A 144,179-nucleotide genomic window follows, 5' to 3' on the forward strand; every position below is an offset into this window, starting at 1 on the left:
AAATGGTGAATGACATGACACCGAAAATTTCTTATGTCATACCTACACGCCAATATGACGTTCACTTTATTTCTTTTTTCTTTTCAGTTTTTCTTTGGAGGTAATTAATTCTCACATTTATTTCTATGAATTCATGAAAATGACATTTATCAGCTAGCAAAGATGACAGGTGTCAGAAATAAATATGTTAGTTTGTTTTTTGCATATGGGATCTGATCACAACAAAATACTTTTCTAACAAGTTCTAACATGATTTGCTTCTGCATATCTTATCATCATAGGTCTCACTCTCATAATAAGATGTATAAATACAAATAATATTATAATTTGTTTGAAAAATATTTTGTTGTGAGCAGATCCAACCCCCAGATACAAGCTTTTTCTTGGTAGAATACCGTGAGTATAAGCTGTTGGGTCTTAATAGGCCTGAAATTAATAATGTATCATCATGGTCTCATCTCATTTCTTCGTTACTTCAGCCTCATTAGGGTTACCCCTTTCTCCTTCTTTCCCTTTTCAGGTTTTGAGTTGCCCAGCATGATCTGTTGGGCCCAGCTGAAATGGGCCCAGATGAGTTTGTCAACCAGAGTCCAGAGCTAGGGATTAAAAATTGAAAACCCATACAAGTCTAGTAGAGCAATATTAATGGGTCGGATCCTCTCTTTCAGAGATGGACCTCGTAAAAAAATGGCCTCCAAGGGCAGTTCTTATTCGATTCAGCCCTGTAAAAAGTCTACAATGGCTGAAGCGATTAAACTGAATGACTTATTGCTTCGTCTTTTAAGTTTTAATAGATATAATAATCAAACAATAAAAATACTTAAAGGTATACTGATCAATCCAACTTCAACTACAGCTCAAGTGATAATCTATTATTTATACTATTCTAAAATGTAGTTATCCACGTCAGACTCTTTTAAACCCTTTTACAATTTTGTATTTTTTTTCTTGAATTCTTAAAAATATAAAATTGAATATGAGCTAGCTATTTAAGTTCACCCGCAACCAATTCAGTCCAAAAATTGAATGTAACATGAGTATCTTTTTAACACCAGCCTGTGCATTGCACGCATCTCTTCTAAGCCTGTGACTATATTCTAAAATGCAGTTATTCAAAGCTGCAGGGAGCTCAAGGAGAAGTGTGGGAAGGGGATCATCTATAAGCATGTTTTTCAAGAAGTAAATCAGACTGCAAATTGACTGGCTCACCATGCTCATGAAGCCCACTTGTCGAGTTATAGTTGTGTTGCTCTGAATCTTTGTAAGTTGCCTTGCCCTTTTGCATTTATTTGTTATAGTGTTTTGTGGGGACGTACTACCTCCCGTCTTGTATAGTTCCTTGCGTTTAATATAAAAAATGCAGTTATTCACATCATTTTGCTCGCTTTTGCTTCCCAACCCCTTCAGAATTTTGTAGTTTTTTATTTAGAAAAAAAAAAAAACAAACAAACAGGGGCTATTTGTGATTCAATTTCCTTTTTATTAGGAGACTGAATGTAATCACTCCTGTTTAACATGGGCATCTTTTAACACTATTCCATGTACAGGGTCTCTTCTAGTCTATACTATATTCTAAAATGCAGTTATCCACATCAGACTCCTCCATTACTTCCCAACCCTTTTAGAATTATGGGTTTTTTAAATTAAAAAAAAAATTAATTACATGGATCTTTAAGCTCATCCATAGCCAATTCACTTGAAGAAATTGAATGTAACATGGGCATATTTTTAACACCAATTCATGCATTGCATGGGTCCCTTCTAGTTATATTCTAAAATGCAGTTGTCCAAATCAGCCTACACTTTCTTTCTTCCATACCCACTTTGGAATTCTGTGGTTTTTCATTTACAAAATAAAACATGGGCTACCACGGTACTCATGGAACAGATTCAATTTCCTTTTTATTAGGAAATCTGTAATCAATCCCCTATAAAACATGGTTATCCTTCAAAACCAGCCCATGGCTCTTCTATTCATTCACTAAGGCTCAATTTGGAAGGAGTACAAATGCAAATGTGTAGAGTGTAAAATCTTGTATTTTGTATTATTTTGTATGTATTTACATTGTACATTATTGCATTTATACTCTTTGAAGGAGTACAAATGCAAATATGTACAATACAAATACACGCAAAATACAAAGTTTTGCACTCTACATATTTATATTTGTACTCCTTCCAAACTGAGCCTAAAAGGCAAAGTAATAAGTTATTCAATTCGGCCACTTCACCTATTACCAAACAACTTAGTAGGTTCTAAGCTGGTTGATATATGGAGTGAAGAATTGTCACCTTGAAATGGGTTGTTGAATTAGGATCTCTTAGGCTCAATTTGGAAGGAGTACAAATTCATACATGTATAGTGCAAATTTATACTCTTCTGAAACTGAGCCTTATCAATGAAACACTTTCAACACCCTACCAACATGATCTAACACTGCACATGTCATCATGAGATTGAGACTCATCATAAAGCTAGAACCCATCATCATGTAATTCGCCCCACAACACATCCCAATCGTGTACTGTGAACATTTGCCAATGACAAGTATGGAAGATGTTCCCAATGCACGACGAGATGTGCACTTGGGCATTTGTGAGGCACATTGTGTGAGACACTTGTGTGAATTCATCATCATGTATGAGATGTATGGTGTCAAATGATAATGAAAGGGTGTTGAGACTGTTTTGTAGGCAGGAGATCCGGATTGGGGAGACAAGGGTGTTCTGTAATGTGGATGAGAAATTGGTGGGTGCCATAGTCCACAACTGTTCTAAACTGTGGATAGACTGTGTGGATTAAATCAGTCCACACCCACAATTGTGTTTAGTAAGTGAGATGTGGTGTGGGTTAGTTCACACCACACTTTTTTATTATATACATCTCATATATAATTTGTGAAATAGCTAAACAATCAATTATAAATAAGTAATTTTGACCAATAATCCAAATTAATTTAGAAAATAGTATTGATAAATTCATATTAACGAATAAAAAATATTTTAACAAAAAAAATAAGTGAGAAAATAATTAAGAAATAACATAAATATTTTATATTAAAATTTTAAATAAATCAATAAACAATTACTGAATTATTTAAAACTTCAATAAAAATAATAGAACTTATGTTAAAAAATTAAAAGATATATCATCAAATTATAGGTTCCATTAGTCAGCAATGTATCATTCCTTTCTTAACCACAAAGGGAGGAGAAGAAACATAACCTCTAGATGTAATGCGATGTATAAAATCACAATATCGCAAGATCTTCTTTGTCCACTAGTGGATGGGGACCATCCACAACAAACAGAACACCATTGTGGGGGTGAAACCGTTTTAGTCTCATCCCACATGCATCAGCGCCCCACAGGGTGTGGAGCGCGCCCCATATGTACATCTCAATATACATCAGCCCTGACAAATTATGTCTCGATACCTTCCACCGGCACGGGGCCCATTAAACCATAAAGCATCCTTTGTTTCTTCTATCTTTTTGTCATTTCTTCATTCAACTGAACCCCACTAAGACCCCTAAAGGTAGACATAAAAGCCAGATAAGTTGGGCACTCGGATATTTATAAATTTTCATTTCAACTTGATCGTTAGCTCAGAACATTTATATGTGTTTGTACTTTACTATAGAGGTGTCAAGTATCAAGAAAATCGGGTTTGGGTGTCCATATATCTAGACCCGGATGCACCAGTACCACATGATAAACCTTCAAGTATAATTCAGTTCAATGAGATATCCTCAATTTCCACATACCTGTTTAATTCCAATAATTTGATGGATTTTAATATAAAACCAGACCAAGAAAAAGGTAGATTTGTTTTCTTAGCTCCTATAAATTCAATAATAAATTACTTTAAGGTTTATCATGTTTTTCACTAATAACTTTTTGGGGTGGGACCCCCGCAATTGGTCTTAAGAGTTAAACCTATGAATCTAAGTTCAACCTGATTATACTAAGATCCAAATTTTTGTGGGCCCAGAACTGGCCTACCCGTTTGCTTGTTTGTATATATTTGGTTGCAAAGCAAATCTAATAAAAGAAAATGACTTTTCTTTAGTTGGTTGGCAAAGGAAAATATCATAATAGAAAGGAAAGTTGAGATTAAATGGGAAGATAAGTTTTCTTTTCCATCTTCCTTTTGAAAGAGAAATTTTGAGAAAGCATTGAGAGGCCAAAATGAAGCAAAACCTACCCTATTCTCTCCTAAAAGAAAATTCTTTATTTTTTTCTCCATTTTTTCTTCACATCCAAACACAATAGAAATGAAAACTAGGTGGAAACAAGTATTTAGGGCCCATTTGATCTGCAGGAATAGTAGTTTGAAATTAGAATTGGAATGGGCAATTTCAATTCCAACTGTTTAGTTGGACACAGTTGGAATCTCATTCTCATTCCTAGTGAAATGGCATCCCCCATTTGAGGGAATGGCCATTCCCTGCCCTCCATTGGGAATGAAATTTCATTCCAGCTGATTTTAATTCATATTCTGATTTCTGTCTGAACCAACCAAATTATGGGAATAGACCATTCTGATTCTAATTCTGACAAATTTTAATTTAGATTCTGACTGCAAGCCAATGCCACAGGTTTCCAAAACCGTGGTGCATTGAGGGTTCAAAAGGGTCACAACCCATGTGAACTCGAACCCGAACCCGACCCGACATGTTGCCATGCCCATGCCCACCATGGTTCCTTAAGTGGGCCATCGTTGGAGGTGTACAGAGTAATTAAACCCAAAAGACAGTTATATAAAATTAAAAAAAAACACAAAACGTATATATATATATATATTAAAACAAAGCCATCAAGAAATTTTCTCTTTTATTTGAATTTTTTATTTTTTTATTTCATGTTATTTTTTAAACAACCAATGAGATGCACTTTCCCAATAACCTAAATAATCTCATCTCCTAAAATTTCTCCTAAACTACCTCCCCCACTATCCCTCACTTTCTCCAAAATTATCTTCAATTCCTATTTATCTTCTAAATTATCTCTAAATCCTGTTTATCTCAAAAATTATCCCTAATTTAGTAGAGAGTTTCTCTCCTAAATTATCTCTAATTCTTGTATATCCTCTCCCCAACTTTTTATCTATATCTATCCAAAGAAAGTTTGGATTAAAAAATTTAAGAATTATTTAAATATTCTAACAAAATTATACAATAACTTTAAAATATTTATTAAAAACACAAAAAAATAATTTTATATTTTTACATAATATATCATGAAAGTATGTAGTAACAATTTAAATTTTGTTTTTAGGGATTATCAATTTAAATTTTCTTCAAATAATAAAAACTTAACATTAAAAATAAAATCTTATTTAAATATTTCAATAAATAAATAAAATAAATAACAAATATTATAAACATATAATTAACTATATAAAAAAATATTTAGTAATATGTAATAGTATTAAATAAATAAAATTCAAATAACAACAAAATTTAAAACCTTTACATATTATTTTAATATTTAAATAAATATTTAACACAACTAGATTTTAAATAGTTAAAATAACGAAAATATGTAATAAATTTAAAAACAAAATCATAAAAGTAGAAAAATAATTATAACGTAATATTGAAATTAATAATAATTTAATATCTTACAAAATTAACAGTGAAATTATGTACTAATAGTATAGATTATAATTTAATGGATCATTAAATTCAGTAAATAACAAAAAAATTAAATATTTTACATTATATTTAAATATTTAACATAACTATATTTTAAATAGTCAAAATAACGAAATTATGTAATAAATTTAAAAATTTTCTTAAAAGTAGAAAAGTAATTATAGCATAATATTGAAATTAATAATAATTCAATATCTTACAAAATTAATAATAAAATTATGTAATAATAGTATAAATTATAATTTTATGGATTATTAATTTCATTAATTAATTAATATTTTACATATTATTTAAGTTGTTAAGTAATTAAATATTTTAAATAATAAAATATTTAACATAACTAGATTTTAAATTAGTTAAAATAAAGAAGTTATGTAATAAATTAAAAAATATATATGAAAAGTAGAAAAATAATTATAACATAATATTGAAATTAATAATAATTTAATATTTTACAAAATTAATAATTAAATAACTTTAATAATATTTTTTACATAATATTTAAAGTAACTAATTTCACTTATATCAATTAATAATTAGAGAAAGTAACTTTCATACAAATTTATATTTACTAGTAATAATTTTAAACTCTTAATATATATTTATTATATAATTATATATTGTAATAATAATATTTAGTATTTCAGTAATTATTTATTGTTTTTTGTGATAAATGTATTTTCAATATAATTAAGTATAAATTTATTTTTGTTTTGTTGTTTATCAAAAAACTTTCAATAATTATTGGAGATTAGACTACTATTATTGAAATTTTTAAATTTTGTTTATTGTACTTATTGTATTTATTGTATTTTTTATATAACTTATTGATTAATATTTATTAGAGATTATAATATTATTTAAGATTAATACTATTTATCGACTAATTTAATATATTTTTAGTACTTATTGTATTTTTTTATTATCAATATATTTTTTCAATAATTGTGTGTCTTCATTATAAATTTTCAACAATTATTGGAGATTAAAATATTGTTATTTATCAAAGATGAGACTATTAATTTATCTGAAATTAGGAGTGTTCATGAGTTGGTTTGGTTCGGTTGTAGGTTGTTTTGCCAATCGAATTGACTTGGTCAGTTGAAACTGACTAACCATTTGTGAAAACCGACCCACTCAAGTTGTATTAGTTTGGGTCGACTTTTTGGTTTGGTTAGTTGGTTCAAAAGATTTAAACTTGAAAATTAAATTTTAATTTTAAAAATTATAGTGCAGTTGTTAAAAAATAAATTTAAAAATGAAATTTATGATATAAAATATTTTAGACTAAGAAATATGAGAAATTTTCGACTTTTCATATTAAAACTATATTTAAAATATAAAATATTAATATATCTATGGTCAAGTCATCCGATTTTGGTTGATTTACAAATGGCCAAAGCGAAACTAATTCAATATGGTCAAGTCAAGTTGATCGGGTTGGTCGGTTTCATCATTTTAATGAATAAACCTAACCAAAACTAATTATTGTTATTTTTCTATCATAAATTTTTTATTAAAAGTAGTATATAAAATATGAATAACTATTAATTATTTTAAAAATTGAAAATATAAAATAGTTGTATACTCTTATGTGTTTCTATTAGGGTCATTTAGTGGAATACGCCTTAGAGTTTTACATATTTACTTAAACCTACCTTATAGTTTTTATTTTAATAAAATATGTCATATATTTTACAACTTATTTACTTAATCAACTTTTCATTAAGGAGTGTTTGTTTTTCCATTAGGGCCATGATTTTTTATTCCAAAAATACCCATATCATTTTTGTATAGAAAACAAAATTGACCAAATATAGTCAATAGAGTGGTTGCCCATGTCTTATTAGGGGCAAAAATGGTATTTTTATTTTTATTTTCCTTTGATAAAATTTATGTAAATAAACATTAGGGTCAGCACTATCATTTTCCACTGTCATCTAATGGAAGATTGATTAAATCTATAGTAAAGTATAAGTGGTGTTTTAGTAAAATACAAACTATAGGGTAAATTTTAGTAAATCCATTAAAATATAAGGGGTGTTTTAGTAAATGATCATTTCTGTCATTTAGTTTTCGCTTAACAAATCCTGTGCATCGCACGGATTCTCGCTAGTAAGAATTAAAAAGCTTGATTTAATTTAATTAGACCTAGCAAAAAGTTGACCCAACCCAACCAAAAAACAAGGTTAGAGTCTCATATTTAGCTACCCGAATGTGAAAATGACCCGACCCAACCCAACCCGAAAAAATTGGATTGGGTTGGGTTGGGTCTTGGGTCAACCCACTGATCCGATTGTCAAGTCTAATTGGGATTATTTATGCATTTTAGAAGTTTTCACTCTTTAATTTTTCTATTTATTCTTTACTTTTTATTGTTTACTCATTAAATTGTTAAATGTTCAAGCTTTTTATTTTATATTTGAAATTTTAAGGTTAATTCTTTTAATTTTAACATTTTTCTTATAATTTTTCTTTATTTTTTTTTAAATTTCAATTATTTTTTGGAATGACCTGAATTGACCCATAGGTCAATCCTAACCCGAATATTTAGAGTTAGGATTATAACCCAACCCGAAATCAACCGAAAGTACCTTGACGCAACCGAACCCGATCCACCCAACCCAATTGCCAGGTCTAAATTTAATCAATGAGCATGTGGGTGGTTGAGTGGGTAGGCCGTACGGTGAAGATTAAGACGACGTGAGATTTGCAGCAGTGTGGGTCTCGTGCGGCCCAGGCCCAACAACCAACCTCTGATTTTCTCTCTTCACTTCCTCAGCAAATGGCAAACGCGTCAACGGGGAGAGAGAAAATAAAGAAACTGGAGAAATAGTGGGTTCCCTCGAAAGTGAACGAATGGTGGTCGGCTCGCCACGTCTCTCATCGCGTGTCGGGTGGAATCTCTCTGTCAGTCAGAGGTGGCCGCTGGCGGGCACAAGTCTCGTGCGCTTCCCTTTACCTGATTTCGGTTCGCTTATGTAATCCAAATCTCCACTTTTACATCTCTCCTGCAACGCGATCTGATATGCACGTCCCCACCACGTGTACATCAGACGGTTACGCCGCACGGATGTACACGTATCTCTACGCACCGTACAACATCTTAGCCAGCTTAACCCTGAAAAGAATATTTAGGGATAAAACTGAAGAGAATTCGTTTTACTTTTTTTTTTTTTTTAAGTGGGAAAGGGAAAGTACTTTTAGAAGTGGAAGTGATTTTATTTGGAATCAACTTTCATGGAAAATTAGGGGCTATTTGACAAATCTTTTTTAATAAATCTTTCAACAGCCCATTGGACAAAAAGATACATCGAGTTTTGGGGGTATTGTCTTTAAAGATGAAGATTGTTTGGTTCACATTGTGGTCAAACTGACTGTTAAAAATAGCTAAAGAAACTATTTCCAGAATACCAAAAACTTCATCTGAAGCATATTGATTTTTGGATTTTTTTGGTCTTTCTTTGCACTTATCTTTCGGTTTTTCAGTTATGCAATACCAAATGAAAAAAAACAAAATCTTTTCTTGGGTCTTTTGAACTCTCCACAGACCAAAAATGCATTGAAAACATCTGCCAAACGCCACCTTAGCATAAAAGAAAAGCCTTTGATTACTGAATTAATAATGTTTAAATTAATTAGGGTATCTCTACGCACCATACAAAAACAAAGAGAGTGTTTACTTTTAAGTGGGTTAAGAGAAGTACTTTCAGACATGAAAGTGCTTTTATTTGGAAGCATTTTTCATGGAAAATTAGCCCAAAAGAGAAGCCTTTGATTACTGAATTAACTATGTGTTAATTAATTAGGGTTTTGCCCATTTTTTTGGAGAGTATGATGGAATGCTCCAGTGGAAATTCTACTGCAACCGACACTAAAGAGTGGAGAAAAAGATAAATGAAGCAGACAAATAGAAAGGTTGCAGCAGGTGGCTCTTAATTTAAATGAATTCTAGCTATTATCAGGTGAAGTAAGATAAATCACCAAGTATTTATTATGGCTCCTTCCCTTCCAGTATCTTCCAGTATTAGTAGATTTTGATTTCTTAAAATTTTCTAAGTTATGTTTGTTTTAAGTGTAAATTCAATTTTATACCAAAAGAAAATATGAACCGGTTTAGTTCTGGAGGGAAATTGGAACTTGTTGTTTTTTGAATATTTACACCAATCATATTTTGTTGTCAAGGTGTAAATTTTGATGAATTTTTTTGTCAGAATTTGAAATAGCATCATGTAAATTTCCAACCACACACCAATATGCACTTCACAACAATCTTATATGATGCAACAATCCTGATCCAACGGTTCCCAAGTTATTTGAATTTGGACTACAGCCTTGAGCTTCTCGAGGTACTGGCGAATGAGTTTGTCCAAATATGGTTCGAATAGGTTAACCTGTGTAGTTTGTAGCTTTAGCCTGTTACAACCTGTACCTTGTAGTAGATGCATCATTGCTCACCATTTGATGTGTCTGCTAATCTGTAGCCTATAGACTCTGGCTCTTTTCTTTGATGCTTCTCTTCGCAATTCGCTCTACTACAAATCACCGAACGAGCGAGAGAGAGAGAGTAGTGGAACGAAGATAGGAGAAACTGGCAGAGGCGTACAAGATAAGACGGGGAGGATGTGAAGACTGCCAGGGTGGGGGCGTTTAAGAGGTTGTTAGGGCAGCAAGCAGGAGGTATGGCTCATGGTGCACTTTTACCCTTCTCCCCAACAGGGTTTGGATGTAGTGGGTACGTTAAATAAGCACAATGAGTGTTGTGTGATACATATCTTAGTTAATGTGCCTTTAATTTAAATATTTTTGCTGCGTTAGATAAAAATTATTCATTATTTTATTATCTTTCTCAAAATAATTAAAAATAAAAATTAATAAAAAAGGAAAACGTAAATGAGTCTCACCTCCCAACATATTTAGGTTTTCCTTTTTTATTTTTTATTTTTAATTATTTTGATAAAGATAATAAAATAATAGATAATTTATATCTAACGGATAAAAAACATTTGAATGAAAGGCACATTAACCAGGACATGTGTCACACAGCTATTTTGTGCTCACTCATTGTGCTTACCTAACATGCTTTCCGACAATCACGGTTGCCAGGGGGTTTATTTTAGTGGTTGTCGTCACTTCACCTTATATGCTAAAAAGAAGCATAAAGCTTCTGTTATCAATGTGGCCAAGGCTGCCCTCGGGAAGGCCGACCTTGCCACCACCAAGTGAGAAATCTGAGAGTAGTGCCAACAAGAGAGAAACCACGAGAATGGTGGAGGTCGAGATGGAGCAGATGGAGAAATGGAGAAGAGAAACATTAGATTGGGAGGAAATTTACTTCGATGGTAGAAACAGGTAAGTTTTACATCGATAATTTCAATGTATTCTCTACATCAATTATCGGTGTAAAAATATTTTAAAATGGAGTTTTACACTGTTTTACAGTGTAAATATTCACTCTATCCAAACGCTTGCAAAATCGAACCGAGGTATAAAATGTACTCCGGTTCAATTTTACACCTCTAGGGATCAATCACTGATTTTGAAGCATTTAGGGAATTAATGTATTAATGCTAACCTATCATTTTCTCCATAAAAACATGCAAAATTGATTTTTAGGGAATCACTTCCATGTAAGAACCAGAATTATCAACCAAGAAAATCCCAAGTGACTGAATTCTTCTTGACTTTCAAGGAACCGATTTATCAAATGTGAATTTGTTTCCAAGAGTGATTTGCCAAACAGCTATGATCGATGCAACAAGTTGAGAAAGCAGAATTGAGAAATTGCTTTCTTCCCACAAAACACATTCTCAGTTGTATTGCCAAGCAAAATAATGAGTTAATTGTGAACACAACGGTGACGTGGCAAACAAATGGAGCTCTTTCTCATTTGAGTTCCGAGGTATTTCCATCTAAGCAAATAGATTTCTCCCACCCTTTCCATGATTCATCTCTAGGAGACCCGACTAGAAAAATATCAAATATGTGCATGAGAGATTAAACCTCTTGCTGTAATTGTATAATATTTTCTACTCTGGAAACGCGGAAATGTATGTCTGGGCTGTCGTTTTACAAACTTATGATATATTTGTTTATTAAATTTCCAATTACGAGGATTGAGGTAAGTAAGTAGGAAATATAGTGACGCTTATGGCCCTGATACTTTGATTTAATTACCAAATCTAGAGGGGAAACTTGAATAGTTCAAATCTCGATGCAACTGATTTCTACTATAACCTAATCACAAGTCTCTTTCCTCCTCTACCCTCCCAAGAATATTCCTTCATCAGTCTCATATAAGAAGACTTTTGTATATTTGGATCAATGGATGGTAGCATCTAAGATTTTGAAAAGTGAAAACTAATGTAGTTAGTGGGGCCCTTTCCAAATGAAGGGCATTATTGTCATTAGTCAAATATCAGATATTTATATATTTTTGGTAGAAAATGGCAGATATATTAATTAGGGCACATCTCTCTCTCTCTCCATGCCATGTATGCATGTATAATACATGTATAAGTTTCACTCTTGTCTTCTAATGAGATTATTTTAATATTAATTCACTTTCTATATAAACCTTTCCGACTCCTTTTATTCTCACCAAACACTCCCCCTCCAACCCCATCTCTCTCTCTCTCTCTCTCTCTCTCTCTCTGAGCCTGCAATTTGAATTGGAGACATGGAAGAGAAGATGAAGCGTCAAGCATGTAAGCCCAACGCTGTGACGCCGGCACTAGCCATGCACAGGGACTCGCACGTAATATCAAAATTCAAGCCCAAGATTCGAATAATTCACATCTTTGCACCAGAGGTCATAAAGACCGACGCTGCAAACTTCCGGGAGCTCGTGCAAAGACTCACTGGGAAACCCACCGACCGGAAAAGCAGGAAGGACAACAAGTCGAGGATCATGGAAGCAAAACAAGATCAGCCGGTGCAGGCGGCCACGGAGTTGCGGGAGGAGAGCCAGAACTCGAGCTACAGTTATGGGGGGAGTTCTATCAAGGAGGAGGAGGATCAGGAAGAAGAGATGTGGAGATGCCAGATTCCCACAGCTGACTTCTTGGGTGGACTGGATTTCGATGGCTTTTTTAAGGGATTTGATGTTGGTGAATTTCCTTTCCTTCCTTTGAGTTCCTCTAACGTGGATGTGTTTGGAGAAACACCTCTCTCTTAGACAAAAATTGTTTCTCTCTCTCTCTCATCTCAATGAATTGGGTTTAGTTGGGGATTATAATCTTGGATTTTAATGTTCTAGCTCTTTCTTTCTTTCCTTCTCCATTAGATGTTTAGACTGAATCCTCTCTCATTTCTCCTTATTCTCTCTCCACCTTGTAAATATTAATGGGAGAAGCTCAGAAGCATATACTTTGTATTTGGTTTCTTTGTTTAGCAATAGAACCCACATTCTTCTGCATTTTGTTACATCAAATTTGGGTCACATGTTGAACCCTCTCCTCTCCCAGAAAAGAAAAAAAATCCTCTTTTGTTTCTTTCTCCTGTATTTTAGTTTTTCCTTTTGTTTGTTTTGTGATTGAATTTTGGTTTGTTTCTAGATGAGTGTTGTTTTAGTTTTAGATGTAGCTCTTATCTTTTTCTCCCTTACGTGGGCCTCTTTCTCCTTCTCTACCCCTCTCCCTCTCACATTTACTGTACATCTGAAAATACAAGCATTAATGAAGAAACCCCATTTTTCTTCAAGATGACTATTGTGTAGCAAAGCAAATAAGAACACAGATATTTTCCCAGTATATATATGCTTACTTTTCCTGCAAGTCTCGTTTTATTATCCAATAATATATATTTTTTTTTTCAATAGGACAAGTCGATTCCCACATTTCAACTTGATGCAAACATATCTCCGACTCAAATTTCAGAGAAGCCTCTCTCTCTTAATGTTTTAATTAATACATGTCCCCTACCTTCTCTCCACAAAAACCACATACACGCATACATACATATAATATATATCAAAACTTATCTTAATTTATAATATATTATATGTATTAGCTATATTGCACATTGAGAGAGATGGGTGAAATTGTACCAATGAATGAGCTGACTAACTATTTTAAGTAAGTGTATGTGTTAGTTTATACATAAAAAAAGGGTCAGATACGGTGTTAAATAAAACAGTAGTGTAGCTTAGAAATTTAGAGTCATGATGATACACATATTGTTGTATGCAGCATATCTGATGTGGCAGCCAAGAATGGGTCCACATATTTAATCATGATCCTCTTTTCTCAGGTGGCAAATTCTAGAGCATAGTAAGATATACGAGAACAATTGATTTGCCATGTCAGCTAGTATGTGGCATCAAAAGTTGTGGTTATTTCTAGCAAAGTGAACTAGACCTAGGTCATCATCATCCATGCCTTATCCCAACTATATGGGGTCGACTACATGAATCCTATTTCACCAATCCTTTTTATTTAAAGTCATATCCACTATTAAGTTATAAATACTTGATGGTGTAGTAGCTCCCTAATGGATAATTCGGACATCAGGTTAATGAGATCAGTTGGTCGAGCTACGAGAGAACAGTCAAAATACCTGGGGTGCTTTACCCAAGGTGGGCACTCCGATGCTTAAGTCAGCGAAGAGTGCTTGTGAATGCTAGAAAGTGAGGGAGCTAGAGCCTAAGAGCAAAATCGTGCGTACCTCCTCTAGTTGTAGGGGGTGCCTTTATATAGGCATAGGTAGTCGTGAGCCTCATGAAGCACATCCGAGATCTCCGGGAGAACATGGATTATCGGCCCACCAAGCTCGGAGGTGGTTTCCACATAAAGCAATAAAACTTGTCCAGTTATTTCCGGAGCAAGCAATGCGGAAGCCAACTCCATCGGTCTGGCAATGTGACCCAGAGGACTTGGAGATGATAAGTCACACATAGCGGAGGCTAGTTGCCACCTGGACCTCAGTCAAGTCGATGGGACCTCAGCAGGAGGTCATCCCTCATGCCAAGGTCCCTAGCCCGATTCTAACGAGATTGTCGGTCTACTTCTGCCGAGGCGCGTATGGCTCAACCCTAGCTGAGGTGGTGTTGGGAGCTCTCTCAAGGTGTGCGAGATGCATCCAAGATGGCTTTGAGGTGAACTCGACCAACTTGGCAAAGACATGTCATTGCTTACGTGGCGCTAATGTGTTATGCAACGATTCGGAAGTGCCAAATGATGTGATGTCACTGGAGAGCCAAATTTTCCCTCACCGGTACTTAAATCATTTCATACTACTACCCACATGATTTTTTATTTACCCCAAGCTCTTCTAACCCCCAATGGGAGTGTATTAGCTGGAGACAAAAATATACACACCCGGCTGAACTACCTATCACGGTTGAACACCAGTGTTCAGTATAACTGGGTCCCAGATGGGGCCCGCAATGAGCATTGGTGTATTCAACTGGGATAGGTGCAGCCGGGTGTCTGTAATAGTAAATCACTTCTTCTAACAAGACGGCCTAGGTATAAGCTTTATAAGGGGTTCCACTGGGCTCCACATGTCCAAATCATCGCCTTCCCTTTATTGCGACGAGTTTTAGCTTTTTGTGGAAATCAGAAATAGAAAGGCCTTATTAATCAGTTGCCTTATCTGACCCTTTATTTGGCGCTTGTGCCCACCCTTTGGGTTGATTCCAAAATGGTGTTCCTTCACGAATAGTCTCAATCATCCAGACAACAAAACAAAAACAGAAAAAGTTCTCGTGTTAATTAGTTCTTAATATAACTCCTTTTTAGATAAAAACAAACACAAAAAAAAAGCAAAAAAGTAGAAAAATTAAGAACTGATTTAGGGAATGTTGTCAGTGCAGTGTAGTCTCTGTAAGGTATGATTTCTTTGAATTTATTGGGCTTCACTGTCGTGTGGTTGAGATCACATTGTTTGAACTACACCACACTCCCAAATTTTAATATATAATTCAATTTACAATGGCGTGGATTGATCTATGAGATTTTGAGGTAGAAGAGAAATTGCAATATTTTGTGTTTCAAAGTATGTCATGGTTCAAAGTATCAACATGCTCAACATCTACCACAGATTATGTGTTAAGAGAGATCCTAATAAAACCCATTACATACTTGTATTTAGCATTTTAGCGACCTGATTCGATATATACATATCGATACTCTGAACCCAAAAAAAAAAAAAAAAAAAAAAAAAAAAAAAAAAAAAAAAAAAACAAACTGATAAGTATCATGTGTATCAAAACCAAGCAATTCATAGAATATCTACAGTACAAGAACATTCCCTTAATTTTGGCACTACCCTTCTTTTTCAAATAGAAACAAATTAGAGCTATAAACTACAACACCTACTATAACAGCAACCAAGACTATCGGCCATTACAACTACAACTTCTTCCCCCTGGTACAATGCCTGAATACTAGAAGGTCGGCACAAGAGTTGGCTTCCCTAAAACAGTTCTGTATATGAATAACATCTTCAGAATCCGCCTGAAGATGTTTTGGGGAGGGAGTCTGTCTCGACAATGATCTTCTGGTATCCTTTTATGCAAGCTCTTCCGATTCTGATGGTGAACCCCCCTCCTTTCCATTGTCCATACTGATCTCTCTGAACAGTTCTCCAGCTTAGAGAACAATGTTTGTTCCTTTTGACTCAGTTTGGAAAGAGTACAATAGATATAAAGCAATATGATGTTGGCGCACATGGCCCAGACCAATAGCAAGCACGTGTATGGCAGATAGTGGCACGTAAGGAGGACCCAATGCGGGCACGCATAGAGCTGGGGACGGCACGTGATGCAGGGCCAATGGCCATGCTCCTCAAGGTAGGATCACATCCTGACCATCCGCACCCACCTACCTCCAAGCAATCTCAAGTATAAAGAGAGGACAACCCTCTCAAGGTAAACAAACGAATTGATGTTATTACCCTCAACCCATCCTAAGCCACAACACAATCCAAATACAGGGTTTTGCAATATAGTTATTTATATTTATACTCCTTCCAAATTTGGCTCAGTTTGGGAAGAGTATAAATATGTGTAAATACAATGCTTAGGAACCCAGTAATTGTGTTTGTGCTCTTCCCAAATTGAGCCATTGGATCTCTTGCTGTCAAATTTAAGGCAGATCTAGACCGACCAAGCTTGAGACACCGTGAACAAATGTGTTGCATTTTCAACGTTAGTCCCACGAAGTTCACAATGATTGAGGAACCTGCATTCCTTTTTTAATTAAGTTATCCCTGGTGGGAAATTTAATTATTCTGAGCTAGAAGCCAATAAGAACATTTTGATTCAAGGTTGACACCAATCATTCCAATATAATTTGCCATGAGATCTAAAAACGTTGGTTGTCACCCCATTTTCCTCTTATTAGATATTGTAGGCTGATTTGATTATAGCATATTCCTTTGTTTTCAGCACCCCAAACCCATTCATCCTCATCTTCAGTTGATTTTCTCTAGTAATCACAGGAATAGCTTTAATCCTATCTGGATATACAACTGTGAACTGTGTTTTGTCTTTTAAACATGTACATGTTGGGCAATAATTATGGGTGTGACCCTTTATTAAATGGGTGTGCCCATATCTTTTCCCAAGAAACAAGGGGAAAAGTAAAGAAAGATTGATATTTAATAAATTGACTTTGGTACAGAAACAAATGAGGTCAACTGCATTCACAATTTACAAGTTTTATCTTAATCAAAACTGCGTGCGGATCTGACTGACCGACCTACCAAGTTGAAGGGAGCCCCACAGCCATTAATTCACAGAAAACTTAAAAGGGTTATACGTTGGATGCAATGGTGTCTGCTTTCTAAACAACTTTTGAGAGCGATGTTATGATGGGAATGGGTCTGAGATTGAGGCCAAGGAATGCTTAAAAATAAGTGATTATTCGAATAAGTATTTATTTTAAATCAGGACCACATCAATAAATAAGTATTTATTTTAAATCAGGACCACATCAATAATTACTTATTGGCATTTGAGTAATAAAACTAAAATTTGGACTTACTTTTTAAGTATTTATTCAATAAGCACTCTCAAACTTGGCCTTAAAGCCATTGAATGGAGTCTAGTCCTTTACCCATAGGCTCATAGCTGAGAGTGACCAACCGATTAATTGATTCAGATTTTGAAATTGAATTCAAGGTTGTAAAGCTCAGGCCGGATACCCATCTGGATCCAGATCAGTTTGACTTTGATCAACGTGTTATTCTCAGGCCCAATCATTGGCTTCAGTTGACCTCAATAGTTTGAATTATTTAATTCCAACCAGTAGTTCAACTATCGAGGATTCCGGTAATTTTGGTTTCAGTGGCCAGTTCTAGACCCCAGACTAATCTGTGTTATAGGAACCAGGCCCCAAGTGCTCAAGCCATGACACCACAACTTAGGATGAGGCACACCATCAAATAATGCTGTTTTACACCACCCAAGTTCTATTCTATACTTCTATCATTAGCTCATGTTTGGTTTGATGAAAAAATAAAGGAGAAATGATTAAAAGTATGGATAGTCTTGATGCTGAAAAAATCAGTATTGAGCAACTAAAAGTATAGATACAGTGAGTCCAAATATTTTTAGTCAATAACCATCTGTCCACCATTTCACACCTGCTGGTACCATTCAAATTTGACAGATATATCTCATTCTTATGAAAAAACTGAGCAATACATTAAAGGTCAATGTGCTCAGGCCAAGTTTGGGAGTGCTTATTTGAAAAATAAATGTTCAAAAATAAGTATTTATTCTAATAAGTTATTATGAGCATTTGATGAAAAAGCACTTATTTTAAACAGGAATAGAATAGGTATTTTCAAAATAACATTGTGAGCCAAGATAGGCCAGAAAGGAAATAATCACCTGTTGAATAATCACATAAAAATAAACTAAAATTTGGGCTTCTCAAATAAGTATTATTCTCAGAATAATAAGCATTTATTTCACGCTTATTTTTCAAATACAAATAAGTTCTTATTGGTGTAGCCCTAACCCAAAACAAGTGCTTATTCAAATAAATATTTATTTTTAAGCATCCCAAACTTTAGCCTCTCAGACTTTGCATTTCTATACCACCTAGTAAGATAGAATTGCCCCAGACTTGAAAGCAAAGTATTGCATAAAATAGAATATATGATGGCAGGGTTCAGTTTGGACGGTGGACTTGAGATTATTTTCTTTCATTTTCTTCTCACGAGGATTATTTAGCCAACTTTCTTAGGTGAAGAGGGGGCCAACAAGTTGAGAAGACGAAATCAGAAATTGACTTTCGATGCTTTTTTTTTTTTTTTTTGAGGGGGATAGTGGACTTTTGATGCGTTAAAACATAGAAGGCTCCAACAAGTTGAGTTGTTGAGGGGGAAGGAACCACAAATCGACTTTTTAGTTTAAAAAGCTCCAACCAAAAGACTGCAATTGGAAGCCTTCAGCATGTCATGGCTTCAAACTTTTGACAAGGTGCGCTCTTTGGGTGTTATCAAGGGATAGAATCTAAATTGATAGGGATGCAAATGGGTGTTATCAGGGTATATGTGAATTCAATTCAATAACACAAATCTTGGATCTCATAAACATCGATTCTAATCCATTAGGCTCCGTTTGGACGAACTACAAATGCAAATATGTGAAGTGCAAAACCTTATATTTTGTATTATTTTGTATGTATTTGCATTTGCACTCCTTCCAAACTGAGCCAAGGATATTGGATATCCAAATCTGACCTGATCCAATTTAATTTTTGAAAATTTTATGAATTATTAAAAGAAAAAAAAAGCATAACTAAAAGGAAAACAAAAAAGATACAAGCTTTCAAGTATTTTCATCATATATGTACATGTCTTTTTTATAATAAATAAATAAATAATATAAAAATTACAAAATACAATATAAACACATTTATAAATAAATAACATATATTAGATCAGTTTCTTTTGGATTAGATAGGGGTGATCCTTTTTCAAAAAATATATATATAGGGTGATCCAAATTTGATTCAATTTTTAATCGGATCCTATTATCTAATCCAATCTGAAATTCCGACAGAATATCGGAATCCAACAAAAAGGACTGGAAATTCTGATCGGATCATGACCAGTCCATTTTCACCCCTATGAATTGATATCATGATATGCGACCCTTAATGTATCATTTGGCTGTTTTCCACATCTCAAAAGTCTAAATCCTGCACATCTTGCCCCACTCAACAAAAATAAAATATAGATTAAGAGGGTCTGCGCTGCCTTACAGCATTTTTCATGCTTGATGAGTTCCGTCTTGACAAACAAATGAAAAACCAAAAGGTCAGCATGACCCTCTGGTGTTAGAGAGTAGCTCGAATACTGGCCTGAAAAGATGTACCAACACTTATCAATGGTGATTCTGACTTCAGGGTTTAACGAATGAACTCACCGACTTGTTGGGCGATGAAGAGTTCTTCCCGATCAGTAAACTCACAGATAGAAAAAGAAATCAATAAACAAAACCATCTCATGAATTAATGGCTCAAGCGACATTTTATAGATAAGAGAGCAACAGTTCATATAAGGACAACTTGAAAGTTGAAACTCAAGTAAAGAGAAGATTCCGTTGTAATACAAATAAGAGGAATCCTGATTATTTTATTTACTGCAATCAGCTCTCGTACTCTGAGATGGAGTCTGTAATGGGAGCTGGAGGCCCCTCCAACCTTGTTAGAACATCTGGTGCTCCGGTTGTATCTCTAATTATCTGCAACAATGACAGCAGTAGTAATCCAATAAAAGAATGTTACTAGGGAACATCTGCAATATGGCAGTAATAAACCAATAACAACAATAGCATTCAGTAGTATTAAATATCCTTGCATCATCAAAAATATTTTTGCTACTCCTTCAGACAGACTACACTTTGAGAGAGAGAGAGAGATTGATGATCGCACATAATTTCAATGGGAATCCATAATGGGAGAAAAACCAGACTGGACTCTAACTGATGAATAAGACATCCTGTCCATGAACTCAAACACTATGCTTATTCAATTGTCAGGTCACGATATGGATAGGTCATTGCAAAAGCATCTATCTTGCCATATCTAAAATTTTAAACTTTGCACAATGAACAAAATAAAATATTGGGGCTACTTTACTCAAGTACTTCAAAATGGATTCACAATCTCTTGAGCACACATATTTAAATTCTACACTAAGCTCCATACTTCCATATCATGCCGCATCATATCTGTACGTAACATAATTTAATGGCGAAAACCTGATAAAAATGCTTTAATAGCTAACAGTCTTAAAAAAATTATTTGATAACAGAACTATAAAGTTGGGTGCATTTATAGGGTTATCCTCCGCCTAAGAGTCATGAGATGTGCCATTTGTACAGGATGTAGATCAGCCACAAATTATGGTAGATTTTCCTCGTGTTAAAGGCAAGCAATGGTTACTTCCAGATCCCAATGGTCATATAGGTCCTTTTAGATGGTCCAAACTATATTAACTTTGGATTTCTTAAGAAATAAATAAAAAATAAAAAAATCCCAGCACAGAATTTCATATTAGTATGGTAATGCCATCCAGATGACAAGTTAAGGTATACAATTAGAGGTAGTGTTTGTTGAGCCAGGATTGTCATAACATGGGGTATACCAACATTGCCTGACCTAGGCCTAGCTTGGCCCTAAAGGGTGGTTGGCTGGACACCTTCTGGAATGGGCCACCAACTTTTATCAATTATGATTGTACCATTGTAGTATAATAGTATCTTTTCTCATACTTGCTCAAAAGAGAACCAAAGTGATGTAAAACCAGAGAATTTTTATTTCCTTTTTTGCCAAGCAAACTTGCGGAGGAGGTTAAGGCAGGATTTGTTTCCATGTCAGTTAGAATTACATTAACTTGCTGGCGTTTCCAGCTAAGCTAGCTTGGACCTTAATGTAAAACCAGAGAATGACATGAATAAAATAAATACTTAAAAGACAAAATAATATAATTACATAACATATAGATACAGCCAGGGATGTCCAAAAGGGCCTTGAGATGTTGCCCAGTCCATTCTACCCATTCTATCTGTGCTTACATACTTGCTGAGACTAGACAAGCCATGGCAGCAGAACATTAGGTCATTAGCCCATCCCAACCCTAGCACAAAGTAAAAACTTATAAAAGATTGTAGCAAATTGATATCCATGGAGCTGTGCTCAGAGAGAACTTACAAGTATTTCCTCATCAAGATAAGAAATCATAAAGAGTCTCTGGAAAGTCCCACCTGGAAGGCATAAAAGAGTACATTTTAGAGCCATACGTGAAAAAAATTCTGAAGAACAAAAGCCAAGTCCTTTAAACCTGACCAGTAGCTTCACCATCCATATGGATATTTTCTAATCTTGGAAAATCACCTCAACTGAATCAACAGATAAGTTGCTATCGAAGTTAAAGGGACTCAGAAAAGGTTATTTGAGAATTTATCAAACTAAACTTTGATGGCCTGGGTCAAAAGGGGCTAATGATTTCTGAGAACTGTCTAAGTATTCCTGAGGCTGTTTTTTTTTTTATCAATAACATAATTCATTAATTATCACAATAAATTACAGAGAGAAAGACAAACTATCTTATCTTCCAACTACATCATGAGCCCCAAGAGAGGAAACAAGAGAGAAAGAGAGAACAGAAAAAGAAGAAAATTAAATTACATCTGTGCCCAGAACATGACATCCCTGCCCACCCCTTGTTCAGCTAACCCATCAGCAAAAGAATTAGCTGATCTTTTTACCCAACTGATTTTAACTTCCATTTCTCGAACCAGCTATCTGAATTTCCTATTCAAATTACTATAACTCCATAAACCACTATCTTCTTTGTTCAGCCACCCAACCACCACCAGGCAATGTGAAACTCCAGAAGAGGCAGTATTAGTAAATTTGCCCTGCACGAAGCTTGAAATTACATAGGGCAATTTTCTAGAAGCACCCATACTTACATACATATCCATGAGAGAGAGAGAGAGACTATCATCAAGAAAGGATCCCCATTTTCTCCTGTCCATGAGATTTTTTTTTTTTTTTTGATAAATGAGTAAGATTTTATTAAACCAGCAAAAAAAAGTTAAGGCAGCCCAAGGAAAGGCACGAGGTGCAACCTTTCCTTTAAAACTAGTTACAGAATTATAAGTTTAAAAGAAATTACACAAAAGCCCAAAATAAGTAGCCTGAGAAACCCCCTGTTTTGCAAGTGAATCAGCCATTGAGTTTTCTATCTGCCTACCCACTGAACTCTGATTGTCATATTCCTTGTTAGCCATTTAACCTTTTTGAGAACATCTCTAAATCCCCAGATCACAGAGTTCAGATCCTCTAACCAACCCACTATCACTTGGGAGTCCCCTTCAATAATCAGATGCTCTATTCCTATCTGGTCTGCAATCTGGATTCCTTGCACAGCAGCAAGTAATTCGGCCCTTATAGAGTCTCCCACACCCACAGGACCTGAATACAAAGATAAGTAAATTGTTACTGTCTTTATTTCTCAGCACTCCTCCTACACCTGAAGGTCCAGGGTTACCTCGGCTATTCCCATCAAAGATCAGCTTAATAAACTCTTCCCCAGGTGGCATCCATTCAACTACATATCTGTCCTTCCTGGTAGAAAGTATTAGCCACTGCTAACCAGTTTCTCAGTGTTTTAGAAGTGCAAGGCGCAGGGGTCAATTTGTGCCTGAGGCGCAAGGTGCGAGGTGCAAAAATACAAAAAAAAAAAAAAGCTAAAAGATAAAAAAAAAATGTCAGAAAATTCAAAAAATATTAAACATAATATTACTAAAAAATATAAAGTTAAATTTTAAAGTAATATTTTAAAAACCTATTATCTAAAATTAAAATACATAAACATAATGTTAGCGTAGGGGTATTTCTGTCTTTATACCTTGATTGATGTTGCTGATCTATAATGTTGTGTTGAAACATGTGCTCTTAACTTAAGTAAGGGCACATACGTCTTTTCAGTCATGTTTTAATAATAATATAAATACTTACTGGCCGACTGGGAGAAGTTATGTTGACTCTTTCAGTTCGAACCAGAATTCTCTCTTCTCTCTTTCTCTCTCTCTCTCTTTCTCTATCACTCCTCTTCTACATAACTGAACTCAGTCAGGCCGAACTCTAAGGCAGACCTGAATTCTAACATGGTATCAGAGCAGGTTAAATCTGCCTAGATTTCTGCTTGCCTAGGGTTCATTCTCTGTGCACCCTATCTAGGGTTTTCCTCTTTTTTTCTGTGTTCGATTGGAGATAAGGGAAAGGGCTGAAAAGGAGTGATCGCCCTCTGCCCTTGGGGGTCTCTATGCCTCCAATCAGGTCGTATGTGGTCGGTTGCTGTGATTTCTGAGATCGCCCTCTCCTAGTAGAGGAAGAATAGAGGGTCGAACTATGTGTGGCTGTTGTGTGTGAAGCGGCTGTTGTGTGTGGACTACTCTCCTGCTCGCATGGGTGTTACTTCAGCGATAAGGTAAGAGATTTCAGTTCTTGATATCAGTTATGGATTAAATAGGAGGTGTGTTTCAGATCATTTGCTAGTGTTTCGGCCAGTAAGAGCTAGGGTTTATGCTGGTTTCTTTGTGCATGTTGAAGGAAGAGATATGATCATATAGTGGTGAGATTTCAGGTAGCTGTAGGAGCAAGGTTTGTGGTGTAAAGAGCACACATTCCAGCAACAATTAGTGCTGCAATCAGTGTGACAGGTGTGACCTAGTGGTGTGTAGTGTGCAGATCTCAATGATAATAGAATTCAACAAGTGTGCAGAATTGGTGATAACATAATGGGAGACAGTAATGATTATAAACCTAGTGTGATGGTGCCTACAGACTACCTGAATGTTCAGATGACCTCCATTAAGTTAAATGGAGAGAATTATGTGCCTTGGGCTAAATCCGTTGAAGTCTTTCTAAAGGCAACGAAGAAGGTAAAACATATCAGAGAGGAGAAACCCTCCTCTGACTCTCACGAGTATGAAGATTGGGAGCAAGAGGACGCTCAGATCATCACATGGTTGTGGAACAGTATGGAACCCAGGATTAGTGTGAATTTCATGTTCCTTGATACTGCCAAAGACGTGTGGGACCATGCGAAAAAATTGTATTCGGGGCAGGACAATACAACCAGAGTTTATCAGCTTTATCAAGAGTACTTTAATCTGCAACAGGACAATCAGAGTCTTGAGGAGTACTATGCCAACATGAGGAACATACGTAATGAGTTGAATGTCTATCATCCTCTCACTTTTGATGTCAAGATTCAGCAACAACAGAGAGAGCAGCTTGATGTGACGAGATTTTCGGTGGGACTAAAGTCTAAATATGAACCAGTACGGGCTCAGATATTAGGGGGATCAGCTCTTCCGTCCCTAGAAGAGGTATTTGCTCGACTTCGGAGGATTTCTATCGGATCTACTGAGAACTCTAATATCTCAGATGGATCTGCCTTTGCTGCATCGAGAGGTCGTGGTGGTAGAGGTGGAGCTCGGGGAGCTCAGTCTGGCCATGGTGTTGGTAGTGGTTCTGCATATGGCCGAAGTGGCAATGGCGGGTCTACTTATAATCGTGGTGGTGGTCGTACTGGGAGCAGAGATTCAGGGGGAGCTCGTGGTAGAGGACGTAGCTCAGGCCCGAGGAAGTGCACTCATTGTGGTATGGATGGACATACCATCAACTATTGTTATGATTAAATGGTCCTCCCTCAACCTGGGCCAATCATGCCGCGATCGGTGACTCAAGTTCCAGCTTTAAACAGGAGAATCATTCATCTGACCAGTTGCCTCCTACATCCACAGATGGTCCCATGAAGGAGATGGTGAGTGTTCCCCATGATGAATATGAGAGGTTTATCCAATCACAGCAGAACACGGCAACTTTTGCTCACTCAGGTATGGCTTGTCTGGCATCTACACCCAATCCCTGGATCATTGACTCTAGAGCCTCCGATCACATGACTGGAACTCCAGGTGTGTTTTCCTCCTTATCTCATTGCTCAACATCACAATCTATCACCCTTGCTAATGGTTCCACATCCTCAATTTGTGGTGTTGGTAATGTTGACCTAGATCCTGTATCCCTCTCATCAGTTCTGTATGTTCCTAAATTGCCTTTTAACCTTATGTCTGTTAGTAAGCTAACCAAATCACTTAACTGCTCCATTACCTTTTATCCTTCTATGTGTGTCTTTCAGGATCTCAAGACGGGGATGAAGATTGGTGGAGGGCATGAAGCAGGTGGACTGTATTATCTTGACTGTGGTGGTGGTAGAACATCAACAGCTCTCCAGTCATCTCTTTCTCCTCTCCAGTGGCACTGCCGATTTGGTCATCCGTCGCTCAAAGTCTTGAAGTCCTTGGTTCCGTCCTTGAGTCAGCTTTCTGTTTTGGATTGTGAGTCGTGTCAGTTTGGGAAATACCATCGTGTTCCCTTTAGTTCTAGGGTTGATAACCGTGTGTCGAGTCCTTTTTCTTTAGTTCATTCAGATGTTTGGGGTCCTTATAAAGTAATGTCATATAATGGATACAGATATTGTCATTTTTGTGGATGATTTTTCAAGGATGACGTGGCTCTATTTAATGAAAGAAAGAAGTGAATTGTTTACCATTTTCCAAAAATTTTATGCTGAAATTCGTAACCAATTTGGTACCCACATCAAAGTTTTTCGTTTTGATAATGGCCGCGAATATTTATTCTCATCATTTCAGGAATACTTGGACCAACACGGCATTATACATCAGACCTCGTGTACCTACACCCCACAACAAAACGGGGTGGCTGAGAAAAACAATCGCCATCTCCTTGAAACAGCAAGATCCCTAATGCATCACATGCATGTTCCCAAACCTTTTTGGAGTGATGCAGTGCTTACCTCTTGTTTTCTGATTAATCGGATGCCCACGTTCATCCTTGATGGTCAATCTCCGTTTCAGGTCTTGTTTCCCTCTTTGTCTCCGTTCCCTCTTACGCCGAGAGTTTTTGGGTGTCTGTTTTGTCCATAATCTGGGTCCTGGGAACGACAAGTTTGATGCCCGTTCTCTCAAGTGCATCTTCCTTGGCTATTCTCGGACCCAGAAAGGGTATAGTGTTACCATCCCGGTTCTCAACGGTCCTTTGTGTGTGCTGATGTCAGTTTCTTTGAGTCTACTCTGTTCTTTTTGGGGTCCGGTGATGCTTCTTCCTCCTCATCACCTCCTCCCCTTCCACTTCCCGTTGTTGATCCTCAGTTTGTTCCAGTTGTGACCAAATCCTTGCCTCCGGTGCCACCACCTGTTGAACGCCCACCTATCCATCATGTGTATACACATCGCCCACGTGCACCGGCTACATCTCCGTCGACGGATCCGGCACCAGAACCCCACTTGGCATCTGAGATTGATCTACCCATTGCTTTGCGGAAAGGTAAACGTACTTGCACCCTTCATCCCATTTCTAATTATGTTTCTCTTACTCACCTTTCGTTTCCCATCGCCAGTTTGTTACCTTGTAATCATCAGTTATTGTTCCTAAAGATGTCCAGGAAGCCCTTGCCTCTCCAGGGTGGTGTTGTGCCATGGAAGAAGAACTCTCAGCCCTTCATCATAATCATACTTGGGACCTCGATGCTCTTCCTCCTGGGAAGCAAGCTGTTGGTTGTAAGTGGGTTTATACGGTTAAGTATCTGCCCGATGGTAATGTTGAACGCCTGAAAGCGCGATTAGTTGCAAAAGGGTACTCCCAAACCTATGGCATTGACTACACAGAGACCTTTTCACCGGTTGCTAAGATAGGGTCAGTTCGTGTTGTGATCTCTCTTGCAGCCATGTATGAGTGGCCACTATATCAACTTGATATCAATAATGCCTTTTTGCATGGTGACTTACTCGATGAGGTCTACATGGAGCAACCTCTAAGGTTTGTTGCTCAGGAGGAGGATGGTAAGGTATGCAGACTAAGGAAGGCTATATATGGGCTTAAACAGTCTCCTCGAGCATGGTTTGGTAGGTTCAGTGAGGTGGTAAAGAAGTTTGGCATGAAACAGTGCAAGGTTGACCATTCTGTATTTAGTCATGACTCTCCAAGAGGAAAAATACTGTTGGTGGTGTATGTAGATGATATTGTTATTACTGGGAATGATAACATTGGTATTGATAGGCTGAAGACTTATCTGCAGGATTACTTTCAAACAAAGGATCTGGGTAAACTAAAATACTTCTTGGGGATAGAGGTAGTGAGATCCAAGTATGGGATTAACCTGTGCCAGAGGAAGTGTGTGCTTGATTTGCTGGAAGAAATAGGCTTGTTGGGTGCCAAACCAGCTGAAACACCCGTGGACACAAATACCAAGCTAAGCAGTGATATGGGTGAAGTGTTTGAAGACCCTGGCAGATACCGACGACTTGTGGGCAAACTGAACTACCTAACCATTACTAGACCAGACATCTCATTTGCAGTTAGTGTGGTAAGCCAGTTCATGTAAAAACCTCTGACTCCTCATTGGAATGCGGTTCTGAGAATTGTGAAGTATCTAAAAGGGGCCCCGGGCCGCGGTCTGATATACAAGAGTGGGGGAAAAACTTGAAATAGAAGGGTATTCTGATGCTGATTGGGCCGGTTCTATGTCTGATAGGCAGTCTACTACAGGCTATTGCACGTTTCTGGGAGGTAACCTGGTGACATGGAAAAGTAAGAAGCAGACGGTTGTGGCAAGAAGCAGTGCAGAGGCAGAATATAAAGCTATGGCACATACCGCTTGTGAATTAGTGTGGCTAAGGAACCTTTTACAGGAAGTAGGGTACAACATTAACACTCCAATGAAGCTCTATTGTGATAATCAGGTTGCAGTTCATATCTCCTCTAATCCAGTGTTTCATGAAAGAATCAAGCACATTGAGGTTGACTGTCACTTTGTGAGGGAGAAGGTGTTGAATGGAGAGCTAGACACTACACATGTTAATACAAGAAATCAGTGGGCTGACTTATTTACAAAAGGCTTGAGTCGGGGAAGAGCGGACTACATATGTAACAAGCTGGGAGTATATGATATATACTCACCAGCTTGAGGGGGAGTGTCAGCGTAGGGGTATTTCTGTCTTTATACCTTGATTGATGTTGCTGATCTGTAATGTTGTGTTGAAACATGTGCTCTTAACTTAAGTAAGGGCACATAGGTCTTTTTAGTTATGTTTTAATAATAATATAAATACTTACTGGCCGACTGGGGAGAAGTTATGTTGACTCTTTCAGTTCGAACCAGAATTCTCTCTTCTCTCTTTCTCTCTTTCTCTATCACTCTTTATTCTTTTACATAACTAAACTCAGTCAGGCCGAACTCTAAGGCAAACCAGAATTCTAACACATAAGATGTAAAGCATATTCAAATGAGAATTTAAAAATAAAATCAAACATATAAAACATTTTCAAGCATGTAAAACCTCTAATCTCTTTTTTCACTCAATTGCAGTACTTCACATAGCTGATGTAATGTAAAAAATATTACATTCCGGATTCTACGAGCCACCTTTGTGCCATGCCCCTCGAGGCCAGCCGTTATGTTAAAAAAAAAAGCAAAAAAACGCCAAATTTTCAAAAGGCATACGCCTAGGCACACCATGCGTGCACCTTTTGAAAGGACCGTGCCTAGGACCTAGGCGAGGCGCATACCCTGAAATGTGCCTCGCCTGTGTGCCTAGGCACGACTGAGGCATGCCTTTTAAATCACAGGTTTCTCATAGGTCATCGAAAGAGTATGCATCAAAGATATTTAGAGTTTCCAGCCACTGAATTGCCCTTGTCAAAATACATTCTTTAACTTCTGCAAATCTCCTTTCCTTCTCACAAAAAATTCTTTTTTCTGGAAAAGATAAAGTAATTTTATTCAACTCAAAAACATATAAGCTGGGATCAGACCCAGAAGGGCAGTCTGAAAACCACAGCAGTTACACTTTCCTCCAGAATTAAGAACAATAAAAAGAAGACAAGTTCATACTTTTAAATTCTTCAGACACAGATATCCAAGAAATCAGTTTGCCCACAGCTCTTTGAATGGTGTCTTCAGGACTTTTGCCTCTCTTATTGAAGATTCGTTTGTTCCTCTCAGCCCAAATGGACCATAAAACAGCGACTGGAATAGTCCTCCACACCAGGTTCCCTTTCTTACTAAGGCCTCCCACCTTCCAACAATCGAGGAGATCCTTAACCGATCTAGGCATTACCCAACTAAATACCAAGGCTCTGAGAAAATGTACCCAGATCTGAGAAGAAAAAGGACAATGAATGCATAGATGATCTGTAGATTCAGCATGTTGCCCAAACAGACTACATAAAGGATCAATAACCTGAATGCCCCTTCTCACCAAATTAACTCTGGAAAGACATTTATCCAGGGCCATCATCCAAACCAAAAAGTTGACTTTTGAAGGACTTGTATTCCATATCTGAGAAGCAGGAAAATCAGTAGCATCCACACTACCCAATTTCGAGGCAAGGAACTTAACAGAGAATTCACCATTCGAATTCCATTTCCATCTCCACTTATCTTCCAACTGCTGATCAATCCTCTGATTTTGAAGAAGAGCCATCAGGCCCCCAATCTCTTCTAATTCCCAGTCAAATAAATCCCTCCTAGAAATGGAAGTCCAAGTTGAAGACCCACCTGTCACACAACAGTACTCAGCCACAGAAGCTTCTTGATTAAGAGCACACTGGTGTTCCTTTCTTCCCAAACAGTCCACAACAAAGCTGCTCTTATGCACTTCCACATAATTCTCCCTCTCTTTGTATGCCATACAAAGGTAGATGGACTAAACAGAAAACTAGTATCAGATGGAAGGTTCCACCTACACTCAAACAACACAAAAATCCAATTACATAAAGCTGCAGTAAAGGAGCAAGAGATCAGTAAGTGGTGACAGTCCTCATTCTGAGTTTTACACCAAACACACCGACTAGGGGATAAGCATCATTTTGGTCTCCTCTTTTGCATGTTTTACAAGGTACTAATCTTACCATAAAAAACTTCCCAACAGAAAACAGCAATCTTTGGGGGGATGGGTCTAATCCAGAAATCTTTAACTGGGAAGTTCTGGGGTGCAGAAGTGGAGCAAGGGGGCTTGAAAAAAAGAAGTGAAAAAGCCTTTCGGGTTAGGGGGTCCAAATTCTTGTGTCAGGTTTGAGGGGATCTAAGCAAATAGACTCAAGTAAAGAAACAGTTCTGAAACACAAGCACTTTCATCATCACGTAACCCTCTTCAGAAACCAAAATCCCAGTTTAAGGCCAAAGAAGAAGTTGGGGAGGAAATAAAACTAGAAACCGGCTCTTTCTTATAAAGGGAAAGAGAGTAAAGAGAGGGAAAATGGTCTTTAAGAGGTTGGTTGCCTACCAAAATGTCTTCCCAAAAAAGAACATTGTTTCCAGAATTAACATCATACTTTACCAGATTGAGAAAATGGGGAAGGATTCCATGTATAGCCTTCCAAGGTGTTGCAAGAATTGCCTGTTGAGATACCCCAGCACCCCAATCGTTTTGTGAACAGCCACAAATACTCTTCACCACCTTGTGCCACAACCTCTCTCTCCAACGACCATCTCCAAAGCCACTTCCCTAGAAGAGCTTCATTCTTAAGAACTAGGTTACCTAATCCTAATCCCCCTTCTTCCTTACTCCTGCTGACTATCTCCCACCTAATCAGATGATCCTTCTTCTCTTCCCCTGCTTCCCACAAGAAGTCCCTCATCACCTTTTCTAGTTTCTTAGCTTCCCTTGAAGGTACCCTAAACACCAAGAGAAAATAAACCGGAAGACTAGCAAGAGTCGCCCTAATCAAGGTCACTCTACCCCCTAACAAAATGTAACTTTTCTTCCAAGAAGCAACCTCTTTTTGAACTTTTCCACAATTGGATACCAAAACCAACTTTCTTTTGGGTTAGCTCCTAACAGAAGACCCAAGTAGGTTAAAGGCCAATCAAACAGAGAACACTCTGGACAACCTGCTACAGCCTCTATCTCCCAAGCTTCCAAATTGATTCCAACCACACAACTTTTGTCAAAGTTAATTGTCAGGTTTAAAGCAGACTCAAATGATTTAATAAGATTTGTTAGGTTTCTCACTCTCCCTAAGTCTCCCCCTTCACAAAAAAATGATAATATCGTCAGCGAACTGAAGATGAGTCATTGGGACATTATTCCTGCCTATTCTCCATCCACTTACCAACCCTTCCTTGCCTGCTTTAGAAATCATGCTACTAAACACATCTACCACAAGTGTGAACAATAAAGGTGAAAGGGGGTCTCCTTGCCTGAGCCTTCTACATGCTGGGAAAAAATCCTTGACCCCTCCATTAACTAGAACTGAAAAAAGACAAGAGGTTATGCATCCACTCACCCACTTGCACCATCTATCCCCAAACCCACATTTTAATAGAAAATTCAAATCCACCGAGTCATTGGCCTTCTCAATGTCCAACTTACAGGTGAAGCCTTGATTGCTTGATCTCCTCATTTCCTCCACACATTCATTTGCTGTAAGGATATGGTCTATAATCTACCTATCTTAAACAAAGGCTCCTTGGGCTTAAGTAGTGAGAGAGGGAAGGACCTTTTTAATCCTTAAAGAAAGCACTTTTGCCACAATCTTATGGATGCTAGTCACCAAGCTAATCAGCCTGAAATCTTTAAGGTGTTTGGCATCTAATCTCTCCAGGATGAGAGCTAAGAACATTAACTCCACGACTAATCACATGGTTGTTTTCAAACTCCTTAAAAACCTCAAGCAAATCTTCTTTGATAGTGTCCCAACACTCTTGATAGAAAGCCATAGTAAAACCATCTGGTCCAGGAGCCTTTGACCTGTCCATAGAGAAACAGTGTCTTATCTCCTCCTCTTCAAAGTTCCTTTCTAGCCAACCCACCTCAACAACTGATAGACTTGGCCAATCCAGATCTTCCACTCTCACCCGTCTCTCCAAGGGCCTACTCAAAATGGATTTGAAGTGAGTTGCAAAGCAGTTGGCTATATCCTCTTGGGACTCGATTTCCACTCCTTTGACCTCAAGCATGGCCACAAATTTTTTTTTTCCTTCTCCCATTAGCCATAGCATAAAAGAACTTGGTATTCCCATCCCCTTCCTTGATCCATTTATGCCTAGATTTTTTCCTCCAAGATATCTCCTCCCTCAACAGGACCTCTTCCAAATCTTTCTTCAGCTTCCATCTCAATTCTCTTTCTTGTGCACTCATGGTCCTTTGATGCTCCTTTGAATCTAAATCCTCAATTTGGGCTGACAATCTAGCTTTTAGCTCTTCCTATCTACCAAATTCCTCCCTATTCCAATCTTTTATTTTGGATCTCAAACTTTTCAATTTCTTATGGAATCTAGCCCCTTTCCACCTCACTCCCCTAATCTCTTTTTTTTTTTTTTGATGAATGCTCACTCCCCTAATCTCTTCTCTCCACCACTCCTCAACTTTTTGCACAAAGTCTAGGTGTGTCAACCACATGTTCTCAAACCTAAAGGGTTTAGGTCCAAACCCAAAAGTCTCTTGGCCTAGCTCTATAGGACAGTGATCTAAGGTAACTCTAGTCAAAGCTTTAGCCACCAAACCCCTCCAATGTGCTTCTCAGCTTTCATTGAAAAGGAATCTATCTAGTTTTGAACAAGATGGATTCTCCTGAAAATTGGACCAAGTGAAGTTGGCCTGTAGAATAGGAATCTCCTTCAGATTACAACTATTGATAAATTCATTGAACTTCCTCATGCTAGTTAAAATAGATTGTTGGGGATTGCTTGACTCATTTAGAAACCTTATTACATTGAAGTCTCCACCCAAGCACCAACGGCCTTCCCATAATCCTTGAAGTCCATAGAACTCTTCCCATAGTTCATTTTGTTCTCTATAATTATTCGGCCCATACACATTGGTTGACACCCACGTGAAACCATCCCCCACCATCCTGAACTTTAAGGATACAAAAAAGTTACCTATCAGCTCCTCTAAAGGTTCTACCACATCCTCCCTCCATCCCCAAGAGGGAGTTGAGCACCAATTCACTCCTCTTGCTTTCCACACACTTCTAACCCATCTTCTATCTAGAACTGCTAGTTTGGTTTCCTATATCAATACAATGTCAAGCTTTTCCTTCTTTAACAGATCCTTTATCACCCCCCTTTTCCTCACACTTCACATTCCAGCTAATGATCTACATCAACTCGGTTGTAGAATGAGACCCTTCACACCACCCTCTTTCCTTCATTTTGGAGCCTTCCTCCTCTCCCCTCTTCCACTAAACTCTAAGTCCCCCTCTATGTCTAATAATCAGGTAGACATTGTTGGCAAAAATATAGATTTGAGATATTCTTTGTAATTCTGTTCTTCTGCAGAAAGTTTGAAGAGCCTAGAGAACAAATTTCTCTTTCTTTTTCTCTATTCACGTTGTACCGTTACCTCTTAGCAAAGCTTTATCATGGTAATTAACTGAATAGAAGGGCAATTTCAAATAAGGATATATACTAGAGACAGGTGTCTGCAAAAAAATCTAGTAAACCCACACCCAACCAAAACAGAAAACAAACTCTAGGTCCCAATGACCAATATATTTACTTTCTTAATTCACTGATTATTGGCTTATAGGTACTAATAAAAAATTGTGAATGCAACACAACTAAGCCTTAACCCAACTATATGGGGTTAGCTTCATGAATTCTGTTCTGCCAACCACTCTATTCAGTACTGATAAAATAAAATTAAAAAAAAAAAAAAAAAACTCTATTCAGTACCATATCCGTTGTTAAATAATGGGGCTTCAAATCATGTCTCACTACTTCAACCCGTGTCCTTTTTGGTTTGCCCCTATCTTTTCAAGACCCTTCACTAGTAATAAATGATAAATCACATCAAGTTTGTTCATATCTGATCCTATCTTTTGCAGTTTTCTCACTCATTCATCTCAGCATTCACATTTTTCTCTATACAACATTGCTGGCCTTGTAACCGTTTTATAAAACTTCCTTTTAGCTTAAGTGGTATTCTCCTATCACATAGGACTTCGGATGCATCTCTCCATTTGCCCATCCTGATATAATTCTATGGGTGGCATCCTCAATCTCTCCCTTACATTTCCTGACTAACCCAATGGAATGACAAAAGAGGATTCATGCAACCAACCCCATGTAGTTGGGACAAGGCTTAGATGATGATATTTTATGTTTAGTCATGGATGAATTTCTAGAACATTTGTCCATAAATCTAATTTTTCATCTAATCCCTATCTAATTTCACTAACTAATATTATGTCATCAGCAAACAACATACAACATGGGACCTCATCCTAAATATGTTAAGTCAATTCATCCATGACTAGCACAAACAAACAAGGGTCAAATGCTGAGCCTTGAAAGGTCCCATTGTAAGTAGAAACTCTGGTGCATATGAACACTACAACCTCAACAACAATATGACCATCCTCCAACCCACAAAGCAGTGGGAAACTCTGATGCCTCTCCATACTGTTCCAAGGATACATACATACTGACACATTGGCAGAACAATGGTTCTTTAGGCAGCAGGTGTTTTGGGCATTATTGTAGTTCTCTCCATCCAGGGCTTTGAATCATTGTCCACTGTGTCTATGGGTAGTTGGATAACCACTCGGCTGTAATTTTTGTTTCACATATTAATTCAATTTTAAATTTCCTTGCTGATAGAAAAAATACTCTCTTTTTTTAGAAAAAGGTAGCTTTATTCAAAAGAAACATGAGTACATGAGAAAAATAACACATAGACACACAAACCAGCACTCTCTGAGACATCCAATCCCATTGAAAAGGATCAATAACACTACTTACCACAAGTATCACCCCAGACCACAACCCAAGCTAACAAACAACAAACCCCTCTACAATATATTAATGATTTACTCTGGACCAATAGGACATGGAAATTCAACAGAATCAGAGTATTAGTAGCATCGCAGGGGCTAAGGTTGGCAAAAAGAATTAATTATACAAATATCCAAATTGAGGAAGATTCCAAAGTGACAGCAGGTTGGATTCAGAATGAAGAAGGGAGCCCATGGCAGTATAGGATCATTATGAAGGAGATAAAAGAACCTAAAAAAACAGAGTAGTTGGTGTGAACTGGGTCTATTGATCAGCAAATGGGTTGGCAGATAGAGGGAACCTGTTTTGGGGAGAGGGGAGTCCCCTCTGATGTAATATATTATGACAAGGCTATCTCAATCTCAGGGGATACCTGTCCTTTGTACATCCTGTTTGTAATTCAATAACATTTTTGTTGCTCATCAAAAAAAATAAAAAATAAAAACCTGCTTTATTTCTACAGGAGAATGTCCAAAAAACTTCTCATGTAAACAGCCAAAGTTTCTTCAGCCCTTCCAATAACCACACCACCTACTAAAGTTTCATGTTTGCCATACCTACTTAGAAATCCAAGTAGCTCCCTTACACTAAGCTGCTTCATTTACTCAAATACTAGTGAATGACCCTGTACTCAGTACAGGAAAACCTATAGGAATATGTTTCATTTGAGACCCACCATCCAAGTGGCAAATCTCAAAACATTTAGACTAAGTTTTCTTTTTGTTTGATTTAGTACATTAAATTAGGTTTGATTTAAAATTAAATAATCCACTTATCTAAAAGAAGGGGACCCACAGCAATGTAACATTTTGGAAGCCTTTATGCTGGTTTTTATTTGACCTATTAGATTTAATTTGTTATTAAAGGATATGAAGTAGCTTTATAACTTGAATTAGGAAATAATACAATTTGAGAAATAGTATGAGGTCCCACCCCACTCTTATATGAGGGCTCAGTCGGTGAAACCCTCCTATATACTTTTTTTCTGAGTGGGAGGCTAGCCATGTGTCTGTGAAACCCTCCTATATGAGGGCTCAGCCTCTTCAGCATCTTCTTCTTCCAATTCTGCCTTATACTTTTTTCCAGGCCTCTTAGCAGAATCCACATCAACTACCTCTAACTGCTCAAAAGCTTGATAGATTCATGTCTCTCAATCTGATGGTCCATAGTAGGGGTGATAATGTGTCAAGCTGGACCTGATTCCTGGCCTATGACTTTTGTGCATAAATATTAAATATATAATATTATACATTATATCTCATATAATATATATAAATTTATTTTATACACTATATAATATAAAATACTATCTTTTTGGTCGTAAATAAAAAATAATATTTATTAATAGAAGAAAGAAGTACATCTGATAGTGATGAGATATCACTAGAAAGCAAAGCTACGAAGGAGAGCAGAGCAAACAAAAAGAATACACTAAGGAAAAAAAGGAGAAAAAACATAAACCAAACAAAAGGGAAACTACTAATCCAACTCCAGAATGTTCCAAAAACCAGAACCAAGGTCTTCCTCTATGATTCCTTCAAACTCTAGGAGAATGGGAACCCAGTCCATAATTCTTTTATAGAAGTGTGATATGCTCCCTTGTTTGAGCCTTCTCTTCAAATATTCTTCTATTTCTTTCTTTCCATAGTTTCCAGCAAACTGCAAAAGGAATGCAGTTCCAGGCGATCTTTGCCTTGAAATTTCCTTTTATCTTTGGTCATTTGGAGAAATCTTCTCCACAGAATTTGGAGACCACCTGCCAGCCTTGAAGAGCCTAAAGAAGAAACTCCAAATGAACTTGGAGAAAAGGCACTCAACAAGCAAATGAAAGACACTCTCCTCTGCATTCTCACAAAGATAGCATCTGCTTGCTAAGTGAAAACCTCTATTTCGAAGATGGTTTAGGGTCAAAATGCTATCCAACACCACTAGTCAAGCAAAAGCTTCCACCCTTGGGGGAAAGGTTTCCCCAGATGCCTTTCAATTCTGAATTTTCTCCATTTGACCTTGACCAAGACTTGTGGGAGGATTGGACTGAGAATAGGCCATTTCTAGATTCTTTCTACCATCTTGAATCTTTCCTTTCCACCTGATGTTTAATTGACTATAGTTTTGCCAGAAGATCCACACACTCTTCAATTTCCCAATCAAAGAGAGATCTCCTAAATTTTGGACACCATACTACTCTACCTTGATTGATCTCCTGAAGCTGACTGGAAACACATAATCCCTTTCCACACACTTCATAGGATGTCTTCACTTCTCTGGAATCTCACCTAAATCCAATTACCCCATATTTGCAAGCCACCACCCTTCTCTAAAGCACCTCCCTCTCCAACCCAAATCTCCACAACCATTTTCCTAAAAGAGTTTTATTGAAGATCTTCAATCTTCTTATCCCTAATCCCCCATCTTTCTTTTCCTTGCAGACCTTATCCCACTTAACTAAGTGGAATTTCTTCTCAATCCCTTTAACTCCCCATAAGAACTCCTTTTGCAATTTTTCAATTGAATTTATCACAGTAGCAGGAGCCTTTAAAAGTGAAAGGTAATAAACTGAGAGATTGAACAGCACACTCTTAATAAGAGTAATCCTTCCACCAAGAGATAATACCTTCCCTTCCAACTTGCTAGTTTTTTATCAATCCTGTCAAGAACCAGTTACCAAGTTGAGGAGACAGAAGCTTTTGCCCCAATAGGGAGGCCAAAATACGTAAAAGAGAAATCCCCCACCAAGCAATCCAAGTTGTTGCACAATCCTACAAAAGAGAATCCGGTATATCACCCACCGCAATCATCACACTCTTCATCAGATTGACCTTTTGTCATGCCAACATCTCATAAAATCTAAGGATCACTCTTAAATTCAGCACTAGCACAATTGATGCATCCAGGAATATCAATGTATCATCTGTAAACTGAAGATGAGTAATGGAAATTCCATTTCCTCTTGCTTTAAACCCTTCAAACATCCAAGCTTCTGCTCCTTTACATAGTAAATGGCTTAGGACTTCTGCCACCAAGACAAACAACAAAGGTGGCTACAGGTCTCTCTATCTCAAGCCCCTTTGGCCTTGAAAAAAACAGGTGTGGATATACCATTGACAAGAACTGAAAAAGAGACCGAAGAAATACATGCAAACATCCAGCTTCTCTACCTTTCCCCAAATCCCATCTTTGCCAAGATATCCTCCAGAAAACTCCAATCCACATGATCATAAGCTTTCTCAATATCAAGCTTGCAAACTAAATCTTGTTGTCCACTTTTCACCCTTGAGTCAACAGACTCAACACATTCACTTGCAATCATCACCCCATCAAGAATTTTTGCCTGCCTTTGACAAAAACCATGGGGTGGGCCCACAACATCATGCAAGATCGATCTTAATCTTCTAGAGAGCACTTCAGCAATGACTTTGTAGGGACTTGAGATCAAGCTGATTAGTCTAAAGTCCTTGACTCTATAGCAGGTTTGGAGTATTAGGCCCAAGCCCAACCTAGAAAGTTTCCAGCCTGATATAGGCTGGGCTCAGGCCAGGCCTAAACATAAAACCTAAGCCCGAGTCAGGAATTTCCAGGCCAGACTAAAAATGATCATCCCTAGTTCACATGACCACTATGAGTATTATCCTCTTTTAGTCAAAAATACAATTTATTGCTCATTGATGTGAATAGTTCCTTATCCTACCAATAATAATTACCACCCTGAAGATCAGAGGTTTTTTCATGGCTAGTATTTATTACTTTTTTTTTGGCTAGTATTTATTACTTATGCAAAGAACAAGAGGAATATGTTAGCCATTTGTTTATTTTCTGCAAGGTGGCTTGTTTCATTTGGAAATTGTTTTCAGTTTTATTCAGTGTGAGAATTTTTCACCCAAGTTCTCCATCAGATATTTTTCTTGGCCAAAAATAAAAAACAGTAAGAAGGCAAGGTTGCTTTGGAGCTGCATCCCGTTTTGTTCTATATTGGTGCATCTGGAAGGAAAGGAATAGAAGATTATTCAAAGACAAGACTTGGACTTTGGAAATTGGTGGCAGACATTGGCAAATCTGCCCCAAAGTGGGTGTTGGTGATTCTAGAATTTGCACAAGAAAGAAGATTTAGGGGAGAGGCTTTAGGAAGTGCCAGAGTTTCAATATTGTAATATTGATAGTTTCTTTTGATGTTGTTTCTTGTATGTTTTTTGTTTGAAGGTGTTTACCTTACCAGAAAGTAAACGATATGCTGAAAATAAACTTGGCTTATTAGTCATGTGGTTGGTAACCCTATAATCAATGATCCAAGGGTTGGAAGATGAAGTAGACACATGGGATGCAAAGACCTGGTTACCTAAAATGGACACATGTGAGGTAGAAGGAGCGACAAAGGACTCTTCAAGTTCCCAGAGAGTTCCACCATACTCTTCTAACTAACCACGTAAGGTATGTAGCATTCACTCCTTAGAGTTAGAACCTGTGGAGATACTCTCCTTAGATGAGCCACCAGAAATTACATTGGCTGAACTAAATTTCTTCCTATACTGTTGTGGTTACATCTTCTGGAAGGACTGGAAGTTCTTCGGCTTGCCCACAAGATCCCAACATGTTTCTTTGGTATGTTGGGATCTACCACAATGAGAACATCTCAAGCTATCTTTATCAACAGCCTCAGTCTTCTTCATAACATCACTATCCTTCTTATTTCCACCATTCCCTTTGGCCAAGAGAGCAACCTGCTGCTCTCCCTCTGGAGGATTCATGGCTATCCTCCTACACTCTTCAGACTGAACTAGAGAGTATACTTCCTGAATTGATGGGAGCTCCTTATTACCTAATATCTGAGCACAAATGGGCTCATAGCTAGGATTAAGATGAGCCAAGAAAGCAAACAGCTGTTGCTGATTTACAAGTTTCCTATACTCCTTTGCTTCTGATTCATTTTTCCAGTCAACAGTTTGATAATAATCAAGCTCCTTCCACATCGAGGTGAGGGAAGAATAATATGATGACAGATTTTTCTCCCCCTATTTATAAGTGGATGACTCTACTTGAAGTTAATAAATACAAACAAAGTTCCTTTGCTTGGAAAAAGTAGCCTTGGCTTGATCCCAAATCTCCTTTGCTGTATCAGCCCACATGAAGTTCTTCCTCATACTAGGGTGAATAGAGGTCACTACCCAAGACATAATCATGTAATTGTCCTGGTCCCACTTATAACGAGTTGTACCAGCTCCCTTAGGTTGAAGAACATCACCAAACAAATACCCAAGCTTACCTCTTGAGCCCACATATAATTTTACACTTTTTGACCACTCCTAATAATTCAATCCATCAAGAACAATAATAGCAACAGGGAAACCCCAACTTTCAGCACCTGAACTGGTCATATTTTGCCTTCCAGTAACTTCTGAAATGGCTGAATCTTCAATAGACATTGTCCCTTAGACACTTGCACAAAATAATTAGTAATTGCACTTGAAACTTGCACCAGAAAGAGTAAACAGCACAAGCAATAACAAGCCCAGACGGGTTCTATCTGATAACAGTACCTATTACTGGATGGAAGACACAGAAGCAGCAGTAAAAACACCTTCAATCACCACCAGTCCAAAAAAGGAAAGAGATAACACCTCCAGCCAACCCTCACAGTTTGTATACTGCCAAACAACTGGTGTTCAAAGGGAAAGAACACTTCTCAAGCACCAAACACACCACAACACAGATCTCCAGTAAAACACCGAGGAAACTCCTCCACGAACTTAAAAGCTCATCATACAAAGAGAATAACGACCCAAAACAATAACCCTTTTGGTTCTATGACCAAAAGGGAAAAAATAGCAGAAAACACTTACTCAATCACATCTCTTTCATATTAGGAAATCTCCAGTTGATTCTAGAGAGAATCCGAGTGAGAGAAAAGGAAGAAAGGTAGATCCGAGCTTCAACTTCTATCAATCCTGCTCTGATACCATCTAGATGTAAAGAGAAGAGAGAAGATGAAATAACAGAGAAAAGAGAGTATTTTCCAAAAAGTGTCAGTGGCGGCACACTCACCGACTTTTAGGGTGTTTAAGAATAGAGAAAATTAAAATAGTACCCCTGATTACAAATTAACAAAGGAAAGATAATAATAATAATAATAATAATAACACTCTAATAACAGTCTAACAGCAGTCCTAACAACAGGTTTTGGTGGCGCCTGAATTTGCACAAATCAAGAAAGAAGACCTTGGGGATAGTCTATGGGAGCTGTTGGGATTACAAAATTGTAATTTGGACAATTAGTGATGATTAGTTTTGTTTTTGTTTTTGTTTGAGTTGATTCTAGGCATTGCCTTAACACCTACTCAGTTTGTAATTTTCTCTTTCCTTTCAATGAAATTTTCCTTTTACTTATCAAAAAAAATCATACACGGATTCTGAAAATGGCACAACAGAAAAAAATGGGTAGTATTTTTCGCAAGATTAACCCACAGATTTTCAAACATGGTAAGATTCTTGAAAATTTTCTCGCAGCAGGAGTATACACACATACAGACAGAAACAAAGAGAACAACAACATAGACATGTTACTTTACATTTTTCTTTCCAGCATCCCAACCACAAGAAATTATATTGCATCCTATATCTGGAAAGATAACCCATGTTTAGAGCACCAAGAGGCTTGGTCTGTATAATAAGAAATAATGGTTGAAAAGGCATTGAAACACTTACTCAGTGGAACTTTCAGCCCATTAGCCACTAAATCCTTTATAGGAACGGGAAGTTGCTGCATTGTGCTGACTACTTGGCTAAATGCACCTTTTAGCTGTTCTGGCACCGCCTCTTCACTAACCTTGGGTGTTTCAAGAACTCCATCAATATATTCTTCTTTCATTCGAAGTGGTCCTTCTACAGATAACTTGGTCGTCAGAATGAATTTGCTGTCTATCTGCATGACAACAATAGAATCAGAGGTGTAAATGGGTTATAATCAGGATACTCTAGAATATAAAAATAAAGTATACAAGCATGCAACAAAGTGATTGGCCTTAAAGAGATAAAAATATATGCTAAGACCAAAGTACCAAGTTCAAGAGCTTCATGTTTGCTGTAGTCTTTGAATAGCCATCCTTGATGAACACATCCATACCTAATAAATCTGCTATAGTTGAGGGAAATCTCCTGAAAGAAACCAAGGTTGCACTGACACCGTTAGTTTCACTAGCTCAACAGAACTCATGTGAAATCCTGAACCAGTTATCATTAAATCCGAAGCATTAAATAATTTCATATTTGACAAATTGGACCATCCAAAGAAGTACTCACTCAAAAATAAATTTTGCAGCAAATATTCCTGGGCTACCAGCCCCAAGCCATTCAAAGTTCCATCTTCCTTCCAGAAAGGGGGACCTAGATGAAACTCAACATCTTATGGAAAACTAAATAATAAAAAGAGGACACGATCAACATCTATATAATTCATTAACAAGTGGAAAAAGCATACGTTGTAGGTCGGGGTGTTGGATTAAGACGCTCAAGACCAGTGATCCTCTCATTCACATCAATCCGCTGCATATCTGTCACCTTTCCGGAGACCAGGGATTCAAGGCCCCCAGAGTCTTTAAACTGAAAGTGTGATTCAAGGACAACTAATTACAAGGTTAAAAGAAGAACGAAGATATTTGAGCTGGGGGATCAGTGAGCGTTATACTAAATCATGTTCATATAATCTAACAAACGTGCTTAATTAACTAAAGATAAATATCTAATTACATAAATAAAATAAAAAGAATTGGCGTATTTAAACCAACACCAAAACAAACCTAGTACAAATCATCTAAAAGGCTAACAATGTACATGATTAAGCTAGATCTTTCTGCAATTCTCATGGTCCTACTGCTACAATTCTTTCATTTTTGGTAAGTGTCCTACTGCTACAACTCTTTCAATATGGTAGGTCAAAATCCTATTTACTGAAGCAATACGTTGGCAGAAAATCAATCAGTTCTTTATAATAATTACACCGTGCACAGAAGAGCAATCCACAACACGTCATAAGCATTTATAAACTCCAACGTAAATTCCCAAACCGAAATGAGAAGAGAGAGAGGGAGGGGGAGAGAGAGAGAGAGAGAGAGAGAGAGAGAGAGAGAGAGAAAGAGGGAGAGAGAGAGAGCTTACAGCAAGAAGTAGCGATTCCTTAGCAGAGAGCCTTTCCATCTCTTTGGCATACATGGCAGAAGCTCCCTGTAATGTCTGTTCAACCATCGCTTTGCAACTGCCGGAATTAGACTTCCGGCCCTCGCTCCGACGACGGGAGCCACTGTCTGGCCATCGAAATACAGAAATGGAAGTAGAAGAAGACAAGGAAGAACGAGGAAATGGAAGTCCCGAACGAAAACCAACAAAAGGACTCAAGTCCAAACCCCAAGCCATGAATAAGTTAAAGAATTTCCACAGAAACGGATTACAAACAGATCGACAGAGAAACTTTACACAAATGCTGACATGATTGACGGTTTTCAGGACAGTTCATTGCAAACTTACGGGAAAAATAATAAGAAAATAATTAATTTCTAATAAACCCTAATTTTCTGGTGTGGATGAAGCTCTGCTTGGAGTTCTATGTGGCAGTAGTTTGTGACTGGTGAGTACTGGTGAGTACTGGAGAAGAGGACAGCAGATTGTCTTCATGAGGGGCATTTTCGCCAAATAAACTGTACTGACGAATAACGTGTGAGGACAAAAGTTTTTAATTCATAGCGGGAAAAATAAATAAACATTTTCTGTCCAATAAATAATTAAATAAACAGTTAATAAGACAGATTTATCCTTCATTTTTATCAAAAACTCCCGATATGAACCATGTTATCGGAGATGAGGGCCGGAGGCGAGTCGCGCCATTTCTCAAAAGCACTCTACCAGTCTACTTTTCCAATTAGTTGAAACCATGAAAGTGTTCCCGGCTATGATACCGGAAAAACATTATCTCCTGCAAATCTGGCTTCAAAGGAAAGCTCTATGATGCCCGAAAGACCTAATACCGGAAAACCCCAGTGATTGGTTGCCACTAAAAGATGCGGATTTATTGGTTATAAATTTTTCCAGTATCATGTTTTTTGTGATCCAAATTCGATTCATTTATAATTAAATCAAAGTATAGAATATAGATCTACTCTTTAATAAAATCCAATTCAATTTGATTTAAATATATAATATTCATATATTTAAAATTTATATTGAACCGAGCTAGTTTTAGTATCGTGTTTCAAGTTAAATAGAAGTCCTCTTCAATACATTTGTTGATGAAAAAACAATATAAAAGTCACTTTTAATTTATTTATTTATTAATAATATACTTTGATGATTTTTATTTTAATTTATTAATAATGTTCAATGTCCAATTTTAATATGCATTCGTTCAAACCTTATACAAATCAAATGGATAAGATCCCATCTGAATTCAAATATAAAATAATCAAATTTGGATCTACTTATATTCAATATTCAATCTGATACAATCTATTTTTAGCCATGCATAAGTCCATGTTGCACCATCTACACTTGCTTGGTATGTTTAATTCTTGAACTAGAACTGGAACTAGTAAAGTTGGGATAAAAAAGAATAAGAAAAGATATTTGAAAAAAAAAAAAAAAAGAGTAGTGGCTCAGTTGATACATAGGATAGTCCCAAAAGTGATGCGGTTTGGAGCCCCACCACCATACCTTTGAGAAGATTTGTTAGATTATTGCTAAAAAAAGTATTGTACAGTGCCAAGAAAAGAAAATGAAATACAGCCCCTATGGAGGCAAAGGCAATGACTCAATAAAAAAAAAAAAAAATTGTATTGGTATGTTAGTTGGTTTATTCCAATATAGATGCGGATTCGAATCACCAACTTGGGGAGGTTGGTTATTAGTGTGGTTTGTATCATCAAATACCAAAAAATATATAAAAAAATATAAATCAAGTTAAAATTTTATAATGAAATACATTTCTTTTTTATTCTAACTTCTAATGAAACCAAAGAATGGTGCAAGAAACTTTCTGCATTAATTTTATTTTTTATTAATTAACAAAAATAGTATATGTGAAATATTAAAATTTAAAATAAATAAATGTATATATATATATGAAAATTAAGCCTTTTACAATCATGTTGTCCAAACCCAAATAACTAAATGCTTAATTAAATAAAATAAACATAAAAGTAAAAATACATTTATTAGATTTCTTGTATTCATCAAAATTCAGATGGGAGTGCCGATTCGTACATAATCTTGTACATAAACTCTTTTGAGATGCAAAGAAAACTTGTTTGGTATCAAATTCAAACATCCAAACCCCCATAAAAGGGCATCCTTGTTATTTTTTTCCCATTCTATCAGGGGTGTTCTTTTTTTAGATTTTGAGATGGGGGAAAGTTGGTAAAACCAAGAAACCCATGTTCTTTTATCAGATTTATGTGGGGACTCGGGAAAGTTTACTCCTAGGTGGGTAAATAACTTTTCAACTTGGGGGAAAATTTGCCAACACTTGAATGGGACGAAAATGTCCCTTTTAATAATAGACCTTTATGGCTAAATTGATCATTGCCTTATTTACATGGGAAATAAAAGAACATGTGTAAATGTACTTAGCTGGGCAAGTCTTTCATGGGAAACACTTACCCATGTTACATTGAGCAAGCTCTTAATATCATCTTAATGACACACTAGCAGCATATTTATGCAGCATGTTATTCTCTCATTGTCTATTTGATCACAAAAATATGTTTTTGATGTAGGGGTCTGGCTGAATCTTGACATGTGGCATCGGTTGGATGCATCCCAACCATCCTATGGACCCTAACACATGGTGTCGACTAGACGCATCCTGACCACCCATCACTAACCACTACCAACCACCGCCACTTGCTCCCAACTACTCCTCTCAAGCAACTTTGATTATAAAAAGGGGCTCCCACATTAAGGTAAACACACATCGGAACTCAAGCTCTAAGTCTCCTCTCTTGCTTGGTTCGACCCCTTAGAGCCCTCTACTAACTTAACCGTTAAAGCCTTCACCCCTGGGATAACTCCTTATGCCTCTGACATCTTCTTTCTCTCAACAAGTTAGACCCATCGGCCTTGAATGCTATAAATTATGTTGTTGCCCTTAATTCCATATTTGGCAGCAACAATTGATGTCGTTTGTGGAAACGTCTTCAAAATTCTCTTAAGAAAAAAAAAAAAAACAAAAAAGCAAACCTAATTTAATCAACTACTCTCCCTGAAATGGCCGACAAGCAAGACCCCATCCCTAACGTTCGAAACTTAGTCCCAATTGATCAGTTTGAGCTAGTCCTGAACACGCTAGACAACCTGGCCCAACGATTGGACAACATAGGGCATTCGATAGAAAGCCACCAAGCCACCCATAGGGTGGCCGCCCTGTCAGAAGCCATAGACAACACAATGTGCTAACCACCTGTACCCCACTAAGCCAGCACTTGGGCGACTTGGAGAGAGTCGACCCCTCAGAGCCTGACAACAGCAATCGGCAAGCTAGCAAACCCCGTTCCAAGATCCCTCGGCTCCCCAACTAAGGGGCCGACCCCGTGGGGTCCCATGCCAAGCACAAGAACCTCGACATCAACACCATCACACGGAGACCAATCGAGACGACGATGGGTGTTTGGGCCACTACAGTCCCCCTCCAAGGACAGGAGGTCAGTGCCACGCCTCTCCCCCACCAGTTTCTGACATTCACGACCTCCTCAATGATTGTTGTGCCTTCAAGGCTCAGGACGTGCCAACATCCAAGCACTCTAGGAATGGGGCCAACCCGTCCCGTGAGAGAGAGCCAGGACCAGGACAAAGCGACGATGCTATACGTCAACCAGTGCCTCGAAGATAACCACAGATTAACACCCTTCAAGATCAGCTTCGGCAAGTGAAGGAGGTTCGAGGTGACGCCTCCACCAATTGCCCTACCTCATCCAACTAAATAAAGGCCTTCGTAAATGTCATCCTCTTCGAGCCCCTCCCACCAAATTTAAAAGCCCCAACGTTGGAGACCTACAATAGGAATACATGTCAAATAAGGTTGGAAAATGCCCTAGTTAAAGCAACTGAATTGTCAGTTCAAGTTGGAGAAGATTAAAAAGGGAGTCCAGGTAGACATGGGCAACTATGGTTCTTTTAAGCAAATCCAGGCAAATCCTGATTATATTAGAAAAGGAATGGTGTGATGGTGATTCCGGTCAAAGAATTGCCACCAAAATAATACAGTGGTAGAGAAATTGTCAAGTAAAAGGGGAAAAAAGGATTAAAAACTGATTTCTTCCTTATGATACAACATGAAGCTAATTTTCCTAAAAAAACGAAAATTAATGGATCCAATAATTACAATGCTGAATCTCTAATTCTATCTCCAAGCTTACATGATGCACGCGATGTTTGTGATGTGAACGAAGCAATAGATTCAGTGGTGTTTTTGCTTTCTATTCTCCTGACATCAACCAAATGAGAGGAACAAACATCTCCATATCCGCTCTCTTCTGGTAAGACTGATCCCGATAGAACCTGAAAAAATAAATGCATGTGAGAAGTCACATTTGTTCGTTATCTTGGAAAATGTTACATAGCAATGGTAATCTGAAGCAGAATGGTAAATTTGCAGACGGGATCCCCTGAAAGCATTTGAAAGAACAGCGATCCAGCCGCACATTGGAAATATCTCCCCGTGAATTTAACATACATGTACGGGAGATATTCCTGATGTGTGGCCGGGTGCCATGTGTGCAGAGTTTTTGCCGTGTTCACAGAGTTTTAACATCTCCCCATGAGGTCTGACATATTTTGATGGACCTTTTTTTTTTTTGAGAAAAAGTAATGTAGTATTTGTATTCCTTAAAAAGATGTAGCAACTAATTTACACAAATATCTTCTGAACACCTATACAGTAAGGAATTATAGGAACTATACAATTAAGATAAAGTGTCTTTTCAAACAAAAATAACGCAATCACGGTGAGTTGATTATCAACTCATTAGTGCATCTGAAGAAAGGCAATTGTGGAAACATTTACACAATAGCGCATCGGTGCCTCCCTGTGTTATATGCTTCCAAGATCCCACTTATTGGGATCTTATCCAAACATTTACACAAATTTCTGACTAATATTTGTTATCATTTCTTAAAACCTGATTTGACAACTGAAATGGTGATCACTACAACCTTGTTTTCTAATATCAGATTTGCTATATACTATACCCTGGGGATGAGTCAAAGGAGGGAAAAATTCTCCATCTAAAGAAAGATCGTTTCTTTCATTTCTTCTCCTGTGCCCTAATTTCCCCCCCACCTGCATCTCTATGCGTCTGCTGGATACTTCTCTGCGTTCTTGGATGCTCTGTTTCTGTTTACTGTTTTTGATTTATCAAAAAAAAACAACATTTTTTTTTTTGGATTCCATTGGATGATGTCAGTTGTACTTTTTGCCCATTTTGGGAGATTCTTGGTGGAGAATTTGGTTTTCGGTAATTTGATCTGAATCAGGGGAATTGGAAAATCTGTTGTGGTTGAAGAATGCCTTACCATGGAGCTGACTAGAGACTTCACGTGCTGATAACGAGCAGGGACGTTGAAAAGAAATAACCTCTGAAATTTTGATCATTCAATCAAGTTGATGTAAAACTGATTCCTGAGATGGAGTTCAAGTGTGTGCCGAAATGGAGGAAGGAGGCAAGGATTGAGGCCAAATAGTTTTTGCTCGAAGAAACTAGAAGTAGAGGGAAAGACTCCCGCAAGATTAGAAAAGGAAGCAGAGCAACTGTGTTCCTGGAGACTAATGCATTAAGCTGGTTCCAAGGCTTTGTAGATGGAACAATCCAGTTGGTGAAATGTCCAGGATGGAAAAGCACTCTGAAGATGGAAGAAAGTATATCAGGTGGAACAAAGAAGAAACTTAAAGGGCTGGTTTCTGATGCTAACGGAACAATATGGTCGAGGACGAAGACAGGTAATTTGTATACCAGAAGGGAGGGATAGCTCAGGCTGGAAAGTCTTAGAAGGACTGCTACAGGAGTACACAAGCAGGCTGTTTGCAACTAAAGAATCTGAACTCAAGGCAGAAGGAGAAAGCCCAAAGGAAAGTACTGAGGTAACTGGGCAATAAACAGAAGAAACAAAGGAAGAGAGGCCAGATCAGAGGATACCTTTGGTCTGCCTTACGATAGTTCCAAGGATTGCTGTAAGTGGTGGGAATGAAGGTTGGGAGAAAAAAATGGTAGTTTCGTTGAAGAACAAAGTGAAAGACTGGACGGAGATCCTGAATGCTATTGCAAAGACACTAGGCATAAAAGACTTGTTACTACTTAAGCCTTTTGAGTCAAATAAAGCCATCCTAGAAACAGGAAGCATAAATCTTAACATCTGCAGAGTGGAGATTAGTGAGGGCATAGCTATGATTGAAAACTGGTGCCCTGCTTGCAATGAAAAGAGCGCAAAGGAGGGAAGCTTCATTCTAAAGATTTTAGGCATCCTTTTCAATCTGCGGTTAGAACCCGTATGGGAGAAGATTTTGATAGCCTGTGTGAGGGGTCTTGGAAGAAGCTATGAACATATAGTAGACCTTCATGCAGCAAGAATAAGAATCGCAGGTGCAAAGCCAGAAGACATTCCCCATTCAATTGATCTCTTCATTGATGGAGTGTGGCACAAAATGTGGGTAGCAACTGAAGCGGAAGCAGTAATCTGAAAATGTGGGAAGAAGGTAGAAGATGAAGCTGACCTGGCTTAGCAGGTACCATGTAGCAAGGAAGAAGTGGAGGGCAAAGGTGATGTGGCAGTAAAAATTAATGCGAAGGAAATGGAAGAGCCATCGAGAAGAAAGGAAGGCAAGATGTTACAAAGAAAGGAATTAATTCAAACTAAAGGCTCTAAAGAGGAAAGCAAGCAGCCACTCAACTTTGGAAGGGAGAGAGCAACAGTTTCAGCCTATTAAAGGAAACTTGGAGAAGAATCCAACTGTTGGGAGCAAATCTTATGCTAGAGTGGTGTCAGAAGGGACAAATGGCATGGGGGCTCGACTGAATCAAGTGACTATTGGCAAAGGCTGACATGATGTGGCGTTTTAAATTCTTGCGTGACAGGAGGCCTAACATGGAGAACCCATACTGAACCAACCTTTGCTTGAACCATTTAGGTGGTTTGATTACTCGACCAGCAGACCTTAGTTCTGGTCCATCATCATCTTCTTTCCCTGGATCAGGAAATCATGCAGCGATGGGAGAAACGGTGAAGCAGCGTCACTTGGGAGAAAAAAGATCAAAAAGATACAACTTCAGCCACTTCGTCTCAGAAAGCTTCTAACCTGGAGTAAAAGCCAAGGCAAAAGATGATGGTTACAACTCTAGAGAAACCCAACCTGAGAGGTACAACAGGAGGAAGGAGGAAGAGACGAAAGTCTAGTGACTGGAGTTACTCTCTTCACTATGCACCAAGGAGTAGGCTTGAGATAAGGTCACACTGTCCCTTGTTAGTATTTGCCGTCTCACAATATCATAGTCAGGATTCAGACCAACTAGAAATTCAAAAACCCTATTAGTTTCAACTTGCTTTCTATGAGTCTGCATCCTTCTGACTTTCCCACTCAAGTGTTTCTAGGTGGTCAACTTCATGCCACAAAGATTTCAAAGTAGAGAAGTAAACAGAGACTGGTTTCTCTCCTTGCTTAAGGTTATTAATCTCACACTTCAATTCATAGGCCCTAGCAACATTAAGGGGTTGGGAGTAATCCTCTTTCATGACATCCCAGATTTCCTTGGCTGTTTTTGCCCACAAATAGTTCCAGCTGATATGTTGCTGCATAGAGTTGCACAGCCATGTCATAACCAAATAGTTCTCCTGAACCCATTTGGTATACATTTGGTCCTCCTTAGATGGTTCTTTCACATCTCCCAACAGGTAGCAAAGTTTTCCTCTACCCCCAATGCCATCATGGCCGATTGGGCCCATTCTAAGTAGTTGGATCCATCAAACTTCACAGTTGTAATCTGAAAAGCATTCTCAGACATGTTACCAGAATTGCTAGTCCCAAAAACACCTTCCCCCTGATTCTTGAACTCCATTCTTGGTCAAGAATTAGCAATAAAAAAACTTTTGAAGCTACTGTAATAGAAAAACAGCACCTAAACAACTGATAACAGCCGGCCTAGGTCTTCCAAAAACAAGGAAAAGCAGAATTCTGTATGAAACCAATTCAAATCTGATTTGAAACCAATGACAGCTCTGAATTTTAGGATTTTCTCTCAAAACCCTAGAAAGAAAAAAGGTTTTCCAGCCGCACCTCTCAGAATAGACCAAGATGATTCTTTCAAGGTTATTCTCAAGCAAAAAAAACTTACTTTATGAAAGAAAATCTCTGGCTGCCACCTTTTGTTTGATGCAGAACCCTAATCTTGGGGATCTGAAGCCTTTTCTAATTCTTCCTGACTACTGGAACTCTCCCAACCTTCTACAATCTTCTTAGTAGTAGCCGCACACTACCAGTAGCCTCCAAGAATCAGCCGATCCTCCTTCTTTGTTGAAAAACTTCTAAACCTAGGAAATTCTCATGTAGTCAATCTAATTAGACTAACATAAGACCTCCTTCTCTGCAACCAGTTTTGGGTTTTTAACAGAAATTCTGATCACCACCTTCAGTCTTGATAAAGAAACTGATATTGGACTCTTTATCTTCCTCTGATTCTTCCTGATTATCAAGAACACAATCCACTCTTTGGACAGCTGCTATAGTCTCTGATAACCTCCAAGAATCAGCCAAAAAAGGGATCCTCTTAATCTTTCAGCCCTAGGCAACTCTCATGTGGTTGGCTGGATCAAACTCACATGAGAAACCCTAACCTGGCTCTAATACCAAGTAGTTGATCAAGACTACAATCAGTCTTGAATTCGAAAGCAAAAAGAAAGATTTCAGAAGAAAAGAAGAAGAGAGGGAGAAAAGAAGAAGCACACGAAGGGTTTTTAGAAAAGAGAGAGAGGGTCAATCATAATGATCTGCCGACCCACTCTTAATATTTATATATGTTGACTAATTGTAAAAGGGCTGAATTGCCCTTATTGCTTACATGGCAAATAAACTAATAAAAAAGCTGAAATAACAAGCTGTAACAACAAACTGAAATAACTACCAACTAACACTGACACAACTAACAAAAAACATATGCTATGCTGCCATATGAACACAGTGGGGACCACAGCAATGGAGTCCACACCAGTGTTCTCTACAAGAATAAACCTAAGGAAGAGTTTATTGGATTGGGTAAACTTACGAGAGGAAGAGTTAGAAGCACCAGCTGAATGCTTGGGTTCTTAACTAGACTCTTGGCCTTTATTTTACTTAGGATTACCCTTAAGTGGAAACCCAAAATATGATTTTTTCTAGAATCCTGACCTGAGGAATTTGCAAAAAAGCTTGCAATTTAGAAGAGAAATTATATTTCGTTAGGGGGAAGGATTACTTTGATTAAAATCAACACTAGAAAATCTTCCAACCTATTTTCTCTCTATCTTTTGTATCCCAACCGAAGTAGCAAGGAAGTTAGAGAAAATCATGAGAGATTTCCTTTGGGAATCGGGGGAGGAAAGGAAATACCCACTTGGTAAAGTGGGAGATGGTGTATAGACCAAAGATCCAAGGGGGATTAGGATTAGGAAACTTACTACTTAGGAACACTACTTTACTTGGGAAATGGTTGTGGTGATTGCCTCAGGAGGAGAGTTTGTGCCACAAAGTCGTAGTAACCATCCATGGTGCTTCGGGCAATGGATGGGATGCAAAGGTCTCACCTCACACTTCAGTTTAGATGTAAATCAGTCCTCAAATATTAGGTGTAAACTTGAATATTAGAAGAAAAGGAAGAAGAGAAGTATGAGCAGCAACACAAGAGAAGAAGATGGCGAAAAAAGGAAGCAGAAGAAGAATCGAATTATCTTCTCTTTCTCCTCTAATCCTTTTTTTATTAAGAATTAAAGTTAGAGTAATGACAATTATGCCCTTAAGTGGGCTGCCATCTAGGCAGTAACATAAAGAGATTAAACAAAAAGAAATAACAGACCCATTAGCCAACAATAAAAGAAAAGATATTGCAAGAGAAGATACTAGGACTCATTCGACCCAATCTCTTTACACTCCCCCTCAAGTTGAGCATAGATGTCAATCATGCCCAGCTTGCTTATATAGTGTGTCATTTTCCCTCTTGGAACTCCCTTGGTCAAGATATCAGTCAATTGCTCGTCTGATGTGTTGAATGGCAAACAAACTTCTCCTGAGGAAACTCTTTCCCTTATAAAATGTCTATCAACCTCAATGTGCTTAGTTCTGTTATGTTGAATAGGATTATGTGTAATGTTGATAGCTGCTTGGTGTCACAGTAGAGCATCATTGGCTTCTCTTAGTCAACCTCCAATTCTTCTAGAAGGGATCGTAGCCACAGTAATTCTGACACACCATGTGCCATTGCCCTGTATTCTGCTTCAGCTAAGGATCTAGCAACTACAGACTGTTTCTTTCTCCTCCATGACACAATGTTCCCAACGACCAGAGCACAATAACTTGAGGGTGGATCTCCTATCATCAATACATCCTACCCAATCAACATCAATGAAAGCTTCTAGTTTCATGTGTTCATGTTTAACAAACAAAATACTTTTTCCCTGGAGTACCTTTCAAGTAACACAGAACCCTTTCTGCAATAGCTAAATGAGTATCTCTGGGAGAATGCATAAATTGACTAATAACACTTACTGCATAGGAAATATCTAGCCGAGTCATGCAAAGATATAACAACTTCCCAAGCAATCTCTGAAACACCCCCTTATCAGATAAAAGCTCACCATCTGTAGCAGAAAGCTTATGATTAGGATCAATAGGAGTGGAGATTGGTTTAGCGCCAAGTTTACCAGTCTCAGCAAGGAGGTCAATGACATATTTACGCTGAGAAATGAAAATACCATCCTTAGATCTAGCAACTTCAATGCCTAAAAAATATCGAAGATCTCCCAAATCCTTGATCTCAAATTCAGAGTTGAGAAACCTTTTTAATTTACTGACCTCTTGAATGTCATTACCCGTGACCATAATATCATCAACATAAACTATCAAGAAGGTCACCAGAGAGCCATTTCTCTTCAAGAACAGGGTATGATCAGATTGAGTTTGTGTGTAGCCAAAGGAGACAAGAGCAGCCCTAAACCTCTCAAACCAAGCCCGAAGAGACTGTTTGAGACCATAAATAGATTTCTGCAATTTACACACCTTGCCTTGTATTTCCTTCCCATACACTTATGGAGGCAAAGACATATAGACCTCTTCATGTAGGTCTCCATTCAAGAAGGCATTTTTAACATTAAACTGGTGTAGGGGCCAGTCAAAAGTAGCGGCTAGAGATAACAAAACCCTGACTGAGGTCATCTTAGCGACAGGAGCAAATGTCTCAAGATAGTCAATGCCATACATTTGAGTGTAGCCCTTAGCAACCAGCCTAGCCTTAAACCTCTCAATAAAGCCATCAGAGTGATGTTTAATGGTATTTAATGGTAAACGCCCATTTACAACCCACTGGTTCCTTCCCTTCAGGCAAGTCAACAATATCTCAGGTATGGTTCTTATGCAAAGCATCCAGTTCAGCCATCATAGCATCTCTCCATTCAGGTTGAGATAAGGTTTCCGGAACGGACCTGGGTATCACATGGAAAGAAACAGATGCAAGAAAAGAGTAGTAGGAAGGAGAGAGAAGGTTGTAAGACAGGTGTTTGGAGATACAATGGGTTGTACACTTCCGCTTGCCCTTGCGGAGAGCAATAGGAAGGTCAAGGTCTGGGAAAGTTGTAGATGGGTCAAAAGAAGGCTGACATGTTACCTCAATAATGATGGGAGGAGCAAGAGGTTCTTCTATAGGAGTGAAAACAACCTGCCCATGTCTGAATCTCTGCCTTTGGTACCACCTTTGGAGAACAGGAGGAAGAAGAATTATAGGAGAATGAGGTGGAGGAGGAGGAATATGAATAGGAATATCGGAGGTAGGTCCAGTGGGAGAAGTAGACACCTCATGATAGGACTCAAGAGGAATGGGAAGAGGAATAGCTGGAGACATAGCAAAGGGCTCTTCAGATTTCTCCCACTCAGGAGAAATGCTAAAGAAAGGAGTCAACTCAGCAAAGGTGACATCCCGAGATACAAAGCAGGTGCCACGAACTGGATCAAAACAGCAATATCCCTTATATGTGGAAGCATATCCCAGAAAAACACATTTATGAGCCTTAGGTTCAAACTTGTGCCTTTGATGACTGTGAATATGCACATAGCAAGTGCACCCAAAAACACGGAGAGGAAGAGAAAATATCATCATCCGGGAAGAGAAGGCTAAAGGGGGTTTTGAAGTCAAAGACCTGGGAGGGCATACGGTTGATCAAAAAAGTAGCAATAAGAATAGCATCTCCCCAAAATTTTATAGGAACATGGGATGCAAACAAGAGGGATCTAGCAACTTCAACCACATGTCTGTTCTTCCTTTCCGCCACCCCATTTTGTTGTGGAGTGTAGGAACAAGAACTTTGATGAATAACCCCAAAAGTTTCAAGATAGGTGGAGAGGGTTCTCTCAAAATACTCCTTAGCATTATCAGAAATGAATATTTTGATACGAGTGTTAAATTGGGTGAGGATGAGTTCATGAAATTTTTGCACAATAGCTGGTACTTCATCCCTGGATTACATGAGATAAATCCAAGTGTAACGAGAGTAGTCATCAATAAAAAGGATAAAGTACCTATAACCCCCCATAGTTGGCAAATGATATGGCCCCCACACGTCAGAGTGAACAATATGAAAAGGAGAAAGAGATCTTTTATGCTTACTAAATAAGAATGTCTACAATGCTTTGCCAGTTCACACGACTCACAATGAAGACTCGATAAAGACACTCCCTTAAACATATCTGGAAACAAATGACTCAAAGTAGAAAATGACAAATGACCAAACCGAAAGTGACATAACAAGACTTTGTTAACAGACTCTGACAAAACTGACTCTAAGGCAACTCCATGAGGTGGTCCCAAAGCTCGATCCAATGTGTCTAGCAAGCATATTCCGTTCGCCTCATGGCCACTCCCAATCATCCTCTGAGATTGCAGGTCCTGAAAAACACAATGAGTGGGAAAAAAGGTTATGTTGCAATTCATGGATTTAGTTAAGCTGCTAACAGATAAACGGTTTGTGTTAAGTTTAGGGCATGAAGGACAGAGGATAAATAAAGGGTGTCAGAGGTCTTTATATCTCATTTACCAGAGATGGGAGCAAGAGACCCATCAACAAGGGATATTTTCTCTTTGCCAGAGAGAAGGTGGTATGAGCATAAGAGATTAGACAGGCCGGTCATATGGTCTGATGCACCGGAATCAATAATCCAAGGGATTTTATGATTACCTGAAACTGAAGCATGATTTGCAAAAGCACAAATACCTGAGTGAGCAAATGCTGATGAAGATGATGTGTTGTTGTTGGAAGGTGAGATGAAGAAACAATAGCATCCAAGTGATTTAGTAGCCTCCCATACTTTTCAAAATCCACCTTCATTGCTGCCAACTGCTCAATGGCTGATTTCTCTTCATTCTCCTTATTTCCTCCTTCAGGTACTATAGCAACATTAGCTGCCTTAGGCTTTCCTACCTGACTGCCCTTCTTAAAGCTGTTGTTATTCTTAAACCTATCAGGAAGAAGCTCAAGATGAAGCTTCCAACAAGTGTCCTTTGTATGCCTCGGTTTCTTGCAATATTCACATATATGCTCCTTTTTCTCAGTAGAACCCTTTGGCTTTATTCCAGCATGTGCAAAGTGTTCTGTAGGTGGACCCCGCAACTGAACCTGTTGCCTACTCTCCTCACTGCTTATCATAGAATAAGCCTGGGAAAGAGTAACCTCATCTCTAGCTAGGATATTTTGCCTAATGATGTCAAACTCAGGGTTGAGTCCAGTGAGAAATTCAAACACCCTATTTCTCTCCACCAACTTCCTATACATTTCAGCATCATTCTTACTCTCCCATACAACTGTCTCCAAAACATCAATTTCTTGCCATAGGGATTTCAGTATAGAGTAGTAGATTGCTACACTCTTCTCCCCCTATCTTAGGTTCTTCACATCACTTTTCAATTTATAGACTCTGGCTACATTCAACTTCTGTGAATAGGTCTCAGTAACACTGTCCCATATCTCCTTAGCTGAAGACATCCAGAGATAATGCTGACTTATATGAGGTTGCATAGAATTGACCAACCATCCTATGACAGCATAGTTCTCTTGCATCCATTTCTCAAATTCAGGGTCCGTCTCTTCGGGTTTCACTTTACTACCTGTGAGATACCCGAGTTTTCCTCTACTACAATCATAAATTCTTATAGATTGTGCCCAAGCAAGATAATTTGTCCCATCTAGCTTGATTGTGGTTACACCAATCAAAACGGAATCTATCGAGCCAAAGCCTGAAACCAACACTTGCTTGAACTCACTTCCGTATGGCTCCATTAATCAAACGAAAATCAAAGAACCAGAAATTTTGTCTATATAAACTTACTTGGAAGTCAAACCAAAACCCAGATGCTTGAAAACTAGGGTTTTACTAAGTCCAACTGTTGGGGAGGAAGAGAGAAGATGCAGTCGCTCCTACCAGAACTTCCCAATCTCTTCCAAACCTGAACCGCCCTCCTTTAGGAGTCACAAGACACCTCCCAAGCACAAAGCGCCACACCCAAAGCTTCACCTTTACCTGTACCTTCAAAAATCTCTAATCGGCTAGGGTTTTGGGCAGCAACAGAACAGCACCGCTTCTTGGCAATATCTAGCCAGATTTAAACTCTCCAAACCCTCTACCAACTAGGCCCGAGATCCTCTGAACTATAGAGAATCTATCTCTCCATACACTCTCTTAATCTAAGGGTGTATAGGAAAAGAAGAAGAAAAAAATGAAGAAATAGACCTGCTCTGATACCAAGATGTAAATCAGTCCTCAAATATTAGGTGTAAATTTGAAGATTAGAAGAAAAGGAAGAAGAGAAGTAAGAGCAGCAACACAAGAGAAGAAGATGGCGAAAAGAGAAGGAAGAAGAAGAAGAATCGAATTATCTTCCCTTTCTCCTCTAATCCTTTTTTTATTAAGAATTAAAGTTAGAGTAATGACAAGTATGCCCTTAAGTGGGTGACCAGCTAAGCAGTGACATAAAGGGATTAAACAAAAAGAAATTAACAGGCCCATTAGCCAACAATAAAAGAAAAGATATTATAAGAGAAGATACTAGGACCCATTCGGCCCAGTCTCTTTACAAGTTTCTTCACCTTGGAAATCCATTCATGAGGTACTGCCTATCTTCTTAAATTTCACAAAATTTGATGTGGGAAATGGTAGTAAAGTCCTTTTTTGGGAAGATGTCTGGTTAGGTGATACCCCTTTAAAATCCCAATTCCCTTTGCCCTATTCACTTTCTAGTCTTCAAAAGAAAACCATCACTTGCTTCTAAAGCCTTTCCACTCCAGGTTTAAACTGTGACTTCGGCTTTAGAAGGGGTTTAAGGGATAGAAAATGTGAGTTTGTGGTAATTGCTAAATAAGTTAGGGTCAGTATTCTTGGATTCAAGGGTGGATGATAACATGTTTCCTAACCTTTTTCTTCCTTTTTCCTCCTCTTTTCCTACTTTGTTCACAAACTTTAATAGGCATGAACTGAAGGATGTAAAATATATGCTCCACAAAACAGTAAAAGAACTCTGACAAGGTAATAGGTGAAGAGTCTAGCCCTAAATTCAACATGATCAATGACAACGGCATCTTGGACAAGACCCACTCCCTACATCACATCAAGACCCACCTAATCTTTCAGATGACAAGGAGAACCACACCCACAAGTCCATCAGCAACCTGACAAAGACACAAATGCCAAAGGACAAACTGCCATTCATGAAACGTACTGCTCCTCATGACAACATTATTTTTTCTCCAAGCATGTCTTTCTACTTGCATATCTTATTCTCCCTTAGAACACCAAGAGCATTGGTCGATATCCTCTAACAGTTGATAATATGCCACAGCTAGAATGATATTCCTTATAGGCAAATTCTCCAAGAAAACTGTTATCAAAATATAGGCCTCCATAGAACATATGAGCATTTTTTGTCTCTTGTGTCACCTATAGGAACCATGGTGATGATGTCAAAGTCACATCAACAAGCAACAACATTCATCCTTCAACAATGCAGTAAATTGCCATTCCTCAAATATAAGCTTTGTCATTATAACAAAGGGGAGAAATAGGGTATCTTAATTGTTGAACCATCTTTCTTTTGAGAAACTCTATTATGCAAAAGTCAGATTAACAACTGCCAATGCCAACCTCAAGTGACACATCAGATAGGGCCTAGGGCTTGTCAAGAATGGGATTTTGTTCCATGTAGGCAACAACCACTCAGGAACACCAAGACCACCAATGTGGCTAAAAGAGTCTGACTTGATCCCAAGAAAGCCATCAACATAAGGATTTTAATGTGTCCTTTTCTGTACAATGGCATATGTCTGTAGAAATCCAAACAAGCAAGTGAAAAGGAGACACTCATTTGATTCTTTAAAAACCAATTCTCTCTCACGAGATCAAGTATCATGCATGAATAGCACACCAATGTCCAATGCTAATAAATCCACCAGGTTCATAGAAATAGGATAGCCTAAAACTCATTAGAACATCACAAGTTCATTGACACAAAATCAGCTATCTTTAATCAGGCATATATCTACAGACTTATGCCTATGGAGTTCTGGAGCTAATCCCATGCAAAGCAACATTGTTGCTATCCATGTGGACACTAAATGGTAAATTTGGTGCATTAAGTAGCTTTCCATATGGAAGAGAACATGAATAAGAATATCCCAACTGTTAGAAAATAATAGAACCTGAAACTCGTGGAACAACACAATCTTACATGTAATAAGACACTGATTTCCCTCCCCAAGGATAGGGACAAGATAAATACTCAATTCCAAAATTAGGTAGAATGGTGCTTAGAATTTTTCAAGTCAAACGTCTAAGTAAGCCTCCTAGTCAACGAAAGGAGACTAGCAGAAATTCTTGAAGAATAAGAACTAGAGGTCACTGACATAGCGTGACCGCTAATAAAATCTCATAACCATCGCTATCCTTGCAGCCTTACTGAAGGAGATTAAATGCAGCAATTCGTTTTTCCCAAAAGGATTTGAGACACTAAACTGGACCTTAAGGAAAAGAAACAGATCATACCGTACTATCTCCAATGAATATTGATGCTTAATAACAAACATATCAAGCTTGCAAATGGTAAGGCGTTGCCAACCAAAAAAGAAGCAAAACATATTAGAGTTATATCCCAAACCAAACCACAAACAAATGGTGTTATGTTCTTTGAAGATGAACTAATGTAGAAGTCCAACCACAATTATAAGACTAGCCCTCTATATTAAGGTCATTTTCAAAGACTTTTGCCTATGACCTCCCAATTTGAGCCCATGAGCCCATTTTGGAGAAAAGAAAGTAAGAAATAGCTAGAAGAGGGATCACTAGATTTTGTAGAACGTTTGTTTGTTTTCTATTTTTTATTGTCAAATGACATTGCAAAGCCTCTATTTTGAGGTTTCTTCAAGGACAGGTTGGGTTTTCTTAGGTTTCTAAAGGTCTTCCAACATAGGGCCCAATAGATTCTGTAGTGAGTATCCTCTATATTTTATTTTCGTTTATCTTCTGAAGCATCCTTCTTGAGGCTTCCTAAAGGAAAATATAGAGTTGCTTTTGCCACTCTATATATTGAACCGCAATATTCTTTCTCAAAGTGAGAAATTGAGAAATGATTTTCTTTTTCTCTGTGGTGAATTGGGGGGGAGGACTCTTTCTGAGAAGCAATTCTTCTTAAGGTGGAGAGACCCTATCATCCCTTGGCATAGGAAATTAGGAATTGTTAGGAATATTTTTTTCTCTTTCATTGGTATTCTCTCTTCCTCCGTTTTTATGCAAATAAGTAATGAAGTCATTGCAGCCTGAAGCTTAAAAATGTTATTGGCTAATATTGTAGAAGGATTTAAAATCTTTAAGTAGATAGACAAAGGAAAAGGTATTAAGCAAAACACAATTTAATCTCTAACACCATAAAACATGAAAAATGTGATTTTCCAAAAGTACATAACAAGATGTATTTAGGATACCCCATATAACTTGGATAAGGGTTTTTTTATCAGTTGGGTAAGGGTTTTTTCAGTTGAGTAGATCATATGGTGAAGTGTATGTTGTTGTTATGCTATCAGGATTCACAACTACCAGCTAAAGGGGGTTTTCTACACCATGAATGATTGAAAAGGAATATCTATAATTGTCCATCTAATGGGCAAAGATCTATAACCATCCTCTGCCCATCTTATAAGGGATCCTCTGGATAGTCACATTTAGAGTGTCCCTGTGGGAAAACTAAACAACCAAAAGATAGCTTTGAATATCCTGAATTTTCTTGAGTTGTTTGAATATACCAGTCTTCAATAATGATTCTTTTTGCCATAATGCACATTACCATTGGGATGAACTCACAACAAGAAAAAGATTGGCAGAAAGAAACATATTCACCAATTTCAGGCCAACATGAGACATAAGTCAGAAATCAAAACCATATAGTAATAGAATTCCAAAAAATTGGCTTCAAAGCTCAATGAACAAAAATGGCAAAAGCATCTTCTCTATGCAGCAAAAATAAGAATGAGCTTAAATATTTGATCTGAATATCTTGATTGAAGTAACAAAAAGGAAACCAAATAAGCGGCATACCAAGCCCTAGCCACCAATATGAATCATGGGTCTATTTGCAGTTTTCGCAATATCAAACATTCCAGCGTGAGCAGCTTTCTTCCTCTTGACCTAAAACAGACAGGTACTAAATATTCTTACATTATCTGATAGCATATAGGAAAAACAAAAAATGGGTAAGAACACACAGAAAATAGTTGTCCCGATCATGTGATTATAGTGCATTACTAAGTCATGCAAACTAATGTAGCAAAACTGACAGCAAAGCCTATGAATATGGTAATAACCAAAGATTTGGTTTTTATCAAAACACTATTTCTGTATGCATCATCATTGTTGAAATACAATCTATATGCAATCATCATTTTTCTTGTTCAAATAGAAATTTAAGTTTAGCCATAAATAACATACTAATATCTTACAACATTAGATGCTTGAAATTAAAAAAAAAAAAGACAGTTTTGAAAAATTAAGAAATGAGGAGATAAATATCACACATACCGCAGCCCCAATTATCTCCTTCAGCCCTTCATCATTAATACCATTACGAAGGGGATCTCTCAAGCTAACCTATAACAATACATATGCATGTTTCAGTTAGAAGCTTTAGTAAACCACAAAGAAATAAAAGATATTTGACAAGTATGACCAACGTGCATATCTTTATTATAATGAGTTCAAAACTGATCAACATGTTAACATCCAATGCATTAACTGATCTGAGCCTCCAGTCTAGGTATTCAAGGAATTTGGACAACTCCAAGGGGTGCCCATCAGTGATACATGAACTCTCCTAAATGGATGAAGTGTCCATGCCGGGCACATGTCAGACTCTAGAACTCCATGGTTTCTTGAGGGACACCTCTATGTGACATTTTTCTTTCCCGTTGCTAAAAGAACAGTTAATGTACACACTGAATGTCATTTTTCCTACAAATTGAGTTACAAATCTTTTAAATAGGTTTTCTATAGGTTTATAATATTAAAATTCAACAAAATATGGAGTATTTTAATAGTTTATAATTGTTTATGAATATTTCTATGGGCCCTTGTTTTTTCATATTTCCGAGTCAGACTCTCAGACTGCATCACATTTGGATTCTCATGTCCATGTCCCTGCAACACTAATGCACATCTGATGAAATAGATCCCAAACTAATGCCACTAAGAAAAACTTCATCTGTATTCAGTTTCTGCCATCCTTGATTCTAGAATAATTGAATTTATAATGTAGCAAAATGTTGATATGTTTCTATCTAAGTCTCTTAAAAACCTTGCTTCATATTTTACCTTCTAAAAACATTTAATTCTATCACTGAAAGATCTTTCTTTCAATGCCTGTATAAGGATTAAGCACATTAATTTTTTTCTAGTAATATGCATTGTGACCTTGCAAAAGAAATTCATCTATCTATCAAAAACCATTATTTGCTCACATATCCAGTGAAGAAGATAAAACTGATAACTCTTTTTTCTTTTAATTGCTATATAGCTCACTTTTTAACATAAAATCATGCTGTGTATCACAGTTCTACTGGCAGCTTTAGGAAGAATATGTTGTCATACCAAAAAAATGAGGCTCTTCAAGCATTTTTGCTTCTATAGCCTCAAGTTGGTTGACAGGTTTACATCTACATCATCAAGACAATCAAAAACTTGAATGTCAAACCCTAGCCCATAACTCAGGAATATTACACTAATAATGTTTTACTCATGCTTCAGTGGGGGAAGGTAGGGATAGTTTAACAATTAAATATAAAGCAGCCGAGGATGGTTTTACAATTAAACAGAAAGCTCTTGAAAAAACTATAAAAATGATTACTTTTTATTCTTCAATAACATGTATAACAAACAAGGTGACGTCAGCCCAAGAATGATAAGTGATACAGTGACACTCATGAAAAGGGAACCACAATGTAAAGTTGCAAGGTTAAGTAGTTTTTCTACCTCAGAAGGACCGAAGAGGCATACTTTAAAGTTCCCATCAGCTAAAAGCCGCAATCTATTGCAACCAGCACAAAAATGCTCTGTCATTGATGTGATGAAAGAAATAGTACCTTGATGCCCATCTAGCCTAAAATTCTTGGCTGTATCTGTGGGATGATCCTGAAGCCTCTGTATCCCCTTAAACTGTTGTGCCTGATCAAGTATCATAAAAACTTTCAACCATAGTATAATATATCTTTGCAGTAATATCTCGGACACCAAAACAATGTACCATCTGTCAGGGTTCTACCTTACCACTCTATCCACCATTTCCGAATAGGGTACAAGTTTTTTGACATTCCAGACGTTCCCATCAAAAGGCATGAATTCAATGAATCGAACATTGATTGGCTTCTCACGTGTTAACTCTACGAAATTACAAATTTCATCATCATTGAAGCCACGTATCACAACGCAATTCACCTAACATACAACGATAAAGTAAGGACAAGTCCATTAGTCCAGTATGAATTCTTAAGAAAACTTTGACCCACATCCCAAACAAATAACAAAAGAGACATTTGTCTCATAACAAATTGAAGAATGTCCAAAGTTTTGAAAAATTAAAATGCATCACTCATTGAGCAGTGATCCAATGAGAAACTAATTCAGAAAGAGGAGCATACTTTAACTGGATTGCATCCAAGGTCTATAGCAGTATTGATCGACTCCATAACCCTTTCATGTCCTTTACGCCTTGTCATGAACTCAAACTTCGCCGGAACTAAGGTGTCCAAGCTGATATTTACCGAATTCAGACCACATTCTTTCAATTTTGAAAGCTTTCTCGCAAGAGTAATTCCATTCGTTGTCATAGTCAGTGTTTTCAACCCTTCCAAATTAGATAATTGTAAGCATATCTCTTCAATGTCTTTCCTAATTGTTGGTTCCCCACCAGTCAACCGAATCTTATTGACGCCTGAGCTTACAAATAGATTTGCCAAGCGAATGATCTCATCTGCTGAAAGAATCTGAGGGTTTGGCGTGAGCTCCACACCATCTGCTGGCATACAATATTGGCACCGGAGGTTACAGCGCTCCGTCAAGGAAATCCTCAAGTAAGTATGCATCCTTCCAAATGAATCAACTAGCATATCAGAAACTGGATTATCTTTTGATGGATCCTCTAACATCTTACCACAAGAAGACACATATGTCTTTGACTGGAAACTGTTGGAATAATCCTTAATTATAGCTTGAGTATTACTGCTTTTGGACAAAAAAGATGAATTCTTGCAATTATGTTTCATCCAATGCAAATTGACCTGATGATGCAATTAAATGTTGTTAGACAATGACAAGAAAGAAAAAACAGTATCTGTGATATAGTATGGAGAAAAATTTTTGCAGAATTCATGAAGTCGTATGAGTGTTAGGGGTGTCAACGGTATTCGAAAATTTGAATTCGAATTTGATATTCGACATAATCGAATCGAATTCAGATAATTCAAATATCTAATCGATCGAATTCGGATATCCTATTCATATCGAATAGTTAATCGGATTCGAATTTGGATATGACCTGATTTGATTCAATAAATATCCGAATTTGACTGATTATTTATTTCTTATATAATATATAAAATAATTAAATGTTTTATATAATTTATATAATAATTAAATTATATAAATAATCTATATATTTACATACTTTATATAAATAAATTATTTATTTTATATATTTATCAATTACCTAAAATAATTAATTAATCAAATATTCAAATATTTAATCGGATTTGAATTCGAATATTAATTTTCAATATCCATCAGATATCGAATTGAATTTGGATACCAGATTTTCTAATCGGATTCGAATTCAAATATTGCCTTATTCGATTCAAATTCAACCCGTTTACACCCCTAATGAGTGTTCAAGGGGACTCTAACAATCAGAAAGTTGGTTCTCAGATTTTTTATCTTTCGATATTCAAAGCATCAATAGAATACATAAAATGCTTGGGTAAAAATTAAAAAGCAAACTTGACTGAACAATGCAGCTCAGTTCTAACTAGGCTTTGATACCTCATTACCAAGGTGAGTAGCTGGGTGTCAGGTCAGACAATCTTCTGACATAACCCACTGAAATTAAGACCCAGATGTAAAATCATATAACAAAGTGAATATTGATTACTGATATTTATAATGTTAACCTTTTCCATTACTTTCACGTGTGAAATTCTATTTTTTTCATAAGCTGAAAACAAAGGGAAAAGAAATCTACTAAACCAGCAGATAAGTTTGAGCTACAGATGGGCCATGAAATGATTTTATTTCATTCGTTCTGTTTTTTTTTTTTTTTTTTTTTTTTGAGAAGTAACGATAATACATCCGAAAGGGAAGAACCCAAAATGCAACTATCAAAAGTCACCATCTTTTTGTCCATGTACATGATGGAACAAGCTCATTTTAGTTAAATTAACAAAAGAAAACCATTTTTGGGAAAAATTCCCTTTAAGCAGGAAAGCATTCGAGCTAAACCAAAATAATAAGAAAAGGACTAATATGACAAGTTAATCATGCATTCATCACCATTTGACATTGCAAATATACCATGAATCAAGCAGTTCATAATTATGTCCACGGTCCACTTTGAGTCATTAAATGTGAACGGAACTAAAATTCAATTTACTTGGCGAACAAAAAACTTGAGTTTCGGCATCACTGAAATTCTAATAGAAATTAACCATGTGGAAAGAATATGAAAATTTAATCTGACGAATTAGTTGACATACCAGAAATACCATAACCACCTGTAACTAGTATTTAACCTTTTCACTAAAAAAAAATTGCAACAACTTCAAATTTTATAATATATAAATCACGAGTAGAAAACAAACCAGATGGTTTCATCAGAACACAGAGAGCTTACCCAATGAAAATCCAATCTTCCGAAACTCGAACCCCACCCGAAAATTCTCGACGCGTACCTTCGCATCGTTGTGGCTGAAACACCAATACAACGATCAAACGAAAACGGAGAAGAACAACAAGCTAATAAAATAGCAATAAATCAGTTATTCCCATCAAGCAAACAAAATTCAGACTTCCGTATGTTTTAGTGGCACCAGCAATATTCGATTCACAAAATATTAAAATGGAAACTAAAAGATCAAAAGAACAGAAAGAATCTGGTGAGTGCTACGATCATGAAATATTCCATTCCTGTAAAAAGAAAAGGAGCTTTTAAGCTTTATGCTCACATGAGGACACAGACTTAGCCTTTTCTCTCCTCTCGTCCTTCCGTTTGCACTTTGCACCAGCCAGATAGCGAGAGTATTCAAGAGCCTTCACCTAACGTCAAGTTAAAAACAGTGAAGACTTGCCGCTGGCGGTTTGGTGTGTTTTCCGTAGAAAATACCAAACCAAACATGGATAGGAAGAATAAAAATGATATCTACGGGGAAAGAATATAAAAGATAAAACATGAAAATTGATTTGGGCACATCCCATTTTTTATTAGTGCTAGTCTGCTGGACCAAAATGGCAAAACACCTTTCAACGGATTCAAAGGTTCGAACTCTAATACCCGATTTCACATCCTCGATTTATGCCATGTTTAGAATCAATGCCGTTTCTTGATGGATGTTTTTTGAGAAACAGTATTGTATTATGATGTTTTCTCAAAAAAACATTTTTTCTCTTTTTTTTTCTTTTGAGATTATTATTTCTTGCTATTACATCAGCTTTTTTCAATACTACATCTCAGCATATTATTGTTAGTAATAATAAAAACATGAGAAAATATTAAAAAAGACATTTTCTCAAATCACATTTTTCCCGAAAAGTGTGGTTTGAGATAACGTTTTTCGAAATTGCATAAAACTAAACAACAATCAAGCATGATCTTGAAAGAAAATAGATTCAGACATGTGGTATTGGTTTTCAAGAAAATGGCATCGGTTCCAAACACTAGCCTATGTGTTAAAACTTAAATCTTATTAATAATCATATTTGATTCATTGTCAAAAATATAATCAGATCCGATTTGGGATGTTCACGATCAATTTGGTACAGGAGAAGAAAATATAATATGAGAAACCAAACCAATTGGAAAGCCAAAATAATATAGAATACATCAAGGTTTTTAAAACCAAACAAGACAATAAACCAGTCATGAGTCCAGTTCTCGAGTCAAATGTTTAATCGTTCGAATTGAATGGATGGTTTGTTCTGACAAAAAAAAAATAAAAAAATGATCAAAACCGTTGAACAGTTCAAATAGTTTGAACAATTCGATCTTACTGACTAAATCAATAATTTTTGATAAAATAACAATTCTAAGATAAAATGGAACCAACCACCTAATCAATTCCCGTTTTTTCAGTCCAATCGTCCAATTCAATCCAATTTTTGAAAACCATGGAATACACTGAGTCCATAGTAAGATGTTAAATGATTATAGGCCGCATGTATTGAAATACGGGTGTGGGGCGTTATCATTGGTCCGAGAGTCTGCTAAACATCTATTGTTAATAAAATCCAATCGGATCCAATTAATAAATTGAATATTTTAATTTATATGAATCTATTGTATAAATATAAGTTAGAAATAAATAAATTTAATTCATTTTCGGTTAGACACATAAATACCGGATACGAGTTAAATCCAAGTCTGGTCCGAACCCGATATATCAGTTTCGGATTTTTGATCGGAATCAAACGTTTTTGGTAATCAGATATCGGATTAGGATATAAGTTGATCCGATACAAATCCGACCGGTTACAACCTCTTTCGTGTGTGAGCCATGATGCGGTGTGCTCACTAATTTGACTCGGAGAAACTTTTTTTTTTTTTTTATAATATACTCGGATAAACTACTTATTCGCAATCTGACGGTCTTTAGTTTTTACAGAGAGCATCATATGAGTTGCTTCGTCCAATCACCACCCCATAGTCAAACAGTCCACCCATGTGACCTGCAGATAGGATTCGGCAACAAAGATAAAAAATGAGTAAGGTGGGAGAATACGTAAGAGCTTGTGTCACAAAGGTCGAAACAAAGATTAGTTATTTCATAATTTTGTTCTTGGATATGTCAACCGTCAAAAAAAAAAAAGACAACCCACTCTGTAACATATTTGTTTTAAATAGACAAATTTACCCTGTATTTTACATGATTTAATATTTGTATTATTTTAATTTTAATAACTAGTGAACGGGCCTTGCTTCGCAGGGGCTGGAATGGAACCGTTGATCTGTCGATCTGTTGATCTGGTTCTTAGCCAAAAAATTATTGAATCGGTAAATGATCTATTGACCTGAGTAGTCGAACCACTGATCCGTTGACCTGTTCAATGGTTTTGGTTTTTTTTTTAATCGGCCATCCAAGCAATCAATTTTGTTTATCCTAATCTTGGTTCGAAGCCAAAAATCATTGAATCGATCAACGACCCATTGATCAGAGCAATCGAATAGTTGACCTGTTCAATGGTTTTTGGTTGTTTTTTTTATATTTTTTTAATTTTTATTATCAGAATGGGCCATCCGTTCAAACTGAACAATCAAACCATTGACCCAAAAATCGGTGGCCAGAAAGGTTATGTTTTCAGGTTGTATAAGTCACACGCCCCAATGACATAACACGTATGGTAATGCTTAATGGACCTTACACACTCAATATTTTGCATGTAATTTTTGTTATCAAAATGGGTCATCCGTTTTTTTTTTTTTTCTTAATTGGAAACTATCCAGACAACCAGTTATGTTTTACCCCAATCCTGGTCCTTGCCCAAAAACCATTGAATCGGTCAACGACCCATTGACCTAAATGGTCGAACCATCAACCCATTGACTCGTTCAAAGGTTTTTTGCTGTTTTTTATTTTTTGTTATTTTTGTTGTTAGAATGGGTTGTCCATTCGAACCGGACGGTTGAATCGTCGACCTAAAAAATTGGTGCCCAGAACGATTCCATTTTTTGGTCGTATGAGTCACAAACTCTAATGACATAACATGTATGATACTACTCAATGGACCTCACACACTCAATTTTTTGCCTGTAATATCAGAACGAACTATCTGTTCGAAATGGACGATCGAACCACTGACCTAAAAACCGGTGGCCAAAACGGTTTCGTAAATTTTTGCTTATAATTTTTTGTTGTCAGAATGAGCCATCAGTTCTAACCGAACAACCGAATTGTCAACCCAAAAACACGTATGATACTATTTAATGGACCTCACAAATTCAATTTTTTGCCTATAATTTTTGTTGTCATAATGGATTGTTAGTTCGAACCGGATGATTGAACCATCGACCCAAAAACCGGTGGCCAGAATGGTTCCGTAATTTTTTACTTATAATTTTTGTTGTCAGAATGGGTAATCCGTTCGAATCGAACGGTCGAACCATCGGTTGTCAGAACGTTATTAACAACATTTATCAATAATAGTAAGTAATTATACTATTTAATTAAATAATCATTAATGATAGTTTTAATAATACTATTTAGTTATTTTTAATATAACAATAATTATTAAATTTATGAATAAGATTTATTAAAAATATTCATTAAATTAATAATTACTAAAATTAAATTAAATTAACAATATTTATTAGTAATAGTTAGTAATTATAATATTTTATTAAATAATCAATAACAATACTTTTAATAACATTTTTAATTGTTTTGAATATAACAATAATTACTATATTTATTAATAGTATTTATAATTTTAATTTAAAGTAAGATTTAAGTAAATATCTATTTATTAATAATATTTATAATAATAGTAATTATTAATTATAATCACTAATTATATATTTATTAAATTACTGTGATAATCAGTAATTATTATTACAATAATTAATTACTATAATTAATAACTAAAGTAAAATTTAAGTTAATACCTATTTATTAAAAATATTTATAATAACAGTAATTATTAATTATAATCACTAATTATATATTTATTAAATTACTATAATAATCAGTAGTTATATTATTATAGTAATTAATTACTGGAAATGGGTGCATGTTATTACACTATTAATTACTATAGTTAATTAATAATTTTTATTAGTTAGTAATTAATTAGTAATTATTGTTATTAATAAATTATTAATTATTAATTAAATACCGGAAATGGGTGCTCGCACGTGGGATCTAATCACATGAGTCGATTCCATTTCCTGAGTGAAGAGAGCACCCATATCCTTTTAATATATATATATATATATATATATATATATATAAGATATTAATTGTTCTATTTTCCTTTAGGCTGTGTTTGGTTTGAAGGAAAAAGTAGGGAAAGGAAGGGAAAGGTAGGGAAAATTTTACAAATCTTGTATAAGTTTCCCTACCTTTTTTTTTTTCAAACCAAACATAGCATTAGGCTTAGTTTGGAGTATAAATACAAATTTGTAGAGTGCAAAAACTTATATTTTGTATTATTATGTATGTATTTATACTATACATATTTGCATATGTACTCCTTCCAAACTGAGCCAGAGTACAAATGCAAATATGTACAGTGCAAATACATACAAAATAATACAAAACATAATGTTTCACACTCTATATATTTGCATTTGTACTCTTTCCAAACTGAGCCTTATAGTAAAATTGCACATACTTATAAAGAAAATAAACCATTATACCAATAAATAATAATGTGTTGTTTAATTCATATTTTGCTTTAATGGCAAATTTGTTGAAAAAATCAATAATTATAAATAAATTGAATAAGTAAGGTTGTCCTTTTGAAAACCATGAAGGATCTTGTTGTTTTATATCGCTTTTTTGTGCAGTTAGTCTAAAACCACATGTAAAACAAGTATAAACGATATTTAACTTTTATGATATATACACAAAACCCATGGCCACTTTAAAGAGAGATGCATATGATTGCATTGGCTCTTCAACATGGAGATGCCAAGACTATTAAAAGAATGTGTCACGGTTTTATCAAATTTGAACCATGGGCCTGTTCATGTATGTACCAAACAAATTATGGGAATAAACCATTATGATTTCAATTCCATCCAATTCCGATTGTGAGCCAAATAGGCCCTATGTTTGGCCTTGCGAAATGTCTGCTGAACTGGGATAGGTTTTAATTGGGCTCAAAGCCTAAAACCATGCCATACTAAATTTTGATGCACTTTGGACTGGGTTAGTCAATTACCCCACAACTAAAAGGAAGCAGATTCAACTCTCCTCGGATCCGTTGAGAAGGCAACTGAGTTGCTCACAATCTAGATGTCAGCCTGCCACGGGTGCTTATTGTGGTTCAGATAAAGCGTTTTGGTCTCCCCTATATTGGCATTTTTATATTTTAGACTAGACTAGACTAGAAGGTAGACACATTACAAAACTTTTTAGTCTTTTTGTCTTGTAGTTGGATCTTGTTTTGCTATTTGTTTGTGTTCTTTTCTTTCTATTTGTAATTGGATCTAACAGTCAAAATAAAAAATGGCATTATATTTTACATATGACCAGTTTGACTCATTCAAATTGGACGATTGAATCATTCATATTAAAACCAAAAGCTAAAGCATTTCACAATTTTATTCATATTTTTAATTGTAATGTAAATATATAATTATAGATGCATTCAATTTTTTCTTTGAAATTTTTATATTTTTGTGTGTAAAAATAATTTTGGTATGCCATACTTACTTTTTGTTTAATATGATGAATATATGATATTATACATGTGCCTAAATGTTTTTTTTTCAAAATTTATGTATTTTTTATTTTTTAAAATTTTTATTATTTATTTATGACATTAAAGGTTAACACATTTAACCCAAAAAAAAATTAAACCATTTATTATTATTTTTTTATTTCATTTTTTGGTCAGTTATAAACGATGTATATTATTTTCATTATCAATAACAATAATTCTTGTTTATTACACTCATTATTCAAATTCGATTAATAAATTTATCATAAAGATGTCTAGTTTTTTTATTTTTTGTAATTTTTATATTTATTTCTATTTTAAAAATTTTATTACCTAACTATGACTTCATAGGTTAATCAATTTGATTCAAATGGTTGAATTGTTTAGCCACCATTTGGATAAAGAATGATTTTGTTTTTGAGTCTGTTTTAAAATATATTGGTTTATAATGTTAAAGATATTGACATAGATCTAATTAGTAGCATTTATTAGTGAAAATAACTTAAAAATATACGATTTAATAAGAGAGATAAAATTTAATACCTTAAATATACGACTTAATGAGAGGGAATTAAATAAGATGAAAAATAATAATTAAATTTACATTTTCAACCCCTAGAATTAGAAATTGATTAAACACACAAATATAGGCATTTTAGTAGCCATTAAAATTGGTATTAAAGTTATAATAACATTACTTTATACACTTTCTCAAACAAATAAATAGATATATGATATTATACACGTGCTGGCATGCTTTTTTTGCAAGATTTATGTATTTTATATTTTTCTATTTTATTAATTTTTATTATTTATTTATGACATTAAAGGTTAACATATTTAAGCCAAAAGTTGAACTATTTATTATTAATTTTTATATTTCATATTTGGTTAGTTCCAAATTATGTATTTTATTTTCAATATCAATAAAAATAGTTATTGTTTACTACACATATTTTTAAATTTTATTAATCAAAATATATTATGTGACTATTTTTCCACGTTTTTTGTAATTTCCTATATTTATTTCTATTTTAAAAATTTTATTACCTAACTTTGGCTTCATAGGTTGATCAATTTGATCAAGTTGGTTGAATTGCTTAGCCACTACTTGGATAAAAAATGGTTTTTGATGAGGAATAATTTGGCACGACCTAGTAAATAAAAGTCATGTGGACACGATCTGCACGTTGGATGACAACTCAGCAAAGAGAGCCTAGTCAAGCGGTATGCGGAGCTCGACGTAAAGTCACTTCGACAACAGGTCACCTCAATGTAATACCACCTCGGCGGCTAATCAAGTTCGGGGCCCAAGAACCGAAGTGACATGTAATAAATCCCAATAGCTTCCCAGCAGACTTCAGATATTGCGGGATCATACCGCATAACAACAAGCCTTATCTTCTCCTCGTCCAAATCGGGTAGCGATAATGAAGTTCATTGACTAATACGTTACTCCCCGATTAAGGCAGAAACGGATCTCGTCCATTCAGGTCGCAGATCTTAGAACTATTCTAAGAAACCCACAATAACTCAGCTATATAAAGGCATCAACTCCTTCATGGTCCAGGTACGTGCGATTACTTGCATCCAATATCTTTAGCACTCTGATTCTAGCTCGCAATCAAGACACAATATTGACTTAAGCATCGGAGCGACCTCGTCGGGTTAACCGCCCCGGATGCTCTAATCCTTTGTCTTGCATTTTGGTCCAGCTCACTACATGACTAAGGTCCAGATCATCCTTCAGCTACGAGATTCCAGATCGCGCATCATCAATTGGCACCATCTATGGGAACATGATCGAAAGGTCACCCCAATTTCTTTATAGTTTCAAACTCAGTCTAGACCTCAATGGCATCCTCCAGCCACAATGGTATTGTTAACATGAACATCACTAGGGGGCAAGAGAAGTGGATAGTCGCTCCCCAAGGACCCTTGATGAGAATCGGCCAGTTCACCATTCCTCTGACCATATTTGGAGTCCCATCACTGTCCACACCCCATGCTGCCCAATAGGTGAGTGTCCCGCTCCCCCAAGTGAGCACCACATTCTCGTAGCATTCCATGATTCCCCTTGGGATTGGACACTCCGAGTTTAGCGACCTCATCCAGAGTGTCCGAACAATGCAGATTCATCAGTTCCAGCAATAATACTTTTATCAACGGTATTTCCCACCATTGCAACCAAACCAGCCGGCGAACAACCAACGCCAGTGTCCACCTCGCAGGGAGAGAACTTCACAAGTGTTGGCCCCCAATTTGGGGTGAACCCTGCCCTGGGGTTTTGTAGGTGACCAACGTACTCCCCCTGCCTCTCAAAGAGAAAGCCCAAGGAATAGACTTGAACCCAACCTGAAATTTCCCATGTGAAGCACTTATCCGAGGTCCGAGGTGCGGGCTCTAGGAGAGACCCCTTGGTTCCTCGTAGAAGCCAGCATCGAACACATGATGAAGATGAGACAGAGAGAAGAATCTCTGAACCATCTCGCCCTACTATTCGAAGTAAGATCAAAGTACCTAACAACACGGAGACCGGGAGTACAAATGTCACTCCACCGAAAATGCAGTAGCGGCGACGTTGCAAGACTCATCGTTCATAAACAAGAAATGATCCAACAGCAAAGCCCAACCATCCGACTGACAAAGGTTAAGAAAGAGAGGAGGTGAGCTCGATAGCCAGAAGAACAATGCCTGCTCTTTTGAGCCAACCTTCTCCCCTAAAACCCGAGCTCCTAGCAGCCTTGATGCTGAACGATTTCAAGGTCCAACCACTAGACAAGTACGATGGGTCCTTTGATCCCAATGATCATGTGGACACATTCCAGTCCCAAATTCACCTCGTCGGGGCCGATGAGGCTTGTATGTGAATGGCTTTCTCCACCACGTTCAAAGGAGTAGCTCGGACCTGGTACAGAAACCAGGCGCAGGGTTCTATCAGAAGTTGGGCGCAATTCACAGACATGTTCATGGCCCACTTCATTACTAGTAAGAAGTGTCTGAATTCACAGGAGAGCCTTCTAAACATGGTGCAAAGGGAGGGAGAGTCGATCCGCAACTATATCAAACGTTTAAACGAGACATGCCTACGGATATCGAACCTTGACCCAGCAGTACGTCTCAGCGCAACACACAAAGGCATCACCCATAAAGAGTTCAAGTGGCATGTTGTAGCCAACAAACCAAAAAACATCCCCGAATTCCTCCAGTTGGCAGACTAGTTTATCAACACTGAAGAGGGAAAAAAACCATAAAAACTGACAACCAGACAGGAGAGAAAAGGAAAAGGGAGGAAGAGAGGACGAGCAACAAGAAAAGAAATAAAAGTAAGTCCCCCAAGCGAAGAAGCAAATCCCCGAGCTCGAGAAGCAAATCCCCTTACGAAGCTACAGGTTGGGTTGGCGTTCTAGGACCCCTCCAGCCGAGAGGATGAACTACACCCCTATGAACATGAGGCAAGAAAGGATTCCCTTATCGTCAGATGGCCACCCAAACTCCACGGAGATCCAACGACTAGGAACCCAAACGTCTATTGTCACTTTCATCGGGACCATGGTCACAACAAATAAAACTTTAGAAACCTTCGCGATGAAATTGAAGAGCTGATCCATTGTGGGTACTTGAAAAAGTACATTCTACACGAAGAAAAGGAGCAAGGGAACCGATAAGGAGATTGGAAAAAAATGCCCCAAAGAGTAGTAGACAGAACGAATAGCCACCTCGCTCGCTACCAGAAGAGAGACCAATCCACGGAGTGATTTATATGATCACCGAGGGATCTGCTGTAGCGGGGTGCATAGTGGCGGCTGGGAGAACATCATTCCGAGAGCTAAAGCATTAAGCAAAGAACACACTCAAATGACCTTGGATTGAATAGCCGATCTACTTTACCGAGGATGATGCCCGCGGGATCCAGTACCCTCATGACGACGCCCTGGTCGTGAAGATGGTCATCAATGACTTTGAAGTAAGGCGGATCTTGGTGGACTCAGGTAGTTCAATAGATATTCTCTTCAAGGAAACTTTTGACAAGCTACAATTACAACAGAGCAACCTAACACCGGCATACGCCCCGCTAGTAGGGTTCAACGGAGAAGAAGTTAGGCCTATAGGTCGTGCCACAATACCAGTGGAGGCGGGCACGTGGTCGAATATTGTCCGATTCGAGCACACATTCCTGGTGGTCACTACTCCATCCCCGTACAACACAATCATAGGTCGGCCTATTATGCATGTTTTACGCGCAGTAGTGTCGACTACTACCTCGCGATAAAGTTCCCAATAGATTGTGAAGTGGGAGTAGTACGAGGTGACCAGCTTGAGTTTTGAAGGTGTTATGTGGCTGCTATTAAAAGAAAAGCAAAGATAGTAGAGGACGTCGAACTGGAATGACCAATAGACTACAGTGAGGAGCGAGCTGCCCCAATGTAGAGATGGTCCACATACCAGTGTCTGAGACCGAACCGACTAAGACCCTCCAGATCGGAGCACTCATAAGTGAAACGCTATGAAATAAACTAGTAAGTTTTCTACTAGTTTGTGACAGAAATGCTTAGAATTGATCCTCGTGTCATAACTCACAAACTGAATGTGGACCCTTTAGTTAAGTTAGTCCGACAAAGAAAATGCAACCTCGCCCCAGAACGGTGGAGGGTAGTCGATGAGGAGGTCGAGAAGCTCCTCACTATAGACTTCATCAGGGAGGTCCATTACCCGAGCTGGGTCACAATTCCAATCCTCGTGAAGATAAGACAATGGCAAGTGGTGCATGTGCGTCGACTACACCAACCTAAACAGAACCTTCCCAAAGGATTGCTTCCCCCTACCCAGAATTGACCGCCTAGTAGATGCGACCTCAAGGCACAAATTGTTGAGTTTCATGGACCCCTACTCTGGCTATAACCAGATTAGGATGGACACGGTTGACCAGGACAAAATTGCCTTTGTAACCGAACTAGGGCTATACTGCTATAAAGTTATGCCCTTTGGTTTGAAAAACGTTGGAACAACCTTCCAATAACTTGTAAATAAAATTTTTTAGCCTTTGATTGGAAATAAAGTGGAGTGTTATGTTGACGACATGGTTGTAAAGATCCAATTCTTTGAATCGTTAATTAGTGATTTAGATGTTGTTTTCCAAATTTTATGAAAATATAATATGAAATTAAATCCGAATAAGTGTGTCTTTGGAATCACTTTGGAAAAATTTTTAAGCTACATAGTCAACCAGTGTGGTATCGAAGTAAAGGCATTTATGGACATGAGTCCACCTCGAAAAATAAAAGAAGTCCAGAGGTTGACTGTTTGGGTAGCAACCCTAAGCTGATTCATGTCCAAGTCAACAAGTCGATGTCTCCCCTTCTTTAAAGCCATTAAAAAGAATGGAACTTTTGAATGGATTCAAGAATGTCAGTTTGTGATTAACGAGCTAAGAAGGTATCTAAGTACCGCCCCAGTTTTAACCCGACCTGAGGAAGGTCATGTTTTGAAGTTGTACCTCTCCGTGAGTGATGAGGTAGTAAGCTCGGTACTAATTAGTGAGGTAGACCGGGTTCAACGGCCCATCTACAATGTAAGTAACGTACTACAAGACGCATAGACTAGATACACCGACATTAGACTTGTTCATGGGCCGGGCTCAGGCCGGGCTTTAACTCTGTGTTAATAGAATTTTCTAAGGCCCGAGCCCGAGCCCGGCCCGACCATCGGGCCTACAACTTGGGCTCGAAGCCCAGGCCTGGGCCCGAGCCCAAAATTTAGTCCATATTGTTAGCGGCTGAATATATATATATATATATATATATATATATATATATATATATTATAAAGAAAAGAATAAAAATGTATATATTAAATTATAAATATATATTTTAATAAATATTATATTATTTATATATTTTATATAATATATAAAATACATATTATATATTTTATAAAAGATATAATGTTGAGTCGGGTTGGACCGGGCTTTTTTGATAAATCCCAAGCGGGCCGAGCTTTTTTGACAAATCCCAAGCCCGGCCTGAAACACAGTCAGGCTTACTGTGTTAGACCCGCATGCCTAATTACATGACCATGCCCGATCGGGGTGCGGGCCAAGCCGGTCGGACCATCGGGCTACCCGACCCATGAACAGGTCTACCCGACATCAAGAAGCTGGCGTACGCGCTATTGGTAGCAGCTCGAAAATTACGCCCCTACTTCCAAGCCCATACCATTGTTGACCTTATGGACAAACCTCTGAAGCACATCCAACTTAAACCCGAGGTGCCTGGGAGGTTGACGAAGTGCTCCATCAAGCTCAACGAATACAACCTTCGGTTCGAGCCACGACCAGCGATAAAAGCCCAAGTCTTGACAGACTTCGTAGTAGAATGCACGTTCAGCACACCAGCCTATGAACTGACTGAGCCTGCTCGCATGTCTGAGGCATCAACTAGTGCGACATCGGTCCCGGTCGTAGCAGTACCGACCTGGGACGAGGAGCCCTGGATCCTCCATGTTGATGGATCATCTAACCAACGAGGAAGCGAAGCGGGACTAATACTATACAGCCCGAGTGAGGTGAAGCTGGAGTATTCTCTATGGTTCAGATTTGGGGCATCGAACAACGAAGCGGAGTATGAGGCGGTAATTGTTGGGCTCAACTTAGCAAAGGAGATGAGAATGAAGCACCTCATCGTCTGCAATGACTCTCAGCTAGTAGTTAACCAAGTCAATGGTGACTATGAAGCTTGTGACTTGACCATGGAAGCCTACTTAACCAAAGTCAGAGAGATCCTACCAAGCTACCGTTCCAGCTTCATCAGACAAATCCAAAGGTCTGAGAATGCCAAGGCTGATGCCTTGTCACGACTAGCAAGTACGAGTGACAACATTATGTGGATTGTGTACATAGAGGACCTACCCCGGCCCAACATTCTCAGGGGGCAAAAGAGGTCGCTCCCATGTTGCAAGCAGAACCAAGCTAGATTGACCTGCTCATTGATTATCTGCTCCACGGGACCCTACCTGCAGAACGTAGTGCAGTTTGGAGGGTATAGCAACAATCAACCAAGTATGTTCTCATAGATGGACAACTATACAGGAGATCATTCACACTCCCCTACCTACGTTGTCAGCAATCCACAGAAGCTGAGCTTGTACTTCGTGATATCCATGAAGGTCTATGTGGAGGACACCTGGGGGGTAAAGTCCTTGCCCAAAAGGCATTAAGGCAGGGCTACTATTGGCCCACAATGAAAGCAGACGCACTCGAACTCGTAAATAAATGCGACAAGTGTTAATGGCATGCCAACATCCTCGGTCCATTTCTGCTGGCAACCAGACGAGGAAGTTTTTAGTTGTGGTGGTAGACTACTTCACAAAGTGGGTCAAAGCCGAATCGTTAGTTAGCATTACAGCCTGGAACGTGTAAAATTTCTTTTGAAAAACATCGTATGTTGTTTTGGAATCCCCAAAATCTTGATTTCAAATAAAGAGAATCAATTTGAAGATATTAAATTCCAAAACTGGTAAGCTGAGAGGGGGATTCAGCAGAACTTCACTTCGGTAGCACATCCATAAGCAAACAGGCAGACCAAAGTAACAAACAGAGCCATCCTTCGCGGGTTGAAAGCTCATCTTACACGAGCTGAAGGGTTGTGAGTGGACGAGCTACCTAGCATTCTTTGGGCCCACCAGACTACAAATCAAGACAGCGATGGGTGAGACCCCCTTTAACCTCACATATGGTACAGAAATAGTGATCTCGAAAAAAATTGAAGTGCCCATGTTGTGACTTAAGGCTTATGATGAACAAGCAAATAATAACGAGCTCCATACCAACTTGGACCTTGTAGAGGAGGTACGAGGCCTGACCTACATCCGGATTGTGCCATACCAGCAAAAAGTAGCTCGGTACTATAACGCCCGGGTCAAAAAGTGGCAGTTTTGTATGGGCGATCTAGTCCTACGAAAAGTTATGGTACCTGAGCCCGACATGGGGTAAGCTCGGACCGAACTAGGAAGGTCCATACCGTATAAGACGGGAGCATGAGGAAGGCACGTATGAGCTCGAGACTTTGGAAGGGAAGCTAGCACCTCGAGCATGGAACATCAACAACTTAAGAATGTACTATATATGAATCCACAACTCCAAGTATAAGTCACTCATGAAATCACAAAACTGGTCAAATAGACGACGAGCTGGAGAGAGGAACATAAGTCACTCCCAGAAGCCTAAGGGCTATAGTGCCGAGCTGATAATAGACCTCAACACGATAAAAATCTTAGTCACCTTTGCGGTATAGGCAGCATAAAACCTAGTCGCTTTGGCATGGGCAAAGCAAAGTGACCTAGGCACAGATAGGTCAGGTATGTACTCTACAGTATCTGTCCACTCTAGCATACAATGGCGATTAGATTATTCCTACTAGTGTCGAGCTCGCCAGATTAAGAGAAATCTATACTTAGAAAAAAGTTCACTCCTATATAGTTTAGCTCGCCAACTCGGGAGTAATCTACACTTAGAAAAAATTGCACACAAAGATTGCAAAACACTTGTATTTCATTGATAAAGAACTTCAAGTACAAAAAAAAAAAAAGAAGAAGAGAAAGATTTCAATTAACCGAGCTCGGAGGCTCGGAACATTGAGCATTACAAAAGGGGGGGTCCAAGAAAAGAAGCTTCATTCTGTTCGGGGCTCTTCATCCTTATTGGAGATTTCGATAGGAGGATCTATCTCCATACGGTCCTCGGCAGCACTGGTCTCCTCTTCCTCATCATCAAGGTGGTCGTCATCACTCTCTGCTTCAAAGTCCGGATCCTTGGCAGTTTCGATGGCCATCTCCTTGGTGATCTTTGACATGGTTATGGCACTGAGGTCAAGGAGGGGAAATTAACGCTGGGTCAACCACCTGTTGAGCTTGAACCCCTTCCGGTAACCTGTTGTCCCTGCCTCGACCAACATTTTCTGAAGCTCCACTAAGGACTTGTACTCCTCAACTACCTTAACCTTGGCCTCCTCCATCGCCTAAAGCAGTAGTTCGGTTCATTCCTTCATGTGGGACTCAAGGTTCTCGACCTCCCCCTTCAATGTCGTTTCACGCTCTTCGAGATCCTTCTTCTTTGACATCAACAGTTAGCATCTCCTTCTTAGCTCGTGTATCATTCTTCAGTTGGTTGATTTCATTGCGAGCTAAGTTCAGTTTGGCGTGGGCATTTAGGGAAGACTCCTCGGCTTCGAGAGCCCACTTTAGGTTCACCTCAAATGGATAAGCAAAGGCATGGATGGAGGAGCTCACCTGCCAAGAGAAGAAAACAAGTATCAGTATACAAAAAATCTAAGTACAAGACAATTTGAAAGACAAGTTCAAGAACATACCACCTACAATGTGTGGCTGCTCGGGCCCCAAGCTGAGCAACTGGCAAGTTGGCCCGATGAGTGATATCCTCAATGAACACTGCATCCTTGCTCTTGAGAAGGCTGAACTTCGGAGTCAAAATGCTCCGAACTGGAGCATCGTTGCCCGAAGAAGTGGCGGTTGCTGGGATGGACTCTAAAGACGTAGTCTCCTCGGGCATGTGGGGTCGGGTGGCCTTGCCCGAGTCCTCCTCGACCAGATCAATTACGAGAGGCTGCTTGGCAACTGGTGGGTGCTCGGGCTCAGGAACGACAGCTTCAATTGTGGTTGCTTCAGCCTCGACGTAAGCCTTTTTGGAGGCTCTCTTCTTCTTCTTCCCCTTCTTTATGCTCCCGAAGAGCTCATCGGCAGGGATGTCGTCCATGGAAGCTACGATAAAGAGCTAAGTCAGATATAGTATCGAAGTAAAATGAATAGAAAAAGTACAGGAAATAGTGACCTAGCAGGAGGACTTAGGCTGACCTGCACGAGCTTCTTCTCTGTCATGAAGTTTTCGAACTTCAGGCCGAGCTCCGCCCAAGATAGGGCCTCCTCCCTTATCTTTAGGTCCAGTCTAACATCGAGCTGCCCTCTAGTGAGTCGGGAAGGGCCACCCCTTGGTGTTGCGGACCACGAGGTAATGCCTCTTCAAGGGCAGGGCCTTATTAGGGAGCTCGTGCAACAGTTTGTACATAGGAAGAGGAGACAAGTAGTAATTTTGCCTGTGCTCGAGCAAAACGCAGGACAAATTTTTCTTAATGGAAAGGATCAAAGAGAAGATGTCGAGGTCAAGGGGACGGTTGTAATCATGGAAAAGAGAAATGGTCCCTACGATATTCCGGATAGAGTTCGGGTGTAGCTGGTATTTCATAATGCTAAAGAATTTAACGATCTCGATTATAAGAGGGTGAAGTGGAAGACGCAAATCGGCTACAAGCTGCTCCTCGAAGACCACGATCTCATTGTGACCATGATCCCAAGGAAAGTTGCCAAAGGGGATGCTATATACAAGGTCGTCAGGGAGTCTGTACTGGGTTACTAAGGCTAGAAGTCTATCCACCGTCATTATCAACGGGTCGAAGTTGTCTGGTAGCTGACCTCGATGTGAGGTGGAAGCTGATTTACCAGAAGCCTCTCGCTCTCGCCGAGGTGAGTCCACCTCAGGCAGACTGAGGACCGCGTTCTGTCCTGAAGTGACCACTTCGGTAGGACGAGGATCCACGATCTGAGACGAGGTACCCACCTCGGCCCCAACAGGCTCGCCGCTCCCGTCTACAAGACTATCTAAGCTAAGGCTAGACATATTAAAGGAAAGGACAACGGAATCAAAAGGAAAAAGCAAAGGAATGTGGACTCACCAAAAAGAAGACCGAAGAAAAGGAGGCGATCTCAGACCTAGAAAAGATTGATACCGAACTGGAAAACTTGAGTGCGACCTCGAAGATTGTAGATTTGCGGACTTGTGGTGAAGAAAATGGGCCCTTTGGCCCCTATTTATAGCCAATATATCCGAGAATCAACGACCAAGATCAATACGATCCAACGATTCCTAGGAAATGGCTTGATGTCTGGCTTGTGGTGGATTAGCGCGTGTTTTGACATCCGCGGAGTTTATAAATGGCTTGACGTCCGCGCATACTAGGTACACAATCTGGGTTACTTCCTAGTTGAACCGAACGGTTGAACATGTCCGACCAGTGACTCCCTCTCCTCATCACCTAGATTTCGTGCCAAATCCACCTAAGCTCGTCATGAACTCCCCGCACCAGGTTGGGACCCCTACCACAACGAGGGGGGGCAATTGATGGGGAGTAATTTGGAATGACCTAGTAAATAAAAGTCACATGGACACGATTTGCACGTAGGATGACAACTCAACAAGGGGAGCCTAGTCAGCGGTATGCGGAGCTCAGCGTAAAGTCACTTTGGCAACAGGTCACCTCGGCGTAATACCACCTCGGCAGCTAAGCGAGTTTAGGGCCTAGGAACTAAGTGACATGTAATAAATCCCAGTAGCTTCCCAGCATAGTTCAGATATTGCAGAATCATACCGCATAACGACAAGCCTTATCTTCTCCCCGTCCGAATCGAGTGGCGATAATGAAGTTCATTGATTGATACATTACTCCCCGACTAAAGTGAAAACGGATCTCGTCCATTCAGGCCGCGGATCTCAGAACTGTTATGGGAAACCCGCAATAACTCAGCTATATAAAGGCATCAACCCCTCCATGGTCCAGGTACGCGTGATTACTTGCATCCAAGCTCTCTAGCACTTAGATTCTAGTTTGCAATCATGACATAGTACTGACTTAAGCATCGGAGCGACCTCGCAGAGTTAACCACCCCAAGTGCTCTAATCCTCTATCTTGCAGCTTGGTCTAGCTCGCTACACGAATAAGGTCCAAATCATCCTCCAGTTAGGAGCTTCTAGGTCGCACATCATCAGTTTGGTTTTTTCAGTCAGTTTTAAAATATGTAGGTTTATATTGTTAATATATATGATTTAATAAGAGAAAAGGGGATTTAATACCTTAAGTATAAGACTTAATGAGAGGGGATTAAATGAGGTGGAAAGTAATAATTAAAGTGACATTTTCAACCCTTACCATTAAAGATGGATTAAATACACAAATATATGCATTTTATATAGTAGCCATTAAAGTTGTAATTAAAATTATAATAAAATGACTTTTATACCCTTTTCAAACAACGAAATATAGGGCAATTTTAGTCCAAAAAAGGTTTCACATTGCATTCACCCTTTTATATATAGTATAGATATATACACATGCATACGTACATACATATACAATTAAAAGTATGAATGATGTACATTTTTTACTAAAATGACTTTATCTTTGAATTTGGCCTTACCTTTAATTTAAGGGCATTTGAATTGGTTTTCACCTCATTTAATTTAATTTCATAAAGTCTTATACTTAAAGTATTAACTCCCACTCTCTCTTTAAATCCTATATCTAAGGTATTTTTGTATATAATAAATTATACCGATTGGGTCTAAATCCAACAAATTTTAATTAATAACATAAATATATTTTTATATTTAAAATAATCCCAATAACAAAACTATTATCCTATCCAAATGGTGGATTAAAAAATCAACCATATAGGTAAAATGGGTTAACTCATGATGCCATAGTTAAATATCAAAAATTTTAAATTGTTTTTTATTGAATATACAAATGAAACACAAAGTTTAAAACCGACCTATAAATGAAATTATTTTTTTGTTTAGTGTCAATAAGTCAATAGTTTAACCATTTTGGGTCAAATGTATCAATCGTTGACGTTGTAATTAAATAATAAAAAAATAGATAAAAATGTAAAAGAAATAACATATTTGAACACATATCTAATATTACATATCCATCATATTAAACAATAAAGTGTGATAAATAAGAATTATTTTTATACACATAAAAGTACAAAAAAAATCGTGGAAAGTTAAGACACATATTATTAGTATCATCATCATCATATTTAAAAGTTGCCATGTGAAAATGCACGCGCGCATTTGCTAGTAAAAAAATGGTTGAACTAAGTACAATGTAAGGTTTACATTTCTAGACTCTCAACCACAGTAAAAATTGAATATAAAACAAAATAACCAACAAAACTTCTATAATTTGAAAATTAATGAAACATGGCATATTGTTTATATTTATACTCCTTTAGAATGTGTAAATGTGTATTTGATGTTTCTTTGCATTTTATGAATAAAATACCACATTATTAATTTGCCCTCATTATATTGTGACTTTGTGAGGGAATATGTGTTTGGTTGTAATGAAAATCTTTTGAATCGATGCAAAATTATGGTAACGCAAATGATTTAGGTGTAAATTCTGATTTTTTTTAATGTGTCAAAATTTACCTTATTTTGTTTTATTGCAATACAAATGAAGTAAAATAAGACATGAAGCATAATAAATCAATACCTAACACAAAATTAAACCAAAATCTTGCATTCTTTTCATTTACAACTCCTATGCATTTGTACTAGTGCAGATAAAATTGCACTGCAACAAAATGCAGCTGAGTCAGGATGAAATCTTAATGGGTAAAATGACAATTTGGGTTTGATAACAAATACTGATTTATAAGTACTCCACTATTACCTAAAGTTATTTGATGATTACACATATCTTCGCATTGTCAAATAGCATGCTATCACATGACATTTTTAGCCTTTCATGTCTTTGGTTCAATAACCATATCTTTAATTTACTTGCTTGTATGCCATTTGGTTCAAGTGAAAAAACATTGAAATAGGACATATTGAATATGATCTTTTTTTATCATATATTGAACATGAAAGATTATGGGCAATATTGGTAATACATAAGTTGGGATCTGATGGCATTTATGGATGAATATTCATGTACTTTTTGTCTTTTGAGTTATAACTTGAGGAGTAATTACAATCTTAGAAACATAGAATGGGATGCATTATTGTTGGGATCCTCAAGGATGGCATTTGTAGTTTTTAAAATCTTAAATTGGTATATGTTGCATTGAAGGAAGTTGTCATACCTTCCTAGACAAATCTATATGGTTGCATTTTCATTATTGCTTGGGGTGATTTGGATGAATAAGGTTGTGTTTGGTAACATTATTGTTTCTACCTGAAATGTTTTGAGTTGATCAATATAGATTGGTGAGAGATATTTGTTGTTACATGTCACGTGATAGTTCCTTCAATTAAAATGATTAGACTTCACCCCCAATAAACATCAATTTGATGTTTTTGGAGATGACACATGCATTTTTAAGGTATGCATATTTCAACCACAAATAGCCTCAAATAACAATTGTAGGTCAATTTATTTTGATTAATCTAAAACATTTCAGGTAGAAACAACAATGGTACCAAACACAACCGAATTTGTTAGTTCTTTACAACATATTTTTGTTTCTTGTTGCAACTAAATTAACCCTAATTTTATAATCTATCATTATTTACGATGATGTCAATATATTAGTTGGCTTTAGTTTACATTTAATGCCCATTTGAAAGGGCTTTCACACAATGGCTTCTACCTTTGCAAGGTGGGCCCCGTACGGGAAGCTCAGAAGCCATGCTTGATGAAAACCCCAAAAAGCCCAAATATTGCTTTCATTGAGTGAACAATTTGAGGATTTGTTTGGTTCGAGGGAATACGAGCCTAGAATCGGAATCGGAATGGTTCCAATTCCCCATTGTTTGATTGAAGGGAATGGGAATACGAGCCTAGAATCCCATTCCCATTCTATGCGGAATGGGATTCCCCCATATGGGGGAATGGCAATTCCTGACTCTCCCCCACGGAATGTGATTCCCATTTTGATCTTTGAGCTTTATTTATTTATTTTAACAATAAACACCCCCTTCGTTTCAACCCTAATTGACCAAAATTGTTGAACGAAGAACTCTTTATATCCTTCAACCTTCATACTAACCATTGCCGTCATTACCACCAATCTCATCTCCGGCGAGGTAAGACCATTGTCGACCATCCTTCTTCTTCCTCCTCCTGCTCCTCCAGCTCCTCATCTTCTTCTTCTTCCAAATCAATCAACCTTCTTCTTACTCCTCCTAATATGGTGGTTTGTTTTACAGATCCACCCCTTTTCTTATTCGGATCCACCCTTGCTCTAATTCATTTTGCAAATATGCCCTACTATTTTCGTTTTACAATCCGCCTCTTGCTTTGGTGAGACATATCTTGCTCTGTAATTTATTCTATTAAAGTTACATAATTAGATAACTAGTAGACATTTTTACACTTCTGCATAGTTAAACACAATAAAGATTTCACGTCACAACATCTACATCTAATTACTTCATCATCAATGTTGGTAGCAACAACTACATCAACAATTATCTTTTCCCTTTATCAACAACAAACAACTACCCAAAAAATAGAAAAGCATATCGGTCTACAATTACAAGTAGTAGTATTTGGTATTTGGGTTTTGATAGGGTCATCTTACATAATAGTTCTAATCCAATTTTTATATAGAATTGATAAGAGAAAAAAAACTACTTTGTCATATACATTTAATTTTACTCATTTGTCAAACAGTTATCCATAAGAGGGATTATAAGTGATTGGATTTGTTGAGTCTAAGCCTAACTTTCAGTTCATAGTTAGAGATAAAGTGAATGAGAAAGCAATGATCCAATGGTGGAAAAGAGCTCAAACGATTTCATTACCTTTGAATACATTTTTAGATTGATACAGTATGCTATTTTAGAGCCAATTAATCACTTATCTTGCAAATATTATGAACATTTGATGAAGATCTTGATGGGATCGTAGCTGATCTACAATTCAAAGCTACACAAGCTGAATCTGTGCTACTTGTAGCAACTGTTGCATTCACATTGTTGCATTCACTAGTGGCATGAATGAAGACAGTGTTGAGGGGGGCTTAACAAGAGATATGCCAGACCCAGAACATCAAATTAGTTGTAGGAAAGTGAATGAGTGTGAAAATGTGTTGTTACTAATTGTGGTATAACTTTCACTAGCAAAAAAAAAAAAACAATAATAGGAAAGAAAAATCCAAGACAAGATACCACATGGACCTTCTCGAAGTGAAAGACAAGATGCCACATGAAATCCTTCCCTTCTACACGTGGCTCTTGTAGTGAACGATAGGATGCCACGTGGAATCTTTTTCTTCACAACCATGTTGCTATGAAGAATTTATTCCATATATCTCCATGGTCAATAGATTTATTTTCAGTCTTATTAACACATATACCCATCCCTGTATTGTGTATTGTTTCTATGGTGTTCATGTAGTTTAGAGATGGACCTTTGCATCTCTTGCCTTCATGGTGTATTGTCTACAAAAAAAAATGCATTATTTAGTTTCTTTTTTTCTTTTCTCTTTGATGAGACATTTTTTTCATAATTTATTAATTTATTGTATTATTTTTTTGGTTCCTGCTATGCCTATGTAATGGATTGGGCCCGTATCAATGTGTCCATTTAGGCTATGTTTGGTTTGAAGGAAAGGAAGGGAAGGGAAAGGGAAGGAAGGAAAGAGAAAATTTTTTTCCCATCCATTGTTTGGTTAACCAATGGGAAAGGTAGGAAAATTTAATTTTCCCTTATTTGGTGAGGCAAGGAAAACATATGAAAAATTAATAATCATGAGTTCCACAACTATTATAAATGAAATATATGCTTATAATTAGCTATTTCTTTAACCAATATCAATTCCAAAAGTATAATAAAATGCATATCAATATTTATAGAAGTATATCAAAATTGTCATGCCTAGTCAATCAAACAAAATGCCTATAAAACATAGTTCAAACCATTAAAAAAATTTTTACCAAAATTATCATGTCAAACTATAAGGTAAAAGAGTGGTAAGCTCATAGGCACATATCAATTATGGATTGCTAACATCAAAACGGGACTCCCAACTTCATGACCAACCAATCATTCCTCAATTCTGGCATAATTGCATAAAATGTCGAGGCATAAAACTGATCATCCGATAAAAATCCAATTCCTTCAACAAAAATGATGTAGATATTCCCTCTAAGCTTATAGCATCCCGAAAGAGAATATCTCTATAGAACAAGCTATATCCACGTTCAACAGCCTTTGTGAGTTTTCCCAAATTTTCTACAACCTCTCAAGTTTTTTTTTCAATTTCCAGTTTCCTTTTCCTTTTGATGATGATGGTGGATCTATTGCTCCTGCTCGTAGTAAGGAATCTCTAATTTCATCATTAATGCCATCTGAGGGTGTGGGAACTTGACCATCAGTACCATGTCATTGAGGCTGAAGTTGCTTAACGTTTGTTCAATTCCTTTGCAGTAAAAGCTCCACTCCTTGTAACTTGATCATTTCCACAAACAAATACCAAATCATCGTAGTTATCAATTTTTTCCTATGATATTGTCTCGCCTCCGGATGAGACTATGAAAAAAGAAGGCAATTCATCAAATTAGACAATGATAACAAAAGAAACATAATCTAAGCATTATATAAAATAACATACCTCAACATAAGAATTCCAAACCTCAGGTTCAACATCTAGTGTCTGTGTTTGATCATTCCAACTAAAGCCACTTTGATTAAGAATAGATTTTAATGTGGCAATTTTTTTTTATAGTCTTCAAGCGATTCTTAATATGATCAACATGACAATCAACCCCAAATTTAGAACCAATTGCTCTATTTGCATCTTTATAAGTAGGGCCCTTGAAACTCTTATCAACCTTGTTCTCAAGATGTACTTGTTGGAAAAGTGCCTCAATTAGACAATTGTCCATTTCTAGGGTCCAAGTCATGTTAGGCTTATGACTTCTTGATTCCAGTCCTTCAATATCTAAGATATAGCAAGCACATAATAAACATGTAATAAACCTAATATAATAGAAATTAGGTAAAAAAAAAAACAACATAAAGCAATGATTTTCTAACAAATGCAAACAAAGACAATGTGACAATAGTCATTGTTTACATAATATCATTTTCAAATAAAAAAAATCACAAAATTCAAATTAGCGCCTTCTTCGAGAGTGTTGTAATTGGTAATATTCCCACATTTTTGTTATTATTTCTTTTCTTAAGTGAGTTATTTGTCTCATTGCCTCATTCCTACTTAAACGATGTGAATGTCTTCTTAGTTGTCTCTCATCATCTTTTTCCTCGGGTTCAACACCATCTTCATTACCTTACTCTGATACTCTATTTCCTGCTTCTTGATCGTATTGCTTCATAATGAAGTCATATGGATTCACAAAGCGTGTGCAATCACATTTGTATATATATATATATATATATATATATAAATAAAAGAGAGAGAGAGAGAGAGAGAGAGAGAGAGAGAGAGAGAGAGAGAGAGAGAGAGGGAGAGAATAATAATAATAATAAATTAATAATTGTTTTGATTCTTATTTTTTGTATATAAAATAAAATAATTTTATATCAATAATTTTTTATAGATGTGTGTCTTTTATATAGATTAGTTTTTTTTTTTTTTTTTTTTGAAAAGCCCTATGCATATGCACTTGGCCATATGTACCATTTAGGGGGCATTTTTGTTTTGGATTTTGAGAGGGGAGGGGACTAAGAAACCCATGTTCTTTTTTCAGATTTATGTGGGGACGAGGAAAAGTTTATTATGCTAGGTATCACTTGCCTAGGTAATTGATACCTACCTCCTAGGTGGGGTAAATAACTTTTCCCCCTGAGTTGAAAGTTGACAATACTTGAATGGGACAAAAATGCACTTTTAATAATGGATTTTTATGGTTAAAATGGTCTTTGCCTTATTTACATGGGTAAATGCACTTATCCGGGTAAGTCTTTTTTGGGTAAATGCACTTACTTGAAAAACACTTACCTAGGTAAATGCACTTATCTGGATAAATAGCTTTCGAAAAGCAAACAGGGCCTTAAGAGTATGATATAAAATGCACCATTTAAACTAAAATGTACATCATATTTTTTTAATATTCAATTGTATATCATATAAAGTCAATTAAATATCTTTTTCAATGTATTTTTTGGCTTAAAAGTTGAAATGTTAAATATTAATGGTGACACATCATTATGATTGCATGTTTGCTCATTAGAGAAGTGTGCAAAGTCCAATCACACATCCGTGAACATGGCTACAATGGATCAATGCTTATGCAAAATTGCCTGCCAAACTGATGTGTCTTTCATAAGCCGCTTGGAACCTTTTAGAAGACATCAGACCAAATGAACTTCACAGTTCACACTAAAGGCTCGCCAATGCAAAAGATGACCCTACACTACTATTTCCTTTGGCAAAGCTGAACTAATAATGACAAACCAAAAATTATCAAACACTATGGCTTCGGAGTTGAAATCAGCCCCTCACAAGATAGTTTTCGACAACGTCCCACAGCACATTCCCGCCGTGTAGTGGGAACATCTCCCGATGATGCCTCACCATTTTTGGTACTATCATCGGGAGATGTTCTCAACAGACAGTGGGAATGTGCTGTAGAATGTTGTGGAAAACTATCTTATAGGGGGCTGATTTGAACTCATGACCCGTACGTGGGGGTATATGGGTAATTGATGCAACTAGAATTGGAGTCAGGATCTTTCCCTCTGTGCTTCACATCAACCTCATAGAATGTCTTTTTAGCACTTGGGGAACATCTACCGTGTTTGTACTTATTATTCATGGAGAGATGTGGTGGGGTGTTGGTGTATAGATCGGTGTGAGACACTCTGTGAGGACTGAGGAGCAGATCCCAATTCCTAGAGTTGACCGTCAATCAAAGGCTAACACGTGGCATTGAGATAAAGGGCATAATGGTCAAGTTGCCACACCTTAGAGTGTGACATCATACCCTCACCAGGCTCGGAAAGTGTGTGGCACTCCCTTTGATAAATTTGAGTTTAGCTTGAAAGTTCAAACAATCAATCGAACTTGTAAGTTTGAAACCGAGATATTGCACGTGAGCCTAAAATGGACATATTAACCTTGCTTTTTCACATTGGAAATAAACAATAAATATCAATTATTCTAATACAAAATCCTATAAAAATTGAACTAAAAAATTCCCTGGTAATTTTCATTAAAAATGAAAATAAAATAACAATAACTATTAGCACAAAACTTGTATAATATTGTCATGCCTTCATGTGCATATTAAGTCAATAACTCGTCATAATTTAAATCACCTACAATCAACATAAATTTCATTAAATTAAGCTAAAAATACTTCATAACTTGAACAAAATATATAAACACAAAACCCAACTTCAAAGTACAATCCATTGTTCAAGCCAACTTAAACTCATCGTAACATATTCTTATATTTCACATTTTTTTTTTCATATATATCAAGTTAGGCTTGTGAGCTTTCATGTTGACTATTTTATTGGTTGAATTCGAGTTTGAAAAATTAAATGACCTTATCCTAAGATCCAAATTTAATTAGTATTGAACTTAATCAAATTTGATCCTGAATAAAGCCTGATTCCAGTTGGAATAAGGTTTAATTAGTTATGATTGTAATGTCAAATATATAAGATTGTGGGTCTTGGAGTCCAATCTGGATTGGCCTGGGCCAGTAGCCCAGTATTGGGATGGAATGTTGGGCATTCTCAGTTAAGCCTACAACTTTGACCGGGTTAGTCCAAACCCAACTTGAAAAATGTCGGATTGGGGTTGAAATTTGAATTAATCAGGGATATGATTAAAAAGTATAAACCTGACATAACTTCAGATTTGGTGGTGAGGCTTGATCAACCCAATCCAACCTAACCGAGCTTCGGTTCATATTGTTTTTTTTTTTTAAGACTGAGATTCAAATTCGTGAACATAAATATCAGGGTAAATTGCAAATAGTCATCAGTACTTTGGGGTTGTAACACTTAACCCCCTTAACTTTGATATGCAACAAAGAGCCCACCTTGCCCCGACTAGTTATCAGAATTATCGTTCAAAGAAAAATCATTAAATTACCCATTTTGAGATTCCACGGGCTTAGTTTAGGAGTATAAAATACAAATAGAGGGCAAAACTTTATATTTCGTATGCATTTATACTGTACATGTTCGTACTTATGTCTCAATTTAGAAAGAGTACAAATATAAATATGTCCAGTGTAAATGCATATAAAGTACTATAAAATATAAGGTATTGCACTCTATATATTTGCATTTGTACTCCTTCTAAACAGAGTCTAAATAGTATAAATACAAATATATACGTAATACCAGGTTTTGTACTCTATATATTTGTGTTTGTACTCCTTCCAAACTGAGTCTGTGCTATTTCCAAACCGAGCAATGGGAAAAATAACAGAAGGACAAAGGCAACACTATGAATTAATGCTCAGTTTGAAAGGAGTACAAATGCAAATATTAGAGTGTAAAACCTTATATTTTATATGTATTTGCACTGTTTGCAATCTTTCCAAATTAAGCCTAAAATGTTTTCCGCTGCTTGGCAAAATATGCCAACCCACATATCTTCCGGGTGATATTCCCAATAAAAGGCCTTAAAGGCTGTTCGAACAGACCTTATACTGGTTGAAGCCAAGTTACGTACCCTGATAATCACAAGGTGATAAAATGAAATGGTTAGTGAAGGATGAAGAGAAGAGTCCTGATCTCCTGTTCATACAAACTTTGCCCACGTCTATCCACATGACATCGCAGTCACACATGGAGAGTGTGTTGTGGGTAGACGTGGACAAGATATTATGGGTAGGAGATCCGGAGTCTGAAGAGAAGGTGGAGATGATTAGATGAAAGCTCATGGGCCGTCTGGGCTGTCTAGACTCCAAATTGGGCTTGAGCTTCTCAGTAACGGCCTACTAGGCCCAACTGAATTTTCACGGCCCAAACCAATCATGTCAACTTAGTCTGTTCCGAGTTTCCGACAGCGATTGTTACCTCCGGAGGTTATATGACTCCCATCCGACAAAAATATTTCTTTCTTCCGAAGCCAAAGGGAAAACAAATAATAAAGGTAAAATGATAGGCGGAGGTTAGTCGCACGAATGCAGACGGGAATGTGTGTTCCCACCATGCTTTGAGGATCCGGCAAAGTCAAGTACGGCGGCGATTCCGCGAAGCCGTCGCCGGTCTACATTTATTTGCATTTCCAAGACACGTGGAATGCTGGTTTATATTTGGAAACTTATCAGAATTAGCTACCCAATTTGCCCATTTATTTGTTTTAATTTTCACATTTCCCTCAAACTAAATGTATCCGAATGATACGAGACTTAAGTAAGTAACCCTAGTACCCTAATTGGGACCGGCCTTATACAAGGTTACTTTCGATATTACAAATATGAATGAGGGGTAAAAGTGACATTTTAATCACGGACATTTTTCCGCTTGACTCTGCCTGTTTTTATTTTCCTCTGCAATTCGTTGGTTTCTGTATCTGCCATTCTCGGGGAGGTTGTTCGCTGCTTTTGCTTTTTCTCTCTGCAATTCGTTCGCGGGCTCTCCTTTGTTGGTTTATTGTACGTTTCGTTATATTCTAAAATTTCATTTATCGAAGAAGATTTCTTTTTCTGGCATTTTGGTCATGTTTAACCGCATTGATTATGGAAACTGGATTCATTTTCGTTATTTTCTGCACTCTTCTTATGCTAGAATCAAGGTTGCTTTCTATGAAACCCTAACTTTAATTTTCAACTACTCTGCGTAGTCTGATTTTCCTTATTATTGAATAGAACCCTGTCTCGTTCTCCGTTGCTACTCTACTCTTTTGAAGTTTCTTCTTCGTTTTTATATTTTGGAGATCTTTAATGTTCTAAAAGAGGAGCTTGCTCCGTTTGCGTAGGGAATTGTTCTCAGCAATGGTTTTCCTCCGAAGCGTTTCTGCTCTTTCAAGGCTCCGATCTCGTCTCGTAAGTACTGTCACGTGGATGTCGAAATGCTGTTTTCTTTGATTCGTTACGGCGTTTCTTATTAACCTTTTTAATCTTGAGCCGCTTATGTAGTTAGAGCAGTGCATATCAAGAGTTGATCATTAAATACTGCGATGCTGGCCTTTCTTCTATTTTCCGAATTTGCCATGCTTGTTTATTTACTAATTGAAGTTACTGTTACAGGTTCAACAATCTGGTCTCAATGGTTCTGTTAGATGGCTGCAAAGTTCTTCAGAGACCGTAAGATTCGATCTATCTCTATAGACCTTGTTGTACATGGGTGCATTTTTGGTTCAAAAAACGAAGAAAGCACAAGCTTCATTGATTTAAGTTGATTTATCAACGTTGTTCTCCTTTTTTTTTTTATATATCAAAGAATGGAATTTTTGGACCATTCGTTATGGATTTCTTATAAGCACAAGTTGACTTTTGGAGAAATGATTGCTGTCATTTCATATTCTGGTGGTTAAATTGGGATTCAACTGCCTCAAATTGGATGATATGTCCTTGCATCCATGGACTTTGTCAATTTATTTTACTTTTCTTACTTAGTTTGTATCAAGCAATAGCAGGACCATTAGGTGTTAAAATTGTCATTATAGTGAAGTGTCTCTTACCTGTAAAAAAACAAAAGTAAAAAAGAACAAAACGTGTCTCCTAGTTGAAATGGTTGCTATCTTACTAACCACTATTCCCCGTTCCTGCTCAAAGAAAATAAGGAAAAAAGAGAAGGAAAATGAAATGAAAGACATTTGTGAAATCATGGTTCCATCAATTTCAGCCCTTACCATGCAACAAAAGAAGCTTCACTGTCTTGATGATTCCTTGAACCATTTCTTAAATTGATTCCTCTTTGAAAATGTGAAATGCTACTTAGGAAATACTTCAGGAGATGGCATAATTATAAATTGAGTAATTGATAGAAACATTGAATATGAAATAAATTTCTTTAGTTTGCATGGGTGTAGGATTCAGTGTACTCTCATTGTTTTGCTATTATTTTCATGGTAACCGCGATAATTCACAGAAAGAAGCCATGCATTTATAGTTTAAAGGTTGATACTTTCAGCTGGTCAATAACTACAAGGATGTAAATTTTCAGCACGTATAGGTTATCAACGACTCCCCCTTCCCCCCACCCCCATTTCTTCTATTAACTTTGAAGCTTATCTTGGAAAGTTGCAATATACTAGTTTTTCATTTGCGTTCTCTATAGGTGATCAATGAGCCCCCACCCCATGTTTCTTCTATTAATGTTGAAGCTTACCCGGAAAAGTTGCTAAAGACCAGTATTTCTAGTTGTTTGTTTGTCTTCTGTATTCCTATTTTAGTTTTCTTATTTCTTTTTTTTTAACTGAATTTGATCATAAAATTTGTTCTTTATCATGTAGGATCTTCATTCTCAATTGAAGGAATTGATTCCAGAACAGCAGGTTTGTTAGTTCTTCTATGTATCTAACTCATCTTATATACTTCTATGTATTGTACTTTTCATGACAAAAAAATAAAAAAAAAGTTTTGTTTTCAAGAGGTGTGTCTTGAAGTTCTTGTTTTGAATCATGAACTTGGATGATTTTGGTATCATACATAACCTATATTGTTTTTCCATATAACATGATGCAGTTTTACAATTATTAAATATAAATATAGTGCACCACGTTCATTTTTTTTTTCTTCTGGAAGATAATTGAAATTATATTTAAATGCAATTGTCCAACATGATAACTATTATGTTTTGTTATTTGTTCTCCTAGAACCGTTCTCATTCTCCCTTAAAATGTTTAAGACTTTTCCTAGTTAAACATGGAGTCTTTTAGGGTATTAAATGGTAATATGTATATTGCAACATTTAAGGGATTCTCATAATGTTTGTGCTGATTAGTTAAATGCTTTCAAGATCCGAAATTTAATTTATTTTTCTAGAGTTTCATTAGCTCTATTTTTATTCCATTTCAGGAGCGACTGAAAAAGCTGAAAGCAGAATGTGGGAAGGTTCAGCTTGGGAACATTACAGTTGACATGGTAAAAATACTTATGTTGGTTTTATTGTATCTTCTCAGTAGTGGCTATTGGGAAGAAAAATGTTACAAGTGCAGCTTCTTTGTTTTCACATTTTTTTTAAATAAGTTTGTGTTGTAAATCTTAGAGAACCATATATTTGTTTATGTGTCTTCAACTTAAATTATCTGCCTCTTGTAATTTGGTAGGTAATTGGTGGAATGAGAGGAATGACAGGAATGCTTTGGGAAACCTCTTTACTTGACCCAGATGAGGTATACTTTTTATTTAGCTATTCATAAAGTTGTTTTTGGGTTACTACTGGAAATGGGATTTTTTGATATATTATTTTGCTGTATTTGGTTTTACTTTTCTACTTTAGGTTGGAAAATTGAATTTTCTTTCTTGGGTTTTAGGGAATTCGCTTTAGGGGTCTATCTATTCCTGAATGCCAGAAATTATTACCAGCTGCAAATCCTGGGGGAGAGCCTTTGCCTGAGGGCCTCCTGTGGCTTCTTCTAACTGGGAAGGTAATCTTTGTATGATTTCCTGTCTCTTCTGTCATCTTTAAAAGGATATTTATTCCAATAATACTCTGTTCAGTTTTATCATGGAGATTTTCTTGGCAAAGAGATCTATTGGTTGGATGATTATAACGTTCCAATCTACAAGCTTACTTGTTTCAGTTACTATATTACTTCTTGTGATCCAGTTTGCAAATATTTATTCCAATAATACTCTGTTCAGTTTTATCATGGAGATTTTCTTGGCAAAGAGATCTATTGGTTGGATGATTATAACGTTCCAATCTACAAGCTTACTTGTTTCAGTTACTATATTACTCCTTGTGATCCAGTTTGCAAACAAGCATGATAAATAGAATGACAAGGATTGGGAACTTAGGTCAAATTTTGCCATGAGAGATTTTGTGGGTTAGATAAAAGCTCCAAATTTCTGCTACGTGTTTTTTTTTCCTGATAAGTGAATAGAATTTTATTAATAGTCAAAGATATAGAGAAGACAAAATATATATAACCGGTACAAGCTTCCAAATCATCCAAATCAATGCAGTGTGAAGGCTTCTCCACATGGTCCTTCCCAAGCTAACAGTTTCTTCAAAATCTGAATCTTGCAGATCCGTCTCCTCCTCGAGGAATAACAGTTCAGTGTTTAAACTGCCCTCTTCCAATATATCTCTTGGCTTTTGGAGATCGATACTTCCCAAGCTAACAGTTTCTTCAAAATCTGAACCGGAAACAGCAAAATCTTCATCGTTTGTCAATCTTTCCGAATCAGAGTTGAAGACCTCACTACTCTTCACACTCCTGGGATTACGGCGATCCTGTTCCTTAATCGGCAACTTCTTCGAGGGTCTCCACTGTAACGAGCTGGAGACCTTCGCTGAACTATCTTCTTCACCTAAGTAAGCACTGTCTTCAACAAGGTCTAAATCCCGCCGTTTTCTGCTTCTGTTATTCTGCCTATCCAAGGGTAAATGGTTTTCCTTCTCGGTCGGAAGCCATTGTAGCGACGAAGTGGCCGAACCTGCAGCTGGTGCGCGGAAATGAGAGGAGGGGCTAAAAGGAGAAGAAAATAGATGGTTTTTACCATCTATTTGGAGGCTCCCCCTTCCCAAGCGCGTGTGACTTAAGTGAGTCACGTGCCCTCTTTAAGTGAGGCTTGATCTGGGCCGACTTAAGAGGACACGGCCCACTCTTGGTTTTTTTAACAGGCCCAACACATTTTTGAGGCCCACGTGTGCTAACTGGCACGTGAGGCTCAAGTTCACTCTTTTTTGGTTCGGCCTGGTCTGAAACTTTTAATCTTCCTTCATAACTTAAATTCAAAATCTCCCTCTTACCTCCTTTAACTATCTTGCATAAGAAATACTGCACTCCTTACTGATAGCTTGCACTCCACGTCTTTGACCACCCATCTGCCCCTTCTCTTTTAAAGTCTCCAGTTTTTGCTTACCCAAATCGGTGAAAGACTGATCAACCTTTGAGATTACCACTCTCCTTGTTCCACGTAGGGCCTCTTCTTCTACCTTCTCATCCCCTTCCTTGTGAGCCTCCCTCCATAGTGCAGCTTCTATGGAGGCGGCCAACCAAACTGAGTAGAAGCAACCTTCCACGTTTATCTCCAGTTTTCTGGGAATATCTTATGGTTTCACTCCGTTTAAAAGGAGAGCTGCCGATCGAAGGTCCCCCCAAAAAGCTCTGGCAAGCTTACCACCACATAATAGTGCAATGGATGCGGCCACTTCTTGTTTCCACAAATGATCAACCTTTACCCCCACCAATCTTCTTCCCCGTCTTGAGATCCTGAAAAACACAGGTGGAAGGAAAGAAGGTAACGGAACAGTTAAGAGCTTTGGTTATTTTACTTAACTGACATAAGATTACTAAATTACCCTTATTCGGCTCACTCTAACACTCCCCCTCAAGCTGGAGAATATATGTCATATAATCCCAGCTTGTTACATAGATGATTCACTTTCCCTGAGTTTAGAGCTTTTGTAAACAAATCTGCCCATTGATCATTCGAGCCCACATGTTCTGTGTTTATCTCTCCAGCAAGGACCTTCTCCCTCACAAAGTGGCAATCAACCTCTATGTGCTTTGTTCTCTCATGAAATACATGATTGGATGAGATATGGAGTGCAGCTTGGTTGTCACAATACAGTCTCATAGGTTTATCCATGTGAAACCCAATTTCTTGTAGAAGATTCCTCAACCACACTAACTCGCAGGTAGTATGTGCCATGGCCCTATACTCAGCTTCAACACTACTTCTGGCCACAACCGTCTGCTTTTTACTCTTCCACGTCACAAGATTTCCTCCAAGAAATGTACAATAGCCCATAGTAGATCTTCTATCATTCACTGAGCCTGCCCAGTCTGCATCTGTATACCCCACTATTTCAAGTTTTCCTCCTGGTTTATACAATAGTCCACGGCCTGGAGCTCCTTTCAGATACCTCACAATTCTAAGAATTGCATCCCAGTGAGGTATACGAGGGTCCTGCATGAATTGGCTCACCACACTGACTGCAAAGGATATGTCGGGTCTCGTGATAGTTAGATAGTTCAGCTTCCCCACTAGTCGTCTATACCTTCCAGGATCTTCAAATACTTCTCCTGTATCACTGCTCAACTTAACATTTGATTCCATAGGGGTCTCAGCCGGTTTTGCACCTAACAGTCCTGTTTCTTCCAATAGATCAATAACATATTTTCTTTGGCACAGATTTACACCTTGTTTTGACCTGGCAACCTCTATTCCCAAGAAATATTTCAATGTTCCAAGATCTTTTGTTTGGAAATGGTTTTGCAAAAATACCTTTAATTTTCCAATCCCCAATTTATCACTGCTAGTAATGACAATATCATCCACATAGACCACTAATAGAATCTTCCCAGCTTCTGAGTCATAGCTGAACACTGAGTGATCTACCTGGCACTGCTTCATTCCAAAACTCTTCACCACTTCACTGAACTTCCCAAACCAAGCACGTGGCGATTGTTTCAACCCATAAATTGCCTTTTTCAATCTGCATACCTTACCATCCTCCCCCTGAGCAACAAACCCAGGTGGTTGCGCCATATATACCTCCTCCACAAGATCACCATGGAGAAAGGCATTCTTGATATCAAGCTGAAACAGAGGCCAATCATACATAACTGCCAGGGAAATTAGTACACGAACATGTAGTCTACTCCATACAACTGGGGGTAACCTTTAGCAACAAGTCTGGCCTTCAGACGCTCTACACTACCATCTGGCAAGTATTTCACAGTATACACCCATTTACATCCCACAGCATGCTTACCAGGTGGGAGAGTAGTAAGTTCCCACGTTTGAGTATGTTGAAGAGCAGAAAGTTCCTCCTCCATTGCCTGCCGCCAATCAGGTGAACTGAGAGCTTCTTGGACATTGTTAGGTATGGAAATAGAGGATAAAAGAGAAACAAACTGGCGATGTGATGTAGAAAGACGAGATAATGAAACGAAATTGGAAATGGGATGGAGGGTAGAACTGCGTTTACCTTTCCGTAAGGCAATGGGTAGATCAAGGTTTGAGGGTTCAACAATCGGAGCCATGAGAGGATCCGCAGATGAGGTAGAAGCTGGAGGAGGGGCCGGTGCCGTTCGACGTGTATACACTTGCCGGATTGGTGGACGTTCGGTGGTGATCTGCATGGGATGAGGTGATGAGTCTACTCCAACAACAACATCTGGAACTGGATCACTGACAGGGAGAGGAAGAGGAAGTGTGGGTGGAGACGAGGGTGCTTCAGGACTTGAGAAGAAGGGGACTGACTCAAAAAAGGTGACATCAGGACAGACATAGCACTTCCGGGTAATGGGATTATAACACTTGTACCCTTTCTGAGTCCGTGAGTAGCCAAGGAAGACACATTTAATTGAGCGTGCATCTAGCTTGTCTATTCCAGGGCTCAGATTGTGGACAAAGCACACACAACCAAAGACACGAGGAATTAATGGGAATGGAGATAAAGTGGGAAACAAGATAGAGAAGGGGGACCGACCATGAAGAATGAAGGAGGGCATCCGATTAATGAGAAAACATGCAGTGAGCACAGCATCACTCCAAAAACGTTTAGGAACATTCATGTGGTGAAGAATAGACCGTGCAGTTTCAAGAAGCTGACGGTTCTTCCGTTCAGCTACCCCATTTTGTTGAGGGGTGTATGCACATGATGTCTGATGAATAATGCCATGCTGTTCTAAATGCTGTTGAAATGAAGTAAGAAAGTATTCACGACCATTATCTGAACGGAGAATTTTGATTGGAACACCAAATTGTGTGCGTATTTCAGCATGGAATTTTTGAAAAATAGAAAACAATTCACTTCTTTCTTTCATTAAGTAAATCCATGTCATTCTTGAACAATCATCAATAAAGGAGACAAAATACTTGTACCCATTATAAGACTCTATTTTGATTGGACCCCAAACATTTGAATAAACCAAAGAAAAAGGACTCAACATACGACTCTCAACTCTTGGACTGAAGGACACACGACGATGTTTCCCAAACTGACATGACTCACATTGCAAAATTGACAAATGACTCAATGACGGGACCACAATCTTGAGAGCCTTGAGAGATGGATGTCCTAGTCGGCAATGCCATTGTAGAGGAGTAAGCGAAGTCTGAAGAGCAATTGAAGATCCACCACCGTCAAGATAGTACAGTCCACCAGCTTCATGCCCCCCACCAATCTTCTTCCCCGTCTTGAGATCCTGAAAAACACAGGTGGAAGGAAAGAAGGTAACGGAACAGTTAAGAGCTTTGGTTATTTTACTAACAGACATAAGATTGAATGGAAACTTAGGGACATATAAAACAGATGATAAGGGCACAGGAGCCATGTCAATATTACCAACACCACATATGGGAGATGAGGACCCATTGGCAAGTGTAACAGTTTGTGATGTGGAGGTTTTAGAGAGAGAAGAGAACACACCTGGAGTCCCGGTCATATGATCTGAGGCTCCAGAGTCAATAATCCAGGGAGAGGTTTTAGATGGCATGCAAGCAATACCTGATTGGGCAAGTGTTTGAAGGAACCGTTCATACTCATCACGCGGTACGCTCACCATTTCCCTCCCAGAGGTAGATGTAGATGTGGGATGAGTTCGGTCTGCCGGTTTACTGTCACTGATATCAACCTCACCCGCTACAGCATGATTAGCCCATTTAGAGGGAGGGCCATGTAGATCATAACAGAAATTCACTGTGTGTCCCTCTCTACCACAATGAGTGCATTTCCTTGTAGAGTTATTCTTCCCTCTGCCACGGCCTCCCCCTGAGTCACGACCACCCCGACTAATCATGGAACTGCCACGGCCTCCTCGGGGAGCATGACCTCCCCCTCTTGTACTATATCCAACCCCTCGAGCTGTCACAAGTGCTGATCTATCAGACTGTGTGGAGTTCTCTGTCTGTCCCAGAGAGATTCTACGAAGCCTTGAGAATACTTCCTCAAGTGTAGGATGAGTAGAGCCCCCCAATATTTGGGCTCTAACTGGTTCATATTCCGACTTCAGCCCCACTAAAAATCTTGTAACATCTAGTTGCTCCCTTTGCTGTTGTTGAACTTTAATACCTGGAGTAAGGGGGTGATAGACATTGAGTTCATTCCTTATATTCTTCATGTTGGCATAGTACTCTTCTAGTGTTTTGGTTCCTTGTTGTAAATCAAAATACTCCTGATAAAGCTGATACACTCTTGTTGTGTTATCTTGTCCAGAATATAGCATGCTCCCATATATCCTTAGCCGTATCAAGAAACATGGAGTTGGCACTAATTTTAGGTTCCATACTATTCCACAGCCAAGTCATGATTTGAGCATCTTCTTGCTCCCAATCATCAAACCCTAGAGAGTCCTCCGATGGCTTTTCATCTCTTACATGCTTTACTTTCTTCTTTGCCTTGAGAAACACTTCCACTGGTTTGGCCCATGGAACATAGTTCTCCCCATTCAACTTAATTGAGGTCATTTGTACCCCTAGGTAGTCGGAGGAAATTACCACATTAGGTTTCTGATCATTGTAGCCATCTCCTATTGCTGCCATTGTACTCTTTCACAGTTGCCTCTAACCTTACTTCTCAGCTACAAGCTGATTGATGTTGTTCACAGTTTGATACTTCAGCACCTATTGCAGCCCCTAAACACAACAGTGGGAGCACACACTTGTTCTTCTTTACACTACTGCTGACTTCACACACCTACGACCCACATAGGCATCACAAGCACCACAACACAACAGTAGGCCCTCTTACAACCACTCAATAAAAAAAAATTGCGCATCACAAGCACCACAACACAGTCAAACTGCTACACCCAGTTCAGATTTGTTTAACACACTTAAGAGGGCATTACACGACCACAAGGAGTTTGGCAAGGTCACTGCATTCCACCTTACACCACTCGGCCACCTACAGCAGCCCTAACACCACTCAACAACTCACAGCAGCCCTACACCATTCGGCTACTGCACACACAGCCCTTTTTAGGGCAACAATGAACCTAGTTCTCTAGGTTCTAATCAGTACTAACTGATTCTTGAAGGGTTCCTACCCAGAAATACCAGCAACACAAGAGGACTAAATAACCAACCTTCCTTTGAGAGTATCAGCCAACCATTCACTGCTGAAATCACCTTCCTTGATGAAGAAAACTGTGCGCAGCAGAGAGCAACGAACTGTGATGTCTCAGACCTAGGGCGAACCAGCTCTCTCCATTAACCAACTAGAAACGAAGAGGAGGGTGTCACGAACACAGCTGAGATGCTTTGCAAGCGGAAGCAGGTCAGAAACCTTGCTCTGATACCATGTTTTGAAGCAGCTACAGTAGTTCGAACCAGTGAAGAAGGAAGAAGAAGATGAGGAAGAAGACAAGAGAAAGAGAGAACAGGAGGGTTTAGTCGAACTGATTAGTCTTCCATTCAGTCGACCCCCTTGTGTTTATTAGGTTCTAATTACACTTCCAAAGACTAAACTGCCCTCACTTAAGTGTGGGGCAGAGTACTCTAATAAAATAGCCACATAAGCAAAGTACTTAACTGACATAAGATTACTAAATTACCCTTATTCGGCTCACTCTAACACTTTTAATCTTCCTTCATAACTTAAATTCAAAATCTCCCTCTTACCTCCTTTAACTATCTTGCATAAGAAATACTGCACTCCTTACTGATAGCTTGCACTCCACGTCTTTGACCACCCATCTGCCCCTTCTCTTTTAAAGTCTCCAGTTTTTGCTTACCCAAATCGGTGAAAGACTGATCAACCTTTGAGATTATCACTCTCCTTGTTCCACGTAGGGCCTCTTCTTCTACCTTCTCATCCCCTTCCTTGTGAGCCTCCCTCCATAGTGCAGCTTCTATGGAGGCGGCCAGCCAAACTGAGTAGAAGCAACCTTCCACGTTTATCTCCAGTTTTCTGGGAATATCTTATGGTTTCACTCTGTTCAAAAGGAGAGCTGCTGATCGAAGGTCCCCCCAAAAAGCTCTGGCAAGCTTACCACCACATAATAGTGCAATGGATGCGGCTACTTCTTGTTTCCACAAATGAAAGGGCAGACCAAGAACTCGTATCACCACCCCATCCTCAGTGAAGAACTCTTTAGAGTTAGATGAAAAGTTCCACTTAGATATTGTAATCACACCATAATCAGATTGAAAACTGATAGCTGAGAGCTCTAACTTATCTTCAGTCAAATCAAGCACGACTTTACTGTTCTCAAAAGGTGTTAAAATAAACTTCCCTTTTAACTTCAACTGTAATACGAGCAGATCTGCAACTCTCCTCCAGTTGCTAACCGGATTTTTAACTCGAACCACATATTTATCTTCCCACTCTTCTCTCCTGGAATAGCCAACCAGCCTGTTTTGTCCAGAGGCTAGTAGCTCTTGGACCTGGTCTTCATCTTCATTTGAGAGTTTGATGGTTTTACCATTCTCCTTCAGTATATCCAATCGCATGTAGTAATGAAACTCTTCCAGTATTCCATTGATTTTCTTCCATCCAAGACCCTGTCTACCTTCAGGAAAGCAGACTACTTGCCTCCTTCCTTTCCCATAGAATTCAGAGAGAGCTAAGTAACCCCCTTTACAGTTTCTTCTGCATTCTACAACATACCTCTTCCCTTCTTGAGTTCTCAATTCCTTCCAGTTTCTTTGTTTACCTTTGAGGCATGCTTCATTCACATACTCCTTGAACTAGTTAATCACTTCCATACCTTGCAGCAACACTGTGGCCTTCTTTCCTTCCCTAATCTTCAAGCTTGCCCCACCTTTGTTTTTCAGCTCTTCAAGCGGAAACTCCTTGGCTTTGAACTTCAGTATTTTCCTCCACCGTCCTGCAGCCACAAACCCATCCCCTCTCATTTCCTCCTTCCTTACTTTGCAAACTGGACTTGGAGAAAGCCTATGACTTAGTGGATTGGAATTTCCTGCTGGAGATGTTGAGAAGACATGGTTTTGGGGATAAATGGTGTAAGTGGATAAGAGGTTGCTTACACTCTTGTTGTTATTCAGTGCTGGTGAATGGGATGGTTAAGGACTTTTTTCCAAGCAATAGAGGCTTAAGACAAGGGGATCCACTCTCCCCTTTCCTCTTTACACTTGTTGCTGATGTTTTTAGTAGGATGATTTCCAAAGCAGATGAGGAGGGCCAAATAAAGGGATGGAGAATAGGGAGCAGGGGCATTCCAGTAACTCACCTTCAATTTGCTGATGATATTGCTATTTTCTGTGAAGGGAATGAGTTAAGCAAAGTGGAGAACCTTAAGGTCTTAATAAGTACCTTTGAGAGGGTCTCCAACTTGAAGGTAAATCTTGATAAAAGTTGTGTGGCTGGAGTAAACTTGGAGAATAGGGAGATTGAATCCATTGCAGAATGCTTAGGTTGTAATATTTCTTCCTGGCCTTTGACATACTTAGGACTACCCTTAGGAGCCAACCCTAAAGAAAGTAATTTTTGGGCCCCTATTGTGGAGAAATTTGATAAGTGCTTGGCGGCTTGGAAAAAGAATTACATTTCAATAGGGGGTAGGCTGACCTTAATTAAGGCTACACTTGCCAACCTTCAACCTACTTCCTTTCTGTGTTCAGGATTCCTCTAAGGGAGGCTAAGAAACTGGAGACGAGAATGAGGGACTTTCTATGGGAACCGGGAGAGGTGAAAAAGGATCACATGATCAGATGGGAGATAGTTACTAAACCAAAGGAAGAAGGGGGTTTAGGGATAGGGAACATAGTGTTGAAGAATGTAGCCCTTCTAGGGAAGTGGCTATGGAGATGGCCCCGAGAGAAAAGAGAGAGAGAGAGAGAGAGAGAGAGAGAGAGAGAGAGAGAGATTATGGCATGAAGTGGTGGCAAGCAATCATGGTTGTGCAGGAAATGGTTGGGATTCTGGGATATCTCGTCGAGCTACCCTTACTACACCTTGGAAGGCTATACATGGTATTCTCCCTCGCTTCTTCAGATTCATCAGGTTTGGTGCTTGTTCTGGTAATGCTATTCTTTTCTGGGAGGATATTTGGGTGGGTACTCAACCCCTCAAAGATTGTTTCCCTTCGCTGTATTCCATTTCCCTTTACAAACATGAACCAATTGCATCTTTTCTCCCAAGCTCGTTAAACCCCTTATCTTTAAATTGGGACTTTGGATTTCGAAGAGGGTTAAGGGATGGTGAGTCGAATTGTGTTATTGTGCTAATCAACGGATTTGGGCTCCTCTTCCAAAAGGTACTTTTACTTGCTCTTCCTTTCTAAAATCCCTCAGTTCTAACCCCTCTTCCCAAGGATTCCTTGTCAAAGAAGTCTGGGCGCGACCTATTCCCCCCAAATTTGCTGTATTCTGCTGGGAAGTTTTCTATGGGAAGATCAATACTTTGGAAAACTTACAGAGAAAGTGACCCTCGCTTTGTCTTTCCCGAAATTGGTGCTCCTTGTGTAAGGCCGAGAATGAGGACTGTGTCCATTTGTTGATCTCCTGTTCTTTTGCTACAGCTATTTGGAGGTGGAGCCTTTGTCTATTTGGAGGTAGGTGGTCTCTTCCTTCTGATTTAAGCTTGTTATTCAACCCATTTGTCTTTGTTTGGCACACTAGAAGAGGTAAGGTCATGTGGAGATGTGTCAGGGCAGCCACTCTGTGGACTCTTTGGGAGGAAAGGAATGCAAGAATTTTTTTAGAGAAGGAAAGAGGGTTAGATGAAATGAAGGATTGTATCCTAACAAGAGCAATCCATTGGCTGAAAACTGTGGATATCTTTGATGACTTCTCCTTTGATGATTTGTAGAGAAATTGGCTAGTAATAGCCAACACTTCAACAAAGAAGGATAGAATTCTGTCAGAATGGGTTCTGCCTTTGGAAAGTGTCATTAAGCTGAACTTTGATGGAAGCAGTCAAGGCAATCCCGGGCTTTCAGGTATAGGGGGTATCCTGAGAAATAAGGACAGCAACATAATTTCCCTATTCTCAGGACCGGTGGGAGTGGGGGATTCCACAAGGGCAGAAATACTTGCTGCAGTACAAGGAATTCATATCGCCAACCAGCTTGGGGTGAAGCATCTCGTAGTTGAAGGGGACTCTCAGGTGGTAACCAGGTGGCTCCTAAACTTGGATACCACCATTTGGGGCTACAAAGATCTCATAAAAAAAGTAAAGTTGTTAACCAGCAATATGAGAGTGGAGGTAAAATGGGTTAGTAGGTCTGCTAATTCTTTGGCTGATGCTCTAGCCAAATAGGGGGTATATAGGGAAGATCTTTTTTGTGCTTCTATGTAAGTTATTATTAATTCGGAAATTTGTGCTTAACTAGCCTGGAGAGGTTGCAACTCGTACCTTTCCATGAGGACTTTGTACTATTTTATTGCTGATTTATAAAATCATTTCAATTATCAAAAAAAAAAGGGAGTGTTGGACAAAGACAGAGTATATGCAATGTAAATTTAGCACTGACATGAGTGGTCATTAGGGTACAATTAGGATTGGAGACCAAGAGTTATTTCAAAATGATGACTTCCATTACATTAGTTTGATAATTGATAGCAAAAGTGTGGTTGAGGAAGATGTTGCCCATCAAATTTTAGTGGGGTGGATGAAATGGAGGGGTGCATTGAGAGTGTTGTGTAGTTGATTGGTATCAATCTTGTAAAAAGAAAATTTTATAATTTGTCTATAAGGCTTGCTATGTTATATGAGACAAAGTTTTGGGATGTTGGAAAATGAGTGTGGCAGGGATACAATAATGAAATGGATGAGTGGCAAAACCAGAAAGAATGGGATTAGAAATGAGCCTATTCATTGGAATTTAGGTATAGCCCCAATAAGTGATAACATGATACAAACTACAATAAAGTGTTTTAGACATGTGCATAGCACCCACTGCAGCAGTAAGAAGTGATCTTAGGCAAATTGAAGGATCCGGAAGGGTAAGGGGCAGCACAATAGGTAATGCAAATTATTCGAGGGCTCAATGGCTCACAATTTAATAATGCATATGACTCTTGATAATGTGGAATTGCAACACACAGTTTCTGTTATCTTTAGCTGATTTGCTGCAGAAATCAGAAAAAATGTTATAGATGGATCCCAAGGTATGAAACGGAAGATAGATTAGCAAGATAAGGGGCAAATGGAAACACACTGTACTGGGGGAAGATCCCCCATGATTAGCTGTAATAGAAATAAATGAATGGGGTGGCTAGCAGGGGCTAGGCCAGCTTCAGGGATGCCAGGTAAAAACTGTTTGTACATCATTCTTTTATTCTTTTATAGTAAAAATTTGACATTGCTGATAAAAAGATGACCTGTGTAGCTGGGACCAATATTGGCTTGAATCAGGTTACTATTAGTTTAAGTAATCTTAGTGAAGTTGCTAATTTTTGTAAAAGTTGACATTGTAGTATTGGAGGGGCAGATGAAAGTTAACATTGTACTTTTGGATTTTCTTTTTGTTAATTTTGGATGGTTGCTGCATTTTCATTTCTCACTGTTAATTAGGATTAAGCATGTACCTTTTGTATCTCAGGTACCAAGCAAAGATCAAGTAGCTGCACTATCCAAGGAACTGCGAGCTCGTGCTACTGTTCCAGGTTTTGTATCTTATTGTCCCGTACTAAACTATTCATGAATCGATTTCTTTGGAAGGATTTGATATATGTTCTCAATGACATGCATATTGTCATGGATAGGAACATGTTTTAAGAAATGCATGTTTCTGCATATTGTTATTGTAGTTTCATCATAGCAAGGTTGTATTTGTTGCATTATTGACTTTATGTAATGCAAGACTGGTATGATCCAGTGTTAGGAAACTGAAGCATAACCATTTTTTTCTTAGGTTGGTTCTAAGGTTTAGGGTTATGTGATTGAGAATGTGCTTAAGAAAGTTTCTTTCTATTCCTCTACATAGTTGAGAAATAACATAATTAAAGAGAGAAAAAGCTGCATACAGCCTTGTAATCAACCTGGCTGATTACAGTATTCAAAAACTCAAGTTTAAAATGTAGTTCATGAGGGCTGATAGCAGCCTATATTCTTAGTTCAAATTTGACAATGTTAATTGCAGAAGTTTCAAGGAAGAGATTGCCTACAATCAGCTAATTGAACAGGTCTGATTGCAAAAATTGGATTCTTCCTCTCCCATGTATCAAAGTTTCACATAGAGCTTGCCAAGAAAAAAGTTTCAGATAGGCCTAGAGCTCCATTAAGGCCTAGTTTGTTTTCCGGGAAGTGGGGGCGGGTAAGTTGGTAGGTCCCACAAAAAAAACCTGCATTTGTTTTCTAGTATTGGTGGGTCCCATGGAAAAGAATGATTCCCATGCGGCTCATTTACCTGGGGAAGTAATACTCTCCTTAGACTTCAGTAAATTACTTGTCCATGCGCACTGAAAATTGCTAATATGTGATGGGACAATATTGTCCCTTTAATAGCATCACATTTTTGGATAAATCGGTCATTGTACACCTTCACTTGGGGAATAAAAGAACACTGGTAATTTCTCTTATCCGGATAAGTGTTTCCCAAGAAACACTTGCCCGGATAAGTGCATTTACTGAGATGCGAACGTGGCCTAAGTAATAGAACTGATTATCGTATTTAAGAATCAAGTGCATTGTATTTGTTTACTAGGATTTCTGTTTCCCTTTTGTCTTTCAAAAATTTGAGAGATATTTCTTTTAATTTAGTATTAGATCAAGATTCTTACGAAATGATTTTAATTTATTTTTTGTTTTATTTCTTTTAATTTAGAATTGAAGAGTTTTCTCTTTCTTGATTTTAAGAATGTAATTAAGGGAATTATCTATATGATACCCCATAATGGGCCTCATCTAATTTCTTTTTTTGGTAATAAATAAAAAGAAAATTTATTAATAATAGAAAGAAGTACATCTGATAGTGATGAGATATCACTAGAAAACAAAGCTATAAAGGAGAGTGGAACAAACATAAGGGAGACATTGAAAAGAAAAAAAGGAGAAATACATAAACCAAACAAAAGGTAAACTTTAAGCCAATTCCAGAATGTTCCAAAAACTAGAACCAAGGTCTTCTTTTGAGATTCCTTCAAACTTTGGGAGAATGAGAACCCAACCCATAATTCTTTTGCTGCATAGTAATGTGATATGGTCCTTTGTTCGAGCCTTCTCTTCAAATATTCTTCTATTTCTTTCTTTCCAAAGTTCCCAGCAAACAGCAAAAGGAATGCAACTCCAGGTGATCTTTGCTTTGACATTTCCCTTTACCTTTGGCTACTTGGAGAAAATCTCCTCCACAGAATTGAAGACCACCCGCCAGACTTGAAGAGCCCAAAGAAGAAGCCCCAAATGAACCTGGAGGAAAGGCACTCAACAAGCAAATGATAGACATTCTCCTCTGCATTCTCACAAAGATAGCATCTGCTAGCTAGGTGAAAACCTTTGTTTTGAAGATGGTTTAATGTTAAATTGCTATCCAATGCCACTTGCCAAGCAAAAGCTTCCACCCTTGTGGGGATAACGTTTCCCCAGATGCCTTTCGATTTTGGACTTTCTCCATTTGACCTTGACGAGTTCTTGTAGAAAGATTTGATTGATAATAGGTTATTTCTAAATTCCTTCCACCATCTTGAATCTTTCCTTTCCACTTGAGTTTCGGTTGATTGGAGTTTTGCCAGAAAATCCACTCTTGAAATTTTGTAAACCGTAATATATATGTATAGCAAAACAAATTTCAACAAGTTTGAAATCAAATTCCGACAATTTAGGTTTCCACTAGAGAGAGTGCATTCCTCGATCATTCACTTTGTCCAACAAAGGGGTTGATCCTGTCACTACGATCACCCACTCAGGTGAATTCTCGGACTGCCCCAACATACCCAGGTTTTGACCCCCTCTAAGGATCTCACTGATTGGCATATCAAAGACAATCCAATCCAACACCTAGTGCAGTACCATAATCGAGTCAAGGGGTTAGGTGTAACATTCCAGTTTTGCCCATCTATCTCCAAGGTCCAGGTTAATGCTGGAATTTGGCCCGGTTTAGGGTTTCAAGAAAACCCACACTGCATGTACCTCAGGTCTTACCCTGGCAGTTGAGACAAGCCACCCCAACCAACTTGGCGGCACATCAGTGTCAGCCTTGGCAGGATAAATCTCCCCAGATCTATATTCAATGTGAAGATTCTAAACTAACACGAGTCTCATAAGTGTCCAGTTTAAGGGTATTACAAAGAAACACACCAATATAACATGAATCAAATATGTACTATATTCATTTACAATAAATGTCATAATGTACATCAAACTGATTGGAGCTAAGGGCATATACTGTCTAACAGTAACAACTAATAAGGAAGTGAAGGATTGGAGAAAAGTATTGGATACAGTAGTGTGCAACGTAGGGACTCAATCCAATGTTGCGTTGAAGCCCTTTTCTGATAGGAAGGCAATCCTTGGCGTAGGTGATGAGCAGTGGGATTTCACTATGTTTGATTCTAAAGAGGGTCTGTTCCATCTCCAGAATTGGAAGCCACTCTGTAATGAAATGGAACTCAACCCTGGAAGTTTCATACTCAAGTTGCTAGGTCTTCCATTTCATCTATGGAACGTGTCAAACCTGGAGAAAATAGTGAAGTTGTTGGGAGGAGCCATGGAGGAGTTTAACTTTCAGGATTTACACGCTGATGAGGTTAAAATTGCAGGGTGAAACTAAAGTTTCTACCCAGATCAGTTGATGTTTTGCTGATGGATACTGGTATCGTGTTTGGCTGATTTCGAAAGTGGAAGCGACTCTTTGGGGAAGAAGAACAAAGGTTGAAGACATTGAGGTGGTAGGCTGGTATACATGTGGCATGCAACCGGTGGTGAGAGTTACTGGCGAGAAAGGAGGTTTATTTGGGGAAGCTGTAAAGTCGACCAAGGAAAACCAAGGCTCAAGTAAGCTAATTAAAGGAAAAAATTCAAAAAATTTTGAATTATAAGGAGCAAAAGAGGGTCGGGTTTCCTATGCTGATGTGGCTAAGAGGGGGTGTGGGTCGAGTAAATATAATATGAGAACCGCCTACTCTGAACCAACCGGGTGTAGATGTGGTTTAACCAGTGGTGTGAAGACTGACCCACGTGTTTTAAGTGATCACATGGGTCAGGGGAAGTAGCTTGTGACTATAGACAACATCCTCCGTCTATCTTCTTCTCCAACGAAGATAGTTCTGGTTGGACAGTCACGAAGGACTGAACAAGGTTCAAGGGGCTTCCTACAATGGGTACCTCGTACAGACGTGGCTTCGGACTCTGATGTTCACTCTTATTCAGACCGTCCAAACCCTAGGTATGCACAAGGAAGTGTGGCAGAGAGGGATTCCGTGGATGAAGGTTGGGTAGCATGCATTTTGGAGGAGGTTGAAGGGGAAGATGACTCTGAAGTTTCCTCCAGTCTTGGTAGTGTAGCGGAAAGGGAGTTGCAGGTGGAAGAGATTGTAGCCAATCTAAATCTGGAACGATTTTTTACAGAAGCAGAAAACAACATTATTGATGGTGTAGAGACATGACCTGATAGAGAAGAGGAGGCTGACGCAATTGATCATAGACAAATCCTTGGGGGTGGAAACCTTTGCTCTCAACCAAAAGTTCCATTGCCAAACCAGATTCCAAGGCAGGCTATATGTAAGGAAGTTTCTGATGATTCCCAACAACAAAATAGAAGTATGTTAGTAAGGGGTAAACAACAAGGTGTGGGAAATAATACTTGTGTTATACAAGAGAAAGGAAAGCTGTCCATTCAGAACCAAGCCGAGGAAATAGATAACATTCACACTCCAAAACAGGGAATAACAGACATTGTTACCAGTCACTGCAGTCCCCCCAGAATCAGCAAAACCCATGTATCTGTGTCAATTCGATTTCTATTACTAATGATTGCTCTCCGTCTGTTGTGCCAGATTCCCTTCCCATTCCAGAGGACGGAGCCCGTGTTGGAGAAGAAAGAAGAAAAGACAGTGGTAGAAGTGGAGGTGGCATTGAAAAAGGTGAAAGGGAGGAGGCAATAGTGAGAAATGTAAGAATCTGGGAAATGTTAAAGAGGCTAGTGGATGAATTTGAGGAAAATAACCTACAGAAGGAGATGGCAGATGGGCTAGGTGTAGAAAACGAGAACAAGGGTGTAGGAAGTGGTGAGGGAGTAAGTAGGAAAGGAAGTCCCTATACGTTAAGTGTGAGGGACGTGAATAGTGAGGATTCCGTGGCAACTTTTGTGGGGAACCTTGGGTGTAGCTTGAAAGATCCAAATGATCTGAAGATTTTCTTGTAAAAGAAGGAGGAAGGTAAGGTGAGGAAGAGGAAACTGAGTGAGGCCGAAAGACTGATAAGGGATGCTGGGGGGGACAAGCTTTTGGGTGTCAAAGGGGAAAGAAGGGGGTTAAGTGATGACCTATTGGGTTTGGGGGAGGAAAACAAGAGAGCAGAATCAAAATTGTCAGTTGGAATGTTAGAGGGTTGGGAAGTGCTAAGAAAAGAGCAGTAATTAATGAGGTGATTAAAAAGATAAACCCAGATATAGTTATGTTATAGGAGTCTAAGAGAGCAGAATTTGATGCTAGATGGGCCAGGAGCATTTGGAGAGCTAGGGGGATCAGTTGGGTTACTGCACCTTCTTGGGGGTCTGCAGGGGCTATAATTATACTATGGAAGAATGTGGTCTGCATAGGATTGGAATAGTTGATGGGCTAATTTTTAGTATCTTTGAAGTTTAGGCAGGTGGAGGATGGATTTGAGTGGGTTTTAACAAATGTTTACGGGCCTAATGATTTTAGAGAGAGGAGGGTTCTGTAGGAAGAATTGGGGGATTGAAGGGGTTTGTGGGAAGGACCTTGGTGTATAGGAGGTGACTTTAATGTAGTCGGGTTTTCAGAAGAAACAAATAATCCTAGGCAGAGGGTGACTACAAGTATGAGGAAGTTTGATCAGTTTGTGGATGTTTTTGAACTTAAAAGAGATTCCTATGGTGCATAGTAACTTCACATGGTCCAATCTACACGTTAATCCCATTTGTACTAGGCTGGATAGATTTCTCTTCTCAATAGATTAGGAGGAACGTTGGGGTAGTTTGACTTCGAGGACACTTCCTAGGGTAACCTTAGATCATTGGCCTATTACGATTTGAGAGGAAGAATTGGGAAATACAGGGCGTGCCCCGTTCAGATTTGAAAATATGTGGTTACACCACCCGTGTTTTGTTAATTAAATCAAGGAATGGTGGTTAGAAAGTGACCCTTCAGTAGAATGGTATGGGATGAGGTTCCATGGGAATTTACAATTTTTGGAGGGCAAAATTAAGGAATGGAATAAAGCTAGAATTTGGGAGGCTAGAAGAAAGGAAGCAAGCTGTGATTGCACAGCTGGAAGATTTGGATGTTAAGGAAGGGAGGGATTGTATTACACAGGAGGACAAAGAACAAAGGTGGAAATTGCGAAAACAATTGGAGGATGAATTGCTGAAGGAGGAAATTAGTTGGAAACAAAAGTCAAGGTGTAAATGGTTGACGGAGGGGGATAGGATTACCAAATTTTTTCATGCTACGGCAAGTGGCAAAAGAAGAAAAAATCTCATCTCAAGCTTGGAAGTGGAGGGGACAATCATGTCTAATCATGGTGAGATTGTTAGGGCCTTTGCAAACCATTTTAAATCTATCTATGGAAAGCCTTTAAGTAGTAGGGTGTGGATCGAGGGGATGGAGTGGCCAAATCTAAGTGGAAGGCAATATTCTCTTTGGATGGATCAAAAGCATCAGGTCCCGATGGTTTTACGATGGCATTTTATCAAGAGTGTTGGGAGATTTTGAAAGAGGAGTTAATGATGGTCTTGGATGAGTTTCACAGAAGAGGAGAGATCAATCCGGGGTTGAATTCTACTTTCATTGCTTTGGTTCCCAAGAAGAGAGAAGCAACACACCCAAGGGACTATATACCAATTAGTTTAGTAAATAGTTTGTATAAGATCATTGCGAAGGTCTTGTCTCTTAGAATTAGACAGGTACTCACTACCATTGTGTCAAATAATCAAGGAGCTTTTGTGAGAGGTAGGCAGATAACTGATCAAATACTTATAGCAAATGAGAGAGTGGAGGACTTCAAGAAATCAAGGAAAAAGGGTATGGTTTATAAGTTAGATTTGGAAAAAGCTTATGACTTGGTAGATTGGTCCTTTTTGCTGGAGGTGATGAACAATTTTGGGTTTGGGGATAGATGGTGCAGGTGGGTGCTAGGGTGTATTAGGACTTGCCATTACTCTATTTTGGTGAATGGAACGGTGGTGGACTTCTTCCCAGCATTGAGGCGAATAAGACAAGGAGACCCCCTTTCTCCTTTCTTGTTCACCTTGGTTGTTGAAGTCTTAGGGAGATTGATCTCTAGGGCAGACTCTAGGAGCTTAATCAAAGGGTGGAGGGTAGGCAGGGAGAACATACCACTTACACATTTGCAGTTTGCAGATGATACGATTCTTTTCTATGAGGGAGGGGACATGACTTGGATTAGGAATCTGAAACACACTATACAACTTTTTGAGCAAATGTCAAATGTGAAAGTTAACTTTGATAAAAGTTGTGTGGTAGGTGTGAATATGGGGGAAAGTGAGATCTTTGCATGTGCAAACATTTTGGAATGTGAAGTGTCGAATTGGCCTCTAACTTACCTCGGTCTTCCTTTTGGAGATAATCCTCAGAAAGGAACTTTTTGGACTCCGGTTATGGAGACGTTTGAAAAGAGACTTGCATCTTGGAAGAAGAATTATTTATCTCTAGGAGGAAGAATCACCCTAATTAGGTCTACCTTAGCTAACCTGCCCGTTTATTACTTTCAGTTTTTAAGGTGTCTGCAGGGGTGGCTGGCAAGTTGGAAAAGCTGATGAGAGATTTCTTGTGGGAGCCTAGGGAGGAGAAAAAGGATCATAGGGTTAGGTGGGAGGTGGTGTGTAGAAGTAAGCAGGATGGAGGTCTAGGGATTGGGAATATTAGGAAGAAGAACTTGGCTTTACTAGGGACATGGCTGTGGAGATTCTCATTTGAAAAGGAAAAGTTGTGGGCTAAGATAATTGGTAGTATTCATGGGCTTGCAGAGAATGGATGGGACTCTGGGATTATGGCTATGGCAACAAGAGCATCACCTTGGAAATCAATCCATGCTATTCTACCTCTATTCTGTCCTTGGATCAGGTATGATTTGCACTCAGGTAACTTAATTAAGTTTTGGGAACATGTGTTGATTGGGGATCATCCATTGAAAGACCAATTTTCGACCCTTTTTGCTAACTTCACCTTTAAAAATGAACCAATTGCCACTTTCCTTGTTCCTTCAAATTCAAATTCTGGGTTTGGGTGGAACTTGGGATTGAGAAGAGCCCTCAGGGACACAGAACTAGATTGTACCTCAAATCTCCTGTCCATTCTTGATTGGGTTTTCTTGGAGCCGACAAAAACAGATGGTAGGATCTGGACCTTGTCTCCTTCTGGATCCTTTACTTGTGCCTCATTCTTTAAAGTCTTATTGCAGCCGGAAAGTCCTATTGGCTTGTCATTCCTTGTCAAGGATGTGTTGTGTCAATCTATACCTCCGAGGGTTGGGAGTTTTTGTTGGGTAGCTCTTCTGGATAGAATTGACATAGGTGACTTCAAAGAAAAAGACCCAATAGTTGTTTATCTCCACACTGGTGTATTCTCTGTAGAGCTGTTGGTGAGTTCGGTTACCATTTACTAATATCCTGTGTTTTGGTAAAAAAATATTTGGGAATGGTTTGCTTCTTTGTTTGGGTGCAGGTGGAAAAGCTTGTTTACCTCTTCCTCTATCAACTGGCCAACAAAAAGATCAAGGATCATGTGGAGGTGTGTGAGAGCTGTTGTTTGCTTGACAATATGGGAAGAAAGGAATTCAAGGATTTTCTCAAAAAAGGAGAGAGGGTTGGAAAATATGCTAGAAGTGATCCATATAAGGGTAAGACACTGGTTGAAGACTGTAGAGAACACTGATGTGGGCCCCACAGTTACGGTCCCACTGTGTTCGTAGGGTAAAAGGTGTTCTAGTCTTCCTAGGGTCAGCTGTTGGTCATTTAGTTGTTTCAGTCTTATTTTGCTCTATTTGTTATGTAAAGACTAAGGGCAGATCTGTCCTTTCCATGTAATGAGCATAACCTATAAATATTAAATAAAGTGGCAGTGGCGGAACATTAAGCTTCTGTTCCTCCTTTCAACTCTTGTGTTCTACTGCTCTTCCTCCCTCTTTCTCCTCTCTTCTCTATACCCTTTTTCCTTATTTTCGAACCTGAAATCCATTAGGGTTCAAGATTGATAACAGTCCTGAACGTCTACTTGGTATTAGAGCAAGGGTTTCTCATGTGAGTCTAGTCCAGCTGATCACATGAGAATCATCTAAGGCTGGAAGCTGAGAAAGTAGAGTTCGTTGATTGATTCTTGGAGATCTCCAAAGGGTTTAGCAGCTGTTTGAAGAATTGCCACAGTTGCAGCGTGTTGGTGATAAGGAAGAATCAGGGAAGGCTAGGGTTCGGGTAACCTTGGAAGGCAACGAACAACATCCTCTTGTAAGTTTTTTATTTTCTGAGAGAAGTACTATCAGAGAAGATATGTTGGACCTATCTAGAAAGGGCGGCCGAACCACTCTAGGGTTTTATCTTTCTATTCTCTAGGGTTTTGTCTTAACCCTGTGGCAAACCCTAATACTGGGCTGAACCTTGTGATCTGACACTGTGGCAAACCCTAATAGTTCTCTCAACATTGATCAGTTTTAGGGTTTCATATTAACCCTACTACAAGCCTTATCCGTACGGTACTGTCTGGAGTGTACGGTTGAGAATTTGCTTTTAGGACTGATTAAAACTCTAATTCTGCTTCAGCATACCAGACTATTCTCCAAACTGTTTTTCAGTTTTCTTTTGGGGTTTCGAACTCTTCCAAGGGGGTGAAAACTGTACGGACTGTTGTGTGTGGTAACTGGTTTCAAATCAGTTTTATACTTGTTTCATGCACATCTATTGTGAGTACAGATTGGTTCTATATTGATTTTGTGATTGTGGTTGATAGTCCAAGTGCTGTTTTGATTGTAGTAACCCTAATTTTGAGACTACTGGTTCTTGACCGAAATGGAGTTTAAGAATTAGGTAGAAGGCAGTTTTGGGAACAACAGTTATGGTGGTGGTTCTGAGACAGGTTTTCAGATTACAACCGTAAGATTTGATGGATCAAATTATTTGGAATGGGCCCAATCAGCCATGATGGCTATTGGGGGAAGGGGCAAAGTAGGGTATCTCTTGGGAGATGTGATAGAGCCTTCCAAGGGAGACCCTATGTATACCAAGTGGGTCCAAGAAAACTACTTGGTTATGACATGGTTGTGTAATTCTATACAGCCTCATATTAGCCGAAATTACTTATGGGCAAAGACAGCCAAGGAGATATGGGATGTGATGAAAGAAACTTACTCCCAACCCCTTAATGTTGCCAGAGCATATGAATTGAAATGTGAGGTGAATACCCTTAAACAAGGAGAGAAACCGGTTTCGGTCTATTTCTCTACCTTGAAGTCCCTGTGGCATGAGATTGATCACTTAGAGACTCTTGAGTGGGAGAGTCCCAAAGATGCTCGGACCCATAGAAAGCACATCGAGACAAACAAGGTGTTTGAGTTTCTAGCTGGACTGAATTCAGAATATGATATTGTGAGGCAGCAAATTTTGACCAGAGATAGTGTGACCCTCTCTCAGGCATACTCCTTAATGCACAGTGAAGAGACCAGGAGGAAAGTCATGATGCAACCTCAGCCGCTTACACCTGCCTTGGTAGCTGTCAAACCCAAAACAGGGGGTGAGTCAGAGAGGGACAAAAAGAAGGAAGATAAAAGGGATGTGGTATGTGAGCATTGTAAGAAACCTAAACACACAAAAGAAACATGTTGGAAGCTGCATCCACATTTGGTCCCGGCAAAGTTGAGAAACAAGAAGGGTAATGCTCATGTGGCCGTGACTACTAATTCAACATCCTTGTCTAGCACAAGAGGCACACCCTTAGAGACCTTAGCTGCAGTTCGGTCTGCTCTAATACAATTGGAAAAGGAAGTTGGCAACTCAACTCAGTCACCACAGTCACCATCAGCCCCTGCCACATCGACCTTTGCACATTCAGGTACTCAAGTCTCAGCCTACCATGCCTCAGCTCCAGGTACTACTGAACCCTATTAGGTAATAAATTCAGGTGCATCCGACCATATGACTAGCTTGCCCTCATTGTTTACTACTTATCACTTATCTTCTGGTAGGGGTAAATTATCTATTGCTGATGGCTCTCTTGTCCCTATTTTTGGCAAGGGTGACATCAAACTGTCAGATATTATCTCCTTGTCTTCTGTCCTGCATGTTCCTCAACTTGATACTAACCTTCTTTCAGTTAGTAGTATTACCAAACATATGAACTGCTCAGTAACTTTCTTCCCTGACCGATGTGTTTTTAAGGACCAGGAGACGAAGAAGGTGATTGAGACTGGCCGAGAGACGAATGGGATCTATCTGCTCGGGGAGAATTCTCGTCGAGAAGAGTCAGTGGATAAGAAGTTACTTGTTTCTCAAGTTGTGAGTCTGGTTATGCCGTCATTTGTCTTTCGGTCCTTAAAGAGTCTGTTCCCTACTTTGTTTGAGTTTGTTGAGTCGTCTCAGTTGAAATGTGAAAGTTGTGAGTTTGCTAAACATTGTAGAAACTCTTATTCATTGAGTAATAAAAGGAGTAATAGTTCTTTTGATATTGTGCATACTGATGTTTGGGGGCCATATCACATTCCTTCTATGGGTGGGTACAGATATTTTTTGTTATTTGTTGATGACCATACTCGGTTTTCTTGGGTTTATCTTATGCGTTCACGAGATGAGGTTCCCGCCCTGACCCAAAACTTCTACCAAATGATGCTAACCCAGTTTGATGCTAGGATCAAAGTTCTTAGATCTGATAATGCAAAGGAATACTTTGCTAAGCCATTGGCATCGTACTTTCTTAATCATGGGGTTATCCACCAGAGCACTTGCCCTCATACACCTCAGCAGAATGGGGTTGCAGAAAGGAAGAATAGGCACATCTTGGAGGTGGCTAGAAGTATCCAATGTCCCTATTCACTTCTGGGATGATGCTATCCTCACGGCGGTATATCTTATTAATCGGGTTCTTTCCCGTGTTCTTGATATGAAACCTCCCTTTTTCTCTTCTATACCCCAATGAGGAGTTGTTTACTATTCCCCTGAAAACATTTGGTTGTACCTGTTTTGTTTAACTTCTTGGTCCCCATCACTCCAAGTTCGAACCCAAGGCCTCCAAATGCATCTTTCTTGGTTATGCACAAACTCAAAAGGGTTATTGCTGCTATGATCCTATCTCAGGGAAGAAGTTTGTATCCATGGATGTCACTTTTTTTGAGGAGACACCCTACTATTCTCGGGTCTCTCCTCAGGGGGAGAGTAGTGAGCGTGGGGATTTGGGTCCTTTTTTTCAGGGGGAATGCAGTGAGGGTAGGGTTAATACTTTTGGGGCTGTTCCTTTACCTATTCCATTGGGTGATGAGGGCTGTAGTAGCGAGGGTGGGCAGGGGGATCAGGAGTTGAGAGTCTATCATAGGCGATGCAGGCAGGTTGATCCCGGTCATCAGTAATCCCGGCCACAACCTCTTCTGCGGCTCCAAGTCCAGATATTACAGTTCCAGGGCCCACAGAGAGTCCTTCCATTGTTGCCACTTCACCCCCTACAGACGATCTTGACCTTCCCATTGCCATCTGTAAAGGAAAACAGCATTGCACCACATCTACAACCCACTTCATCTCCCAGTTCTTATCCTATGATCGCCTATCTCCCTCCTACAGGTCCTATCTCACTTCCGTTGCTAATGTCCCTATTCCAAGAACAATGCAAGAAGCCCTATCAGTCGTAGAGTGGAGAGGTGCAATGCAAGTTGAAATGGATGCCCTGTTGAAAAATAATACTTGGGAGCTAGTTGATTTGCCCAAAGGAAAGAAACCAGTTGGATGCAGATGGGTATTTAATGTGAAGCACAATGCGGATGGTTCCATTGAGAGGTACAAAGCTCGGCTAGTTGCAAAAAGGTTCACTTAAGCTTATGGTATAGATTACTTGGAGACATTTGCCCCGGTAGCCAAGATGACCACCATTTGAGTTCTATTATCTCTTGTAGCAAGCCACACTTGGCCTTTGTACCAAATGGACGTTAAAAATGCCTTTCTGAATGGGGACTTGCAGGAAGAGGTTTACATGCAGTTGCCTCCTAGATTCTATGATATAGAGGCAGGTAAGATGGTCTGCCGGCTCAATAAGGCATTGTATGGTTTGAAGCAGTCACCTAGAGCTTGGTTCGACAGATTCAGACTAGCCCTTGGGAAGTTCGATTATGTACAGGCCCAGTCAGATCATACACTGTTCATCAAGAGGGTGGAGTCCTCTCTGACATTACTTGCAGTATATGTTGATGATATTGTGGTGACAGGAAATGAAAGATCTGGGTGCACTACGATATTTTTTGGGTATTGAGGTTGCTAGATCTAAACAAGGGATCTTTGTCTCTTAGAGGAAATATGTTCTAGATCTGTTGGCGGAAACTGGAAAGCTAGGTGTCAAACTTGCGGATACACCCATTGAACAGAACCACATGATTAGTGCAGAGAGTGGGGAGCCTCTTGAAGACAAGGTTATGTTTTAGCGATTAGTGGGAAAACTCCTATATCTATGCCTCACTTGGCCAGATATCAGTTATGCAGTTAGTGTTGTTAGTCAGTACATGCATTCTCCTAGAACCACGCACCTTCTAGCAGCAGAAAGAATATTAGTATACTTGAAGAGATGCCTGGGTAGAGGTATATTGTTCAAGAACAATGACCACATGAAGGTGGAGGTCTATACGGATGCTGATTGGGCTAGGAGTGTTGTTGACAGAAGGTCTACCTCTGGATATTGTGCTCTTATGGGAGGTAACTTGGTCTCTTGGAGGAGTAAGAAACAGAGTGTCGTCTCCCGATCTAGTGCTGAAGCTGAATACGGGTCAATGGCTAACGGAGTGGCTGAAATTCTTTGGCTGAGATCACTACTTGAGGAGTTGGGTGTTGAGTATGAGAAGCGCCTGATGCTGTATTGTGATAATCAAGCGGCTATTAATATAGCACACAACCCGATACAGCATGACAAAACTAAACATATTGAAGTTGATCGACATTTTGTACGAGAGAAGGTCTCATCACAAGAAGTGTGTCTCCCGTACATCACCTCCAACATGCAGTTGGCAGATATCCTCACCAAAGCTGTACAACAGAAGAACCTAGAGGCGGATCTATCCAAGTTGGGAATGATAAACATTTATTCCCCACTTGAGGGGGAGTGTAGAAAACACTGATGTGGGCCCCACAGCTACGGTCCCACTGTGTTCATAGGGTAGGTGTTCTAGTCTTCCTAGGGTCAGCTGTTGGTCATTTAGTTGTTTCAGTCTTATTTTGCTCTATTTGTTATGTAAATACTAGGGACATATCTGTCCTTTCCATGTAATGAGCATAACTTATAAATATTAAATAAAGTGGCAGCGGCAGAACATTAAGCTTCTGTTCCTCCTTTCAACTCTTGTGTTCTACTGCTCTTCCTCCCTCATTCTCCTCTCTTCTCTATACCCTTTTTTACTTATTTTTGAACCTGAAATCCATTAGGGTTCAAGACTAATAACAGTCCTGAACGTCTATTAAGACAATGGATGAGTTCACAGATTTTTCAACAGATGATATGTTAAGAAAATGGAAAGAAATTGCAAGTTCAGTCTCGGCTAAGAAGACCCTGAATACTACATGGAATCCTTCACCTCCTGGATTTATCAAATTAAATTTTGATGGTAGTAGCATGGGGAATCCAGGGCCCTCGGGTATTGGGGGGTTTTACGAGATGAGAATGGTAATATAACAGTTATATTCTCTAGCTCAATTGGAGTGGGGGATTCGTTGAGGGCCGAGGTGTTAGTAGCCTTGGAAGGGGTACAAAGGGCTAAAGACCTAAAGGTCAAGAAGCTGACTGTAGAGGGAGATTCTGTGGTGGTAGTGAACTGGTTGAAAGAAGACAATTCTAAGCTCTGGAGTTACATTAATGAGAAGAAAAAATTCAAATGGTTGTAAAGACCTAAAGGTCAAGAAGCTGACTGTAGAGGGAGATTCTGTGGTGGTAATGAACTGGTTGAAAGAAGACAATTCTAAGCTCTGGAGTTACATTAATGAGAAGAAAAAATTCAAATGGTTGTCTAAGAATATGGTAGTTCAGTGTAATTGGGTTAAGAGAAGTGCAAACTTGTTTGTTGATGGCCTGGCTAGGCAAGGAGTTGATAGGATTTCTGGGTTCTGGGCTCAGTTGTAATTGTTTTGTTCTTTTTCAGCTTGGGACTTATCCTTTCCATGGGGAGTTAAGATACTTTAGCTCCCCTTTTTTGTAACCCTATTACTATTTAATGAAATCTGTTGTTATTGATAAAAAAAGGGTGATAGTACAAAGAAGGGGTTAAGATTCTCTAGATGCTTAAAAAAGTTGAAAGAGAAAATTTGGACTCAGAACAAAAATCAGTTTGGGAGAGTAGAGGAAACAAAGAAGAATATTTCTTTAAGGATTGTGGAGTTGGACAACAGGGAAGTTACTTGATTTGGAAGAATTGTTAAGAAAAGAGGAAATTTCTTGGAGGCAAAAATCTAGCTGTAAATGGTTGATAGAAGGAAAGGGCAACACAAAGATTTTCCACTCTCTAGCTAGTGGAAGAAGAACCTAATAACTAGAAGTGGATGGTCAAGTGATAACAAGGGAGGAGGAGATAATCATAGTTCTTGTGCACGTTTTAAGGCCTTTTCTGCTACCTCAAGTGTATGAAACTCAAACCTTCCTAACTTGTCTTGGGAAAAGGTGTTAGAGGATCTCTCTACAAACCTGGAAAATTTGTTTAAAGTGAAGGTAATCAAAGAGAGTATTTTCGATGGAAAGATCTAAAGCCTTGGGACCAGAATGGTTTCTCCATGGCTTTTTATCAAGATTGTTGAGAAGTTTAAATTTGACATAGTGGAAGTGTTTAATGAGTTCTATCATGAAGGGGAAATCTCTTGAGGAGCAAATTCAACCTTTATTGCTTTGATCCCCAAAAAGAGGGTAGTCAACATGCCTATGGATTTTAGACTAATAAGCCTAGTGGGTAGCCTCTATAAGATTTTAGCAAAGGTTTTTGCTGGAATATTTAAAAAGTGTTGCCTTTGGTAATTTCACAATTCCAAGGAGCTTTTGTTGAAGGGAGACAGATCATTCATCAAATCTTGGTGGCAAATGAGTGTATAGTAGAGAAGGAGAATGAAAGAAAAATGCTTAATTTGCAAACTGGATTTAGAGAAGGCATACAATCTTGTAGATTGGTCTTTCATCCTTGAAATATTAGAGAAGATTGGGGTAGGTGAAAGGTGGAGAGAATTGATCAGAGGCTGCTTAAATTCAATGCATTATTCAATTCTAATAAATTTAGTGGCTAGAGATTTCTTTCCAGCCAAACGGGGATTGAGATAGGGAGATCTCTTATCCCCTTTCCTCATCACTTTAGTAGCAGATGTTTTAAGCATGATGATTATTAAGGCTGACCTGGAGAGGGTACTTAGAGGCTGGAGGGTAGGTAGAAATGAGGTGATAGTCACTCATTGCAGTTTGCAAATGATATAATTATGTTCTGTGAAGAAGGCAACCTAGAGGGCTTGAGGGGTTTAAAGGAAATTTGAGAGTGAACTTGGGGAAGAGTTGTGTAGCAGGGATTAATATGGGGGAGGAAGAATTTAGAATATTTGCAGAGACTCTAGGGTGTGAGGTAAGGAATTTGCCATTGGGTTATATTGTTCTCTCGTTAGGGGGGAATCCAAGGTTAGGAGTCTTTTGGAAGCTGTTATTAGAGAGGTTTACTAAAAGACTAGCACTCTAGAAAAGAAATTATGTTTCAATGGGTGGAAGAATTAGGGAAACAATAGCTAATTTACCTATTTACTACCTTTCCACCTTTAGAATTCGAGCTAGAGTTGGGAGTTAATTAGAGAAGATCATGAGAGATTCCTTTGGGAACCAGGGGATGAGAAAAGGATCCTCTAGCGAAGTGGGAGCAAGTTAATAAACCCAAGGAGTAGGGTGGGCTTGGAATAGGGAACCTAATCTCTAGAAATACAACACTGTTAGGTAAATGGTTATGGAGGTTTCCTTTGGAAAATGACAGACTTTGGCATGAGGTAATTGCAAGCATTTATGGGACTGAATAATGGATGGGATGCAAAGGTAGCCTCTTTATCAAGTTCACTCTCTCCTTGGAAATCAATACAGGTGGTATACCCAATTTTTATCAATTTTGTTAGATATGATGTGGGAAGTGGGACCCGGGTATTGTTTCGGGAAGACCTTTGGCTGGCTGAAACCCCCCTTCAGTTTGCTTTTCCTAACCTCTACTCCTTGTCTAACTATAAACAACAACCTATCTTGAGATTTGCTACTTTTTGTCCTTCATGGATTAACTGGGATTTCGGGTTTAGAAGGGGTGTGAGGGACAATGAGTGTGAGACACTCATCCAACTACTAGGTAAACTCCACCTAACTTTCCTTGATCAGTCAATGGATGACACTAGAGTTTAGTCTTGTACCCCTAATGGGGTTTTTACTTGTGCGTCCTTTCTTAATGCTCTTTCGCAGTCCAATAATTTTGGGGGAACTTCCCTGTGAAAGAAATTTGGAGCAAACCTATCCCACCTAAAATCCAGGCATTGTGTTGGGAAGTCTGTCTTGGAAAGATAAACACCTGCGACTTGCTTCAGTAAAGAAGGCCAAACAAATGCCTCTCATGCCACATTTGATTCCTTTTCCGTGCAAGTGGTGAATCCTTTTCTCATTTATTGCTGTCTTGCTCCCTTGTACTTGGTATTTGGGAATTCTGCTGCTCTCTTTTTGGTTGCAGGTGGATATCTCCGCAAGATGTAGTGAGTTTATTGAGCCCAAGTTTCTCAAGAAAACCAAGAAAGAGAGGAAGAATTATGTGGAGAGCAATTCTGGCTGCAGTAGTGTGGTCTGTTTGGGAGGAAAGAAATGGAAGGATTTTTAATGAGAAAAGTGGACCAAAAGAGGAATTATGTGAAGCTATACAAATTAGAGCAGCACACTGGATAAAGACGATACATTCACAGATTTCTCGGTGAATGACATCATAAAGGCATGGTCTGAAGTGGCAGCTTCCTCAAGAAAAAAAGGGAGAGATGGTTATGGTGTGGTCATCCCTAGCAGCTAATAAAATAAAACTGAATTTTGATGGGAGTTCCATGGGAAGCACTGGAATGACAGGTACTGGAGGAGTATTTAGAGACTGCACAGGGAAAGTATTGGCTATATTTTCAGGTCCCTTGGGTTTGGGAGACTCACTAAAGGCAGAACTGAAGGCACTGTTGCAAGGCTTAAGAGGTTGCTAAACAATCAAACTTTCAGCATTTGGAAGTAAAGGGGGATTCAAAGCTGATAATCTTGGGCTAAAAATAAACAGCTCATGCCATGGATATATAGGCATGAGTTTAGGGAAATAGAAATTATTACACCAGGGGCTGAGCACTACATTCAACTGGGTAAGGACTGCAAATGGGATGGATGATACTCTAGCGAAACAAGGGGTATATAGGCAACAATTTGTTTGGGCACAATTGTAAATTGAGTAACTTGTGGGGATTAGATCTGACTCATTGTACTATCAAGATTTAATATATCTTGATAAAATTTTCAATTCTTATTGCTGATCCAAACAAATCCACTTTGTCACACAACTAGAATTAATGGCTCCTCTGGAAGAGGGGGAACATCACTAGAATAATGCCACATAAGAACAACCTTGCTGCACATCATATTATAAGGAAATATGAAAACCCTTCCCTTGTCCATACCTGATGTGCCACTCTGACCATAATGACATCATTGATAAATTCTCTTTTTCCTCTCTTTATCTAGGTAGACCCTAGCATTTGCTCTTCACCAATGCGTCAAGGGAATGGTGCTGTTGAGCTGCATCACATGATCCTTTCCTCTTAGTTGGAGGAAGTTTTGAACAACTTATGTATCTTGTTACGTGACCAGACAACACCGAACAAGGAGAAAAATTCCCCGTATCTTTGACATTAAATAGCACATGATGATGAACAGATGGTTCATCTTCTATCCACTAGCCATGCACATTGCTAGCGTTTAGCTCTAATTGAAAATTTGCTTCCCTTGCTGTTAACTATTTATTTTTTTCAAGTGGAAGTTAAGCTTGTGGTTTAAAAGCAGCATTATTGTAATCAATTAGTACTTGGTTATAAAATTTATGTGCTTATTCTTCCATTAGGATGTCTAGTTAGAAGTTTAATTGTAAAATTTTTGTGTTATTGAGGATTTGTCAATTCATGTTGCAGATCATGTATATAAGGTCATTGACGCTCTTCCTGTGACTGCTCATCCTATGACTCAATTCGCTACAGGTGTTATGGGACTTCAGGTTGAAATATAAACTTCCAAGACTGCTTTTGTATTGTTATCTGAGATGCTTTGTTCATTATCTTACTTTATGCATGTTTTCGAAGTTGTAATTACAGTTAGGCTGTTACTACTCGTGGATTTTGTGAAGTATTGGTAGTTGGGGATTCAGAGCCTATTGCATCATGGCTGGGCCATGGAATCTGAGAAACCAAATTGAGTTGGATGCATCTGTCTCATGGGTACCTAGGTCTGCTAATACGCTTGCTGACTCATTAGCCTGTAAGGGTCTCAGCAGATAAGCAGCGCTAGGTAGAATGTTAATACTCCTTAGACTCTTAAACATGTGATAAGGGAAGTGGAAAAGATTGTTGAGGATATAAAGGCTGAATTTAAGTGGGTTAGAAGTAATGCAAATGGCTTGGCTGATTCCCTTGCCAAACAAGGGGTTATGAGGCAGCGACTATTTTGGGCTTCTATGTAACTTGGGTTTGAAAGTTGAGGATGACATTCCTGTCATCAAGTTGTACTAACTACTTTAATTAAATCTAATAAAATAAATATATATTCTTCTGATAAAAAAATTGAATGGCTTTAATTTTATATTCTGCTTGTACTCATTGTCTCACCATTAAATAAATTCTCTGATTTCTTGGTAATAAAAATGTCTTTTTTATTGCTGTTCAAGTCGCTTTAACAATATCTGCTTTCAGGTTCACAGTGAATTTCAGAAGGCATATGAGAAAGGGGTTTCAAAGTCAAAGTAAGATTTTGCTAATGGTCTTTTTTTTCTCTATCATCTCCTTTAGTAATGTATCTATTCTTACATGTTACTTAATTTTTATTTTAGATTCTGGGAGCCTACTTATGAGGACTCTCTCAATTTGATTGCTAAAGTTCCACTTATAGCTGCTTATGTTTATCGAAGGTCAGTAAATCTTATTGTTACCTCATTGAACATTCTCCTCAGATAAGTAATATGCCATTGGACGATCATTTGGGAGGACTAATATCTAAGTGATTTGTGTCTGGGAGTAGCTATTCATAAATATCATGTTTTTCCATGCCATTCAGTGTGTCTAATGTGTAGGAGTAGCAATAATGCTATCATCAATAAAAGAATTTGGGTGTTAGCAATAAAAAATGTACCAAAATGAACTCCCTTTGGTTCAAGGGATACACAAAATGATTATCTCTTTTCTAATGATCTTACTGGTCAACAAGCATCTACCTGCATGGGATATGATCCTTTATTATGATGCCAGGCATTTCCTTTCATATTTTATTTTATTCATTTTTTCCCTCCGTCTTTCTTCCAAAAGTGATGATATTGCATCAATATGTAAGGCTAGGTATGAGAACGTTCTGCCTAAAAGACTTAATTTTTTTTGATCAATAAGTGCATAATTTCATTTCTTTAAGGAGATAAAAAGAAGTCCTTAAAGCTCTTTGATAATTACTCCTTTGATGATTTAATGAGGAATTGATCTGTAGTTGCCCTTACCTCCTCTAGGAAGCCTAGAGTTCAAGTATCTTGGACTCCACTGATGGAGGGTTTTGTTAAGCTGAACTTTGACAGAAGTAGCCAGGGTAACCCAGGGATGTCTGGGATTGGTGGTGTACTTAGAAATGAGAACAGCAATATCATTGCCCTTATTTTGGGACCGGTGCGAATAGGAGGCTTTGTGAGGGCTGAACTCCTAGCTGCAGCACAAGGGATACAGATTGCTTATCAAATTGGAGTGCAGAACTTAATAATTAGAGATTCCAAGGTGGTAGTAGGATGGCTGGCTGACCCAGGTACTGGCACTTAGGAATTTAAGGATATCTTAAAAAAGGTCAAATGGCTATTGAGGGACATGACAGTCAGATTTCAGTGGTTGGGTAGATCGGCTAATGCCTTGCCTGATTATCTTGCTAAACAAGCGGCTACTCGGGTCTCCTTGTATTGGGCTTCTTTGTAATTTTCTTTGTCCTTTGTTAAAGGGGAGGTAGCATCTCGTGCCTCTCCCTAAAATGTACCATCTTTGGCTATGAATTAATATATCTTACAATTTACTGATAAAAAAAAAGAGTTGTATAGTGGGAGTGAACTTGGAGGTGAGGGAATGAAGAGAATATGCAGGTGTATTAGGCTGTGCAATCTTGAATTGGCCTTCGAATTACTTAGGCCTCCCCTTAGGAGATTGTAGGTGTTCAAGACTGCTATCAGTCTTGGTCACTAAGAAACTTCAGGTTCGAAAAGAAGAGAAAGTGAAGAAGAAAGAGGAGAAAGAGTAGTGAGAGAGCAGTAGAACACAGGCTTTGAAAGGAAGGATGGAATCTCAATATTCTGTCGCCGCCACTTCAATTTAATATTTATATGTTATGCTAGTTACATGAAAGGATACATCTGCCCTTGGTGTTTACATCATAACACATAACAATATAAAACTGAAAAGTAAATAACAACTAGAATAACAGAATAACAGATTGACCATCAGCTATGACTAGATTCATTCTACCCTACGGACAGAGTGGGACCACAGCTGTGGGGCCCACATCAGTGTTCTCTACAGAGATAATCCAAGAAAGAAAGCTTTTGGAAACCGGTGGTGGAAAGATTTGAGAAAAGACATGCTTCTTGGAGGAAAAATTATCTTTCCTTAGGGGGAGGGACCATAGGGTGAGTTAGATCCCCACAAAGGTCTGTAGCAATTTGGAAATGTTACTAAGGGATTTCTTGTGGGAGCCAGGATAAGAGAAGAGGGACCGTAGGGTGAGTTGAGAGGTGGAAACTAGATGTAAGAAGCTAGGAGGTCTTGAGATTGGGAATATTAGGAAAAAAAACATGGCTTTGCTCGGGATGTGGTTGTGGAGGTTTCCTTTGAAAAAGGACAAATTGTAGATGAAAATAGTGGCTAGCATTCTGGCAAGGGCTATTGTTGCTTCTCCATGGAGAGCCATCCATGATCTACTTCCAATATTATCTCCTTGGATCAGGTACGGATTGAACTCAGATAACCTAAAATAGTTTTGGGAGCAAACTTGGGTTGGTGATTCCCCTTTGATGGACCAGTTTCCCTCTTTGTATGCTCTGTTAGATCTGAAAAATGAACCCATCTCTTCTTTCCTAGTTCCTTCATACTCTACTTTTGGTTTTGGGTGGAACCTGGGCTTGAAAAGGGCCATTAAGGATACAGATTTGGGTTGCATTTTGACTCCATTAGCCATCATTAGAAATGTTATCTTGAACCCTCATTAAGGAAGACATCAAAATTTGGACCCCTTCCTCCTCAGGTACCTTCTCTTGTGCATCGTTCTTTGAAACCCTAATTTAACCTCCTGCCTCTTCTGGGTTGTCCTTCCTTGTTAAATAGATTTGGGGCAAGCCCATTCCTCCTCGGGTTGGTAGTTTTTGCTAGGAAACTTTCCTGGAAAGAATAAACACAAATGACCTGCTTCAAGGAAAGAGACCCAATTCTTGTTTATCCCGGAATAGGGGTACTCTTTACAAAATTGATGGGGAAACTGGTTACCAGCTTATGGTTACTTGCCGGTTTGCTAAAACTATTTGGGAGTGGGTTTTCTCCCTTTTTGGTTGTAATTGGAATCCCCCTTTGAATATGCAAATCTTGTTCTCCTTATTTCATCTAGCCTAGGAAAAGAGGGAGGGTTATGTGGGGAAGCATTAGGGCAGCAGTGTGTTGGTCTTTATGGGAAGAATGAAACTCACGAATTTTTTCAGACAAGGAAAGAACCATTGAAAAATTATTAGAACTGTTACATTTAAGGGTGGCCCACTGACTGACATTTTTGGATCTATTCACAGATTTTTCCATGTTTGACTTGCTGAGAAATTGGATAGAGATAGCCAACTCTGCCCAAATTAAGTGGACTCCTAGCCCTCTTGGATCTCTCCACCCTTCAGAATCATAAAACTGGATTTTGATGGTAGTAGCATAAGGAATCCAGAGCCTTCTGGGATTGGGGGAGTGTTCAAGAATGAGGAAGGGGATTATTCTTGCCATGTTTTCAGGCCCAATTGGAGGTGACTCTCTTAGGGCTGAGCTTTGCAGCTTTGGAAGGAATGCAAAGAGCAAGAGAGTTGAACATCAGAAGATTGGTCCTTGAAGGTGACTCGGAGGTGGTGGTTAGATGGCTAAAGGAAGACAACAATGGCATGTGGAGCTACAACAATGAAAGGAAAAAATTCAAATGGCTTACTAGGGACATTGAGGAGAAATACAGTTTGGTGAAAAGAACTGCTAACTCAATTGCTGATGGGTTAACCAGGCAAGGGGTGAATAGGGATTCTTTGTTATAGGCTAATTTCTAATTCCTTTTTCTTTGTAATTTGCTGGTGGGGAGTTAAGACATTTTACCTCCCCTTCTCTTGTAATTAAAGCTTCACATCTTTAATAAAGCTTATTGTTATTGATAAAAAAAAATACTAAATGAATATGCCATAACTATATTTTGATTTTTTTTCTTGTGGTTTTGTAGAGCTTACAAGGATGGGAAAGTTATACCCGTGGATCATTCTTTGGATTATGGTGGGAACTTTTCTCACATGCTTGGGTTTGATGATCCCAAAATGCAAGAGCTGATGAGACTATATGTCACCATCCATAGGTTGGTTTCTGTAATATCCACATAAAGGTCCTCTTTTACAGTTTTTTTCCTTTTTCTCAATTGCTATGTAAAGGTTTTACCATTTCAATTTTTTATTATTTAATGCTAGACAATTGCTATGTGCTGCAGTGACCATGAAGGTGGAAACGTTAGTGCACATACTGCTCATCTTGTAAGTGGTCCCTGATTTGATTTTTGTCTTCCCATTAATTAATCCTTCTGTTTCTAATATGTCATAGTGTAGACACTTGTGAATGTTATTAGGCCACAAGAGCTAGAAAATTAGTAGTCAGAAGCTAGTCTTAGTTTATGCCCATCCATTTGCATATTCTGAATACATTATGACAATCTTTTGAATTTTAGTCCTCTTAGCACCTTTGCATACATTATCACTCTATTTACTTGTGCTTTGTTGAATTTGTAGGTTGGTAGTGCCCTTTCAGATCCTTACCTTTCATTTGCAGCTGCATTAAATGGTTTAGCTGGGCCTCTCCATGGCTTGGCCAATCAGGTATTATATTCTGGAGTACTTCTCTTTTTTTTCTTGGTTTCTTAAGCCATATTTATTCTTCTTTTTGCTTATTGGGATTGATTAAACCTTATGCTATTTAGAGAAGAAATTTTACAATTTTCCATAAATGGTTAAGTGTTATTATTATTTTTTGATAAGCAAAAGTATATCAATATTATTGCAGAAAAAGTGATTTATTTAACAAAAAACTGATTGGTAGTGTAAAATACAGCAGTGATATGCTGACTAATGCTGAAAGAAGAACAAAATCCACTCTATTATGAACAGACTGAAGTTCCGGGCCTCCCGGCATTTCCCATACAATAGTATCCCTCTTAACTTCTGTTCTGACTAATGCAGCTCCTCAGCCTTAATTGTTGTTTCTCTAAGCTAGAATTTGAAAATCCAATGTACTTCTTTCTCTGACCCCAGCCAGCTGATGACCACCTGATTGTCCCCTTCAATTAATTCTCTCCATCTGGGTGTAGAAGCTAGCTGTATGCCTTTTGAAAGACTAGATTTCTGCTCTCTCTGAGTTGCCAAAACACACTGGCCCTGAGAAACTGAGAAGAATGTTGCTAACTTGCTATTATCATCTCTAATAGCGTCCCAATGCCAGAGGCTTCTGGATTGTCAAGATTACATCTATTGAAATCTGGAATCTGGTCAGTCCTTCAAAATCTAATTTACTGGTTTGGACAATGGCTCTAGATAAGTGTCTTTCGGGCTTTGTGGGTCTCAGCTGGAATCTACAGATCATCTTTGTCTTCACTGTCCAATCTCCTCTCAGGTGTGGGAGTACTTTCTGAAAGCTGTGGGAATCAGCTGGGTTATGCTGAGTACAGTTAAAGATTTGTTGTGCTGTTGGAAGATGGGGGGTCTTAGGGAGAAAGGAATGTTGGTGTAGAAAACTATTCCATCTGCTATTCTCTGGTCCATCTTGTCTGAAAGAAACAACAGAGTCTTCTGTAACAAGTTTAAAAGCACAAACGAGTTAGTGCAAGGGCTGTGAGTAAGCTGATCTCTTGGGTGGCTGCTAATCCTGAAATTAAGCACCTGAATGTGCTTCAGCTGCTTAGTTCTCAGTCCCTTTGGAGTCTGTAATTTGAGTTGGTCTCTGTGTGGAGTCTGTGTTCTGTTTTATTTCTGGACTAGCCCTCCTTTGGTGAGGGCCCTGTTGTATCTTTTTTTCTGTTTCAATAAAATTACATTACCTTTCAAAAAAATCAATACTAGTTTCCCTTAAAGAATCCCAAGGCTGTAATCCTTTATTATGCGTTCTAATTGTGACTTTCTTTAAAACTGATGAACATGTTTGATAGTTGTTTATTGTGTAGTTCGCAAAATAAGATTCTCTGCTTTTTTTTTTTTTTTCTTGTTAACAAAAAAGTTTCACTGTTGTAATACTAGTTTGTGGCTTCTGGATTATATATGCTGAATGGTAATCCTGAAAGCAGTCTATAGTCAAATTGTTAGGTGCACCTCAATGCCATCCAAAATTGATGACAACCTTGAATTTGTCCTTGTGTTGCTAAATTTTCTATGCCAAAACATAAACATTTTTATAATTTGATATCATTGGAATTCATTTTAAGTAGCTATTTAACAAGCCCAGGAACATGAATTTGGACATGTTTTGATGATTGATGGACTAGTGGTATGAAAATGACAGCTAGGTTTTAATTTTGGATTGGCAAGTTAGTTGTACACCTTTATCCTTCCTCCCTTGGTTGCTAGATTCAGTGTGGAAGGTTTGCTACTTTATGAGTTTTTTGTGGGTAGTTGTTTGGTGATGAAATTCTGTACTTTTTGGCCTTAGTATTAATCAAGTAGGACTCTTCCTACCTGAGACATTATATTGTTTGATGTGGTGTTTCATGTTGCATTCCCCTCTGATATAATTTTCACCAAGCTATTGGGTTCTACAGGCCTTTCTGATTTTGACTTTCATAGCCAGCAGTTTCAAACCTTCACTATAATTTGGTTGCAGGAAGTTTTACTATGGATCAAATCTGTTGTAGATGAATGTGGGGAAAACATAACCACTGACCAGTTAAAGGATTACGTCTGGAAAACATTAAATAGCGGCAAGGTATGAAATATGACACTTCTGTTCTACAGATGTATTTGATCCATTACCAAGGTAAACTTAGCTAAGCACGTTAATGCTACTAACCTCAGTGTGCACCTCTGAAAAAGTCAACACATGAATTGATGTTCTTTCTTCTGGGGACATGTGCAATGTATCCTTTTCTGAGTACTATTACTGAACCGGCCATGGTTTTTTATCTTTGAAATCATGAGATATTTTCATCCATATTTATTCATTATTAGAAATAAAAGACTAACCCTATAAACTTAGCCCTCACAGATCTAATGAGGGTTACTTGTACTCAATAATGCACCAATAGATTCATCACTCAAGTATTCATTTTTTCTTTCTAGATGAAATTATGTTGTATATGAACTTCAATTAAAGTACAACTTAATATGTGACTGTGGATATGTTAAATTAATTTAACTAACAGCACTGATTATCATGATTGTCATCATTAATGATAAATCATGTTCCTCCATCTTTAATTATTAATCTCAAGACAAGTCCAGAAAGAAGCTGGTTTTGTAATAAAATAAGCCATTTGGGTTTTCTCAAGGATCTTGTTAGCAGACTACAGCATTGGTCGGCAGCTCTAACTGGCCAAGCCCTTGGGGGGATGTGAATGTGATAATATTGCTATTGCCCAGCCCGATATGTGCTTGGAACTGTGCTCTGGATGGGCCATAATTGTGCTCAATTCAAATTGCAATATGTGTTTCGTTATTGTGTCTTATTGGCGTATGGATCTAACATCCAGAGACACACTTGGCTTGGAGACCTTGAAGTGTCTCTAGCCCAGCAACTGACAACCAGCCCAAGACCCTGTGAACCTAGTTTACCATAGACAACGGAAGATAATGATGCTGATAATAATTTTCCCATGTAGGGTTTTTATTTGAAGAAATTAATTTTATATGTACTATCTTCCTTTATATTTCTTATTAGATGGAAAAATACAAGATAGGTCCTGTGTGGAATATATGAACCAGGACTCTGAGTGGTCTTTGAATTTTGTCATCTATATGGTCAATCCATAAAATAATATTTTTTCAAATACAAACTAATATATAGAAATGTATTAACTGTGTATATCCTTCGCACAAATTTCATAAAATAACATATTTTTCAAGAATCAAGACATTTTTATGTTTATAAGGGCCAATAATAGTAATTGTTACAGATCTAGCATTACTCCTGTCCTGCCTTAGCTGAACCATCTGCTAAGTTGCATGACCTAGGAACACAAAAAAGAACACAATAGGGTTCTGTTTTTTATATTTTTATTGCTATTTCGGAATTACTATTTTTGGTAACTCTCGGAATTACTATTTATAGTAATTGTTGTAAACTTGTAATTACTATTTTTAGTGAAGTCGCTGTTTACTATTTTTAGAAATTTCTGATGTCTTTAAATTAAAGTAGTTTTAATTGGATTAGGAAATTGTTATTAGATTTGTTTAGGAGTTGGAGTCTTTATTTACGTGTCGCAATGGCTTACACTTGGTTCTAAAGCAATTAGTAGTATTTGTTTTTGGGTCAATTTCCTAGTCCAAACTGGAGTTTGAAATGGGACATCTGAGTTAGTAAGTTGAGTCTTATAAATGAGTCATTGTAATTGGAGTTCAAAGAGAGTGATTTGATGACATTCTTTGGTAACAACATTCGGATTGTTTCTCCATTCATATCCTTCATCTCAAATCACCCAGAGCCCTCATTTACCTCCACAAAACCCACCACCAGATCCTAAGTTGGTAGGATCTCTTCCCGTCCTAGTGGACTATGAAGTGCTTTGGGGGGGGGGGTAGCCCAAATAAAAAGCTGCAGTCCTGCAGTGGCTGAATAATTATCTAACACTTTCATGTTTGTTTCACATAAAACACGGCTAGTAATTCTGAGTCATCTATTTACAAATCAACGGTCAGAATGCTGCCCAAGGACATAACCATGCAAAAACTTCAACACATAGTGGAACTGGATTACCTCAAACACCTTGATTCTGAGAAGTTTCCACCTGATTTATGGTAGTTGCATCATAAAGTGGCTTCACCAAGAAACATCCATTAGAATATCTGTTCCACCATCTTTGTTTGTAGATGAAGGCAATATGTTTGGTGATTTCGATTCATTGAACACCAAAGCACATTTTTTGATCTCTGTCGCAATGTTCTTCTGAAAATAGGGCACCATACAACCTGCTCATTCCTGATTTTGTAATATTGATTCATAGTACTGTCTTTTGGAGATATAGGTTAGGCCATATGTCACAAAGCATGCACATGTTGCAAGTTTCAACCAAGGTTTTTAAAACCGGACCGGACAAGGAACCATTCTGGGGGTCCAGTTCTCAGGTTGAACGGTCTGACTGTTTGGACTGAACCAACTGCCTGCTCTGACAAAAAAATAAAAAAAGGGCAAAAACCATTGTCCGATTCGACGGTTTGACCACCTGGGTCAGCGGTTTGCTGACCAAATCAACGGTTTTTGGCCAAAAAAGCGGTTTTAGGGTGAAACGGAACCGATCAGGTGATCATTTCCCAGTTTTCCGGTCTAATCATCCGGTCCAGTCCGGTTTTCAAAATACTGACTACAACGTTCCTGAAAATGAATTCTAGAGCTATCTCCTACTCTGAATTTTGAACAATTTTCCAAAAAGAAGCTAAACTATTCTTTTCAATAAAAACATGTGACATATGACATAAGTTGGAGAGACCTCTCTGAGTCCTGTTATTACATTTTCATCTTTATTTTCTTATTCTTTGCATCTAATATGCAGGTTGTTCCTGGGTATGGGCATGGAGTTCTGCGTAAAACAGATCCAAGATACACATGCCAGAGGGAGTTTGCATTGAAGCACTTGCCTGATGATCCACTGTTCCAGCTGGTTATTACTTGGCTCCTCGTTACCAGACAAGGGTGTAACTTTTAAGGCGCACCCATTCTATGTGTTTTATCTTATTTATTGGTGAACTAAGTTGAGTTTTTCATTTTTATAGGTTTCCAAGCTTTATGAAGTTGTGCCTCCCATACTCACTCAGCTAGGCAAGGTAATTTGTTTACTTTGAAAACAGTTCAAAGGGAAGCATGTGCTTTTCCATATGTTTGGAAATTTTTCTCCTGAATGTTAAAGCCTTGTCAATTCCTACTACCAAGGAGGCAAGAGCATGGACTTGGAATGTATTTAGGTCTATATGATTTTGTTCATAAATTAAAAGGTACAAGCTTAAATCCCCTGTTTTGTTACTAAAACATAGAAAAAGTGAGAAAGGACAATAGTGAGTGTTGGATGACTATCCCATGTTGGACAAACATAGTGCTGAATGCTGATATAGCTTATATGTTAGAGCAGAGCTTTCTGGGCTAATCTTTTGTATCTTGGTTTCTGGTATCACATTGAGCTTTTTCTTTTTACTGCTTTAGTGTAATTGTTTTCATCTAGATTATTTTTCTATTGTAACTCTATTTCATGAGCTATCCAAATATAGATCTGACATGAATTTTGTCCTGAATATTGCAAATTGTTTTAGGTTAAGAATCCCTGGCCCAATGTTGATGCTCACAGTGGTGTGCTGTTGAACCATTTTGGGTTAACTGAAGCAAGGTATAGAGTTGTATCCTTTCTTAGCTTTTACATGTTGCAAAATGGTACTTAGCTTTAATTTTTTTTTTTCATCAGATTGTTGACCCCCACTTCCATCCCTATGGAAAAGACACCCACTTTAATTCACACCAAAAATTGAAGGGAATGACTCAACTAGCATGTGTATGAAAGTTTCATATAATAGAAGAACCCAACTTTTTTACTTTTTTTTTTTGAGATTTAGAGATCCTTAGACTAAGATGTAGGTCTCTCCTCTCTCTCTCTCTCTCTCCCTCTCTCTCTCTCTCTCTCTCTCTCTCCCCTCCCCACCCCCCTGCCCCATCCCCCTCTATATTTATATATGAATTTTGGATGTGCAATAACAAAGCAAAGATAAATACAAATGCAGAAAAAGTACTAAAGAGAAAACAAAAAGAAACTCCAGCAATTTGGAAATGAGGAACTAGAGACATCCACTACAAACCAAACTATTTTTGTTACCCTAAAGATTCGGGTCTAAGAATATTTAGGGAAAAATGTATAAAGAAAAATGAAATAAAAGGATTTAAGACTATTAGAGAAGACTTCAATCTCTAAAACCATGAATTCAGTGGAAATGATTTTTATGGTAATCAAATAAGACTTCCATCTAGAGTTCAGCATCAAGAAATAAAAAAGTTCAAAGTAAATTGCTAGGTGTTATTTAGACAACAAGGCGAGGGAATTGACTATTTAGGATCTTCAATAGTGTTGCAATCTGAAGTATTCATCATAAAATAATATCAACCAGATCTAGGATTGGCATCTCTTTATTGGGACATTTGATGCAATAAGAAACAAATACAAGTAGGAAGCTAAGAAAAGATGACCAAACATGGAAGAGGTGGTTCATTAAAAAACCATTAGAGAAATATTGTTCTGACATATTTGGGGACATAGGATTGGGAAATTTAGTGGGAGCTAAGCTCCAACCCTTGCACGCAGGACTGAGATTGTCCATGCTGTTGGAATGCAGGTTATTGTAAATGTAAGGTGATCGTGAGTAGAGGAAATGGACCTTGGGTCCTGATACATCCTACTTGAGAGGCTAGACACTTTGTTTTGAGATTCAATTGCGCATTTCTATGTGTTCTTAATTCTGCTAATGCAGTTCAAAGTCTATAAGGATTCAATATATCTGTTGCAATGGGGCTGTAATGGGGATATGGAGTGATAGAGGGCTTATCTGTTGACTAAGGTGCTACTCTTCATTTGTTCTTGTTGCAGAGCACCTCTGCCATGTACACTGTTATTGTTTCTAATAACAATAATATTCTGATATTGTTAATTATCAAAAAAAAAAATATTGTGATATTGTTTTTGTACAAATATAATATTCTGATATCGTTACTGATAAAGAAAGGACAAGCACACAGGTATCTGCAAAAACAAGAGTTCAATATAGATAGTTATCTATGGAGGAAAATTTCTAAATAATATTGTGATATTGTTTTTGTACAAATATAATATTCTGATATCGTTACTGATAAAGAAAGGACAAGCACACAGGTATCTGCAAAAACAAGAGTTCAATATAGATAGTTATCTATGGAGGAAAATTTCTTTCTGTTTAATAACTTAACCATACACCGTTCCTTCAACCTCAGCATTATATTTTACATTTGCATTATTCAATAAATTAAACCCTAATCTTCGCATAATTTTTAGATAATAAATTAAAATGCATTAAACAAAGGAAGTGTGTACAAGAAATACATAGGCCACCAGAGTCCCTAACAAAGGAAAAAGGACAGCAGGCAGAAGCTATAGCTCAACATGGACCAGCCCTGCCCCAACTATACAATAGAAGTCCTCTCAACACAAAAACCAACTGTAAAATGACAGGAAACTCTGGAGAGAAATAGCACTCTGACAATATCAAACTAACAACAAAAAAGTGTCAGCTATAGAAACCGCTAATAATTCACACACCACAACACTGAAGTAACCACTATATGCCAACCAAAAAAGTTCTAAGCAAACTTCCTTGGCACTTCTTGGCTTCCCCATATATACCTCTACCTCTCATGCTTATCACCATAACCCCTTCAAGTTTCTTACTACCCCTGCTTTGGAGTTTGGACCCTTTGCTCCTGGTGCTTGGCTCTGCATCATCCCAAACCAAGAGTTTATCAACCTCATTATAGATCATGCTGTTCTTCCTAATCAGAGCTCCAAGGAGATCTCTATGTCAATTACCTTGCATCGTCCTTTTCTAACCTCCTAAATTCCTCTCTAGCAAATGATTCTTGACTGGGAAGAACAGACCTAATGATTTGGTCACCCACACTCTCCTATCTACTACGTACCCTACCAGTTATGACTTCTTAATCTGGTGAACCTCATGCAAATGATCCTCATCACCTCCCCAACAACATCATCATTTCTTGCATTGCCACACAACCTCTTCAGTGTCAGACCTTGACCCATCGGTATTTTTCTCTCAGCATCCTTCTCAATTGCAAAAGAATATCACCAATAAAAGTTTTTGTGGGACTTCTTTAAAGCATTGTACTATACTACTATAGAAGACAAGTTACTATGTGAAAGGTTATTGGGTTGCTTAGACCTTAGATTTTTCCCTTGTATTATACTACTATATTACCACTATTGTATGGAAAGGATTCCCTAATTGGGTCAATTAGGGAATCTTTTTCCCACATGGAGTAATCCTGTGGTCAATCCATATCACCATCAGAGGGAGGACTCCTTCAGATTGTCCATGTATTCAATCCTGTGGTCTGCATGAGCCCTTTACCTTAAATTGAAGTTTTGTTTTGTTATTTTTTTGGGACTAAACTAGCCATTTGAAGTTCAATTTTGTTTTAAATTTAAAAGATGCATATGCTTTTGAATACTTGGCAAGGTTTTTCATCTGAAACTTATCCTAGGAATAAAGGATGATGAAACTAATAAGTTGACTCGTTGTGGCCCTCAAGGCTGCGCTTGGAAATGATGCAAATAAGTGTGAATGCAAATATGTAGAGTGTAAAACGGTTCATATAAATTGCAAAGTTGGGTTAGTTTTGCACTGACAAATTTACCTTCTTACCGAACAGGCTTTTAGCTGTAATGGATGCAAACATGAATTCCAATAAAGCATATGCTTTTTTTTTTATCAAAAGCCCACTTGAATGCAAATTTACTTCTTTTTTATTAATGTACTTTTACATCTTATTATCAAGGTAAATATGCATTGGTCTGTCATTTGTCAATGTATAAATGTAATGTTGCCAAACACAGGCAAAAGTGAACCAGAGTGCAAATTTACCCCGAACTGGGATTTACACTCCATTTGCATTGTTTCCAAATGCAGCCTAAAGGAAATTGCTGCATGGAAGATTCTTATGTTGTTAGGGAAGTTGAACTATTGTTTCCTACTAAAGGGGCATCCCAGTGCATACTGCATAGGCTCCCTCCAATGCAAGGTCTGGGGAGGGACAGATGTACACAGCATTACCCTGCACATATAGAGAGGTTGTTTCCAAGATTTGAACCCTGGTCACCCGGGTTGCAATGGAGCAACTCCCATGTTATCATATTGTTTCTTCCTAAAACAGAAAAAGAAGCAGCGTTTATTTGAAACATGATCATACGCTGTAAAAATGATCTGACTAGTAAAGCTACTCCCATGTTATGTTTATAGTATATTGTGTCTTATTTATATATAGAGGGCATCAATTCTAATTTTTCACCACTAGCTGATCCCAAAGCTATTTGAGTACTATCTTAATATCAATGTTTATGATATCTTGCACATTTTGCGCAGGTATTATACCGTTCTTTTCGGTGTCTCAAGAAGCATTGGAATCTGCTCTCAGGTTGTTCTGCTCCCCTTTCGCTCCTGATTGTCTATTATTCCTTAGTCGAGTTTGTCTGAGTTGTTGTTTTCTGCTTCAGATTATATGGGATCGGGCCCTTGGCTTGCCGCTTGAAAGGCCAAAAAGCGTTACGATGGAATGGCTTGAGAAGCACTGCAAGAAGGCAGCATAACTCCTACATGTTGTGTAGCGGTATTTGATTTTTTTT

The 144,179-nt window shown here is 38.2% G+C and overlaps 4 protein-coding genes across 21 annotated transcripts in view; 2 read left to right on the forward strand and 2 right to left on the reverse strand.

Annotated features, from left to right (window-relative positions):
• The first annotated feature begins 12,282 nt into the window (after nucleotides 1-12,282).
• Nucleotides 12,283-13,362, forward strand: LOC148872729 (VQ motif-containing protein). The gene has a single exon (XM_088972590.1). It carries the CDS (start codon nucleotides 12,341-12,343, stop codon nucleotides 12,836-12,838), a length of 498 nt encoding a protein of 165 aa, XP_088828716.1. The 5' UTR covers nucleotides 12,283-12,340; the 3' UTR covers nucleotides 12,839-13,362.
• A 6,763-nt stretch (nucleotides 13,363-20,125) lies between these two features.
• LOC148872730 (putative plastid-lipid-associated protein 13, chloroplastic) lies at nucleotides 20,126-44,532 on the reverse strand. Of its 3 annotated transcripts, XM_088971230.1 has the most exons (8): nucleotides 43,645-44,383; nucleotides 42,968-43,089; nucleotides 42,790-42,873; nucleotides 42,549-42,645; nucleotides 42,196-42,412; nucleotides 21,834-21,886; nucleotides 21,702-21,759; nucleotides 20,126-20,362 (listed from the first exon to the last, which is right to left on the reverse strand). In XM_088971230.1, the coding sequence occupies exons 1-7, from the start codon at nucleotides 43,897-43,899 to the stop codon at nucleotides 21,736-21,738; spliced, it is 852 nt and encodes a 283-aa protein (XP_088827356.1). In that variant the 5' UTR covers nucleotides 43,900-44,383; the 3' UTR covers nucleotides 20,126-20,362; nucleotides 21,702-21,735. The 3 variants fall into 3 exon arrangements, with proteins under 3 accessions (XP_088827356.1, XP_088827354.1, XP_088827357.1); XM_088971228.1 differs by lacking the exon at nucleotides 21,702-21,759 and having other exon boundaries at nucleotides 43,645-44,532; XM_088971231.1 differs by lacking the exons at nucleotides 21,702-21,759; nucleotides 21,834-21,886 and having other exon boundaries at nucleotides 43,645-44,187.
• Nucleotides 44,533-47,641: 3,109 nt separating this feature from the next.
• On the reverse strand, nucleotides 47,642-67,708 carry CNX2 (cofactor of nitrate reductase and xanthine dehydrogenase 2). Of its 15 annotated transcripts, none has more exons than XR_016107539.1 (9): nucleotides 67,498-67,671; nucleotides 67,167-67,240; nucleotides 65,436-65,562; nucleotides 64,924-65,300; nucleotides 64,553-64,720; nucleotides 64,259-64,450; nucleotides 62,813-62,881; nucleotides 62,333-62,438; nucleotides 47,642-48,030 (listed from the first exon to the last, which is right to left on the reverse strand). XR_016107539.1 is itself a non-coding variant. In XM_088971236.1 (9 exons), the coding sequence occupies exons 2-8, from the start codon at nucleotides 67,230-67,232 to the stop codon at nucleotides 62,339-62,341; spliced, it is 1,080 nt and encodes a 359-aa protein (XP_088827362.1). In that variant the 5' UTR covers nucleotides 67,233-67,240; nucleotides 67,498-67,646; the 3' UTR covers nucleotides 47,642-48,030; nucleotides 62,333-62,338. The 15 variants fall into 15 exon arrangements, 6 of the variants coding, with proteins under 6 accessions (XP_088827362.1, XP_088827360.1, XP_088827358.1 ...); XR_016107540.1 differs by having other exon boundaries at nucleotides 64,924-65,297; nucleotides 67,498-67,636; XR_016107541.1 differs by having other exon boundaries at nucleotides 62,333-62,457; nucleotides 64,924-65,297; nucleotides 67,498-67,636.
• Nucleotides 67,709-94,772: 27,064 nt separating this feature from the next.
• ATCS (Citrate synthase family protein) overlaps nucleotides 94,773-144,179 on the forward strand; it is a 49,664-nt gene continuing 257 nt past the window's right edge. Inside the window, exons 1-20 of one of the 2 annotated variants that reach the window (XM_088971153.1) lie at nucleotides 94,773-95,315; nucleotides 95,639-95,705; nucleotides 95,910-95,966; nucleotides 97,118-97,159; nucleotides 97,683-97,748; nucleotides 97,934-97,999; nucleotides 98,141-98,254; nucleotides 110,297-110,360; nucleotides 129,251-129,333; nucleotides 130,025-130,074; nucleotides 130,162-130,239; nucleotides 133,797-133,925; nucleotides 134,055-134,097; nucleotides 134,350-134,436; nucleotides 136,427-136,528; nucleotides 139,308-139,415; nucleotides 139,528-139,578; nucleotides 140,059-140,132; nucleotides 143,920-143,971; nucleotides 144,051-144,179. The exon at nucleotides 144,051-144,179 is cut by the window's right edge and continues 257 nt beyond it. In XM_088971153.1, the coding sequence (XP_088827279.1) occupies nucleotides 95,655-95,705; nucleotides 95,910-95,966; nucleotides 97,118-97,159; nucleotides 97,683-97,748; nucleotides 97,934-97,999; nucleotides 98,141-98,254; nucleotides 110,297-110,360; nucleotides 129,251-129,333; nucleotides 130,025-130,074; nucleotides 130,162-130,239; nucleotides 133,797-133,925; nucleotides 134,055-134,097; nucleotides 134,350-134,436; nucleotides 136,427-136,528; nucleotides 139,308-139,415; nucleotides 139,528-139,578; nucleotides 140,059-140,132; nucleotides 143,920-143,971; nucleotides 144,051-144,143 (1,410 nt within the window). In that variant the 5' untranslated portion in view covers nucleotides 94,773-95,315; nucleotides 95,639-95,654 and the 3' untranslated portion in view covers nucleotides 144,144-144,179. Of the gene's footprint in view, nucleotides 95,456-95,638; nucleotides 95,706-95,909; nucleotides 95,967-97,117; nucleotides 97,160-97,682; nucleotides 97,749-97,933; nucleotides 98,000-98,140; nucleotides 98,255-110,296; nucleotides 110,361-129,250; nucleotides 129,334-130,024; nucleotides 130,075-130,161; nucleotides 130,240-133,796; nucleotides 133,926-134,054; nucleotides 134,098-134,349; nucleotides 134,437-136,426; nucleotides 136,529-139,307; nucleotides 139,416-139,527; nucleotides 139,579-140,058; nucleotides 140,133-143,919; nucleotides 143,972-144,050 lie in introns of both variants that reach the window. The other variant, XM_088971152.1, reaches the window with a different exon arrangement.

This window comes from Nelumbo lutea, chromosome 2 (genome assembly GCF_056320005.1).
Source record: "Nelumbo lutea isolate HS-2025 chromosome 2, American lotus-T2T, whole genome shotgun sequence".
Lineage (NCBI taxonomy): Eukaryota > Viridiplantae > Streptophyta > Magnoliopsida > Proteales > Nelumbonaceae > Nelumbo > Nelumbo lutea.

Excerpts from the sequence above, each read along its gene's own strand:
- LOC148872729 (XM_088972590.1), top strand. The coding sequence starts at position 12,341 with ATGGAAGAGAAGATGAAGCGTCAAGCATGTAAGCCCAACGCTGTGACG.
- CNX2 (XM_088971232.1), bottom strand. The coding sequence starts at position 67,232 with ATGCGAAGGTACGCGTCGAGAATTTTCGGGTGGGGTTCGAGTTTCGGA. Across the intron at positions 64,721-64,923 it reads TTGGATGCAATCCAGTTAAA|GTGAATTGCGTTGTGATACG; the intron begins GTATGCTCCTCT and ends GTTGTATGTTAG. Across the intron at positions 62,882-64,258 it reads GCCTCTTCGGTCCTTCTGAG|GTTAGCTTGAGAGATCCCCT; the intron begins GTAGAAAAACTA and ends GTATTGTTATAG.
- LOC148872730 (XM_088971228.1), bottom strand. The coding sequence starts at position 43,899 with ATGGCTTGGGGTTTGGACTTGAGTCCTTTTGTTGGTTTTCGTTCGGGA. Across the intron at positions 21,887-42,195 it reads TGGGCTGAAAGTTCCACTGA|GTGGGACTTTCCAGAGACTC; the intron begins GTAAGTGTTTCA and ends TATGCCTTCCAG. Across the intron at positions 20,363-21,833 it reads ATCTTGATGAGGAAATACTT|ATAATTAGAGATACAACCGG; the intron begins GTAAGTTCTCTC and ends TCATTGTTGCAG.